We start from the raw sequence: 113,687 nt of genomic DNA, 5'->3' as shown, positions 1-113,687 counted from the left end.
GACAGTAGTATGCCCGTACCTCTCACCTTCCCAGCTCAGTTACAGCTTCCAGAGCGACAGTAACAGTGACCAAGCAGACTGTTTAATGCATTAAAAACTGTATATGGTGTTATATCCCTAACTGATATATTCTCCATTCACTGATGCTGTCAGGGTGTGGGTAAACTTAGTCACCAGTCCTGCCCCATTATTGTACCCTATTTTGTTCTGGGTTTCTCTCCTTCAAGTGAAGGATCAGGCCTACCTCTGTGTTCATAATGTCTTCCACAGTGGGACCTTGACTTTTAGGTAGTGCAATCTGATTTAATTCATCCCACTTACCTAGTGCATTGTGTAGTCAGAGGGCTAGAAACCTGTCTCAGCAACATTACTTAAGTCTTAATGACTTCCAATTGAACTAGCAAGTTTTGGCTCCCTGGTTGAATCCTCTTTCATTACAGAAGATATTAAACAAGAGACTCCTCAGATGATGACAATGAATTTTGATAGCATGGTGTCACCCACCTGACACTTACAATAGCCTGGAACAGCCCTGCAGAGTTAGAGGCAGCCCAGCCTCTAGTCCAATTCCCTGGTTACAGAGCACACTCGTGGATCCATCTGCTCCCGCATCTGGGAGTGGTTTTGAGTCTCCTCTTCACAGAGGAACTTGTTAGTCTTTGGAGGGGCCTAGATATTTCCTGTAATTATTCACAGTGCTCCCTCAGAGCACGGGAACGTGCCCGGGGTGGTTTCTGCTGCCTGGCGGTCACTGCTGCAGCCCCTTGATTCAGAAGTAAGACATTGTATTCAATAGAGGTTAGCCTCCAATACTAGAAATATTTAACCTATATTTAACTTAATCAGGGTTCACTCTAAAGTTAATTCAGGCTTTTGGCAGCCTGCACATACCAGTTACAGCAGAGAAGTCTGGCCAGCCAGTTAGCAGCACTGCACAGATAGAGCAGGGGAATGCCTTACGCTCAGTGTAATCGCTGCAGTTTGTGTCCGCGGTGGGAACTCGACTGAGATCGTCTTTTTATCTGGGTCACTCAAAAGTAATCTCTTTCCCAACTTGGTGCTTGTCTGTAGAGCTCCTTATTCACTTTTCAGTACCTTATTTGAGCACCTTCCTCACGTGGATGAAGTGACTAACGCCATGTGCAGGATAACGGCTGTCACATGGAGTTTCTCCCTCCCCGCTTGCTGCCTCTCCAGGGTCTGTTTCAGGAGAAATCCCCATAGGCAAGGGGCGCATTGGTCTTCCTGAAGACTGGGCAGCAGATTGCTGAGTCCTTTTGTCCGTGCTGGAAGCACAGCAGTGTAAGAGCCACCGTCTCTGGTGGGGCTGAAGTGTACGGGTGACTCTCATCTCACTTAAATGACTGTTAGATACTTTACTTGTAATACAGTGTTCTTTGGTTGCAGCCTGCAGCTCGTAGCCAGATTTTTTTGTTTCAGCTCAGGAAAAGCTGAGCCATGCCATTTGCCTCAAAGATACTGCAGCTGTGACGGCAAAGTGAGCTCTATCCTTGCCCTCAGGGTTTAGGGAGTATGAAATACAAACTCCAGCCTTTCTTTTCTTTTTCTAGGGTCAGATCTGTACAAGTTACATGAGATAACGAGCCAGTTCTCTCCCATCTGTGAGGAAGATATTATAAGGGTAAGTGTCAAAGCTGCTAAGTAACTTTTCCAGATCTGCCAACTTTGTAAATACCTCTTTTGCATGTTCTAGAGAATGGTGTCTATGGCACTGGCTGCTGCCACTCACGTTATACCTACTAATGGTTAGTAGCCATCAGTATTAATCAGTAATCAGTAATCAACATTCGTCATTATCCTAATAATTGCAGGGTAGTCTATCTGGAGGGCATGTTTGTGGAAGAACCAGACATGCACGCTGAGAAAGCCAGCCTGCCCCTGCGGTGATCAGGTCTCACAAAGTGTTTCTGTAAAGCTTTGAACGGCCTGGCTTTGTCCGCCGCTTGCCTGGCCACTGCTGAACTCCAAACGGTAGGAAAGCTGTGTTTGGCGTGGCCTAAACCAAGCAAATCTGGTTTCTCCGCCCCTGTGGAAAAAAATGATCGGACGTGCTGGTCCCCTGTGTTAACGGGAAGTATGTAAGCGCTGCCTTGATTTCACTTGGCCACTGCCTTTGGCCCAAAGTAAAAGTATCCACTTAACAGGCTTGATAGTGGACTCCAGAAAATCAGGTTGGTTTCAGACAGGAATAAAAATGTTTTTTTCAAATTTTAACCTAAAAGCAGTGGACTTGCACCATTGGGATCTTACTTAAGCCTGGTTTGTTTCAGTATATTCAAGCTGTCCTAGCAGCAGCATTTCACAGCAGGCTTTTCTTGTTTGGGGAATGAAAGGCCATCTGGAAGCCTTCTCCTTCCCAGGATCCGCACTGCTGAAACCTGACTTTTCTGGCATCGTTAGAGCTCAAAGGCTAATGAGTGCTACGTGATTTTAAAAGTGGTATTTCTGTCTGCATAGCTGGAAGTAAGCAGAAATAATAACCAAGAAAAGTCAAGATTTAGTTATGTTTCTTCTCCCTTTTGTTTTACAGGGCTACCTTGACAGCAAAGGTATGAACTAGTTTTCTCAAAGCATGTACAACAACCGTCTCTGGCAAGAAACCTTTCTTGACAGTACTAGTGTCTCAAGAGGAAATCAACAGATATAATAACAGAAGGATGCAGGAGGCTTTGCAAGATGCATGTACTGGAATCAGGAGGGTCTGAAGAGAACAGTGTCAGAGCAGGTTGGGCTGCATTTGGGTAACCCACAGAAAGGTCAGGGGCTTTGCTGAAGTAACCAGGTTGCGATCGTATTCAGATGTACGAATTGATCCAATTGATCAAAAGGGCTTTCCATAAGGTTTTTCAGAGTTCTACGGATGGGGATCCTGAAATATAAGTTTGGGGATAAGTTAGCGGCTCACCCACCGTCTGGATGAGTTCTAGATGAAGGTTCTACTTGGCTCTGACAGCGTATGTGAAAAATCTCCCAGAACTGGTGTTATCAATCATGACAAGGGAATCTATGCTTCAGCAGTTAACCCAGCACATGGGAAACTGCCAAAGGAGACTCAGTGGGACTGAGCACAGGGGATGGGACAACTAAGAATCCAAGGCTTTATAAACACTGAAATCTTGTGAGATAATTCCTGAATGACCTCAGAAATTTTGAGAATAAAGGGTGTCGCAAGCAGGTGTGTGTTTCTGAAAGGCTTCACGTGCTTTCAGAAACACACAGTGCAACATCACTGCATGGGTTTTGAGTTTCCCCGTTCCCGCCTCCTTCACCTTGGGCTGGCAGAACATGGTGTGCTGGAAATGGGAGCCCCACGGAGGGGAGCAGAGAGCTTCCCCTTTTCGTGGGAAATTGCTCTGCGCAAGTTACTTTCCTGGGGAGGCATTTTTGTGCAAGAGCACGTTCTGGCAAAGCGATTGTATGACTTGGCCACAGTGGAGAGTTAAACATGCTTTATTAAAAAATCTGAGGACTGATGCAGTTCTTCCTTTGGTAGGGATAAACTGGGAGCAACCTTTCAGACGTCTAGACCACTACGTCAATATACAGCTGGTATACTTATGAGGAGAAATAGGCTTTCCTGTATTTTTGACTTGCTGTTTTTTCAGGCAACTTCAAGAAGAATGTTCCACCCAACATATTTCCAGAGAAGTGTGAAGACACTGTTGAGCTAAAGGTAGTGCTTTGGTTTCATTGTTATCACCTTATCCGCTCTATCAATAGAAATAGTCATATCTTGCAGTCAAAATTGTGTCAAGAGCCGGTAGCTAGGGATAGAAAAATTCAGGTAAAAGTGGGACTGTTGGTAGATTTCTCATTGCTGGCAATTTTTGAACTCAGCCTGTCTGAATCTGTAAAGATTATGCTGGCAGTCAAACAAGCAAAAAATTCTTTGTGCTGTAGAGATGGTCACGACAAACTGTATTAGTTGTTTATGGCTTTGTCATTTTCAAATGCACATTTTAACAGGAGGAAACAGTTTAAGACAAGTCAGAGGAATAAGGCAAAACCCTTGGACTGCTGGAAAAGAAATATGATGGAAAAACTTATATAAATGTGGCTTTTCTGTGGCACTTCTTTATGATTTTGTTTATTCCTTTTGGTATAGTTTGGCCTACCAAAGTTCATCTGTCTCTGGGACTTTCAAGATGAGTATTTTCACTATAACTAAATTGACTGACAAAAAATGTGCATGTAAAACTGGGTTTCCTATAAATAACATGTTTTGTATAAATGACAAATGGTCTTTTCAGACCAAATCTTGTTAGGCCAATAAAATTTTGAAATATAGTTTGGGTATGTGTTTTGGGTTTTCCAAATTTTGAGGCACTTAGAGCTGGAAAATTTCCCTTTTTCTTCCAAATGCAAATTAAGTTAAATCATCAAACCGTTCTTTCACTCTTCAGTCATTCACAAAGCTACTTAATTTGGTAGGACCAGTAAATGCAACTTTCTTCCATTAAAAATACTGTAATTCTCCAGTCATTGCTTTAAAGTCAGTTGGGTTTCACGAAGGCTGTTGAAGGAAGAGCTTGGCTGTTCATCGCTGTAACAGCAGGATTCAGTGTCTCTCCTTTTCTCCATGAAGATGGTGGCATCTTGCCACTACTGGTGGCTGATTTTCAGGCTCTCTTACAGGATGACTGCTTGTATGAGTTGGTGTCATTCAGAATGAACCATATGACCAAGGCGGCCCTTCATGCGCTTCAGCATGAGAACATACTGCCAGTAAAAGAAATCATGCACTGCTTCCCCATCACGACCACGCTGGTGAGTGCAGCAGGAATGATTTGTGAGAGCTTTGCCAGGGCTCTGCGTCACCAAACGAGCAACGTCTGCGGCCTGACTTCCTGCGCATAGAGTGCCAGTGCGGGGTGGCTGTGCGCTCAGATCTGGAGGGGAGATAACAGAGGGCAGATGTGATGTAGCCGTAGGAGGGGTTTAGCTTTTGAGGGTCTGGATATGAGTCAGTGAAGAAAACCAGAGAGAAATATCTGACATGAGTATGATGTGAATTCTGATATGAATATTATGCCTTTAATACTGTGGGGTCTTCCATGGGTTGACACCCCTCTCTTGCATTCCTGAAACCCAGTGGAAGGTAGTTGGGTTTGGAGGTAGCTTTGTGACTATGTTTAGATAGTCCACCGTCCTCTGGGAGATCATCAGGAGGGCTAGGAAAAAGAAACTTTCTTCGTAGCAAAACAATGAGTGTCCTACAATAGATTTACAAAATGAGCGTCATAGTGGCTGAGACCTCTCAAATTCCAGGTGTGGGTCATTGTGGAGGATGGGAAGGGGTGGTGGAGCAGGCACGTTGTCTGAGGAGGTCCCACAGTGCGTGGGGCAGGCAGGGAGATGCACCTCTGGTGGGGCTCCTTCCACCTGGGGCAGGGGCAACTGAAGCAAGGAGGGGAGAGTACCAAGGGGGCTCAGAGCACCAGCTGGGAGGGTGGGAATGGCCACAGCATGGGCAAGGATCACGCGGGGAGGAGCTGAGGTAAGTATCCTGAGAGAAGAGTGGCACTGAAGCAGGACCCAAAGCTGAGCAGCCGGACAAGGGAAGCAGCCTGGCAGAGATGCAAAAGGGAGTCCTGGAGAACTGCCAGAGCCTCCACGGGACCTTGCAGGGTGGAGGGGACTGCCCTGGCCAGGGTTACTCTGGGCTCTGAAGAAGTTAGGTGTTGTCCTGGCTGGTGACCTCTGCTGCTGCTGCTAGATCACATTAATCACCTTGAGCATGTTTTAGAAATATTTCTTGTCCTTTGCCAACATTGTAAATCTTTACTGCCTGGTGAAGGAAATGCTCCAGCATCTCGCTACAGAATTTCTAGGAGAGCAAGTGTGAGCATGTGGGTAGGATTTTCTTCTTTGATAGAGTCTTACTGCTGACAGCGCAGAGATCTCCCTTTACATCTCAGCAAGTTGTGGAGTAGTCCCTAGTGATCCCTGCTAGTCTGATTTCTCTTGGAATCAGCTCTGAGCTCAGATTCAGAGTTTCCAGGAGCTTATGCTTTCACCTAGACATGTCTGACATTCCCCTGGTACGGTGATTTTTCCAGTTATAATGATACAGATACGCCTTATGGGACTGACTACTACTGACTTCATCTCTCCTTCAGTGGTTACCAGTATAAAAACTGTGAGTCATTTTGTGTAGACATTCCCATGCCTTGGGTGGGTACAGCAACTTTTTTTCCTGATGAAACGTATTGACTCCTCGTTATCTGAGCCCCCATCCCGGGAGCCTGCCTGGCCAAGGTTGAAAATCAGTTATCTTATCATGGAGAGGTCTTTTTGCAGATGGTGTAAGCATTACAGGATAATTCTGCTCTTATTCATTCCCACATTAATCAGGAGCAATTCTTCTGAATTCAGAAGTTGTTCTGTGTATTTACACCAGTGTGGTGGAGGAAGGAGTAATTTCTCTATACAATTATTTTCCTTGACATATTACTTGGTGTCTGGGTTTGTCATGTCTTGAGCTGGGATCCCGGACAACTTACAAGAGGAACCTTCTGGGTGGATAGAGGAATGAGATTGTTATCTTTGCAGTCTTCCTGCTGTTGAGTCTTTCCTCGAGCAGGGAAACCACCATGTAGCTGTAACTGCATGAAGTGTTCTGTCGTAGTGGCTGTTGGCTACTCTGCCGTTTGTGCGTTTCAAGGAGCTGAGCAGCAGTGGAGCGAGCTGCCAGCTTCCACTGAGGTATTGTAAAGTGTTTTACAGAGCATTTAGCCGCAGCAGGGAGTGAAAGAGCCTCATCATCCCAGTTTGTCTCCTGCAAGGTGCTGCCCTCATCAAGCACTGCTACAGTGTAGGGTTGTGATGGCTGTACTACTGTTTGCAGTGCCTGGAAAGGGTGTGGTTTTGAAATCCCATCGGGTAAGGGTGAAATATCATCCCCACTATGCCACACGTTCTCCTGAATCAGACAGGTTAATTCTGTGCCGACTTGGGTGTGTTCCCCCAGCTTGCAGAGCTTCGGGCTCTGCCTGTTGCTCACTTGGAGCTAGCACAGGAACTTCTGCATGTTACACCTGTATACAAAGTAGGCACAAAAAACATAGATCCAGGACAAAATACAGCATCTTGCTAGTCACTCTTGGCAGGTGGGAAACGGGTGCGAGGGGCACATAGGGAGGCAGAGCTCTGGTTTGGTTTTGATAACTTGCTAGCAAGCATTTGCCCTTTGACTCTTCTCCCTAATTTTCTCATGTATCCCTTTTGCAGATCTCCAAGCCTTTTGACGGCAACCCGAAGTCCCTAAGAGAAGTTGCTGCAGCTCCTGGCATGGATGATGTTAAACTTCTCACTTGCCTGGAGCAGGTTGCTTCTGCCATGGCATATCTTCACTCCAGGAGGATCATACACTGCAGCCTACAGTGCAGTTACATTTACATTAACTCTGGTCACAGTTGCCCAGAGGTATTTGTTCTTATTCAGTCTTGTTTCAGATTATTCACTAACTCTAACTGGACCACTGCTGCCTGTAACCGCAATCCACTTCCACCCAGGTAGACCCTGCACAAAGAGAGCCCTTGGCAAAGGAGCAGGGAAGTACACACAGATGGACGTTAGGAGCACAGCGCTACAGTCATAGATGGTTTGTCACATGTTGAAGGATGCTTCTTTAGTTACGTTAGGGCAGGGAAGTTTGCAAAAACTTTAGTCCTTTTTTTCTTAATAAGGCAGTAATGCAGTCAGGTGGTAATGCAGCCGCCCCAGGCAGAGATTCATCACATGCCAAGGTAAGTTTCTGGGGAAGACGCATCTCATTGTTCTTCTGGAAGTGCTCAGCTCTGTCCCATGAGGAAGGCTGAATAAAAAGCTTATATTGACTATCTTAACTTCTGAAAGGCTAGCTTAGATTAGTGTTGAGACAGGTCAATCCATTATTACTCATCTTTGAACTGGGGAGCAGTGATGCTGGTCACTGCTGACAGAACACAGATAAACTGCCCAGCAAGTCCTGCACAGTTACAACTACTGAATTCTTGCTGCTTTTGCTGAAGAGTCAATAAATGCTGTGGATTTAAATCCCCCCTCTTCCCCTTGTCTTCTGAAAGGTGATGGCAAAGGTTGGTCGCTGGGGAAGAGCAGTCTGTCTGCCACATCCAGGGACAGATGACAACCTCTTTGAGCCTTACGTTCGCAAAGTTATGCCAGCTGATGCAGCCAAGTGGTAAGCGCATTGTTATGTTTTACTTCCCCTCTCTTCTCTGTCCATTTCCCCACCACAAACTCTACCTTATCCATCCACAGCGTTAGCCAACCTCTTGTTTCACAATATTGACCTGCTTCTTACAGCTCCTGTGAAAAAGAGGCAAATGGTGAGGGTTTTATCTTAAAGTTGTGTTTTCTATATTCTGCCTCATATCTGTTCAAACAGCAGAACACGGTTGTTTCTTTGCCTCAGAGAAACTGTCTTATAGCTTTTTATCCAGCAGAAAACGTGGACATTCTGGCAAAAATTGAATTCTCCCATAACTCCGAACATGGGAAAAAATGCTGTGCCTTGTGCCCCCTTTCTCTTCAGCAGCTTAGATATATGTCCCGTGATGCACCATTGTCCCCCCACTTCTCTCCTCTTACTTAGACACTTGGCCATAGGCACTAGTGCAACGTGCGAACTCAGGCCTCTGCATCCACAGTGAAAAGCATGGACCACTCTGCTTTGCCTTGCCCGCTAGCTCTAGAGTACACAGAAACATGTTAAACCAACAACCTGGGCATTTCTTCACTAGGGCCGCCCCAGAACTGAGAACCGATGGGCTCTATTCCCGAGCATCAGATGTCTTTAGTTTTGGGATTACGATATGGGAAGCTTTAACGGCCCCGTTGACAAAGCTGCACATGTACAAGCCGCTGAAACCTTTCAGCTTGCTGAACAGCAAGGAGGTAAGGACAGTGAGGGTGTTTTGGGGGGAACTCCGTATCAGCGTCTCAATAACTCTGACATTGCTAGGGATGGGAAGACCCATTTTCCAGTTTTCTCTTTCATGTGCAGAAAGAAACCCCCACCACAAGTGTGGATGTTGCCATTTCTCCAGGGGCCATTATCTTCTCCAGAATTCAGTCAATATTTGGACTGAGAAATATTCCACCATGTTCTGAGTGTAGCACCTGCAATGCTGGTCACGGGACTCCCTTCTTAGATAGAAAAGTGCATTTTACCCATAATCTGTTCTTCTCTTGATCTACCTTTTCTCATATGAAAGCTGTGTTGAGGCTTCGTGGAAATCTCTCTCCCTCCCTGCTTATGCATTTACCCTGGTCCTGAGGGCAGGGGATCTGTTCGATGGTGCTGTGCTGGCTGCCTGCCCATCAGTTCCTCAGCATCCTGGTGCTGCCTTCCACCACAGAGACTTTTGAACCTGTAGATTGGGTGTGATGGCTGAGCAGTGACCTCAATGCTATTAGATTCTGCAACTTTTTTGGAGACTGTTCCTTCCCTCTGCCAAGGGAATATGAGTTTATCGCCCTTAGTAATAAAAGGCTGCGGTGTAAACTTAAACACGTTGCTAAAGAACACAATAGTCGTACAAAACCTCTATTCAGGGAAGTATTTATTCCTACTAACTTCACTTATCATGTAAAAATTACTGCTTGTTATGCAATTATTACGCAATTCATTGCAAACTTGACAATTTTTGATGCTAGCAAGTTTGTTGTGAGGCAAAGTTGCACATACAGAAAGCTAATGTGACATTGTTTTTGTTGTCTGGATAAATAAAAACAGGTTCTAAAATTCACGGAGTTAGGAAGTTTTCCTGGCGATTTCGGCTTTCCAAACCTCACCAGACTGATTGCGTGCATGAAAGCCTGCTGGAACCACAACCCCACCCGGAGACCTGCATTTCCTGCCATATTAGAGATGATCAGACAGGAAATACAAGCAGTCAGGTAATGATATTCACTTGCACTCCTTTTTTTGCACAGCTTTGTAACTGGACATTCAGTCCTACTGGTGAGTGAGTGGTAATAGCTTCGGGTTTGCTCTTAACCCAGGGAAGTCTCCCAGCCTTTAGTTTATAGCCTCAGTCAAGGCCAACACTGATTTTTTTTTTTTTAAATTTATTTTTTTTTCCTCTCCTGGAATAGTCGTGTTACTAAAGAACTAATTTGTCGGGGGGGGGGGGCAGGTGGGGAGGAAAGAGGAGACAATTTTATCTAAGTGCCCTTTTGTGTTTTGGCTGGCGTTTTTGGGGGAGATAGAACTGTCTTGGGTAGGGCTGTGTTAGAACTTTGGTGTCCAGTCAAGACCCAAGAGTCTTCTGCACCACACACTATGTCTGAGGAAGATAAATGAGCCAACACAGAGCCATATATTGCTGTGGTGACCACTTGCAGTAGGAGAGCAGCTCACGGTCCCTGGGGCATTGCTACGCTGCCTCACAAAGGCTCAGCGTTACGGGAGGGGAGCAGCAGGCGGGAGCCTGGCTCGTGCAGACCTCCGCTTAGGTCTTGGTGGCGTGGGCCCAGCGTGGTGTCTCCCTGCGTGCACACCCCCAGTGCCATCTGCCTCTTCATAAACCTTGGAAAAACGCTCGGACCAAGGCTTCTCACATTATCTGCTCAAAGTTTGTTACAAATTCCACATTGGAGGCAGAAGAGCGGGAGAGTTGTTCAGGTGCCAACAATATAATAATGGAGTTAACACTCCACTGCCAGATAAGCTGTCCTGGAAAGGCTGCATTTGCCTTCAATAAATTCCCCAAGGCACAGAGACTTGCTGTCTGCTTCCTGGGAAATTTATATTTTTTCCTGTTAGCCTATGTAAAAATAGTGTAAAGCAGCAGAAAAATGGGCGCCAGCCTCTTCCGCTTGCTAGCTCAGAGAGCCGCTGCAGAACACAGAGCTCCAAAGGGGAAATCACTTCCCTCCATAGGACAAACCCCAGCCTCAGCAGCATCCTGGGGAAGTCAGCCGCTCACTTCAACAGGAAAGAGATCTGGCCTCCATGTAGATCTGCCACAAATGTCTCCACTGAAGGTTTAAAATGCTAAAATATGGTAAATTTCAGCATGTGTTGTCTGAGGCACGGTCATGAAGCACAGTCCTGCGGCGTTGTCTGCTTGAAGAAGTCTTTAACCTAATGGACAGCAATGAAGATTTCTGCTTGTCTCTATCTGTGCTTTTCATGGAAAACGCTTCCCAAAATCTGAGTACAGGGTACAGAAAGCAGACGTAGAGACTTGTCTACAGCAGAATTACCTACTGCGTGCTGCGTGACACCCGCAGTCAGCCCGGCAGCTCGCTGGGAGCAGCACTGGGGCAGCACGGGGTGCACACGAGCTCCGGAGCATCCCACAGCTTTCCAAACCAAGGGGAAATCATGTGGTGCTTCACGCTAAGAGCAGGTAGATGAGTGTTTCTGGTAGTGAATGCTCCTGAATAACGCCGGGAGCCAGCCGTGAGTCCAGCCGCCTGGGTTGGCACTTGGCGTAATCACAGCCCAGCAGCAGGATGTGGTGTCACTTTTTCTCTCCTCTCTCCAAAGGGACTTGGAGCATGCCAGGCTGGCAGCAGTGCCTTCCTGCGTTGACATGCAGGACTACGACTCTGTTTACTTTGGGAGCAAAGCCCCAGAGGAGGACTCCTTCAGCCATATTTACAACGTGGTTCTAGAATTAGAACCTAATCTCCCACGGGCTGCTGGCAATGTGTTGGACCCTGCTGATCCCCCCCAAGGCCAGCTGTTAGAGGGGAACGGTCTTTATTTCTCCAAGCAAGACAAATGGGGAGACATGGTTGGTGAGTTTGAGGCAAAAAGAGGAATAGATAGGAGCCCAACTACTTTGAAGGAGACTGGGTGGTATGGTGACACTGGCATTAACTGGCATTATCAATAACAACGATGAAAAAGCTATTGGACTTCTGCAAATCCCTGACTCCTGGCAGATGGAAATCCCAGCATAGCCAGTACCAGCCAGAAGAGGCCACTGGGATCTCATAACACTCAGAGGACCCTGAACACCTTTCGCGATCACTGGTGGGACCGAACCGCAAAAGGACACCCTTTCTCCTGTATCCTCCCATTCTGATCAGAAATTATTCGCAAACTAGCTAAGCAGCAGGAGTTGTTAATTTCTCAAAATAACACAGTATCAGTTAACACAGAGGATTCCACCAATGGTGGGGTTTTGGTTTTGGGTCTATGGGATTGTTTGGGTTTTTTTTTAATTTGGTTTTTGTTTGTTTTGTTGTTGGGGGTTTTTTTTGTGGTTTTTTGGGGGGTTTATGTTTGTTTGTTTGTTTTTTGCCCTCCCTCCACAGGGCACCTGCCAGCCTTTCAATGGGCTGTTTAATAATGACACTATTTCTAAACACTGTTCCACACTATTTCTCCTCTGGCATGGAGAGTGCATCAGTGGTAGGCAGGAACCCAGCCACCTTCCATAAACCACCTCTGGGACTGTACCAGAAGGACTTTGCTTCTGTTCACTTTTAAAAAATATTTGTAGTGTTAATGTATGAGTACGTGACCTTGGGAATAAAACTGGATGGTTTTTGTTTACTGAAACACAATTGTCATAACAACCAGGGTTGGTTTGTTTGTCTCCAAAAAACCGTTTGTGGATTTGGATGGAAACTAGACCACAACACCAGAATTTACTTCCTGCTGGAGGGTCACGCTTCTTGCCCCCCTACTACATCAGCTCTGTCACTGGGTGAATTAAACACATGCTAAACTGTATAACACCACATAGCTGGAAATGTGTGCAGAGGGTTGCGAGAAGAGGAGCCAGCAGCCGAGCCTGGCGCAGACCAATGCTCCATCTCTGCCAAAGCCTGTCTGATAGCGGCCGGGAGTGCGTGAACACGTATGATGCAACTCTGCCTCCTTGCAACATGCTTTGTATTGATAGTCAAAGAGTCAAAAACGGGGAGTTTGGGAGAGGGTATGAGGCTTTCCTCACGCCTCCAGTCACAGCCCTGGATGGGGACAAGAGGAAGACTAAGCTTGTGTGAGGAACTGTAGCAGGATTCCAGCTGCGCGGTTCTTGACAGGATTAGTTGCTGAGTTCATGAGATTAATCACAGAATCACAGAATCCCAGGTTGGAAGGGACCTCAGGGATCATCTAGTCCAACCTTTCTAGGAAGAGCACAGTCTAGACAAGATGGCCCAGCACCCTGTCCAGACGACTCTTGAAGGTGTCCAACGTGGCCGAGGCAACCCCTTCCCTGGGGAGATTATTCCAGTGGTGACTGTCCTCACTGTGAAAAATTTCCCTCTCGTGTCCAACCGGAATCTCCCCAAGAGCAACTTGTGTCCATCCCCCCTTGCCCTCTCCATGGGATTCCGTGTAAAAAGGGAGTCTCCATCTCCTTTGTAGCTGCCCCTTAAGTCCTGGTACATGGGGGTGAGATCCCCTCTGAGCCTCCTTTTCTCAGGGCTGAACAAACCCAGATCTCCCAGCCTACCCTCGTATGGCAGCTTCCCAGTCCTCTGATCATCCTGGTGGCCCTTCTCTGGACCCCTTCCAGCCTGGCCACATCCTTTTTGTACAGCGGGGACCAGAAGTGCACACAGTGCTCCAGGTGTGGCCTGACAAGCGCTGAGTAGAGCGGGAAGATGACTTCTTTCTCTCTGCTGGCGATGCCCTTTTTGATGCAACCCAGCATCCTGTTGGCCTTCTTGGCCGCAGCAGACACTGTTGGCTCATGTTGAGCTTCCCCCCACCAGGACCCCCAGGTCCCTCCCCACAGAGCTGCTCTCCAGCCAGGTGGCTCCCAGTCTGTGCTGCGCTCCCAGATTATGTTTTCCCAGGTGCGTGACCTTACACTTCTCCTTGTTGAACTTCATAAGGTTCTTGCTGGCCCACTCCTCCAGCCTATCCAGATCCTCCTGCAGAGCAGCTCTCCCTCCTGGAGTGTCTGCTTCCCCACTCAGCTTGGTGTCATCTGCAAACTTCATCAGGCTACACTTGATCCCATTATCCAGATCACTTATGAAGATGTGAAATAACATTGGGCCCAATTAAGGGATTCTTAGGTTGAACAGAAGGCAAAGTGTTGTTTGGCATTAGGTGGCAGCACTGAGAACTGTCCTGAAGGATAACTTGCTGTCTGACCTGCTTGTCTTAGAAGCAGCATGTGGGTATAGAAAGAAAAATTCCTGGAGCTTAGGTGTTGCAACATCTGTGTGGGCATCCAGCTTCAACGGGCACAAATATCAGCCGCTAGGTACAATATTTCTGGTAAGGAGTATATGACATTTAGCACAAGCTCTAAATGAACGTCACGCAGGTTGTCAAAATTTCTGTAGCCTTGCCACACGCATGGTGCATATATCCCAACGTTGCAGGCTCAGGTGTGTCAGATATGGTCCATGTAACCCTTCTCCACTGGTGTAATCACATTGCACGTGGCTGGTTAGGTTGTACAACACATTGCCATCACTGGGGCAAATAATGTGCTCAGCCAGAGGCCTGGGAAGAAAGAGGGTCTGCAGAGCACCTGAGAAAACAGCAAGTTTGCAGCACCTCGATCTCTGCAGCACAAACCTCTTCTTGGCGAGCAGTGATCTGGAGAGATTGTTTTGTGATGGTGACTGTTTGGACCCAGGAGCTCTCCTTGGCTCTGGGATAAACCAGCCAGCAGCAGAAAAGGAGTGGAGGACTGTCCCAGACACCCCTAGTTCATCTCTTCCTGTGTTAGGGACTCCTACCAAATGTCCTGGTCGCAGAGGATACAGATCTCTGGGGCACAGTTCTCAAAGAGACGGTTATGGTGACTTGTGTCTCTGGGTAGTTAGGAGTACGAGGAGACCTTCCACCCCAGTTATTTGCTCTGTGCTCTCTCCACACAGGTCTCTTGCTTATTCTGGGAGCACTGAGTCAATCTGCGATTACACAATGCAACAAGACTTTCCTATTTGGACCAAATAAATCTCTGGGTCCGTAAGCAGTGCAGCGCACTGCAGCGCCCAGAAATGTCCTCTCGTGCTGGAGGGTTGCCGTGCTGCATCCATAGGGCCCTCAGTCTGCCAGCCCTTGGAAATACGCCTTCTCTTTTAAGATGGGAAAATTGTGACATACATGATGCATCGTCCTTGTGCAGTGCCACCTGTTACTGGCATTCTTCTTATTTATGGTTTTGATTTGGGAAGTAGAAATAGGTTTGGGAGTCTTTAGGGAGCAAAAGAAGGATAAGGAAAGCAAACATTTGTATCATGGTTGACTGGTGTGCTGTTGATGCACTCACTGCAAGGAAGGCCTTCCTCTGTGTAACTTGAGCTAGAACAGCAGCATACTTGACATCACACCAAGCTCTCCCAGATCAATGCAAGACAATATTGGAAGAAAATTCCTAGGCAGGGCTCCTTAAAGGGTTTTTTTTGGCTGTAGATAATGTGGGTGTTTGACTTGGTTTACTCTTCTTTAGAGCTTACTGCCAGCAGTGACGTTCTGCTGCCAGACTGAAATGGAGGGAGAAAAAGTGGTTAACTGCAGAAGTTACCCTCAGAGTGCTACGGTCGCCTGGTTCCTGTTAGGTTTTGAACTCCACCTTTAGAACAAAAAACGTGTTGATACGAATATTGATAGTTTTGGCTTTATAGTCATCAGTGGCCTGAGCATAAATGATCATTTCAAGGGTGGAGCTATTTTCAGCTATGATTCAATCCCCCGGGACATGCCTGTCTGATTCCATTAACTCCAGTGGGCCTGTAGATGCAGTGGCTGTGGAGCCCGTTATTTTAATTTTTGAGATATAAGGAAAGGCCCAAATTTTTTGCCAGTGGAGATAGGTGAGAGAAAAAGCATGTAAAGAAAGGAATTTGTATTGGTTTTTTGCTTTTTCTTATTTTTTGCCAAAAATTTGCTTAACCCAGCACAGCCATAAACTATGTATCGGATTATTACTTATCAGATTATCACACTGATAGAGCAAGACTATATATCCATGACACCAGCAGGTGACAAACTTTGGTGTATATCCATAAAATTAAGTGAAAAAAACAACGGCTGAGGCAAGTAGTTTAAAATAATTTAAAAATTTTTATACCATGGTTATAAATTATCCAGAGAGCTGTGTGTGTTTTTGTAAATACTTGCTTTATCTCATCTAAGTTTGTTCATTACTTTCAGTTACTCTTTATATCAGCCAAGATTTATTTCCCCTCATGGCAGAAGTGCCTCTGTGACCCCTATAAGTCCCTTGCTTTCCAGCAGCAGAGTGTGGCTGCGTCTAAGGAATTAAATGGGACCCCTTGACTGGACACCTACCAGTGCCTCTCCCTGCTTCTTCCTCCTCCGCAGCCCATAGTCCCCTCATCCTGCCTTTATTCCACCACATGCTGCCTTTCAACCCTGTCTACCTGCTGCCCCCAGAGAGTTCTTCATTACCTACCAGGTGCTCTGTGCTGAGGTTTCCTGCCAGCAGCACCCGGAGCCCTCTGCCTCTGGCACCGCTTCTTTGGGGAACGATGAGGGACTCGTGCGGCTTTTCTGGGGCCATAGATCGCCTAGAGCCCCCTCTCCTCTTTGCCTGCAAATGCAAAGTCTGTGAGCCATTCAAAATTCGCTTAGTGCTCGGGCTGATGATTTTCTGCCTTAATGGCTCATTCTCCCAAAGGCAGCGCCCTGCAGTCGGCAAAATATATTCAGATGGACCAGGGAAAGCAAAATAAATACGCTGCCTCCAATAGTGGCACAAACCACCGTGGCATAAGGATGACTCCACTGTTGAGGCTAGGGCTTGGGGAAACTCAATTCAAACATAGGAAAAACACTTTATTATTTAAAAAGAAGGTGGTGATGTTCTTTTCAGTTTTTATATTTTCCTTTATTAAGGCCGAAGTACCTTAACGCAGGCCTTCACCCTCACCCTTATATTGGAAGGTACACTGAAAGAGGTCATGGAAGTTCGCTCTTCATTTTCAATGAAAGCTACTTAGAAAGTCTGATGTCGGACCCTTTCACCTGATGCCTGGATTAACTGAGTTCATTAAGAAATATTTAACCAACCCATTTGCACTGATAAATCAAATATCCTCTTGCCAAATCCCTGTAAAATATCAGATAAGCCTCGCACTGTGTCTGGTTAGTTTTTATTTATACTTTGTTTTGCTTCCAACGGCTGTATCATCTGAGCTACTGAATACCAGCAGAGCGTGTTGCGCTGTACCACATGTGGCTCGCTGGGCATCTTTTGCCTTAGCACCGCTGGGAGAGTTACTTCAGTTAATAACCCTGTTTGTAAGTCAGATAGGAAGAAGGCAGGGTTACATACCCAGATTTATTTTTCTGAATTCAAAATTTTCCTTTGAAACGGCATATATTTCACACCTCTCACGTGGGGAAAAGAAATCATAGTTGATGTTCTCCTCTTTCACTACTCAAATGAGTTTAAGCCAAAGGATAGGGGACACCTTTCATGTTTTTGAGAAAGTGCATTAAGCACCATCGTTTCCAGAGGAGGTGATTTATGCAGGAGAAGGTGGTGGCTAAGAGGATGGGATGAGCCACCTTTCACACTTAAGGGAGGCAGGGATGAGAGCTGCAGCAGAAGTCTTTACATGGGCCTTGTTCACCAAGTGGTCCCATGCACGAAACCTGCAGTGGGGGAGGACTGGAAGAGCTTGTTACATGCTTCTGCTGTAGGATGGGGCAGGAAAACCAAGCCTGGACTCTGGCAGCTGCCACAGAAAAGAAAGGTCCCTGTGGACTCTGAACCAATCGCTATCAAACATTAAATGAAAATCAAATACAATGATTTGCTTAGAAAGCGCTCACTTCAGCATGAAGTACACTGATATTTTGCTTTAATCCAGTGAACTCTGTCTTTGGTTCATTGGCAAGTTCATCTTTTATGTCACCTTCCATGCCATTGCTGCTTGTGTCCTGCTAGAAAAGCACTGTTTGGTCACCTGCTACCTAGGGGCTGCTTGTGAGGTCAGGAAAGTTCTCATTCCCCATGGGATGCAAGTCATGAAAGGCCAAGCTGTGTCAGCTCACCATTCACTGACGCATTTCATGGCTGGTTTCCACTGTGATAAGTGGAAAAGACACCCTAGAAATTCCCCTTCAACCCTGCAAATTCTCCTGTCCTCTGGGTAACCGTGTGGCTGGTGTAGACCCTCACAGAGGGAATGACTTGAGGTCTTTGGCCAAGAGAACTGCTGGTCCTCCCTGTCTCACCTGTCTCTGTCCTGGTACCCCACAGCCCCACTGCATACTCACCAGCTCGGCACCGACTTCTACAGAGACAGGTCGCTCCCAGGCAGCGCCCTCCGCCCTGTCCTGGGCTCTCGGCACTTCCCTCTGACTTGCAGAATATTAAACACGCTTCCCGCACTGTCTTCCATTTTCTGACACAATCCTTCTTTCTGAGGTTATTCTACAGTTCTTCAGTTACCACGTGAAGTCAGGAAACATGATTTACACTTTCACCGCGCGTCCTGTATTTTGACACGGTTAGGAGAAAAGCCCAACTGACAGATACTAATACCTGTAAACTTGAAGTTAAAATGCTGCTGGTTCCTGGAATTTTTTCCGTTCAAAAACTGCAGCCTCCCGAATGTCAAGAAAATGTGCAAATCCATCTGTGGGAACTTGCCCGGAAGACCAGGCTGATGAGAAGAATAACCAATAGTGTATTTTCCTGCAGGCATTGGTGGTGTATCACGCTAGAGGTTTCTTGCAAGCTATTGAGGAAATTGCTATAGCCTGACTTTCTACGCAATCAGCAGGGACATGGTGTCACCACCGTGAAGAGCCCTCCTCCACCACCGTCCTCCTGCTAGAACAGCCCAGTGCTGGCCGTGCGGCTGTGGTGGGGTCATTCTTAGGGCTCTTCTCTTTCTTTAATTTTACTCCTTTAACTTCCCAAACCACTCTGCTACTTTTGTGCTTCTATCTCGGACAGGACTGAAAAGCAAGTGAAGGCACACCTCATATCGCTGGCATTAGCATCGGTTACTTTTTCCTTCACGGTTTAAGTGCACGGTTTCTCATCTGTTTTTCTTACCACTGTAATTATTTGATATCATCGAGTATAGGCAAAAGTTTTGTTACTTGATGCTTGCTTAATTTTTGTTGAATTTTCAATCGTCAGTCAGGGTATTTTTCCATCAGAATTTGTCTTTATGATATGCGCTGGTTTTAGTCCATATAAACTTTCAGCAATTTATGTGTTTCCGTTATCTTTTGTGATGGTGATAAACAACATATTAGTGTTGCTGAATGCCTGTAGATAAGGCCCTAGTCCGAGTTTCAGCAGGTCTGTGTTCAGGTCCTCTCTGGTACTGAAAATTCCCGACTCAGCCTTTGGAAAGGCAGGGTGGCACTCTGCCCTCTGATGGTGATACAGCTGGGACATCTGATAAAGCTGCCCCTTCACTTCTTTATCTCCCAGGGCATGGACCTGCCGGACGACCTGCTGTAGCCCATGATGGTTCTCCAGCGGGTGCAGGAGGAGCACCACTGCCCGTGCAGGCAGCTGGGAGCAGCAAGCGCAGGAGCCCTGCTAAGCTCAGCCATCATCTTTGCAATCTGGCAGCCTTCGCTTCTGTGCCTTTCTTTACCACGTATAGCACTGAGAGAGACTTCTCCCTTTTCCTGACTCCTTTCTGCCTGGCATGAGGAAGGGTCGATTCTTTCGTAATGCTGCCGGTAGCCTACAGCTGCATCTTGGCTTCAGAAAGATGATGGGTTATAGCAGCAATGTAGCGATTTATTGTTGATGGAGAGACAGTACAGGTCACAGGACGGCTGTTGCCAGCCCGTTTGGAGACTAAACAAACGATTTGCTGTGCGTTGCAAAATGACTGATGAACTTCACTGGCTCCCTCCTTTTCAGGTGAGTTCTGGTTTGGGTCCAGTGAGTTTGTACACAAATATTTAATGAACTAATGGTCTGGTTTGTATCTTATCTCTAGTGCTAGTGTAGCGTGTTACCAATATGGGTGCTACACAAATTGTTGAACGCTGAAGTTATCGCTGATCACGGCAGATCCTTTGTCAAATTGCTGCCAGAAATAAGGCAGATGTTGATGTTGTGATTTTCTACAAGGCACTAAGGAAAGTCCTGTCTGAAAGGAGTAAGGGTTTAGTAGCTGAGATGATGTTATGCGCAGCAGAACAGGCACGATGATTTCCACAGGCTACTCTGCTGATCTGCTCAAGGAAAATGTTCTCTGAAGTGTCACATTATAATGTAAGGACATAAGAGTCTGCGAATAGATGTACTGGATCACGACAATGGTCAAACCAGCCCAGAATCCTGTCCAACAGTGGCTTAAAAATAAGTTCCCAAGGAACAGAATAAAAGCAGAGCAGCTTTCAGACTGCTCCAGCCTCCAGTGATTCCTGAGCCACCGGTGGTATCTTTGTGTTTGAACACCCTCAATGGCTTTTTCTTCCATGAATTTGTGCCATTACTTTCGGGACCCGTGTCTTTCAGAATGGTGTTCCACAGCTCAAGGGCATGGTGTGTGAAGAACCACCTTCTTTTGGCTGTTTAAAACCTGCCAAGTGCTGTTTTAGTGCTCTATAGAGGAAGAGAATATGAGCACTTATTCCCTTCTTACCTTCTCCAAACCCTTCAGAGTTTCACAGACGTCTGCTATATCCACTTCATTCATTTAATTTCCAGCCCAGGGACACCTAGTCCATTTAACCCTCCAGATATTAAGTCATCCTAAATACCTTATTCTAATGCTTTTCAAGGTCTGCTCCATCCTTTTGGAATTGCAGCTTCACACAGAATTCCAGCTAAAGGTCCGCCATATGCTTGCACAGTGGTGTAAAGAGGTGCCCTTTTTGTTCTCTGTTCCTTTTTTAAGAATGCCCTAACGTTTGGGTAGCTTTTTTGGACATCCTACTTGGCATAGAGCCCCCTTAATAACCAGCCTACAATGGAGGAAAAATAATGAGTAAAAATTCTGACACGGTCTCCTCTTCCATAACCTCAGTCTGCTGAAAAGCACAGGTTTCGGGACGCCCTGTAGGAGTGCTGGCAGAACCCAGGGCTCAGCAGTTGTCGCGCTGCTTGCCTTTGGCTGTCCGGGGGCTGCCCTCCACGGCGGCAGGACGTGGGGGCTGCCGCAGCACGCTCCTTGTGCACGCCTCGTCTCTCCCAGCCTCCTCCTAGCAAAGAGAAAGGGTAGAAGGGCTTTGTCCTCGCAAAGATGCTAATGTTGCTGATAATTTTGCAGTTTGATCTACAGTCTTCATGAGATTGGGAAGATCTTTTCCCACCAAAACCTGCTGTAGCCATCCAGCCTTCCCTGCCTATTTCTTTCCTCACTAAAGCATGTCAAACCTGTAGTTGTGTCTCAGGGGTGAGGAAAGATTCAAACGCTGGCTGTCTTAGGGTGTATCTACAAGTATTACACAGCCTTCGCAAAGTGCTGGACTGGAGCAGATACCCCAGGAGATGTTTGAAAGTGGTTGGAGCTTGCACAGTTGGTGAAAGAAAAGAAAATAAAAGAAAAGAAAATTAATGAAAAGAAAATTAATGAAAAGAAAATTAATGAAAAGAAAAGAAAAGAAAAGAAAAGAAAAGAAAAGAAAAGAAAAGAAAAGAAAAGAAAAGAAAAGAAAAGAAAAGAAAAGAAAAGAAAAGAAAAGAAAAGAAAAGAAAAGAAAAGAAAAGAAAAGAAAAGAAAAGAAAAGAAAAGAAAAGAAAAGAAAAGAAAAGAAAAGAAAAGAAAAGAAAAGAAAAGAAAAGAAAAGAAAAGAAAAGAAAAGACTATTTCAGTTGGAAGGGACCTACAATGACCATCTAGCCCAACTGCCTGGCCACTTCAGGGCTGACCAAAAGTTAAAGCGTGTTATTAAGGGCACCGATGCTAGAAATTTGATTGCATAGCCTTTCCTCTCAACTTACCATACAACATCCCACTGCCTGGGGCTCGAGGATGAAGCTATCCTTTTCAGCCTGGTACCTGTGCCACAGGCTGCTGTGAAGAAGCCAGATCCAGTACACACTTGTGGGCTGTGAATACACCCGAAGGGGCTGTTTTGGGGGTAAGAAAGTAGGGTTGGTTTTATTTTCTCACCGACCCAGTCTGGAAGAGAACAGAAGCAAGTGAATTAAACCCTAAGGGCAGGTCCCAGAATAAAAGCTACACGTAAACACAGGATGGGACCCCAGGAGCCAGCCCATACGTGCCACCAGCAGGGCCAGCAAAACAACAGCCTCCAGGAGACGTCCAAAGGAAGGCCTGGATGTTAAAAGATCGGTTCATACAGTGGCATCCCACCCTGTCAGTTGAGCTCAAATTCACAGGTGGAGCCAAGAATGATGCCATTTCATAACAAAGGCCCCAGCATCTGCTTCCGTACCATGCTGGGGAGAAGGCAGAGTCTTCCAGGTGCTTCTTGTGAATGAGAACCGTATCAGGATGGGTCTTTCTTACTCAAATAAGCCTTTCTTACTCAAATAATTCCTGTCTTTCTATCATCAGAGGTGACTATTGGCAGTTAAGTCTCTTCCCAGTGAAACTCACAGATCCCTCCAAGCTGTTCTGGCTTTATCCCAACACCATTTTGAAATACTTCAGGGGTTATGCAAGTAACTAGATAAATAAAAAAGCCATGGCTGGATGTGGGACTGACACTGTGAGCAAAGCTCTGCTTTTCCAGCGCATTAGGCTTCGCAGCAGTCGTTCACCCTCAGGCCTGCCAGTGGAGGAATGCAAGGCACCTTATCTGCAAAGGTAAAGGAAAACAAAACACAAACAACTTCAGTATTTCCCTGATGACAATAAAACTGACTGTTTTCAGCGATATAATCACCCCTTTAGACACAGCCTAGAAGGATCCTCTCCATTTCACTCAACGGCCACTTCTGCATTTAAATAGCCTTGGTGCGCAGCGTTCAGAGCAGTGCCTGTTGTCCCACAATTTGCAGAATTTGTTGCTGATAAAGAACAGCATTAGGGCTTGGAAGGATGCGCAGGAAATCATTGTCCTCTGCCTCAGAACAGATCCCTAGCAGTCAGATGTAATCTGTGTAAGTGTCCTAAGGCTCCCTTTGTAGGCAACGGAAACAAGTACACTTCTTCAGTGACTGGCCCATTTCATACTAGAACAGGCACGTAAGTCAGATGAACCATGCTCTGGAAATATCTGTGTTTCTGCACTAGCAGGCGACACTAGCTGATTTGTACCTACCTTCTTAATGCCTAAATTTCGGTGGGGAAAGTTTCTTTCCTCACTGCTGTAGAATCTGTTAGTCTTCAGCTAATTGGGATAAAGATAAAATCTGTCCAGCCTTTAAATTCCATTTTCACAGCTTAGTAGAAAACAACGTCTGGTGTTCACAGCATATCTGGCTATTTTTGTACACATGAAAGTGCGGATGTGAGCACTTGAAAGCTGATTGAACCAGTGTGGACTCAAGTTCTAAACAATGAGTTTGTGCAGGAAGGAAAATGCCTTTTACAGCCCATTACCTTTGCCTGAGAGACAAATAAGAGACTTAGATATATATATAAAAGATATATAAGGATATATAGGAATATATCTAACACTTCCCTCCAGTGTGACACCACCAAGGGGTCAGTATCGTTTTGGCATGTGTCACTCAGAGGTAGTGGGATGGGCTGAGAGTTGGCAGGGCCTGTTTCGCTGGCCTGGAGGAACTGAACGGGTCCCTCGGGTCCCTCGTGGCCCGTTGGGTGGGGTCTGTCTCATCTGACATCAACCGTCTGAAAGCCCGGGTGAGCCCCCTCTGTAGTATGTGGTGGGAAACAGGGACTGGGTGTCTGCGGCGAAGAGCAGGAGAGCGGTCAGAGTGCGACCAGAGCCCACGGGGGGATGGGGAAGGGCCCCTCTGCGGGGCAAGACCCCCCCCAGGGAGCACAGAAATGGGGACGTCTCACCCCTGATGGGAGTCTGGGCTGTAAAACACAAAGCTTCGCAACAACAGGATGCGGAAAGAAAAAAATAAAAGAAAAAGGGGGGGAGGGAAAAGCAAGGTGTTTTAAACAGAGCTGTCCAGGGAGATTTTGCTAAAGAGCAGCTCCACTGGACCCACTTCGTTTTTCTTGCCAGCATTACCCACTGCATTGTCTTTGAGCACCAGTTTCATAGATAGGAAAAATCTGACCCTTGTTAAGCAGAGATAAACATGAAAATAATATCCTTTGGCACTGATCCTCATTCAGCATGAGTTTAACAGTAACTTCATATCTCTCTCTTATTACACAGAGATTTCCTTCAGTGATTAAACTAATTGGTTTTTCTATTCCAGTAATGTTCCCATTCCCTTCCTTAAGCTGCATTATCAGCTTCTATTCTTTACACCCCATGTCTTCTTCCCTTGTTTGTTTCCCTACCGAGGCTTCACTGGGTCTGAATTAACATCGCTTTAGCACTATGACATGACTTACAAAAGTCAAGTTAGTAACAGCCATTAATCTTAATAACCAAAGAGTAATTAACGCTCTTGGCACTGATGCATTGTCAGAAAATAAGGATAATTTTGCACCTACTAAATTCCTTTTTGTCACCTTGTTCCTACCTCACTGGTTTACTGCACTACAGGTTTCCTGAAACCTGAGCTATCCTAGTTAGTAATTATGTGTCTAGTTTAGGAAAGCTGTACCTGGTATTCAGATTCCTTACCATACCTACTTAGTTTTAAGAGGACATCACGCACCCGGTCCTGGCCAGCAGCAAGCCCGCGTGCCTGCTGAACCTGCAGCGCCTTTCACATCCCCTTGTGTAGTGCCGTTTCCTCCAAGCCTCCCTGATTTGCTGTAGTCATCTCGCTATAGCTACCATGTTCAAATGCGCTCCGAGAGAGGATCAGTGTCTTCTTACATAAAGTCACATAAAAAGGAAATATACAGCCTAATGCTCAGCCTTGTATTTGGCCCTGAGTGGAAAGTGGGGAATAACTGGTTGTGCTGGTTTTGGCTGGGATACAGTTAATTTTCTTCATGGTAGCTAGATGGGGCTGTGTTTTGGGTTTGTGCTGGAAACAGTGTTGGTAACACAGGGCTGTTTTCGTTATTGCTGAGCAGGGCTTACACAGGGCCAAGGCCTTTTCTGCCTCTCACCCACCCCACCAGCGAGTGGGCTGGGGGTGCACAAGGGGCTGGGAGGGGACAGCTGACCCCAGCTGACCCCAGGGATGTCCCACACCATATGGCATCGTGCTCAGCATATAGAGCTGGGGGAAGAAGAAGGAAGGAAGGGGGAGATGTTCAGAGTCACAGCATTTGTCTTCCCAAGTCGCCGTTACGCGTGATGGAGCCCTGCTTCCCTGGGGATGGCTGGGCTCCTGCCTGCCCGTGGGAAGCAGTGAATGAATGCCTTTTGCTTTGCTCGTGTGCGCGGCTTTTGCTTTACCTGTTAAACTGTCTTTATCTCAATCCATGAGTTTTCTCACTTTTACTCTTCCGATTCTCTCCCTCATCGCCTCGTGGGGGGAGGGAGGGAGTGGCTGGGGGGTGTTTAGCTGCCAGCTGGGGTTGAACTGTGACAGCAGGGGAGACACATGAGACCCAGGGGGCTGTAGGCGATGAGTACAGTGTTTACAGTAGATCACTAGCACTTCACAGACACTATGTATGATGTACAGACAAGATTTGGCACCAGAGTCCTGGGATCAGCTCTTTGGTCTCAGGTGACTGAATCACTGTTCTGCTCTCCTTCTCTGCCAGAAAACAGTTCTCACAGTTCTCACCTCGTTTGCAGGGTTTTGGAGTCCTGTGGGGAGGTGGAGTGGGAAGCATAAGATTTCAAGATTTTACATTGTATTAAAAATGCAATATCAACTAAACCAATCATTCTGTTAAGCTCTGCTCAGGGTGCCTTTACCTGTCATGGATCTTCATACCTTCTATGGGTCTTCAACTAGTTTCTAGAAACATCAGAAAGGTGACTGCAGGTTGCTGCAGGGATTTGTGGTTTGGGGAGGACCTGTGACCATGCAAATGCTGTAGATAATGGTCTCTCTGGTTAAAATATCAGCTTGTGATAAACTGAGTATATTCCTCAAAATATGCATGGGTGACTTGGGTACAACTGCCTAATTTCATTCCAGAAACGGAGGTGAAAAGCCTATGAAGAACTTGGAATGATGCCCTTTTTCAAGCACAACACCTCCCCTCACTGTGTTCAGATACTAGAAGGGCTGGCAGATGTCCATCTATGCATGAGGGCAAACAGCAAGAGTTTAAGCATATACGTAGCAGCTAGGCTCTAAATATTTCTGCATTTTTGAGTTTGACAGCATTAGACCATTATTTCTTTAGGCCTACATGAATGATTACCCAAAGGAACACAAGCTGGAGAGGTAGAAAAATCAGTAGGCAAACAAGGTGCTCATCCCTAGTTTGTTCATTCTTACCTTGAACAGATTAATAAGTAATCTAATATCTCAGCAGGAATCCATGTGCTTTGGTATCACAGCATATAAAAAAGCATGGATTTACAGGTCCAACATCAGGCTCTGCTGACACTTGACTTCTCCTCCCCAGGCTACCATGGAGCTCCTGGGAATGACCACTATTTTCTTGCTGGCCTGCATTTCATGCCTTCTTCTCTTAGCCACATGCAGAAGCATATCGCAAAAAGAGAAGCAGCCTCCTGGTCCCATCACACTCCCCATTATTGGAAGCGTACTCCACCTGAACCCGTGGAACTTGCCTGAAAGCTTGAAGAAGGTAAGAGACTGTCTCCTTCTCTCCTTTGTTGTCTCCATTGCATATAAAACAAAGTCCAGTCCAGTCTGTCTCAGCTTAAGTCATAAGCTTTTAATTTGCATTGACCAAATGTCAGACTCGGACAGAAACAAAAGGTTTCCCAGAAACACATGCTTCTGAAGTCTATATATTGCAACAATCTATATGTCTAAGTCTATGTACTGCAAGTCTAAGTCTATATATCTGCGATAATCATACTAATGATGACTCCTGTGCTGACCTCATGGCAGTACTGCGGTTTGCAGTGGATTTGCAATCAAGGCACTGATGCTAGTGCAATATTCACTATACTTCTGTGCCCGGCTGCTCAACATGCTGGCAACATGGCCTGGCCCTTTTTTGGGGAGGACCCTGCTCCATTTTGCCGTCTCTGCTCCCTAGCAGATAGGTAGGGTCTCCTGGGAGCAGAAGTAGCGAGCGAAAGGTTTGAAACAAAAAAGTTTGGAGGTGAATTGTGCTGTCTGTTCCCTACCCTGGCTGGTGTCACCCACCTGTCAAACAAAACCTGTGTGTTGCAAGGCCTGGGAGGGGATAGGAGGAGGGAATTCAGCTGGAGTGCCTCTTCCTTAGCGGATGGTGATGGGATGGTGGCAGATGGCTGGGCACCCATAGGCATTCTGCTTTGTTTCAGACCACTAGGTGATCCAGTTTCCCACCATAAAGAACTTGGGACTATATCTAGTTTGCTGTTAAAAAGTGAGCATGAGAAGAAGTGTTACAGGTCGGACCAAGTAGCCCAAGAATCCTTCTGCAATTGTAGCCAAAAGCAGATACCTGGGAAGGAGCACATGCTTAGCACAAGCATGCAGTGACTCTGCTGACATACCCACCTGATTTCCAGAGCTCTGTGGCCCAGGAGATTTTAGAGACAACTGTGGTATGTTTGTGCTCAAAACCCCTTCAGGCACTTGCTTCCATAAGTGTATCTAATTGCTTTTGGAGCCAGTGTAAACTGATACCCACTGAGCCCTGTAGAAGGGCATTCCAGACTGTTTTGCCAGCCCTATGAAGAACTACTCTCTTTTCTGGGATTTGGACTTGCCACCTCACCATTTCCCTTCATACCCCCTATTTCTGGTACAGTTCCCTCTTCCCCTGGCTGTAATTCCCAGCTGAAAGACCCCTGCACTGCTGCTAATCAATGCCAGATATCAGCGATGCTGGAGCGATGGCACATCGCCCCTCAGACCCCTTCGCTACGAACTTCTTTTCACATGATTAACGTTTAGACATGTTACTCTTTGTGTTCCTCTTCCCTACAGCTCAGCAAGAAGTATGGTCCTGTCTTCACAATACATTTAGGGCCACAAAAGGTTGTGGTGCTGTATGGCTATGATGTTGTGAAAGAAGCTCTGATTGATCAAGCAGATAACTTCAGCGGAAGAGGCAATCTACCACTGCTTAAAAAACTCTTCCAAGGAAAAGGTACAGCCTGGTAGTGTTAGCTTTCCGGAGCACAGCTGAGAGGGCGGTGGGGGACTGAACGGTGGATTTCATTTACTACTTTCATGCATACAAATCTACAATAAAAGAGTAAAAAACCAACTCGTTACTTCGACCCTTGAGTAAATCGGACCCCTGGGGAACTGTTTAAGGTCGCAGGTTGGCTTCCCTGAATGCCTTTCTATTTTCAGCATGCTTCAGATTTTGGCTACAATTTTGTTCATTAAATGTGCCTCTAAGATCTTATGTTCACTCTCCCATTTCTGAAATTATTGACAACATACGTACCGCTAAGGAACCAGCAAAAGGGAAGTCCACCGCACAACAAAGACAAGATAATATAGGCTGTCCCAGTAAGGCCCACATTCAGGATTAGGCCCTGAGCGTATTCACCAGGGCAGTTCCCAGTATGACATTTATCTGGGTGAATAGTACCTATTCCATGGTACTATAGTACAGCATAATGGTATTGGCGATGGTGATACACTGTGTGAAGGTACGTAGGAGAACATTTGAGCGGTTACGTCAGCGTGAAGGCCATGTGTTTGTGGCCAAGATCAATTCAGTGCCAGTGGTACCTTCTTACCTACATCCTAACGTAGTTTTTCTTATTCTGGGAATAAACTCAGTTCTACTGAGCGCTGTGACAGATGAATCAGATTTGTCACCGCCAGAATTGCAGAGACGTTGGGGTTTGGGGCATAAAGCAATTGCAGTATAACTCCACAGAGAGGTGTTTTTGCATGTGGAGTACTTACTGTGTAGCTCCCATTCAGGAGAAAAAAAAAAAAATGTCTCCTCATGGGGGCCTATTTTTCCTTCCTGTGTCAGGCATTGTGACCAGCAACGGGGAGACCTGGAAGCAGCTCCGACGATTTGCGCTCACTACCCTGCGGGATTTTGGGATGGGGAAGAAGAGCATCGAGGAGCGAATCCAGGAGGAAACTCATTTTCTGGTGGAGAGGATCAGGAACAAACATGGTAGGACGTGGCCTTCATGCCTGCTGGGACGCCCTGTGTAGCTGCAATGAGACAATGAGGGGTGTAGGGCTGCTTCACCAAACCTACGCCCCAAGAAGTGGGCTTGTGGCTGCTGTTTCTGCTCCAGCAGGCAAAGTTATCACTGCTGGGAGTGGGTCAGTCAAAGGCACCGCGGCAGTACGGGGGGATAGATGTAGGGGACTGATGTTGGAAAGCATCCTTTAACATGTTCTGCTTGAGGAACAAGAGAGGAAGCGGCAAAGGGAATGGCTTGGCCCCAAAGCTGAGGGTTTGGTGGAGCTCAGCCATGGAGACAGGGCCCGGCACTGCCGGGTAACCAAGCACATCCACTTCCTTGTCTTGTCTCTTGCAGATCTAAGTAAACAGAACTTGAAGAAGTGGGTTACCAGAGAGCTCATCTACAGATATCTGGGGTTGGGTTCGGTGTTTTCCTGTAGAATATAAGGCTATGTTACTTCTAAGTACTTCCCCTGAGACTGGTGCAGTACCAGCCCGGACCACAGCCTTCAACGTGTGTTTATTCTGCAAAGGGGGAAAGCAGACGGATCTAAAAGGATGCTGAAGCACCACTCTTTCCCAGGAGCCACTAGAAAATTCATCTGGCTTTGTAGATAAACTTTCCTGCTACAAATCAGAGAAAACACCCTCACTTACATTGCTCTTATCCTTTCACTAGCACAGTAACACTGTATTTCCTATGCCCTACCGCAAGCCTCCATCTCTGGCTCGCCTTGTTACGGCACCTTTTTCTGTTTACTAAAAGTATAAAGCTGTTATTTACTCTTAATACAAATAATACATAGGTAGGCCTAGTTATCTACTAGGCTTAGTATATAATATACTCAGCACCTCTGAAGAGGAGACATCTGCTGAGTGTTCAATGACCAGGGAGTCGTCAGTCAAGCAGAGAAGGGTTGGTGCCATTGCTTCTCAGAAGAGGCTGATCCGCAATGCTGCCAAGTTGCCATTTTCTGACTCCTTGGTTTTCTTTTAGGATTTTATAGCTTTTCATGCTGTTGTTTCTCCTCTTGAAACCTTGAGATGCACGCTCTCGCTGTCTGCAGTTACACCTTTCCTTTCTTTCTTGGGCCTAGTCCCACTTTTTTCTCACGCTAGTTCTCTTTAGAAGCTTATGCAGCTCTGCTACCAAAAGTAGACTTTGATCACAGGCACGTGAACCCCTGGGGGAGGGTTATACAACTGAGGTTGTGCTAATAGAGTTCATAATCAGGGTGCAATAACCTAAAGACATGGCTCAGGCAAAGTCCTTGTGGTTTCATTGGGTTTTGGTGGGAATCTTTAAGCCTCCTCTAATAAACAGTTTGTAAGGCAGAGAGGCATGTGTCAGATGAAGAGGACCCAAGCCACTCAGACCAGTGTTCTGCTGAGAACAGTACAAAAGAGAAACGTAAGCCATTCAAACAGGGAGATTAGTTCACGTCGAGTAGACCAGGATAAATTGGATAAGCCCTTCACCATCCTTTCAAAGGACCGCAGGATTCTGAGTCTCAAGAGGGTGCAACACTTCCCTGTATGTCGGAGGAGGGGGTGATGCCTGAAGGACTGAAAGCAAAATACCATTTTGGGTTTGTGTTGCAGGGCATCCCTTCAACCCTGGTAACTTCCTAATTCACGCTGTTTCCAATATCATCTGCTCCATCGTCTTTGGGGATCGGTTTGACTATGATGACAAGAAATTTCTATCTTTAATTGAGTTGCTAGACGAAAACAACAAGCTTCAGACCTCTCTACAAGCACAGGTGTGTAGAGTTCTAATTAATGAATTTGCTAATGATGATAATATTTTATTATTGACTATTTATTCATGTTATTAATTTTTAATTGGACTTTCCCAAATTTGGAGAAATTTTTTGAAAGCCAAAAAGGCAGTTAAATAACTAGTTCCTGTTGGTTTTTTCTTACCTTATGGACTTGCCAGTGTATGGCCAAAGAAGGACAGCATTGCAAAAGTTGCTCAAGTGAAATCTATCCTTGAATATAGTGAAACCATGAAGTAAAAGATGTTAAAATCTAGTTGAATAAAAAAAGACCTCTTGTTCAAAAAACGTTTTAAACTGCCCCATTTTCATAGTTCCAGTGAGGGGAACATTTTATTGTATCCCACATTAATCACAATGTGCTTTTCCATCATTTTATTTTTACAGCTATACAATTTCATCCCAGCTGTCATGGAGAATTTACCTGGGCCTCATCAAAAAATGATAAAAAATATTGAAAAGGTTGATCAATTTACTTTAGAAATTATAGCAGAACACCAGCAAACCCTGGATCCCACTTGTCCTCGAGATTTTATTGATGCTTTTCTTAACAAAATGGAACAGGTAAGCGTCTTTTCGGTTGTGGCAGGGCACTGGGCTTCTGCCAATACAGAGGGGAACTTGCTTTTCTGGGCACAGCAACTTCATTCTATCCTCTCCATTTTCTTATCAAGGATTTTTAAACACAGAATTAAAAGCACTAGCTAAAATTAGGAAAGCTGAAGGCCAATCTGGTAATTCAGTGCTCCTCCCGTATTAAAAAAAGGTTCATAATATTATTTAATAAAAGTACCGTAAATGCTGGCTTTCTGGAGAGTGAGTGTCATATTTTTGAAAAGACATTAGATGTTGAAAAGATATTAGATTATACATTAAAAACATATATTATGGGTACAGGACTTTCCTTTTTAAACAAGCTGCTTAGCTTTGTCATTCAACACGTTCTGCCACGTCTTCCTCCAGGAGAAAGAGAACGGTCACTCAGAATTCACCGTTGAGACCTTGAGCAGGACCACGCTTGACTTGTTCCTTGCAGGAACAGGGACCACCAGCCTCACACTGAGACACGGACTCCTGATTCTCCAGAAATACCCAGAGATAGTAGGTAATAGAAAAGAAATAAATAACTGAAAACTATTTAATAGGTCATGGGATGACCTATAGCGACAATTCCTGTCGCTACCACCTGCGACACTGGTCCCCCAGACTAAGGAAACGTATTTGCAGCGTGGAAATGTGCATTACTCAGTTCTAGTCACGGGAAAGCGATGTTAGTACTAAGTACACCTATATATTCCTGGTGCACTAAAAGCAAGTGTTGCTGTAAATATGGGGCGAGGTTTAGGCCAACAGGTGGGGGGCTTGTCCATTCAGCACTTACTTATTTCCTCGCAGAGGGAATTCAAAAGGAGATTGACTGCGTGATTGGCCGGGACCGAAGCCCCTGCATGGCAGATCGGAGCCAGATGCCCTACACAGATGCTGTGGTCCACGAAATCCAGAGATTCATTGATTTCCTTCCATTTAACGTCCCACATACTGTGATCAAAGACACCAAGTTCAGAGGCTATTTTATCCCCAAGGTCTGTTCCACTGTGTCTGAGAAAGGTTATAATTTCTTTAAAACAATGGTGTGTTCCCTTCATTGGGTTTTATTTTATTTTCAAAAACACTGAAATATGATCTAGAATAGGAATAATTTTGTTTGGAAGGGGAACCTAGAAATTATTGAGTCCAACCGCTTGTATTTGAAGAAGAAAGGCTTTGCATCCTCTATGTGAGGAGGGAGATAGAGCTTTTTGGTTTTTTTCATATAAATGTAAGCAAAGTTCTAATTTATTTGGAAGCACTATTAAATGCCATCATCAGACTCACCATTAAAATTCATTTTAAAAACCACCTTTGCCATACCAATAGCACATATTTTTATTCATTAAATGTTCACTTTAAACTGGTTAAACTTTGATTACCGTGCTATTCAGCTCTGGGAACCCTTCGATGCTGCTTTGCCTTAGCATGTCTCCATTTTAACTTCCTTCTCCTCTCTTTGTTAACTCAGGACACTATGATATTCCCCACACTGACTTCCATCCTACATGATAGAAAGGAATTTCCAAATCCAGAAAAATTTGACCCGGGACACTTCCTGAATGCAAATGGTACCTTTAGAAAGAGCGACTACTTCATGCCATTTTCTGCAGGTAAAACATCTATTTCAGATCCTAGACTATCCTCTCCTGGAACCTCTTTGAAGCTTTTAGTGGCTCCATCACCATGGCCTGTACAGTGATGCCTGGCGATCTGTTAGCGTCACTTCTGGGCAGCTCTATCTAAGCCCTGTGCTAGAGTTTCAGCTGAGTTCCTGGTTTAGCAATCACCAAAGCTCCCCCAATGCAGTCTGCAAGACGAGCTGTATGACGTGGGACTCAGCCGTGCAACTGCTCTCTCTCCAAACAGCAGCAGAACAAGAGAAGCCAAAGGCTTCAAACTGCCTTTGCCCACTGAGCGCTCTCATTGTTCTAGACACTTAGTTCCTATATTTTAATTCATTTGCTTCCGCAAAATGCTGGAGCACTGCCTGAGATGTCTGGACTTTCATGGAACAGCGGTTAAAATAAGTTACCAGCAAAATACTCCACTGTCGCCTCACTTTTTATTATTTTTTTGCTCGCAGGAAAACGCATCTGTGCAGGGGAAGGTCTGGCCCGGATGGAGATATTCATATTTTTAACAGCCATCCTGCAGAACTTTACTTTGAAACCTGTTGTGAATCACAAGGACATTGACATTTCCCCGCTAGTCAGGACCCTGGTAAATATTCCCCGACCTTACGAGGTCTCTTTTCTTCCGCGTTAGCCAAGCGAAGACAGCTGCCATCTCCCAAGCTCATGAAAGCTCCAGTTGAATGACAATCATTTCCCAGTCTGCGGAGGCTGAAAGTCCCATCATTTGCTAGATACTTTATGGAGGGAAACATGCTTAGGAAAGAAAATTGTATGGTGCTTTTATAATCACCACAGCCAGCTCTAGAGACAGAGTAGGCAGTCGCACGGGGAAGGACACAGCTCCCTGTGCAAAATTATCCAGTCTCTCCCCTGCACCTACCTCACCTAGCCGAGGCTCCCACCTGGCTCCTGACATCCTGACGTGTCAGGGTGTGGGGACTAGCGCTCCGAGAGCCCTGCTGCTGCGCTCCCTGTCGCTTGAGCCTCCCAGCACAGCAGGAACAAACGCTTGTACCCCAGGGTTTCCAGAGACTCTGCCTGAGGTACCGCGCTCCTCTGTATTTTGTTGGTTTGTGACCTGTTTGTAAAGGTAAGCATAAAACAGTGGGGGGTTTTCTGTTAGAAGATGATAATCTACTGTATTCCTGTGGTGGGGATGGAGTTTATCAATGACTGGGCAGATGGGGCCTCTCCTGTGTGATTATAATGAAGGTTTGTGAAATTACAATGTATATTGCAAAATAAAGTAGTAGTGCACCGAACTGTTGTTTTTCTGAGATTCCAGAAGAAAATCTTCTAGTGAAAAACCTGCCCCCACAAAGCTTATACTCACAAATGGCTTCAAATCTTGTACATATCGGCCTGTTTTATCTCTCTCATTTATATGAAATATGGCTTGAAGTCTCAGCTGGCCAATGAACTGTAGAACTTCCATTCTCAGTAACGATGTGGGCGAAGGCTGGGCTGGCCCTACGAGACCTACCAGCACACCAGCTCTGGTTACAGAGCTGCCCATCCCGGCAGAAGAGGACAAATTAGATAATACTGGGATCGCCCCAGTGCCGTGTACTAGGTGAACGGCAGCTTGCATCTTCCCGTTATTTTATGAACTGCATAAAAATCACTACAGCAATGTTACAATCAGGAAAAAAAAAAAGAGATAAAAAGAGTTTACGTGAGTTGCCAAGCCTACGTGTACGGATGTAGGCGTGGCAGGTCCTAACTTGGATAATTTCTAGAGATTGCAGTGAAGACAGAGAGCTGAATCGGTGCTATGTGGAAAAAGATGGCAACTGTAGTATTACCACAACAGCATTAACTGTCTATGTGAACCAGGCACAACGTCTTTACTTTCAAAGTTATTAATAAGGGAGATAAACCATGCGTCGGTAGCATGGCATTGCGGAGGCAAAAGTGACAAATGTCACAGACTCACAGAAATGGGAATGACAGACAGAGAGATGAAAATACCAACTAGTTTATCGCCGTGTACCAAAGAAGATCAGCTATTCCGAGTTGTCTCAGCAGATAAAGAGAAGAAAGCACTCCACACTTCCTCTTCAGCTGTGCCATGACTAAAACAGGCAAAGCAAATAGCCTGGGGCAGCTTCCCTGTCCCAGGCATCTTCCTCCTTGCTGAAAAGGCAAATCCGCGGGAAAACAGCTTTGCCTCCAGAGACTCCACCGTGTCCATGCAGCGGGGCTTTGAGAGCGGAGGAGGGCTAAAGCTGTGTCCTGGAAGCCTCACTTTGTGTCACCCGCGGTACAAAAAGCAGTGCCAATAACCACTCACAATTCCTCTGGATTAACTTGCTTTAGCACCAAGTAGTATTACCACCTCCTGGGAGACTAAGGATCAGATTTTTTTTAAATTTGAATGCTTAGTTAATAGGATTTAGCACATCAACCTTTGTTCACCACTAAACTGAAAATCATGTTTAAAACATTAGCCAGCATTGAAAAGCTCGCCGTGTCCCACGAAGCCACGCTGCCCGCTCTCTCCCCGTCTGCTATCACTCGGTGTCGTCTAGACTTCCACGCCTGCGGGGACCGTACAGGCAGTGCATTGCTTGCTCACGTGCAGGACTAGGCAGCTGCGTGACCTCTGTGGCAAACCCGACACGATGTCCTGTCACTTGGCCACACGGCGAGGTGGCTCTCAAACTCCATTAATCCGTTCTGCGCGCTGTTGCTATTAGTTCCCAAATACCTCTCGCAGAACATAAGCACCTCTGTGAGCTCAAGTTCCTAAGAAGCTGGGGAGCAGCTACAGACGCAAGAGTCAGCTGGGCAAGCGCTAGCGAAGAAAAGACGCGGCAAGTTCTCAAACCCACTAAAGGTGTCCCCGAGCGAAGAACGCCGTGAAGCAAACGCGTGTACTTGAGCATCTTCCCCCGAAGAGGGCAACAGCACTTGCCTGAGCTACTATTATAAATCGACATAACGTACACAGATTAATTGCGTGTATGCCTGGACAGTCAGGCTAGGTGCGGGTCAAGGGAGATGGGGTGATCAAAGGCGAATGCAAGCAGTTTGGAGTAGCCATGTGTAAACTCAAATATCTTTAAACTTTTTGTTGAAGAGGAAAAAAAAAAATCACGGGCAGAGCGCACCCCAGAGCCCCAGGTGCATATATATGTTACATCCCCCACACAAGCCGCAGGGAAGGGGACTGCCGTGGTTCAGCCTCAGCCGGCAGCTCAACCCCACGCAGCCGCTCGCTCACTCCCCCCACCCCTGTGGGACGGGGGAGAGAATCGGAAGAGCAGAGGAACTTGTGGGTTGAGATAAGCACAGTTTAATAATTACAATTAAAATAATAATTATAATGATTATGATTATGATAGTAATGACAATAATGATAATATAATAAAGTGGAAAAGGAAAAAAAAGCCAGAAACACAGGCGATACAGCCGCTCACCCCCTGCCGACCGATGCTGCCCGGCCCTGAGGTGCAATTGCTGCCTCCCTCCCCCGGCCAGCCCCTCCCAGTAACATACTGGGCATGACGTTACATGATATGGTTTGAATCCCCTCTCTTAGCTGTGCCCCCTCCCCTCCCGGCTCCTTGTGCCCCCGGCAGAGCCTGGGAAGCTGGAAATGTCCTTGACTTGCACAAGCACTGCCCAGCAACAGCCAAACATCAGTGTGTTATCTCAGCGTTGTTTTCATGCTAAGGCCAAAGCACAGCACTGCGCCAGCCAGAGTGAAGAAAATTAACTCTGTCCCAGCTAAAACTGACAGACACTGAGACATTGGTGAATTCCCAAAGCTGCATTTAAAAAAGAAAGTTATGAAAATAGTGGTTTTATCCACAGCTGGTATATCCACAGCATATACTGAGGCCCACCAGTGCTGCATTATCCTGAGGACGAAGCGCTCTGCTGGATTACTGATTAACACTGAAGAACTTTGGTTTTGGGACTCAACCTTTCTAAACAGCCCTTCTGTCTGGCACGCAAATACACAGATCTTTTTCACATGGGTCATAACCGTAACTCACAATAATTGTGTGCTGTGGAATACACATACACCCCCCAACAGAGACACACACAGAGCAAAGGTTCCAACCTTCTTGCAGCTGAGGGACCCCCGGAGAGTTTTCACACTTGCGCTTCTGCCTTCGCAAGCTCTCATGTGGAGTATGCCTCACTTGGCTTCTCTTTTGCTGAACACTCAAGGAGCACAGCTTTTCCCCTCGCTGCAATGTGTGGCCCTCTTAATAGTCTCACACACACAAGAACACGCTTTGGTTACTCATTTTTTAGATCGAGATCACGGAACTGGTGGCAAAGGACAGATGACACCTTTTACTGTCTAGCTTGTGGCACCTAATTTCTGTTCCAGCTGACTCCCTGCTCCAGCTTCCTGATGTGTTTCATTTGCAGCTGTCTGATGTGTTACTTGAAAAGTAAAGGAAAAAAAACCCCAAAGTCTTGCACAGGGGAATTAATTCCCTAAAAATGGTGACCTTGAGACCTGTCCTGTGCTCACAGACTGCAAGAAATAACAAGCTCTGAGAGCCATACAGGCTAATCCAAATGCCCTTCATAGGCTAAAATGTGGCCTCTGCTATAGGAAACAGCATTCGATAACCACTGGAGAGGGAATAAAACAATTGTACATGCTGTAGGTTAGAAGCATGAGTAACCAGTATGGGTAGTTAAGCTTTAGCAAGGCTTTAGGTTGCATGGTCCAGAGAACATTAATCATAAGAAACTTCAGAAGGCAAAAACGAACCGGTCTTTCCATCAGCTTTTGCCTTTCAGATGAAATGATGACATTTGGCTTCTGTACTTAGGTGAGGTAGAAAAGATTTCCTGCTATAATTCCCAGGTTAAATGCTTTTTAGTATCTTTCAAAGCAACATTTACCTTTAAATTTGAACAGCTATTCACTCTTCCCACATTGATTCTCATATTCATTTTATATTTCAAATTGCAGATGGTTCATACCATTTTATTGCATGGATTTCCTATATTATGTCTGTATTGCATTGCTCTCTTTAACTACTGCCTATGCAGTGCCTTTAAGTACAATGCATTAACTCGCTATCATGTGAGAGGTGCCTACCTGAACTCCCTGTGCTCCTAATGCAACTCTTCGGAAATAAGGGAGAGAAAGGGAGGGCAAAGGCCCCCAGTGAAAGGTAGTCCTGGCTGTCTTAGGATATACTTGTCCCACTGGGATGACATAGCCAGTTACTGGGGTGGAAAGCTGTGTGAGGATGCCACTATAGCCGTCTGCCCTCCAGGTCATAACCTGGACCTTACAAGATGCAACAGCTATCATCCACAAGAGCAAGAGATGAGGACCATTTAACGCCAGGGAGCCAAAGGTGTCTCCAGATTCTGCCAGGCTTTGCTCCTACACTAAATGAAGCATCACCTCTGCCCGCTTCTGACTTCTCAGTTATATCCTCCCCAAAGAACAACTCTACCTAGGAAGAATCTCACAGAAAAGTACCTGTTCCTCTGAAGAACTTTTGGGACTGGCATAAGTCCTTTTCCACTGAACTCTACACCTTTGTCAATCAATCGGAGCTTATTTCACAGCACAGGGTCCACACAACACCACTGCACGTACTGAGCCCAAACATATTGTGAACACAGGACCATACTTCTTACTGACCTGGAACAATTTATCAAAAAAGAACACAGCTTTTAAGCTACATCCACTTGCCTCAGGCAAGTTATTCTCCAGCTGCAGCATGTCTCCTATGAGGGGCAAAGGAACTGGCCCAGGAGGCTGCTTGTTTCAGACATCCTACATCTTCCTCCATGCTGAACAGACAAGGAGGCAGACAATGCAAACCTGCAAGAAAATGACTGTGGCTCCCAGGCGTTTAATTGTAACGTGGGACGGGGATGGGGGATCAGGAAGGGCAGAAGCTGCATCCTAGAAGGCTCGCTTTGTGAAACCTGCAGTAAAGACAGCAGTTCAAAAGTAACCAATAGCTGCTCTCGTTTCCTCTGGGCTAAACACACTGGTTCCAAAAAATCCCTTGCTGCCAACAAACTTGGATGAACTGCTTTAATTTTTAAGTGTGACCATTTTTAGGGTCAACCTTGTTCTACTTTAGTATCATAAAGCAGGGACAACCATTAATCATCAACAAACCTTGCATTAACAAACCCTGTCATACTTTCACAGCATGTTTGTCTTCTGCCTATTACTATTGTTGATGTTTATCCTCTGATGAGGTGCTGCAAATGCAACATATTTATCTTCAGCCCATTATATACACTCGTGGTTATCATCCCATTGGATATCTTTTAACATTTCTCTTCAACCTAGAGTTCCAGGTTAAAAAGTATATTCCATTCTAGAAGAGTTGTTTTTCAGCTGTTGGGCACGTTGCAGGTCCACCAATGATTTAAGAGCCCATTCTGAGGACTGTGGACATCTCCACAAAGTACTGCTCTGAAAGTTGGATGACTTCAGAATAACCTGTTAGAGCAGCTGGGCAGGACTGTCTCAAGATGCTGGGGATAAAAAGCATCCTCTGGAACGGCACATTTCTGTTTTTGCTTAAAGGGCTGTATTTGCTAGGCTGATTTTCACCCCCTGCTTTGCAGTTGCAGTCCAAGTCCTCAAGAGCTGCTTCAGCTCTGAAGCAGATGCACAGACCGCTTGGATGAGATACTTCGCCTCTTGACTCTCACCTGTCAGCTCTCCCTTTCCTCCGTTCTCTTCTGTGTCCTTTCCTTCACGCACCTGCTACTTTCTTATTATCTTTTCCACCAGGAAATGCTGGAGAAGAGAAGAGATAGAGATGTAGTCTCCCCCTGTACCTCTGTACCTGCTCTGGAACTTCTCACGGACTCTCCAGGTGAAACGTTTGAGCAGCAACCAAGTTGTGCTTCCGCTTTGGGACTACACATTTCCCCAATACATATGCTCATCGTGTCTCTTCTGTGGTGCTGCTCTCCAAGGACCTGCCATCCTTGCTGTGATTTCGATTCTACCAGTCACACAGAGAGCCCTCAGGCAGAGCGGGGAATAGCTACTCAAAGACAGAGCTGGGAACACAGCTGTCAGCTCTTGGCCTAATTGGGATGCCACTGTCACACAGTCCTCCAGCCAGCCAGGCAGTCAGTCTCTAAAATTTCCTCCCAGTAAAGAGTCACTTGTGGTACAAGCTCCTCTTCCCATTTCTGCTTCCTGGAGGTGGGATGCTCAGGAGTTTGTGAAGGAATTTGCTATTTCTTAGCTCTCTTACCTGAAAACACTAAGCGCTTGATGGCAATGCATGGCTAGATGGTTTTTCATCCTCAGAGTTCCTGGAGGTTTTCACCTCTGTAGCCGTGAAATAGGATTGTATATTCTATATGCAGAAAAGCAACTTTTTTCAACAGGAACAAGATTTGGTCCTTTGCCTTTATTGCTTTACCGTGTGGAAGTGTTTTCTGCTGACACATCGCCCCCCCGTGGCCCTTCTGCAATCCTGTCAAGGAACGACCGTGAGCAGAGAAATGCCATGTTATCTTCCCCTGAAATGGTCTATGCCCCCCTCACACAGCTTCCTAGCCCTTCCAACAGCACGCTGGGTTGCATGTCGTGAGTGAATCTCTTAATCTTAATCTCTTAATAAACTAGAAAAACCACCTGTGGTTAAAACAACACATGGCTAAGCCAGCAGCTGTACAAAACCAGATCCAAATAGGGGTGTCGCTGGAGATTAGGGTTTACAGCTAGTACGTGCATAATCCAGAGTGGTGTTTTGTACAGTCACAATCTCCTTAGTCACAAATTTCCTGTTCTCTGCTGAGCAGAAGACAAACTCTAGCCCTCGTGCCCAGGAGGGCTAGCACTAGCCTATCCTTGAGTGCAACCCTTGCTGCCCAAACACTCTGAGAATCCTTGTATCTAACTGGCACGTTAGGAAAATTTCCTAACGGGCTCCTGTCACGTCCATAGCTGCCTTTGGCAACACAGCATGCTCCAGGCAGACATTATGGAAGGAGAGTCTTGCTGCTGCAGAATGAGCTTGGTACATTAAACCATGCTTAAGAAGGGCTAGGTATATACCTGACTCCTATTTTCTCTTAAGAAAGACTAGCAGCCCCAAAACAACTTCACTATTACATGCCAACTCATGGGCTCAAGACAATAAGGTGCTCTACCGGGTCCAAGGCAGCTGGAGGTGCTAGAGGATGTAAACACAAAACAGAGAGGAGAGCCGTGCCGTTCTTTCTAGGCCACTTCAGGAATTTATGCAGAAAGGCTGCTCTTATGAGCCCAGTGAATCCTTCTTACTGTGGATCTATGAGTTTTGGCATCCCAACTGGAGCGTGGACAGTCAGTGTTAAGCAAAAGGGAAGGTGACTGGGACTCATCTTAGACCGAGCAGGGCTGCCATACACCAGCTCCATACCTGCCTTACACCTGTGCAGTCTGTCCCTCACTGAGGGTCTGAGCGTATTGTCCATGTGCAAAAACGGAGAGGACTTAGAATGACATTGGCAGTGCGCTGCCACTGGAGCACAGAGCATGTCCGGCCACACTCTATGTCCAATACTTGATTTGCAGGTCATGTGCCATGAGCAGAATTCATCTGGCTTGCTGCCATGCGATAGGACAAGTCACTGGCACTCATGGCTTGCTATTCTTCTTATCACAAGGAGATGATCATTGCTAGAATGCAGATTGCCAGCTCTCCAATGCAATTCCTTGGGCTACAACTGCCACCCTTGATCTTGGCCCCCACATCTAGCCAGAGCACAGGGCCAGCTGCATCCCTGCAGTGAACAATCCTTTTGCGTGCCAGCATCTGCTCAGTGCCTCTAGCACTGTCTTCCCAGAAAGAGCTGGGAATCAGAGATCACTAGGCTGGAAGATCAGTGATCTTGTTTCGACTCTAGAACTATCTGCCCTGGTAAGCATTTCAGTGGCTGGCCAGCTCTGGATGATGTCCACCAATCCAGACCATTTCCAACCTGATATGAATCAGGAACTTTTCTGTTCTTAGAGATGGGTAGGGCCCAGGGAGGGGACTTGCATATGGTGGAAGCTTAGTCCCTGATCACCTGTAAGTGCTATATGCTGTAATGAAAGTCCTCAGTTCTTCCAGGGAATTTAGGAGCTCTGAGCAGCACCCTCAAGCTTTTATACCAGCAGCCAAACATATGTGATTCTCCTCCACAATGGCAGAGAGAAAGGATGGTGCTATCAAAAACACTGGTGAGTCTGGCTGAATCACGTCTACCTCCTGTATAATCTACAGATGCATGAAACACTGGAGAAACAGGACTTTTGGACTGTCTGCCACCTTGCAGGCCACCATTCAAGCGATCATTCAAATACCAGTCTCTAGGCATGAGGACTTTACATCTGGCTGGCTAGATCCTCTTGTTCAGCAGAACTGCAAACACACCATGAATCCTGAGAAGATGACAATCTGTCAGATTTTAAAACAGGCTGCTGTTCTACGTGGTAAAATTTCCTCCAACACAGAAATGATAACTCACCCGCGTTGGAGGATGTCGCTTTGATAACACTAAAATGTCTAATTTGCTTTCACAGGTAGAAGAGTCATCATTGAGCTAACTATGGAAAAAGCAATAGATGCAAATGGCTGGATACCTCTGGGAGACTAATCCCTGTTCTTTAAAGATGCTCATCCCAAAAAGGCCTTTTTTCAAAGTGAACTCAACCCTTTCTCAAACCCTACATCAAGGCCATATAGAACAGTATGTTCTACTTTAAACCCAGGATTTTTAAAGTGATGGTGAAGGCTCTTGAAGGTCATCTGCCTCACCGCTTTTAAATAGCACTAGGGAAAAGTGTCCATCTTAACTACTTACAGTGGCTGTACGTTGACTGACAACATTATGATCTTTACCACACTGGCACCTGACAGGACATTCTTCTGAACAGCCTGTGGGAAGTTGGAACCACTTCTTTGCTACATCAGCACTTGTACTATCCTCAGCTGCAACTCACTCAACAGCCAGCTTGAACTAGCCAGGGTCAATAGGTACCGGGTAAAAAAAAAAAACTCAGAATAGGAGTACCTGTTCAGTAAGAAGGGCTCTGCTAGATTAGCAATTTGGAACACTGTTAATCTGGTAGAGAAGCAGCTTTTTGTGCTGGGCATACCTCTTCAAAAACTATTAGGATCAAAATTAATTGGTAAAGTAGAGAAAGGATCTGCTAAGTCAACTGAGCATGTGATAAAGCAATACTTCTTGCAATTTCACCCGAGGGCCAGACAGTCAAATATAGTTGCAGGAATACTTGACATAGAGTTTAAAACATGTTCTCTTCTATGATCTCTCGTAGCTGGAAGGAGTTTGTCTTTATCAATAGACCCTTTGAAAAAATAAAGAGACAACTTACATCATCTTTCCAACAGGAATTTGAGATTCCAGAGAGACAAATGCAGCAAGTTGTTTTATTGTAAATTTATAATAATTAGTCTCTCTATTTCAAACAGATAAAGGTGGATACCAAAATGAAGTGTTTTCAGTACAATGCTCATAACTCCAAAGGCCCAGGTATCTTCTCAACGCAGAGCTCAATGAAGAAAAAAGTTTAGGTCCTTCTGCTACTAAGGGAAAATGTCTTTACAGGTTATGGAGTGCTCTTCCTAGATAGAGTACTTCACGTGGGACATAGGACTAACACACAGATAGCCAGTATCAACGTACGGGTTAGGGGTAGGCTTCTACTTTTCACTGCAGAACGACTGAGGCAACAGAACCTCTTGAGAAGAGGAAAATATTACTCGTCCTTAAGCCTGAATACAGCCTACTGTATTCAATAGACAGAAAAAGTTACCAGTCTTGATGTTAGCTGTAACCAAATCCTTGTCAACATACAAAATTGCTGTTGTGCAACTTAAGCAGGGATCAGTCTGACTCATAGCCCAACTCCAACTTAAATACTGTTATAATTTCATCGTTTCTCCAGTTTTTTGTACTTGGCTTCTGCAGAAGGAAAAACAACAATATTTCAGGACTGGATAGGTAAAAGCTTTGAATCCTTAATATACATCTTAGGATTCAAGTTAATTCACAGTATCACTCGGTCATTTTTTACTAAAGCATTTAGGCAAATACAACTACCGTAAAGTTTTTAAGAACCAGGTGCTTAAGTCAGACAACTAATACTAATTTAAGCCAAGGGGACTTGGGTGCCTGGTAGAACTTTATGTATCCCTCTATTTGCAGGATTAAGCACCTGTCTTTAAAATTTGGGTCAGTGCATATTGTAAGAGAGATCTCAAGCCTCACTAATAAGCTGTAGTTCAATAATACCTGTGCTAGTCTACCTCCATATATCAAGTTACATTAATCTTTTCCCAACACTTGCCACTTCACATACAATATTCGCTGCTCAAAAGCAGCATAGGCTACTCTGCAGCTCAGGCTCGTTATACTGAGGAGTTTACTCTGTATTTTTAAACCCCCTTGCAAGGGACTACGCTTCCAGGGAGTAACAGTACAGGACAATAGTTACCAAGTTTTTTGGAGTATGCATCCAATTTATAAGCTGCCTGCTCCAGAGCTGCAACCTGTTCCTCAATTAGGTTGATTTGTTCCAGATACGGCTGAAGAGCAGCATCTTAAAAAAGGAAGACAAATCCTATCTGTCAGATCTCAGTAATTAGCTTCCAAGAAAAAGTTCACACTTGAAACACAAGAATTCTCATTACATTCTCCAGCTAGAACAATTTAAAAGCTCCTTCTTCCTCCTGCCCCAAAATCAAGTGCTGATATTGATAGCCGTGTTCCAGAAAAGTATGAAATGTTTGAGAGTACTGGCTGGACTCAACACAAGTAACAATATAACATGAATCAAACAAAGCATTATTTCATAACGGATCCAAAATTTGGGTAAAACAGGACATAAATTCAGGTGTGTTTTCCCTTGTGCTACTCTATATAGTCTGTAACTGTAAAGAAATACACACAATTGGCACTGTATTCTATTTTCAGTCAGTTTTCTTTCCTTCAGCAGCTAATGGAGCATGAACTATCTTAGATGCTTCATTTCCCAAACATGTGTACTGTTCATTATACCCTTACCCTATTTGCTTTACTTACATTTTTGATTTAAATCCTTCAGATTTCTACTGATGTTTATAGCAATATCCTTCATTTCTAGGTACTTCAAGCTAGTCAGCTTATTCATGTTTTCCAAGAGTTTGTAGTCTTCACTGGTGGCTTAAAAAGAAGAGAGTTTATTTTAATGAGAAGCTGATGCAGTTTGAATTGGGTGCAGACTCTTCAAGAGGACAAGAGATTTCAAACCAATAACCAAACGTAACAAGAACATTTTAGAGGGTAATACAGCTATTAGTATAACGTTCCACAAAAAGAGAGATGACATTTTGTGAATAGTAAAAATCAACTGGACTGATGAATACTTATTCACTTGCAATTTTTTTTTTAGATAAATTACTCACATTTCTACTTTTATTCTGTCAGTTAAACACTTTTGTTTACAAAACTGATAGTGCAAATCCAGACTGCCGATCTGTACCATGACCCCTCCAAGTCCATGCACATCAGAAGCGCTGTGGAGTGCTTTCAAAATTAGAGCTTATGGAATGCACTGATTTGTTGAGCTGTTTACTTTGCTCCAGTTAATGTTGCACAGCAGTTTATTCTAAAGCACGAATGTTAGAAAAACTGTGTATCATCCTTGCTCTCACTCAGAAACAAAAGAGCTGCAGGTGTTCCACTCTCAGTCATGCTTCTCTTCTAGTCCTTCTTAACCTAGACCCCTTTGTTTGTTCGTTTTACTATGTACAAGGTTCTGCAAGACTAAAAAAAATTTTTTTAAGTTACTGATATCATACTGAATTCCTTTGAAAAATGTGCTATTCTGGGGCTTCATTAATATGACTAATCTCAGTGGTGTTAGTAATCTAGCAACATGCCAGACTTGAACTGCCAGTCTTACTAGGTATGATCTAAATAGGTATAGTTTAGACAAACTATACAACACATTTCTTTAAAAGAAAATTAAAAGAAACAAAAACTTACTTGCGGGTCAGTATTGTAGTGCCTTACCTGTCAGTTCACCGGTTAAGTAAGTGGCCATTTTGTTGAACATGTCTTTACAGAGCTCATTGATGTCTGCCTCTGCAGGTTCCTTGGCTTCCTCCGCTGTTTCAACAGCAGGATCCTCTAATCAGGGTACAGACATTACAGGGTTAGTGGAAAGGTAGCAGGTACAGAAACACACCGTGAACAGTCCCATTTTTAACCCTTCAAATTGACTACACCTACTTTCCGTATAAGCTGCCTACTTTACGACAAGGAGTAACAAACCTATGCACTTTCCTTGAGGTAGTGTCAAGATTATTTCAAAATAACCCTTTAGGGAGCATTTAAGAGGTAGGCACCTGGCCTGACCACACTCGCACGCACCAGCCCCCCTGCTGTGCTTAGACAGGAAAGGAATTTGGGGAGAATTTTTGGATGACTTTGTGCACAACGCTACTCATGTTCACTTCCAGTCACTGACTCGGAACAGAACAACAGCCTCCCCAGCCCCTTCCACGACGGGCTTCAACAGATCCCCCACCAGCGGGAAACGATAAGCACCATTTTTCTTCTCCAAACCCATTTCTACCACAACGTGCCCTCGTCCTGCCCTCAGCAGGAGCAGTTCAGCCCCTCCTCCTCAACCCGAAACGATGCTCTTTCCTCTGCCGGCAGCTTTTGCCGGCTTGAACACGACGCCTGCGCCAGGCCCGCGGCTCCCGCCGGCCGAAGCAGCGGCCCCGGGGGGTGACGGGCACAGGGGGCCGGGGGGTACAGCCGCCGGGCCCCAGGGCAGCGCCCGGCCGGCGTGAACGGGGCCGCGGGCAGGCTCCCACCCCACCGCCGGGGCCCTTCCCGCTGAGGGGCGGCTGCGGGAGCAGGCCGCGGTCTGGCAGGGCCCGGCACCCGCCGCGGGGCCGAGGGGCGAACCCGGCCCGGTCTCGGTGTCAGGCCCGGTCCCGGTGGCCCCGGCCCCTTACGCTTGGCGGGCTGCACGCCGGCCTCGGGCAGCCCCTCCGCCGCGGTCGCCATGGCGACAGGCCCCCTCCCGCGGGCGCCTACTTCCGCCTTCGGCTCCGCGCACAGGCCGCGGCCCCGCCCCTCGCTCCCGCGCATGCGCTGTCCCGGGGAAGGCGGTGGCATTACCCGGTGGCCGCCGACACCCCCGACGCCTTCCAGCGCCGGGCTCTGCCCGCCGGGCCCTCCCCCTCCCCGTCCGCCGGGTCAGGCCGCAGCCGGCGCTTGCCCCCTCCCTGCCTCTGGCCGCGCCGGGAGGGGAGCCCCGCGCTCCCGCCTGCGGCGGGTGCCTGAGTGACCCGGAATGTGTCTCGGGACGGGGCCTCCACCACCTCTCTGGGCAACCTGTCCCAGAGCTTCACCACCCTCAGTGTAAAAAATTAATTACATCCAGTCTAAGTCTCCCCTCCTTTAGTTTAAAACCATTTCCCTTGTCCTGTCACAACAGGCCTTGCTGAAGAGGCTGTCCCCATCTTTCCCATAGCCCCCCTGTAAGTACTGGGAGGCCGCAGTAAGGCCTCCCCGCAGCCTTCCCTCCCCCAGGCCGAACAGCCCCAACCCCCTCAGCCTGGCCCCGGAGCAGAGGGGCTCCAGCCCTCGGAGCATCTTTGTGGCCCCCTCCGGACCCGCTCCAGCAGCCCCGAGTCCTTGTGCTGAGGGCTCCAGCGCTGGAGGCGGCGCTGCAGGGGGGTCCCACCAGAGCGGGGCAGAGGGGCAGGACCCCCTCCCTCGCCCCGCTGCCCCCGATGCGGCCCAGGGGACAGGTGGCTTCTGGGCTGTGAGCGCACATTGCTGGGCCACGTCCAGCTTTTCACCCCCCGGCACCCGCACGTCCTTCTCTGCAGGGCTGCTCTCAATCCCTTCCTCCCCCAGCCTGTGCTGGTACCGCGGGTTGCCCCGACCCAGGGGCAGGATCTTCAATTTGGCCTTGTTGAACCTCATGGGGTTCTCCCAGGCCCACCCTTCAGCTTTTCCAGGGGAGTGAGGGCTTCAGGTGTGGGGACAAGCAAGAACAAACAGCCTTCATCGCAGTGGGAGGAGAAAGACACTGAGATGTAAAACGTGGCATGGGTTTACTTCTGTAACACAGAGTGAAGCAGCGCAGAAAGAGCGTGGCTTGTGCTTGATGTGGCCACGCTGTCAGTTTGATTATTTCCCTCTTTCTCGCACCACGACTGAACCATTTATTGCAAGAGCACCAGGAGCACTTTCACACTGCAGGCCAGTGTCAAGGGCTGTTGCTTGCCTGGCCCTCACAAGCTAACTCTCTAGACTTGTGTTTGAGGACATCTTCCTTCGGCTTAGCTGGTCCGCTCCCATCTGAGGGTCTCTAATACAGCTGAAAAGCAGCTCCACTTTTGCTAACAATATGGTGAGCTGGCTCGCAACAGTTTCTCCTGCGGTGTCTGTGGTTAAGTGTTGCTGCAGTTGCCACAGGAGCATCTACACGGGTTTTTCAGTCCATAGAGTAAACAGCACTACATATAGGTGGGTGCAGCTAAGCCCTGTCTGTTAAAAAGATCTGCCATTGCTAAGTATACAAATCTTTAAAGAAAAAAGAAAGGGAATTTCCTCCCCTCCTTTTAAGTAGTACATGCATTTTTTGCTGTTGGTGGGGGGTTTTGGGGGGGTTGGGGTGCTTAGGGTTTTTTTTTACAGTATATATTTCTCACTTTTCTTAGATGAGATGTCTTCAACCACTGCTGTTTAGTTTTTAATCAAGCAAAAGTTGTTTATGCAAGTAGCTTCCACTGAGAAGCTACTAGTAGTGTAAGTGTTCTTGCTTGGCAAGGAGCGCTCACTCCCTGTACTGACTTCAGGCTCACACTGTGAACAGTCTCTGGCTCTCCTCAGATGTGACAGGCACTAACAAGGGGCAACATATCAATGCATAAATGCTCATACCATTTGTGATGGAGAGGTTCACATGTTCAAAGGAAAATATTTCCCTTCAAGCATTTCCTGTATAAGTTGGCCACAGAAGAAGAATGCTTTACAATACATATTTTGCTAGGTACCTAAGGAATTATGAGAATTATATTCTCTTACCAAAAAATCACTTACGCAATAGACATTCATGCATTTCTTCTTAAAAACCAAAATCATACAATCACGTGGAGATCATGCTCCAGAAACAAGGCAACAGGGTTCCCATCTGAAGTCCAGTAAAGTCAGTTGAAATCTTTCAGCAACCTCCAGTAGGCCTTAACAAGCTTTGCAATTTTAAGACCGGAGAAGCTGCAGAGCAAGGCAACGCAGGAGTCTACGTGAACTTTCTCATAAACCGGAGTTTAGCATAGGCAATGATGAGGAAGATAACAGTCATGCAGAAGAGAGCCACTACATTTTCCCACATTGCCCAGTTGGTCGGTGAGATTCCTTGGCTGCACAGGTATGCTTCGCCAGAACACCTGCAGAAAAGCACGGGGCAGAAGCTGGTATTACTTTGTGGTGCAAGTCTTCAGGTAGTTACTTTTTTTCCTGTTCCACAAAGATTTTTCTACCCTCAACTCTGCAAAACAGGTGACGGAGTAACTTCATAACCTATGACTAAGAAAAGCCTATGGGACAAATCTAGATCTCCGGTTCTCATCATTTTTCAGTAGCATCCTACTTGTTCTTCACAGATAGCTGCCAATCTATGAGTAAACCTCAGAACCACGTTAAGCTGTCGTAAGAACAAAAGTATTAGTTTCACACAGCAATCGCTGGAGGTCCATAGCAGGGGTTTGGGGTCCAAAAGCTGTGGAAACAGTGCTCTAGCACACAGTAATCTCTGTTTGCCAGCCTTCTAGCATGTGTCATGAAATACTTGCATGGCTACAGCTTAAGGTATCGATAAGAGTATTTCAAATGGGGCAGCAGTACTGGGAGATGGATACCTTGGTGCTCTGATGTATCTGCAGGGAGGCTAATATGTACAAACAAGCTCTGAGCAGCAGGCATGTTTCTGATCACAGGTCTACTGCTTCCCAACGACTTTGTAACTGTCCACATGTTTCCACCGCTAAGTGACCCTGGGTTTGTTTAAGAAAACTGATAAACCAGGGCTAGGTTATCAAAAACAAAATTTAATTTAGCTCATCTGCCTATTTTTAGGAGTAAAAACTCTACATCCCTACTTCACTCTTGGGTAATTGTGAAGTTTTACTACATAATCCTAAAACACATTCTTTTGGGACATATTATCGACACTGGCCTGCGAGTGGTTATTCTGTGAATAATATAAACATTTGAAACAGTCATCTCTTTAAGCAAGCCATCACAATTTGGGCCCAAGAACCACCCCAAGTTAGAGACTTACATTTCTCCTGAAATATCGGGGGGACAACTGCCCACATCTCCCACAGATGCTGTAACATTTGGATTCCTCCCACCACAGAAGTAGAGATCCCTGAACTCATTCACCTGAAGAGCCTAGGGAAAGAGGAGGACATCAGATTTTTTTACAGAGCTAGTGATTTTGGGTGCTAAAACTGAAACACCTCAAAGGAATTTGATTATTAGAAGACGCATCACCATTCTTGGAATCGTATATTTTTATTCTGCAGCTATTAATCAGTGCCTTTCTGAGGAACTGCTCCATGTTCTTATGTGCAGGATGGTTTGGTTTCTGAGTCTTTGGCTTCAAAGTTACATTTCAGTGATTTAGCCATGGGTTTCTGTCTTGCCAGCTACAAGTTCCTGTTCACCCACATTCACCTGGGTCAATGCAGACTCCCCAGCGCCAGCACACGGAGGCAGGTGGCACAGTCAGCCAAGGCAAGAGGGGAAGGGTTCCCTTGCACTGGCATCCTGGGCTAACTGCAATCTCAGGGGACACTTCCACATTCAGCAACTGATAAAATATCCCAGCAATAACCAAACAGGGAAGGTCTCACACATCCCCTCCCTCTCCCTGATCCTACCTTTCTCTTCCACTGTCGGTCAACATGGTCCTGCCCACACCACCCTGCACCAGCTCCAGCATTCACTTAACTCGTTTTTGTTCAAAGGTAGGAAACTATTCCTCGCAAATAGGCTTGGCCAGTAGGAAGACAGGAGATGGAAGCACAACTCCCACCTGTGACCAGTGGGTCACCTGCTACGTCTAGTTACTGTGTTTCACGCAGCTGCACCCTTAGACTTCTGGTACCACAGACCCTTACTTTTCAGAAATGGCAGTAGGTCATACTTCACTTCAGAGGAAACCATGCGGAAGAGACACTCAGGTTTTATACTTTAATCAGTTGGACAGTCATTAACCTCAGACCAACCACCCAAACAGCAGTCTCTGGAAAGGCCACACAATATTTGACTTTATTCTAAACCACAGAGATCAACTATTCAGGCCAGGAATTAGCTCCTCACGGGACAGCTCGCTCTGCTGCTGTCCAAACAGCACAAATTTTGTGGCACAACGGATTTGTTCAGTCTCAGTGACTTTCACCTCTCACACAGAGATTAACTTTGGCTTCCTTTTTAGAGTTGGCTGGTTTGTTCTTTTACCACGTCCATGCAAGGAAAGAAAACAAATCTGACTTTTAAGATAACTTAATTTATATTCAAAACCTCTCCAGGAACCAGAAGTGTAGCAACATTACTCACAGGAGACCGATGCTACTTTCTACTCACAGTGAGGCCGTATCGGGGGATGCTGAAGTACTTGAGCCAGTTCAACCAGCCCATTACAGAAGGGAGGTTTACTAAGAGGCCTGAAAAGATCTGAAATAGAACAGAAGAGACTAATGAGTCACAAACTCTGTTTACTGCAAACAGTGCTGTTCCTGCACAGATATTGCAGTTGCACAGAGCTGCAGAGGCGCACTGAGCTAGACGGACCTCCAGCTGCTGTTATCCCTGTGCCTACATGCATGAGGTTCAAACCTTGCAGCACTCCCAGCCACCTGGCCCAACAGCACACCCAAGTACTCTAGTTAACTGCTTGCAAAGAGGTCGAAAGGTTTTCTACATCCACATGTGAGCTAAGAAGCATGCATGCTGACAACTTCTTACTCTGGAGGACTGTGTCCTATGGTAGAGCTAGCCAGAGGCTAAAGGATGACTGGGAGATGAGGAAGTGGAGAAACAAGAAGGAAACCACGGGTACCCTTAAGGGCTGTTACTATTTCAGCTTCCTCCGCTGATCTACATCTTTTATCCGTTCTCTCTCCCGCCTGGAACAATGTTTGCCCTTTTACTTCTTAGCATAATTGAACTTCATAGCTAAACGTGACGCTTCAGGCTGTGCTTCATCACAAGTGTTTTTGTGCCTGCCCTGCTGTCTTTCCAGCTGTGCATGTGCCATTCCTTATATACTGTGACTTTTCTCAATGTACATCAGCTGCTCTTCGCTATGCATGCACACTTCACACCCACAGGAAGCCTCTGAAGCCATACACTATCACTCAGCTTATTGCAAAAAGCAGGTTAAGTTGCAAATTGAAGAACAAGGGATGTGGTGTAGGCTCAAGACCTGTATGCAGACAGCTACCAAGAACCACCTGACAGAAAGTACTTTTTACTCTAAGGTAACTTGGTAGGCCTCACAGTCAAGAAGTTTCATCACTAACATTATCTCTTTGAAAAAGAATTCACATCCCTTATCTGTGAGTAGACAAAATTCCTTTCTCTCACTTGCTGTCTTCATTAGAAGTCCCTGAAGAAGAGTATTGAAGTAATTTCTGGAACCCAAGGGCAATACTGAATTAAAATAAAGAGAGGGTATGCTCTTGCTAATCTCACCGGGCAACAAAAATTAATGCAATAAAATTAATTGATCTAAAGTTTATTTCCTTTTAAATTATCTAGTTGATTACTTAGCTTTCTAATACTGGAAATGCAAGATATTTTTTTTAAAAATCCATTTTTCTAAGGACAATTTTTTATAAAAAAACCAACTCCTTTTTGGGGCAAACTGTTAGCAAAGCACTGGTGGCATCACACCTACTGAACTGTACCTAAGCAATGATTTGACCCTTAGATTACGAGTTGGCAGAAGTACATCTTTGACTACAGTGACAATAAAATCACCGGCATGGGGCTGATATGCTACTGGACCATGGATTCTCAGCCTGCTTAGGGCTGGCTCAACCCAGTCCTCTCAGCCTGTCTCAGCCACTTCCTCACCTCCACCAAACGAGCACACGCACCCTTATATACTTACTAGCATCAGGACAAAACAAATGGTGATGAGCAGATTGGCCACAGCCACCACATCCATCCCAGCACTGATAGCCAGAGACATGGCCGTGGCAGTGTACGACACCAGTATCAGGGTCAGCATGAAGAAGAAGAAGCGGCCTGCGACAGCTTGGTATCCTGTCCAAAAACAGAAAGGAAAGAGTCCGGTAAACAACCACATTATGAATCCCAGAGAGGTACCCTTGGGCTCCTATACAAGACCAGGAAAGCAGGAAGAAAGACCAAATTTGGAGTTGGCAGGAACTATGTGAGCTCCAAAGGCCCAAAGAGGACTACTGAAAGATGTGGTCAAGCAGGTCCCTCAGATTGCTGGCGTCTCTGCCCCTGCCCCAGAGTCTGCCGAAGTTATGATGCCAAGCACTCAGATCAGTTGAAGGTTCAACTAGTTTCATGTTATAGATAAAGGAATTAGACTCTGGCTAAGTCAGAAACCAAATGTGTTGGAAGATGGCAGGTTCAATGAAAGCATCGATTCTTTACCAATCATCCAGTAACTGATGCATGAGAATATGATGGCTGGAGCAGTTCTCATGGGCAGCAGATCTCCTATCATCAAGGCCAGGAAGTAGGCAGACACACGGTAATATCCACTGGTGTACTGATGGCTGCGAGGACAGGAAGGAGGGAGTTGTACAGGTTTAGAGGTTATCTAGGAAGCAGACTCAGCATGTGTGTGTGTCTGGTTTCTGCTCTCTCTACCACTGACACCTTCTCTATACGCAAGTTCCTTATTTTCTCTATGCTGTCACTTCCCACACTGTGAAGTAAGGGCTGATCTACCTCACGGGCCCTGCAGCCATACTGAGCGCCCTCCAAGGAAAGCAAATGAAAGGCTATGTGACTGCTAAGTAACATATTGGAAAACAGCTCCTAAATCTCTTTTCAAAAAGAATTATTCTTAACACAAGATTATGGGAAAGTATTAGACTGCTATTAGCTGGAGGAACGCTTCATCCACAGCTAATTCATACAGCTGCTTCCAGGCAAGAAGGAATGATACCCAACAATGGGAAGGCAGCTTTAGGACATCAATTCACCTCCAGTTTACAGGGCAATTAAATGTCATTATGACTGTTTTGCTGCTTAATGGAGCTCATGAAAAGATGCTTTAATTGGTGAGGTGCCAAAATCCCCACTGACACAGCTAGTAAGCTAAGCTGGTAAGCAGGGCAGACTGGCCAGAAATGTCAGTGTGGGGGAGATTTGCTCCTGAGCAGCTGTTAGGGGCAATATTAGGCTGCTCTGAGCAACCTGTGGGTGGACATGTGTATTCCAGGCATAAATCTCCAATTTCGTCTTTACTGCATAGGATCTGCCTCTTGCCCTTTCATACCATGAGCTGGAGGCTATTCCATACTACATTTGCAACATCTATGCATATATACATGTGTGTATATAATAGATACACACATTCACATACATACACATACAAACACATATACATATATATATAGACAGAGATGTGCTTGATTATTAGGGAGCTCCTGTAAGCCAGCCAGCAGCCCTCTTCATCTGAGCATCCCTTGCAAAGCTTTTCCAAGATCTCTCCCTTCATCTTTGCGCAGTTTTACCACTTTAGGATTATTCCAAGACAGAGTTTCAACCCTGTCAGCAAGAGGGACGACAGGGTTCACAGTCTGCAGGATTCACATGCAGACTTCAAAAACAGCTGTTACCAAACGTGGGCAGGAAAAGCGCTTCTCAATAAACTGTGATACAGCAAGCAAGTAAAAGCACTTCATTTCTCCCCTCCTTCCCCCAACTCTTTGCATTTCAGCTCCCTGCTCTACAGATCGATTTAGCATTACTGTTACAACCTGATGTTGCAAGGGAGCAGTCAAGACTTTGGAGGAAATAGTTTTGACTTTGGAGGAAATAGTTTTGTTTAGCCTGTAAGATTCTTGCCCCGCGTCATTCCAGGGTATGAGACAGTCTAAGTGCCTCGCTACTTACACAAATAGTTTCTTGTCTCTGATGAACAGCTCAATTGCAGAGACACTGGAAAAACACTGGTTTGTGGTGACAAAAAACAAGGATCCAACCCTAGAAGGCAAAAAAAACCCCAGTCAAAAAGTCTAGATTAACACTGGCAGCCTCAGATATCATTGTACCATCAAATCAGTGCTCTTCTGTCTCTGTTCACAGAATGGAGATATTTAATTGTGCTACTGTAGATCTTAGCTGTAAAACCAGGTTTATTCCTTTATCTTCCCTTTCACATCTCCTGTGTACATATGTGTGAGCCCCACAGAACTGCAGTCCCCTTAGGGCCTCCGGCAACAACGTGCTGCAGCACAGTGAGGCTTCTGAACCCAACCCTCCTCTGTGGTCCAAGTGGGTCCCAAGGCCTTCCCTGGGGCTGAAACTGTCTGCTATAGATAGAAAAATGAGCAAAGCCGCGGCCTTCCAACTTACCGATTCTGAATGCCACTTCGATCCAATTTTACACCGAAAAAGATAGCACCCACAACCAAGGCTAGAATTATGGTCACTGCAATCTAGAAGTGGAAAGAAAGGGAGAAGGGAGTCCTTCAGATAAGTAAATAGGGACAAACTTATTATTGAGGCATATGCGGGGTTTAAGATTCACACCTGCCTAAAACTCTACTGTTGTGAGTCAAAGTATACCTATGGCACACACAATTAAAAGCTTTATGGCAAATCTTCTGAGTTTATCCTCTTCACCTTTCTCCTTCCTCTGATCTTCTTTGGCTGGGAAAGGTTAGTAGAAGCACACTCAAAGAATAACCCAGCTTAAAGTTTCAAGTGAGGCACAAAATTAACGTCACCCTAGAAGCTCCCCATGTGAATCAGAGAATGGAGCGTTTCCCCCCACTCCCCAACCTTCAGTGCAGTCGTGCTTATCTAAACTAAAATGGAGATATTTTTCAAAGGCAACAAAGGTAGTTGGGCATCTCACTACACTTCAGTGGCAGTGGCACGGGATTTTGCCATTTCCCGAGCCGCCTTTGAAAAGAAAAGTCCGTCCTTCAAACCACAGATGGCGGGACTGGGAGCAGAGGGAGTGTGAGACTTTTAGCAGTTGTTACCTACTTGTGCAACGGAGGCCTGTGGGTTCCTGATGAGGTTTTTCAGGGAACGCTTGGACACCCAGTACAGCTGGGTGAGGAATCCATTTGCATAGGTGATCTCATGCCCCTGCTTGGATTCTCTCTGCTTGCTTCCCCGTCCAAGCTCCACTTTCCCTAGTGCTTCCTTTGTGTTGTGATACAGGCTGGAGTTGAGATATTTCTGGTGCAGTACATCTACCACACTGCTGTCCACGTTATCTTCTGCCTCTCTGTTTTCACTGCTAACCTCTGAGCGAGAAAGACAAGATATGGCTTGTGATTCCCCATGAACCTTACCTTCAGGAGTGGTCCATGCACATGCTCAGCCATTTTGGAGGCTGAATGAAAAAATAAACAGGAATGCCCAGAGAATTGGAATTGTTCAAGCCTTAGCTCTGAGCTTAGGAGGCTAGCTTGAGTGAGAGGGTTTCCCTACAGTTTTAATCAAACCTAGCTAGTCTGCCTGTCCTTTGTGGCACAAAAATGGCCATATTCTTAGAATGAGGCACCAGAAAACCTTTGTTTCACTGAATTTTGCGGAAATCAATGTTTGCGCTGATCCATTTCCCCATCCCCAAAAAGCACCATTATGAAAACTTCCCTTATAATCCTTCAGTCATGCATACGCTACAGCATCCCCAGACAAATGTTTCTCAACATTTCACTCACTATATTGTTAGAGTTTATTCTCTAATCGAGTTCCAATCTTTCTCACTGCCCTGTAAATCCTTTACTCCTTTGCTTATTCACCCTGTCCACTCTGCAGCAGCCTTTTATGTGAGTGAAAACTTCTGTCTTCTCAGCTGTCTGTTGAGACTAAGCAATTCTACTTCTTCAGTCTTTCCCACGTAGGTTTTTTAAATTACTGATTTTTGTCACTGCTCTCCTATATTACTGAAGGAGGAAAAAAATCCTTTTAAAAGTTTTCTGAGCTCTTTAAAGAAGTCTAAAGCAAAATATATCTATTTGTAGGAAAAATAAAAAGATAACGAAGCTGGATTCCTCCAGCCCTTAGACTGGAGGAAACCCAGAGGATAAAAGCTTGCCATCACCACATACAACTTCCCTTCTACGGCAGCCGGCAGTGGATTTCTCCTGCACAATTTACCTTTTCCTTTGTCCACAGGTCTGTGATCCTCCTTGCTTGCTGCCACAGCTGTTGAATCACCATTTATGATATCAAGGAAGAAGTCAGCTGGATTGTTGAAGGGTTCACATTCATATCCTTAAAAAAAAACAAACCCAAACCACAAATGCAACATGTTTGTATTGCACAGAGCACGGCTTGGAAGGTCAGGTCTAATCCTATATCACTCTTCCACAACCCTATTGCAAGAAAACTTCACTGCTTTCCATGAGCATTAGTTTACAGCAGCAGAATTTATGATTTAGGAGAAGGTGAATCTGTAGTATCTATACAGGGCTTCAAAGTTGCTTATTCTCCCCTGATTTCAGGTGAGAAATCTGAATTTGCTTCTACACAGTTCAGCACGGACAACTCCTACCAGTGCTGTTCAACCACATGCCACTCTGAAAGACACACAGTTCCTCAGTAGCGGCTGCTGGACATCTGCTCTACAGCCTCAGGTGCTTGCTCTAGAAGCTCAATTCTTGCTTTTATTTCCATGGTCACAAGGAAGAGGAAGGGCTGTGCAAGAGTGACTTCTTATAATATGGTCCTAGCTATGGGACGAGGAAGAAAGGGTGGGGGGAGAAGGGCGGAAGCAAGGATGCTTATTCTATAGCTTTTCTGTGAGAAAATAAGTGACGTGGGATGCTAAGAGGAGGAGTAGAAGCAGTGAGATTGGTTAAAGCATCTCCCTTAAAGCCAGGGAAAGCTTACAATCCAATGTGTCCATGGCTGCATCTAGACTAGATTGGGAAATTCACTCCACATTCTCTGTCCATTATAGTCAGAACCACCCCCACCCCCCCCCGCTTACTTGGAGAGGGGGCAGCCACCCAACGGTGCAGTTATTAACTCATTTTAAAACACGCCATGATTTTGTCCTCTCGGTCGCCCACCTGCATTCAGACTAGAGCAGACTCCTGCATCAGCCCCCACAGATTGCTGCCAATCTGCGGGCTGTGGTTCAAAACCCACCGGTCTGCCACCTACGCCTGGCAGAACTACAGGCAGCACCTTGCCTGTTGTGCGTCGTGCTCCTAAATGTCGAAGCAATTCTGGGGTTTTGCCCTGACACAAGGCAAAACAAAGGCAGGAGAGAGCCATGCTCTGCGTTGTCTGCAAAATTTCATTTTTATCATTTTGGTTTTTTCCTGTTCTAACATAACACTGCTCAGACTGTATGTGTACAGCCTCCAGTATCCTAGGGATAAAATAGCACAGGACTGTGTTCCAGTGCTAGGGTAAGAATCTAGCCACAGATTAAACCCATTAGCCAGTTGCCTTTACTCTTGGTACAGAAGACTTACCAATAGAACTAAAGTACTCCAGGGCCTGCTTTGCAGGCCCATGGTACAGCACCTTTCCCAAGGCTAGTAATGTCAGACTGTCGAACAGCTTGAATATGGAATAGCGGGGCTGATGGATGGAAAATATAATGGTTCGCCCTCTTCTTGAGAGCCTGAAATAAAAACAAAACATCTCTCAAAGACACCACACTTTACATTTCAGAAAGGTCATGTTAACCCAAGTGAAAAATAAGTATCCAAATCCAAGACAAATACTTGTCACCTTCCCAGGCTCTCCGCTCAGAAAAGCTGTAGCTCCCCCTTCTCTGTCGCTGTGTCAGATGCTGCCTGCAAGACCTTCAAGGCAGCACCCATCACTACAAGCAACCGTCATTGCAGTCCAGGCAGACAAAGTACAATGTTGTCTGTAGCTAGCAAAGGTTGAGGCCACAGCTGTGTATCAACCCTCCTTACGTGTTTTCTATACCAGGCTTCAACTGGGCTGACTGGAAGGGTCCTACTGCACTCAATGGCAGTAGCAGGCTTTACATAGCAGGCTGTGGAAGTTTGGCCAGCTGAGATTTCTCTTAGCTCTTCTGCTGAAGATGTTCTCTCTAGAAAAGTCAAAACTAGTTTTCCTTCAGGTTTGTCAGCCGTTGTTTCGAGTGCTTTAGCACAGTGATGCCCAACAAGTATCCTTGCCAATCAAAGACCTCTATCCACAAACAGCAGAGCAAAATGTCCCCCTAGGCAAAACCAGACAACATGCTGCAAACCCAGGAGGAGGGTTAGGAACTCGTTCTCATTTAATAACCCTTGTTTGGTCCTCTTTGTACCAGATGACAGTTCATCTCCAAAACATAATGGGCACTGAGGGTAAATCTGCAGGTGAAGTCTGATCTGAGTTCAAGGCCATTGCCAGACCGGAGGAAGAGACTTTGTAACAGAGTCAGCTGGAAGGCCAAGAAATTACGATTACAAGGCCTGACCTCCCAGTCCACCCCTCTTTGTGGCAAAGGGAAACTGTCCAAGCTACGTCTGCTTTTTGGGCTCCAATCCAATGCTTGCTGTGGAAAGATTCCCATCAACTTCAACAGGCTCCGGGCAAGACCCAAATAAATAATTTACTACCACTTCTGAGCCTACTTGTCTAGCTTTTTTTAAAAAAAAAAAAAAATATCAGAAAAGCACTGTAGCTACTCAGTCATAACAGCATTCCTTTTTTTACTAATGAGCTGACAACAAAACTGCAGCACAGCCCTGAAGAACTGACTCTTACTTCTTCAAGAGGATGAGGACTGCATTGGCTGTGCTGGCATCAAGGCCAGTTGTTGGCTCATCCAGAAAAAGGACTGGTGGCTCTGTGATGAGCTCCATCCCAATGTTGGTTCTCTTCCGTTCCCCTCCAGACACTCCCCGGATCAATTCGGTTCCTACCTACAAGCAGAAGAAATCAAGTATTTGCAACAAGACCATGCACCCGGTCAGCGCATGCTCTGGAGTTCAGGGCTCTCCACACTCAGAAGCCCTTTTCACTTTCAGAGTCCCATTAGTGAACTCTAGGGCCAGCAGATGATGATGGGTCTGACTCGGTGCGAGGGACTGCGTAGCAGTAAGCAGAGCCTGATTTTCAGAGGTACCAGGCACCTTACGATTTCAGGGAACGAGGATGACACTGACAAGGAAGAGCCAGAACGAAGCCACAACAGCCAGAGGTGGCACTGGTGTTCAGGAATGCCTTTCGCTGGTAGCTCAGCAGCGGCTCAAGAGTGGGGTAAATAAAATCAAAGTAAAGCAAGAGTGAAAATGCTGCTGGGAGGAACAAGCTCTGCACAGAACTCAATCGCAGCCCAGCTTTCCATCCCTCACAGCTTTCAGCACAGTAAACAATTTCCCTGTCTTGTCCCACAAAGCCAGGAAGTGACTGAGCAGCTTTCCGAGGTGCTATGACTAGGCAACTTTTTCCCCTCTGAACTTATACAACATGCTGGACATGGTCCAAAAACCTTCCCCTTTTAGTAGCAAATACACATACCTCTTTACAAGCTACTTCCTAAGCTGGAGACTGATTTCTTGTGTGCAGTATGGTTTAGTCAGGTTCCTGCTTAAGCTCGGCGCAGCGGCACTACGTATGCCATACCGCGCAGAGCCAAGCAGTGCAGTTTCCAGAGGTAGCATGACTTCTGAGAAAGGTATTCTCGCTGCTCACCTTAGCATCAGCCACTTTGCTTAATCCCAGCTCGCTGATTATCTGGGTGACTCGCTCCTCCTTCTCTTTAACACTGATGGAGCTGGGAAGTCGCAGGGCAGCAGAGAAGTGCAGGTTCTCCCTCACGGTCATTGTTCCCATGACAACATCATCCTGAAAGCAGTACAAATGGACAGTTGGAAAGCCTCCTTCTCAGCTACCTCACCGGGCACCGGACTCCCTGTATTGGCAGTTGCTGGATAAGCTGTTTGTGGACGATGGTGGAAACTGGACTGAGGGACAACCCCTGCTTCAAAACTTACATGACACAAAATTCAAGGTCACTCAGTAGCAGTTAAGGGGAGAACGCAGCTCTGCAGGCCCCCAGCTTACACCAAGCACCACCTCAGCCTGCTTTCAGGCTCAGGAGTTCAAGTGCAGACTACCATTTTGTAGTGGACATGCATTTTCCTTACCAGCCAAAGGGAGACAGAGCAGGTAGCTGGTTTTGTGAGGAGTTAAACTTCTGCCAGTCCAGCTGAAGCCAGCAGACATTGCTAGTGCTCAGTGTTCAAGGTAGAGGCACTCAGGGAATCACGGAAGTCAGCTCCGTTCCCAGTTACAAGCTGTGGTCTAGAGCACCCGCCGAGCTCAGCTGCCAACAAGCAGCTCTCCCCAGCTCCTCACTGACAGCAGCTCCTCAGAGAAACAAGAGTATTGCACCAAGATGCTCCTGATTTTTCCCATGTCTCAACTATCTATAACTCAGGCACAAGACCTTATTCTAAGGGCTATCCCTTTTGAAAAGCTTCAGTCATGTGCATGGTGAGTAAGAATCAAATCTATCCAGCTGACAAAAATCTGGGCAGCCTACACCAGCCTGTAACAACCATGAGCCAAACAGAGTTGACGTCAGGTCCATCCAGAGCAACACACCTCTCCATCAGCCCTGCATTGATATTCGAGCTAATTCTGCATCCCACCATACACTGGGAGAAGGGCTGCAACACTGGGCAGCTGCTGGGAAATATGCCTGTTAATTGGGAACCTTTCAAATCTAGTGCCCTTTTGGAAGACACAGCCCCAAAGCTGCAGATTCTCGCCTGCTTTGGGACTCCTGCACCAGATGTAGCTGATCAGCAGCACAAAGGATGTGCCAGCCAACCATGTTTGGCACTGGAGTTAACAGAGGAATACTGAATGTGCTGCTGTGTGTATGTGACAGATTACTCAGGGTGTAGTGTTATGATAAACTGGCTTTGCTGCCAAAGCAGGATTAGGTATTTCCTACCATCATTTCCCTCCCTGCACACCCTCAGCCTCTCACCCTCTCCACCCTCAGACCCACCAGTACTATTGGGGCATCAGATTGGAAACTAAACTGTGAATTTAAGCTACCTTAATACCAAACATAACAGACTGTGGCACGACACCCTCACTTGCAAGGCATGAGTGGAGAGACCGCCGACAGTTTTATAGGGATAACACATGACTTAGCATGTCTATATGCTCATCTACATAAAACTGACCCTATAAGTATGTATGTATTTATGTATTTAGTCCATAAGTGTTGTTTGTAGTTTTTGGGCCATCTTTATTGATCTAGGGAGTACTGCACAGGGATGGGAGGGGAGAGAGACCACTTCATGTCTCACCTGGTTGCCTATCATTTTAAGGTGTTAACTTTGGTCGCTTTGGACGTTTGAAAGACAAGTGTCTCAAACTGGGACCACTCGCAAGAAACTTCCTGGCCATTCATGAAACACTGAGAATTTGGGGATCTTTGACCTGCAGGATCAAGGCTCAGCATCAGTCTCGTCACGCACATCCTCCCAGAGCCCCGCAGCTGGCAGCTTTCAGAAAAGCTGCCTATTTCACATCTGCCTGCAGTCAGAAGCCTGGCTGGTTTCCAGATTTGGCTGCTCATATGGCTTCCAAGAATGCCCTTGTCCTCTGCTCCCCCAGGGCGTTGAGGGTCTATTTATTGGTCCAGGCCTCCACCCACTTCCGCAGATTCAGCCGGCTTTTCCTGCCTCTGAGTGGAACGAAGCTCTGTCCCAGCCAGCCAGAATCAGAGGAAGAACAGCAGGGGTCTATTTACTTCCTAGAATTATGGTCTGAGAGCTTGAAGGTACTTCTGCCAGCTAGAACTGCTGAGTTTTACAGCAAGAGATTTTGGGTGTTTTGGGTTTTTTCCTCACTTTTTTATTTTTTTAAAACCCTTGATAGTACTTCAGGACAGAGCCCAAAGAACAAGCCACAGTAGCCCAGTGGTTTGGGCATCCACGTGGCTTTGGGAAGACAAATACCTCCGTGCTTGACTTGGTTGGAGTAACGGTTTGATCCTCGTCTTCCATATCCCAGAAAAATACTAAATACTGTAACATCTGAGTTATCAAATTAGACTCTGCAGGGATCACTGAAAATTACCGAACCTAGTAGTTCATGCTTTGTTCATCTTATGTGGTCTTCCCTCCCAAGGGCTCCCAGGCCTCCGCTGAAGGCAGTCACTCACCTGCACAACATATCCTGAGATGCACTTGAAATTTGGAGGCTGTGGGATGCCATCTATAAGCACTTCTCCAGACAGGCCTGCTGGGTCCTTTCTGGCAGCCAGCACATCTAGGAGACTTCAGACAAACACCAGGCGTTAGGTTTTGCCATAACAGCTGCTTTTAGCTTTGACTGGAGGAGTACCACCGGTCAGGAGTGCAGTTACAGCCTGCTCATGGCACGCTGCAAACCAAAGGGGCTTCCTTTACTTTGGGGGCTTTAGTTCTTTGTACAGAAAGCCTGGTGGAGATACAGGATTTTCCAGCACAAGGTGTGCCACAGCAGTATGGTAGTGTACAGACCCTCATGATTCACAGCAGTCAACCCCGTACAGACATAAACTCAGTCTCCGTATTAACAGCTAACCTCAAATGCACACAGACTAAAGCACCCTGCCAAGTAGCTGCAGTCAGCTCTCCAGCCAGGGGAGCGCAGAAGTGACTACTTTGATCTCAAAGAAATTAATCCAAATGGGTATAAACAAGACTAGAGTTAAGATTAATTCTATAAAGTAATTGTGTTTTAACCTGTCACTGGATTCTCCTTGCTGCCAGCGCAGAGGCCAGCCTGCCTGCTAGCTAAGCAAACACTGCCTTGATGAAGTGCTGCTCTTGAAAACATCCTGATTAGCCAGCAGCCCCCTTAGAGGGGAAGACCAAGGGTTATCACAAAGACACACCTGTGTGAACAACAGCCGTATTTGCCAGTCTCTGACATTCTCAAAGGCAAAGCGTGACAAAGAGCTCTCTTACCATGGTTACACAGGAGAGAGAACAGCATCAGCACTGGCTGGAAATAGTCTGCGTGGTATTTCTCTGTGCTTGCACCCAAAGAACTCAAGCGCATATGGACCCCCCCCATCAGGCCACAGCCAGGTTGAGGTGAGGATCCAAAGCATCCTACAGACTGACATTACACCATATTCCTGTCAGTCATCAGAGAGGGGTTTGGCCTAGCATCTTCAGGGAAGTCTTGCTGCAGCAACTTCCCAGGGGACAAGATCCCTCCTGCCCCCAAAGGAGCTTTCCACCCCTCCCCACCCCATGACAGGTCTAGGACAGAGCCTACACCTGAGCTCCCGTCACCCCAGTTCAGCCTGGTATCTTAACTCAGGCCACCACCAAAGGTGACTGCAGTAACATGGACCACCAGTTGGAGCAGACAAGTGTGACACCGCTGCAGGGCAAGAACTCCAGCAAAGCTGACAGCAGAGGGCTGTGAGGGCAGGCTGCATCGACAGATCTCTCACAGGCACACAAAGGTCTGAGCCTGCAGATCTCTCACATCTTCCCCAGTGCTCAGAGCCCCAAATCCTCTTTGCACAGCTGCCTGTCCATTTGAAGGAGCAGAGAAAGTACTCACGAAGATTTTCCGCTCCCAGTTGGCCCCAGGATGGCATTCAAGCCTGGCTTCATAATGCCACTGGAAGAAGGAAAGAGTTATTTCCAGATGGAGGACTGTTCACATGCAGCTCATAGTAGAGGTAAGGGTGTGAACAAAATGCTGTTGAAAGGAAAACTTAGAGATTATTACAAACTTCTCCTTAAATCTGAAATCAATAAGCATTTTTCCCTTCTTGTCCCAGACTGCCAGTCAGAACAGAACCAGAGCTGGATATAAAAAGCAATCTACAAAAGACAGAAGTTAAGTGTCTTCCCTGATGAGCAGGGTCTTGAAAAGAATAAGCAACTGCTCTCTGCTGCTCATTTCCTCCCACTGCAGCTTGAACCATAGTTAAGGGAACCCTCAGATCTTCCAGCAGAAGAGTTCACACAAGTTTGGTCCTTCCTAATTTGCCCAGATCAATAACGGAAACAGCTTCGCCTATATCCTGGCTATTTTGCTTAAAAGCAAATTAGAAAGTGCTCACATGAACTGCAGACTGGCAGGAGGGTAGTCATTCCTTTACCAGCACAGCTGGATCTGGAAGGTGACATTGAGGTCACCAATTCACAGCAGCAGATTAATTCCTACCCTCTGTTACTTTATTTAAGTAAGAACTTACTAAATGTTATGAAGGATCTTCTTTTCCACAGTTTTCCGTTTACATAGGAATCCACTGGACTGCTTAACGGAGTACTGGATGTTATGGAAGCTGACAACAGAGCCCCGAGGGCATCGGAGTGACTCTCGTGTTGGAAGAGAACGTTGGAAATTGCCCACTCCTTCCTCTTCTCCAACAGAAATAATATTGTGATCAAATGTGTCTGCCATCATATCCTTGTTACACAGGTCAAGCTCCACTGCATGGAGTTTTTTGAGGTCGCTGTTGTTTTGAGCAGTTCCCATCTGAAAGAACACAAAAACATGCAGGGAAGGAGACATATGGGCACAGACTTCTGCAGAAAGTGTCTTGGAAAAGCAAGTTCATGCACACCACACCAATCCTTACACGTGCCAAGTTTCCAAAAGGATGGACATCCGCACTGGAAGACATCCAGTAGTCCCCAAAGGCACAGAAACCCACAGGTTTAGAACAATACCCATAGCCTTTAAGAACGAGACATGCAAGTTCTTGACGTCACACTAGCTCCAAGAACATCTAACGAGGTAAAGCCCAAGCCCATCTGTGATGGTCACCATCTTGCTCAACACAGCGGAGCTACAAATGCAAGCTGCTACCGCTTAAGCTAAAGAGACTCAAGGACCCCTCCTTCAGGTGTACCATGCTTGCCTCCCCTCACACCCCCACAGAGCCAGCAGAGAAAACCTGGTGATGAGCCTGTATGAAGAACCACAGGAAGAAAAAGCTGTGCTTGTGAAAATGTAGGCCAGTCACATGCACCTTGTTTGCGGGCACAGGTTCGTCTCAGAGATACCAATGTGATTAAAGCAGCAACTACACATGTTGCTTATCATGTTTCAGTCACACCAGTATCAAGATGCTTCACAGCTACAAACAGGAAGAGAAATTAGGATTTGTCTGCAGGCACTGTTTGCCCTGAAGAACAGCAGGAGTTCCCCCTCCCACAGGGGGACATCCCACATAAGGAAAATGTGGTACAAACTAGTACATTAAGGAAAATGAATATGGTATCTATTTGTAATGACAAAATTATAAAGCATCCTGGTTCAAGCAGATAAGCTGCCTCTGTAGTTCCGGATGGGAGCACCTGAGAGGGAGGACACACCAACAGCAATGGGAAGGAACTGTTCTCCCTGTCCGTGCATCAGGGCCTACATAGTAGGCAATATACCAATACAGGTATAGCCATTAATATTAAGTCATTTCTTAGCCACAGCAGCAGAGCTCTTTGTCAAGGGACTGCTTCCCTTGCTGCTGCTGTAACTGATGGAGACCAAGTTTGGATCTCTTCACTCATTAAAAAAAAAAAATATAAGAAAGTTTAAAGTTCTTGCCTTGATGTTGCTTGTGAAGAACTTGGAGACCCTGCAGTCCCCAAGTCCTGCAGCCTGTGCAAGGCCTGGGCATAACCTGTACCCTGCCTTTTAGCCAGGTGCCCTCACAGCTGCAAACCTTCCTGTCCCCTTTCCAGGGAACTACAGCAGGGAAGCGAAGAATTACTACACGCCCCTTCCAGAAATGGAACACGACAGGTTAGACTAACACAGGTTAGTCTAATCATTTACTTCCCTTCTAGCTGCTGGCATGACTGTGTTTGTGGAAAGATAAAAATTTACTGTGATGTTGTGGAAAGCCAAGGCAGTCGCCAGGCTGAGAGAGCAAGAAGGGAGAACTGTCCAAAGACATCCACTGCTGGCTGCCCGAGTTTTGTGCGAGAGCAGGTGCATCCTGCCAGTCACCCTTTTCCCACCATCTGCACTTCTTCCCTCCCAGGACCGAGAGGGTGATAACCAGCAGGACCAACAAAACCCACCAGCGCAGTAGTGGTGGGTTTCTCAAGGAGAGAGGTGGTCATCCTTCTAAGAAACTGGAACTGCAAGACCCAGATTTAAAGAATCAAGAATTGCCTTTTTGTCTCTGCCTTTTCCTATCACTTAAAGCTCAAAAAGTTGCAGTAGACTTTTCTTCCTGTATAAGCACAATAAAAGTGGAGGGGAGAAGGAAGGGTTGTTTAGCTTGGACACATCCTGAACTCTGAGGCTGGTCACCCTTGGGAAAGCCTTGCTTATGGGAAACAAGAAAGGATATGCTGGTTACATCAGCGAGAGAAGGCTCATATGCTTGAAAGGCTGCACAACATATCAGGAGGAAAAAAAAACCCAACCAGGATGACAGTGACACAAGGGGCAAAGATCTGGTTACTTTTGAACATCTGGCTGCCTTGTGAGCCTCTGCCCTGGGTGGGTTCTGTAGTTTATTTTACCACGAACCCTTTCAGACGCGTTTTTGCAAAGCTCCCCACGAGCACCGGCCCGCAAAACCGCTGCTGCGGGTACGTGCGGGGGTGGCGGGAGGATGAGAAAAGCTCAGCAGAGGCTACAGGTAGGACCCGGCAGCAGCAGCAGCCCCCAGGCAGCGCCCCTCCAGCCGCCCGCCCCCCCCCGCCCCTCGGGCCGGTGCCGGTACCGAGCCGGAGCCGCGAACCCGCCCGCCCGCGCCCCGCCAGACCCCCGCCCGCCGGCGGGGCGGCCCCGGCCGGGCCGAGCCGAGCTCCGGAGGGCCCCGCCGCCCCGCACGGCACCGAGCTCCGGAGGGCCCCGCCGCCCCGCATCGCATCGCACCGCGCCGTTACCTCCCGGCCCGCGCGGCGCTCCGGGCGGCGGCAGCGGCGGCGAGGGTCCCGGCGGCGGCGGCAGCGAGGGTCCCGGCGGCGGCGGCAGCGAGGGTCCCGGCGGCAGCGAGGGTCCCGGCGGCGGCGGCAGCGAGGGTCCCGGCGGCGGCGGCGAGGGTCCCGGCGGCGGCAGCGAGGGTCCCGGCGGCCCTTTTATAACCGGCTCCGGGCGGCGGGTTTACATAAACCGGCGGCGGGGAGCGGCGGGCGCTGCCGGGCAAACCCTGCCGGGACGCGGGGAGAGGCGGTGATGGAGCCCCCGCTCCGCCCGGCGGCTGCGCGACCCCCGGGGCAGGGCCCCCGTCCCGTCCCGGGCCGCGCTGGGGGACCCGGTTCCCCCCGGCCGGCGGCGCGGCGGAGCCCCCGTGTGCGGGGAGGCCGAGGACTCCCCCCGCTGTTACCCCTCCCTCCTGGGGCGGGGAGAGGAGGAGGAGGAAGCGGGGGGGCAGCTTTATTCTCTCGTTGGAAACCACCGACGAGGGGACCGGGGATGGGGCATGAGATGCCCGGTAAATTGCCCGCGGCCCCTGCACATCCCTGGCACAGAGGGGTACAGCCGGGGGGTGGGAGGCAGCACCCGACCCTCTCCCCTGCCCTCTCACCTTCTGGAAAAGTCATCGCACCTGGGGGCTGGTCCCAGTCCGGCTGGGTCAGCCGAGGCCAGAGGCTGTCCTCACCCTCCGGGGACAGGAGGACACAGAGGGTGTCCTGGTCACCCACCAAGGGTGACGCTGCCCTGCTGATCCCACAGCTTCAGAGGCAGTGTGCTCCCCAGGTGTGTCCCTGGTGGGCCCATGGGGGCCACGGCAGCCAGCTGGGGTCACCCGTTGTCAGTCGGGACATTGCCCAGCTAGGACAATGTGCAAAAGAAGGAAGGTCAGATTTCCTGCGGTTTGGAGTCAAGGCTTCTCCTCGGCCTCCTGGTCCCAAGCACTATCGGCTTTATAAATAAGCTTACTCTCCCCAGACTCCTTGGTGTTGTGAATGCAGGAAAAGCCCACTTAAAAGCTTAAATACACCCACTTAAATACGATTTATAGCAGAGCTGTCAAGTCACCATATTAATTGCCTCCTGTTTGACTACCCTCTGCAGTCCTGTACAGCCTTGCTTTTTTCTAACACCACCTCTTGCTAGATCAATTCAAGGCTCAGCTAAGCCGAAGCATATCTCTAGCTACCCAATGAATACCAATAATAAAAACTCCAAAAGCTGCCCTCTCCCCGTTCTGACACCGGCCTCCCTCCAGGCATGCTGATGCACTCAACACTGTTGATGCGCTAGGAAGAAGACACATCTCATGCAGCTGCTTTGCTCTACAGGGCTGACAGGAGCTCGGAGCAGGTGGGATTATGGGGGTACTGAAATAGCCTTAGAGACCTGTCAGGAGAGCCAGTTTTGCCAGTGGTACACCCAAGGATCAGGCTTGCTGAATAAGAACGTTATCTTCAGTTACTCTATGGGTCAGAAGCGGACTTGAGTTCGCATTTTTTGTGATTTAACTTCCTCTTTTGAGGAAAATCTGCCTACACTGAAGACTTTTGCCCTGGTGTTTCACCAAGCACACACATCTCCCCGTCTCCAAGCATATTTCAGCCCTAAATACTCATGAGCCCTCAACGTGTTGCAGTGAAAATGCTCTCATCATGTGCCTGGGACAGTGAGAAAAAAACCCCTGTGCTCTTGGGAGCAGAGGTGAGCATTTTCTGAGTCATGAACTTGCTGCTCCACATAGCGCCTGCACAGTGGTGCAGGAGAACAGCTTGCTGAAGAAGCACAATTAAAGGTTCAGGTTACTCTTGACGGTTTCAGTTGCTCAGCTGCTCCTCAGACAGAGGTGATGGATGCCTTTGTGCTGGCAATTTGGGAAGCAGAACTGCTCCTCTCACACTTCATGGAACGGAAAAACCACTCTCTTCCCCCTGTGCATAAGCACATCCTGATGACAAAGAAATAGAGACACAAGGTATGGGGAGGAACCAGATCTGCCGGCTACAGCATTGGGCTGGAGGCTCTGGCTTTCCTTCAGCCCATTCTTCCAGAAACAGTCTTCTGGGCTTCTTCAAGGGCCTTTCGATCCTCAGCCTGTTTCATCTCCCACCCCAGTTGGGAGTATTTTCCAACGGTATCATTTTACTGATCCAGTTGATTTAGCTCTTGTCCTTACAGAAAGACAACAAAGGCATTAGCCCAGCATAAAGCTTTAGCAAGCACCAAGCTACAAAGCCCATTTGATTTTATTGAGTGACGTTAAACAAATAATGCTACAGGCCTTGCCTTGATACACTGTGATAGCAAGGCAAGAGCAGCCTGGGTTGTTTCAGATCTCATGCAGGTTTTAGCACAGATTTGGGATCGTTGCTCTTGCTGCTTAGGCCCTGATGCCTTGAGCCTCCACTCTGTCTGCGGCTACAGGGTCACAGAGCCGGAGCAACCATGACACTGTGCTGGGCATAGGGGAGGGGACCTAGCAGCAAGTCAGGCTTTGAGGAGCCCTGCTGAAAATCATCATTCTCGTTTGCAGCTAATTTGAACATTGCTCCCTTCTTATGGGTTCTGGTCACCCTAGACACGTCCCACATGCGCCCCAGCACATGTGGTGAATAAAAGGTACTGAGGACTGAGAGTTCCACTCTCTGCTGAAGGTCCTGGCCTCTTCTTCCCATCTTCCCACAGCCTGAGCTACAGCATCACAAAAGCATCTGTTTGAAGGGGGTGCTGGGGGTTCTCTCTAGTCCGGCTTTCCACCTCGACCAAGACTTGCCACCACTTGATCAAGTCAGACATAGCTTTGTCTAGCAGAAACACAGGGCACAAATTTTTCAGATCTGTTTCTCTACTGCTTTCATTAGGATGTTGCTTTCATTGCCCTGAGGATCCAGATTGTTTTTTAATCCTGCCTAAGGTTGAATTTCATAAAGCTCGTAAAATATTTCAGGGACTTGAGCCAGCAAGAGAGTGCATGAGAAATATGTACAGGAATAACTGCATACTAATGAGAACTATTGCCTTCTCCGCTGAATGCATGAGAAGCAGATCCCAATGCTCTCTGTACAAAAGCAGCTCTGAGATCGATGCAGAAGACAGCAATATCAGACATGGTGCATGAGTGAGAGGTATTTCCTAGCTCTTCTTTTCCAAAAGGTCCAGTAAACCATTCTAAAAGACACACCCTGTACAGACGTGTACACATGTGCTGAATCTGCTGCATCTACAATTTCACCACCCTAGGCGCAAAAAAACCCCGTCTTATCACGACTTTTCCACTCTGATCTCTCATCACCATCAAAGCTAATGCTGACTGGCCTCCCTTACTTGGTTAAAGTGCTGTTTGCCTTGGGGAAGCTGGCTTTTGCAAGACTTGCAGATTATGTCAAAGAAATCTGACTTTGTCAAGTTTTGTTAATCATTTAGTCCATTATCTGAATTCATAGTAGCACTAAATCCCTAACTGGGTAAGGTTACGAAAGGATTCAAGCAAGTCTAAGAGTGAAGGAAATCAATATTTAAGTAGTGAGCTACAGTGAGATATCACGGACTTGACTCTGACAGAAATCACCAATACCTGAACTATAGGATCAATAGAATTACATATGGGTGCTATTCGGGTAAACTAAGTAATCAGACAAGGATATAATATTTGTGCTTTAAAGTATCCAGTGCATCTAAACCACCATTACAGTTCTTCAGTAGTTAAAAAGCCAACACCATAAATGTGCTCTGGTATTTCCAGCTCCAGCTTGGTGTTGTTAGTAATGTTACAGAGAACCCAGGACTGCCCTAAGATGTACAATAAAAACACAGAGAGACACTCCTTTCCCTCACAGTCTAGACAGATGAAGAGAGGGAGCTCACACAGGCAGAGGCGGCAGAAACAGTGAGGTCTGATGAGAAAGCTGGGCATAGAGACCTAGAGGAGGAGGGATATATCTTAGCCATGCTGCATAGCAGCTGCTAGGGAGGTAAACTTCGGGAGCCTGCTTAGAAGAAAGGGGGCTCCCACGTCCTCTCTAACAAAGCAGATCTCGACAGACACCGGTTGTGACTCCTGCATGTTCATACACCTTTAGGACAAAGCCTGGGACTGCAGACTAAGAAGTGGCACTAAGCTAAACTGGGGCAGCAGCGCAAGTTCTCCAGTGCAAGGTTCTCCCATGCTCAGCCCAAGCTCCTGGGACAGGACTCACTCAGCAGAGTTTGCGTTGCTATTTGCAAGTCAGGAATGGGCATTCCATCTTTCTGCTTCCCTTTTGAGGGCCTCAGTGCCTGCAGGAGGTTAACAGGATTAAAGTGGTTTTTATCTGTCCCAGCTCAGCTCTCCAGAGGTCAGCTCCCTCCCTAGACATGGATGTTGACAGACACAAAATTACACAGACATTTCACCTCCTTCCTCCGGACCAAAGTCCAGGCTGCCCCACCAGCCATTCCCAAAAACTCTTTAACTTCCACTCCCAAGGCCTGAGTCGGTGCCGTTAGTATTTGTTGTGGCAGCCCCAAACAGATTCAGACTTTTTGGCAGTAGTGACGGCACACCCAGAGTCGCAGAGTGTCCTTCCACAAAGGGACGCTGCACAACAGCAGAGCATGGGATGGCGTGACAGTAACAGCTTGTATTCTGGCTTAGGAGAGGTAAGAAACTAGCTCTGTCTTCATCCATGACTTCCCCCTTCCTTCGTGCCTTCCTAGATGCCTCACAGTTTAAGACCTTGACAGAGAACTACCAAGCCATGTCCTTCCAACACAGGACAGAGCACCATGTTACGTGAAAGAAAAAGGCAAAGCGTGCAGGCTCAGAAATCTCAGCTGTTCCCTACTCTGATGCAGACTGCAGGAAAAAATCACATTCACCAACAGGGAAACTGAGGCACAAAGACGGGAAATCACCAGGTAGCAAGTGTTATTAAGAGAACCCAAAGCAGTAGGCCAGACTAGATGTTTGTCTGAAGGATGAAGGCAGTAAGAGATGAATGGGAGAACAAAAAGAAGGAAGCCCTTGGTTGCACAGCTCACCCAGTAATGCCACAGGAAAAAGCCCCACACTCCTAAGCTACTTACACCAGAGCTCTTTGTACTCACCTTCCAGCTTGCCCAACAGGTTATGTTCCACTAGGTCCGAGGTGCAGCTCAACACTTAGCTGCTTGTTTCAGCAGAGCCACTGCCTGGTGTTTGCCTTGGCCAAGGCTTCTTAAGTTCTTTGACAATGCTGCTCTGCTCCTCTCCAGACCTAATTTTTCTCTCCTAGTTTGGAAACTGCTGCGTAAGTGGGGATGCCTTGGTGCATGCGAAAGGGGCAGAGGGAGCCCAGAGCTACCCAGGAACCACTGAAGGGCAGCTGGATGTCCTAGGGCAGAAGGCAGATGGCAGCAATCTGGGAGAGGCAGGCAGAGTAGGAAATCATAATAGAAAAGCTAAGATAGCTCTCAATGGAGAGTAAATGAAAGCCTGGGTGTGGAACACCAGGAATGGCAGATGTTGATGGCACTGAGCTTAGCAGCTCACCAGGACATCAATGCATTTAGTGGTAGCTCCTCCAGGCACTCAGACTGGGAAAGAAAGGACAATAAGAAAATCTTAATAACTCACAGAGGAGGGCCAGGATAAGAAACACTGTCATCTCCTAAAGGGTATGGAAAGGAACACAGGAAAACGAGCCACGGCCACCAGGCTAAGAACACAGAGGACATGAGAACTCTGTAACGGGTGTTCCTTGTCCTGTGTCATCACAAGGACCCCTGGCCACAGCACTTGGACCTTCGTGCCCAAGTTCTGAACAGGCCAATTGCACACATCTCGTGGTGCTCCTGAGCACGCAGGTAAGAGAACAGAAGCGAGTGCAATTGGTTCGGTTTTAAACTGAAGTAACTATTGAGCTTTGCGGCATTTTTTTTCCCTGCTCCCAGTGCCTGCATCGCCCACCTCTGCACTGATCTCCGCCCAGTGAGCCTTCTCTTCTGCTATACCTTCAGCAGCTCCTGAGCAACACAGCCCTTACCAAGGCCTCTCATATCACACACCAGAACTGAAGACCTCTGTAGCCTGGTTCTGTGGCCAGAGCGTGGCCCACAGACCACTCCCTTCCCTCGAAGTGCCAAGGCCCAGCAGGTCTGTTCACCTGGTGGGGCCATTCCTGTAGAAGTCCTTCCTTCTCCTCCCTAGTGCAAGAAACAGGCAAACCCGCAACATAGTCCCTGAGGTTTTCCTTCCTGAGAGGTCTCCCAGGCCTCTCTCACAAATCCTGCCAAACCTACCAAGGCTGGTGAAATCGGAGCTGGAATGGCCTTTAACAAAGCGTCATCAAGGAGGCTTTTTCAGTGCTGTACTGTGTACTTCCCCTCCGCCGCGCTCTTGGAAAGTCTAGATGCGGGTTGAATGTCGCAAGCCTCCTTGCCACCACTGTTTGCCTCTTTCGAAGGCAAACTCCCGGTCACACACCTCGGTGTGATCCAGGAAGCAGCTCAAGGACCAGCACCTGGCACTAAGGGACTTCAGCTGGTCCGTGGTCCACTGCCGCTGTCACCGTACGTACATGCTCTGGAGGCACGGCCTCTTCTGGGCCTGTACAGGATAAAACCCTCTGAGGCAGAAGAAACCGTATTCCTGAAAGGGTGCAGAAAGGCTGACATCTCTCATGGCTGTAACAGTTGTCTATTCTATAGGAAAGTGAGGAAGAGCTCTGCCCTTTTTGCTTATATTAGAAATCCTCGTATGTGATTTCAAAGCTTGCTTTGCTTTGTGAACGCCAAACATGTCTGAACAGCCTGGGAGGTTTAACACATTACAGCAATGTGTGCACCCATATATGGAGTTTTTCATGTCTGAGCTAGCCATTTGCTGTTATTTCTGATGCTTTTTGCAGAAGGGGACCCTGTAGGTACTCACAGCCTACAGAAACAACGGGGTGGCTTTTCAGCCCTTTCTCAGGCAGCACAAGCCCAGCCGGCTTCAAGTTCCTGCCTCGCACGTTGCTCTGACGGGCCATTTCTTACGCTGCTACGGTGCCTTTTGGCACCTAGAAATGAGCACACCCGCAGAGGAATGACTGGTATCTTCTGCGGACGGCAGTGGTCAGGATGCAGCACCATCCAGAGCTGGCCTGGGACATCCTGTGCCGTAGAGCCCTGTCACTCCGCCAGGCCCATGGGCTGTCGTGGCAGCTTGCCGTGGCGTGCCCCAGTGAAGCCTGGTGTGATGGAGACCCGCCACCAAACATTCACACTGTTTCGTCAACCGAGCATTCGCATTCCTCCTTCCGAGGCCTGGGTCAGGGCTCGGCCCCAGCTCACCGCACCCCGCGGGCCCGCACCCTTCTGCCACCTGCTTGGGTGCCTGGCATGTGCTCAGCATGGCTCGCTGGCGATGAGCTACGCCTGGCATTTGCCACCCCTGAAATCAGGCCGCGAGCAAGGCTTCTTAGTTCCTCAAGTGTTGGATTCTGCCACCTCCCTCCAAAACCTGGCATATTCTTTTTAATGTATCCCTTGGCCTCTGGGCTCAGGAGAGGGGCTGACCCTGGCACCCACTGAAATTCCTCCTGCTTCTCCGGCTCTCCCAGTGCCGGGGTCCTTGCTTTCCATTTTGGAGGCCCTGAATTAGGGCTTTTGTGACCAGCAAAAGGATGTCATGGTGCTTCATCTGGCTGTGTAATCAGCTGGCTCATCAGATGATGCTGGCTGCTCCCCTCCCTTTTCCCTAGTTACTGATAAACTCCGTGAATACTAATAGTTGTTCCCTGATGTTGCTCTTTTCTTTATAAGTGATTCCTATGATGTGTTTGTAAAACAGGCAAGGGGTAGGCCGGTCTCCATCCAGCAATCTCCTGTGCTAAAGGCTGACCACTCAGCAGCAGCTCTAGGCTAACACTAGCACTTACCAAGGACTTTTCACAAGACTGCAAAAATTTAGCAAAATCTGTACTAACCGTGTTTAAAAGTTGCAGAGAGAAGAACTGTAACCTGCCAGAGGTGGGCGAAGTTTGCAACAAATGCTCGGGTGGGAGAATCTAGTGTCATAAAGCGTGTGTTGGAAACCCTGGGTTCTGCTTCTGGTTTTTTGCCACTGTGAAAGTAATTTTTCCATGTGTCTGCTTTTCTCAGTAAAACAACTGGGAGATTTGCTACCGACCTCCTTTGAAAACGGAACAGAGAGGGTCTGTAGGCGTGAAGGGTTGCGAGTGGTGCTGACTGACATCTACTGGTAAACGAAACACAGTTATTAAGGTAGCTCCAGAAGCTGGGCTGTATTTGGGGGCAGGTCTAGGGATTTACGTGTTCCTTTTAAAAATGAAAAGGCAAGCTTGCTCCTTGCTGAGACAGATGCATCACACTCTTGGACAGAAACAGCTAGGAGACGCGCTGCTGGGAGCTTCCCGTGCTCGTGGCCACGGCTGGTTGGGGCCAGACGCCTGAGCCCGCGTCCAGAGGTGTCTGCTGTGCCCCTCCTTGCGCACATCAGTGGGGCTCTCCGCGCCCTATCTGGGCCTTGATGCTGTGGTTCGGGCACTGCTTTCGCCCCCCTTGGCTGGATCCTAGAGCACCTTAAGGCAAGCCTCTCCTTCGGAGTACACGCAGCACCTACCGCAGCGGGGCTCGGACGGTGGCCACTGCGACTGCTGACACAAATAACCGCGGTGGTGATAGCTCTTCAGAGCACCTTACAGTTTTCCAAACCTCTTCCTGAAGATTTTTCCCCACCTCAAGGCACAGCTGTCTTCTACAAGACAGGCTCCCCAGCCAGACATGGCAGTTTGGAAATTGGCACAAAACACAACCATGCACCTGCTATCGAGGAAAAAATACTTTACTTTCCCCATGAGACATATATCATCTAAATAATGCCAGCTGCTGCTGGGAGGCCAGACAACACAGATCTGAAAAGAGAAGCTGTACGAACTTACCACTCCGTGTGTTTATGTTACTTCTCAACCACCCTGAACACACGATCGACAATTACACACAAGCGATTGCTGGGGACAAGTAATTGCCTTGGCCGACTCTAGGACACATCAAATACATGACAGCGTGTCGACAAGGAACAGACAAGACACAGTTGCACGGAGATGTGCAGGTGAGAGAAGACGCTAACGCAAGCACAGGCATATACCAGTGACAGAGCTTGTTTTACACCGAGTGGCGCCGGCACCAGCAAAATCGGAGCGCTCTTTCTGCCAGAAAGGGGGAAAGAAACACGCGGGCGCCCAGCAGACCGCTGCGTCCCGCGGTTCTTGTCTGCTCCCAGCCAGAGCCGGCTGCAGGGTCCTCACCAGGGCAGGCCGACTGCCGCCCCTCGCCCCAAAGGAGGGGAGGCTGCCAGGCTGCCCTCGCCAGTGGGAAGCAGGGAGCCCTGGCAAGCGGGGCTTGCTGCTCCTGGGCTTGCCACGGACAGGCAGAGCGAGGGGCAGACATCTCCCCTTGCTCTCCTTTTGCCGGGGAAAGGTGGCTTGCCAGGATTCAGGCATGAACAAACCCTGCAGCACAGACACAACCATTTTGCTCCTCCTGCTGCCGTAAAGAGCGTACCATTGCCAGTGACCGGGCTGCCTGAGGCTGGTGGTCACTGGCCCATGCATCTGAGCCCAGCTGCCACAGCGTTGTCCTCCTGCCTCGCCTGCCTTCCCTGGCACTTACAGGGGTCCCCGTGCAGAAAGCAGCAGGGTGCTGGAGGTTGCCTCCTGCTGCGAGTGACAGCGGGGCTCTGTGCTGCGCCGCGGTGGCTGCAGCATCCCTGCCTCAGCAGGTGAGTTATCCGTGTCCCGCAGATGTTTGGCACAGCTCGGGAGGGGAACAGAAGCACTGGGCGATGCAAAGAGGGAGGTCTTGTGCCACCTTTTCTGTTCAGCAGAACAACCAAACAACACTCTTCCTGTAAGAAATCTGGGGCTTTATAAAGCCAGGCCTTAACAAATACTCACTTTCACCTTCATTTTCTTGCAGGATCCAAGTTCAGGATCCTGTTGCCCTCACAGTAGTTGTTGCTATGTTAAGGAGCTGAGCATCAGCCAGCAACTATCTTCCACTGACTCTACCAGTACCGGATCAACCCCCTGAAGCAGTCAGTTGCTGCTTGGATCTCTCCCATGGTGCCAGACTTAGTTTTTCGCAGATCAGTATCCCAAGTATTTGATATCTACGCAGTAATGCAGACTCAGGACCTCACCCAATATTCTGAGTCTCTGGAAAAGGCAGGCACTCCTTCAGAGACTTCAAAAAGCAGCCTGTATTTTCTTGTTTTGCAATTAGGCCTCAATAACTACAGTCTGCTATTGAGCCAGGATCTAAAGCAAGGACTTACAAAAGATTTTAAGGAAGAACCTTCCCCTGTGCCTTTCAACACACAGAGCACCTGATTCATTAACCGCAAGGGGCTGTGTGCACTCATCAAGCCCATTAGACAGCACGTAGCGCCTCTGTTCAATTACAACTTAGTATATGGATTTTCTGTTTGATTAAAATTTGGGGGGGGAAAAAAAGCCTATTTCCAGAAGTTCTCTTGACATAGGCCATTTTTTTCCTGAATAAGACATTAGCTTCAATGCTGAGAGTAGGAGGAAATAAGCGACGTCAGTTGTTCTGAGTTCACCTGGAAAAGCTGAGGCTAAGAAGCTCTTGCTCAACTCTGAATTCAGTGGAACCGGGAGTCAAGAAGCATGGCAATGTCTCACAAATAAGTCTTATCAGGAGCAGCTGATGGGAAGTGAGCTGTGAGACCCTGCAGTTCCTGCATCCATCCACGGCTCTTGGCTGAAATCTAAGCTCACTGTGGGTTGGCTGATAAGGTCTTACAGCTCCTGCTCGGCTCTGGCAGCTGAATGACCCTCTGCTTCGGTTCATCAATGGTATCTTGTAGCTGTGACAGCCCCAGAGCCTGGGCCATCTGGGGACAGGCTGATCCCGAGGTCCACCAGACATTCCCAGGGAGGCTCTCCCCCAGAACACTGACATACCCGGCTTGGAAAGGTGGCAGTACCAAATACCGCAGCACAATGTCCCCACTAACCCTACCGCTGCGCTGCCCACTAAACAGTGTAGCATTAATATGACTTGTTAGGAGCGGTCTGGGACAACTCACTTTTCCGTTGCCTTTAAGCCTACAGAGCCTATTTGAGGTTAACTATTGTAGAATACCAGCGATTAAGATATTTGTAATACATTTACGGTGCTCCTGTAATAGCTGCAATAGTCTGCACCAGCTACAAGGAAAGAGAAGTCTCAGCAACGCGAAAAATGCCTGGAAAAGAAGTATTTTGCATTAGATTGAAAAACTAACGTTCGTCCTTTTCTGGAGATATTCAAAACCTGACTGGACGCGGCCCTGTGCCCCCTGCTCTGGGGGTGCCTGCTCACGCAGGGGGTGGGACGGGAAGATCTCCAGAGGGCCCTGCCAACCCCCGCCACTCTGTGCTCTCATTTTCACAATATTCCTAAACTGAAATGGTGTCAGCACCCACGACTGCAAACAGAAGGGTTTCCTTGCCAAAAAAGAGAAGAGTCACAACTTTGTACATATGGTGCTGGTTTCGTGAAGTACCTTGAAATGCAATTTAAGAAGTGTGAAAATAGGCAGCATAAAGAGATTTCTTAATGTCAACAGCTGTGTTCTAACCAGAGGTCTGTTCCCCAACACTCAGGCCTCAGACTCTACCAGTAACAACTGCTGCTCTGTTCGTGGTATTTCAGATCTCCCAACTCCCAATTTAGTTACCCAGAGTAAGGTGTTAGTATCGTCTTTTCTCAGCATCTGAATCTAAGGTACAGAGAGGGTTACCAAAGCGTTCTGGAAACAAACTACAACAGAGCAAAACTGCTGGTAACCAGGTAGACACAAATGACTGAATTTCTCCTTTCCACCCCACACTAATTATTGTACGCTTCTTTTTTTATACGATTCCCGCGTCTTTGTTGTGCAGACAGGTGCGTGCGGGAGCAAGCTGCAATTGCCACTCTGGACATACGTGTCTCTAAGCAGCCTCTACTTTTCGGGAAAGGATAGATAAAAGACTTTGTGTCGGCCTGTTCAGAGGCAGAAAACTAATACAACAGCTGGTTCCAAATTCCTACCTACTGCAGAGATACCAGGGCCAGAAGTTCTAGCTCTGTGACACTACACATCGTTAAGCTGGAAACGAGCATCCCTGATTTTTCACATCACCAGATCCTGGCAACAGTGGTATCTGCATCCAGCTGTCCTGATTTTTCTAACAGTGGGGAAACAACTGACAGTGACTTAGTACTGTGGGAGGCAGACTGGGGGCACTGGGCTGTTTGCTAGAAGCGCACATCAGGCTGTGTCTGGATGTTCATGGGCACCTGAGATCCCAGCACACTTGACCTGGACAAGATGGGGTTGACGGCATTTTGGGAACAGTTGCTGCTCAGGTTGTTTCCCTGTGCACATTCCCTTCCCCGGCTTTCTGGTTCTTTCCCCAGCTGGTCTAGGCTCTGGGGGAGCAGCTCTTCCTGAGTGGGTTCTTCATCCTGTGAACCAGAAGAAAGCGACCGGCATTGTTAGCAAGCTACCAAGAAGTCAGCAACACTCCAGTGAGTGATGAGGTGTGCATGATACTTAAATTTATCTTCCCACATTCTTCCAGAAATTAGTACAACCTGCCTGTCCATTAAAGATCCAACATACTGTTTGCTGCAATACCCTGAGGAACGAACATTCAAGCATTAGACAGTCGTCCCTTTCACCCTCTGCAACAACATTAACAGAAATCCTGGGGCAAAGCGAATCTGCATGCTCACATGAGAAGTAGGGCCCTCCAAACTACTCTTTCAGATGGGAAGGGGTCACAAAACTACTCTGCAATAGAGAGGGGCTTCTTTCTGACTCAGCTAGGTCACTGTGTGCTGTTGCACTATTCCCATTACGGAAGCCATGAAGACACAATGCAATCACATGGCTCCTGCATGCCTTTCTGCCTTTGACTTTAAAGCTGAAGACCCAAAATATGCTGGTTGACTGAATATAGGCAGTCTTTGGCAAAAGTCGCAAGTCTGCAATGACGTGCTACGGGCGCACCACTAACAACCTTCCGCCTCGTGATAAATATGTTAAGATGCAAGATGTTAAGATCACAGTCCACAACACTATCATGAGCTGTTCTTGCTGGGACAGTATGATCTTTTTTGACATCTGAGGATAAGCAGATGCAAAGGAACTGAAGGCAAGCGAATGCATCCACTGCCACAGGACTGAGCTTGACCTCAAAGAAGCGGGAAGGTCTGTAAGGGTACTGAGGGGACATGAAAGCAATAAGCTTTTTGTCACTGTATGTGAACAGAAGACGCTTGATCATGGAAAATGCTGACCCTGCCCAACGCTTTTTGTCTTATGTCACTGGGGACTAGGAAAGCAAAGGTGATACCAGGTCCATTCACATAGCAGGGCTGGTCACCTACCCTGAAGCTGGTTCAAATGCATGGTAGAGGGCTACGAACCTTGCTAACATTATCCAGTGGCTTGCCCAACAGGTCCTTTCTCTTCAGCTTGTTTCTTTCCAGCACATCTAGCTTGTTCACCACTGCATCAATCTTGGAGCCAATGCTGTTTATGGACTGTTCCAGCTGCAGCACACGTTGCAGGAGGCTGAGGAAGACAGAGAGTGCATTTGCAAGCTGTTTCTTGTGATGAACAGCAGGATTTGCAGCAGAAATCTTATGGACAATGGGCCAGACCTCAAACAGGAATGAATGCTCCACATTAGAGAGAATGGATTCATACCCACTGAAGACAACTCCCTGCTACACTATGTTTTCATCTGTAATCAGTGATTCTGCCTAGGATGGATCCCCACCAGTTTGGATCACCATATAATCCCATTATTAAATATTGCACCTGCCTCTCCTTTGATATGGCCCTATGTGGATTGCTCAGTGCTTCTCAGTAGCATGCTCCTCCACAGCATGCTCCTCCTGTGGAAGAAATAGCCAAGTTTTATTCTCATAAGTGGAGGATGAAGGCCAGCTAGGCTATAAGCCAAGGATATTAATTCCCACAGGACCTCTGTAAGGGTATCAGCTTCCCCTGGCCCAGTTAACCGGGCTACCTTCTGACCTGAAACATGCCAGCACGTTGCCTGTGGCCAGCTGACAGCTGCAGAGGTTATTCAAGAAGCAGAAGGCAAAATTTCTTAACCCAGTCTTTTACAGGAACAAGCCAACTACGTTACCAGAACTGTCCCAGTTCTCTCCTCACCTGCTCGTTTACATGTGTGCAAGATAAAAAGGGACAAAGTCTTACTGAAACTGCTCTGCACCAGCATAAACTGTTACATCAGGGAGGGAAGCAGCAGGGAATCAGACCCCTCATTTACAGAGAGATTAAACTACTGCCAGCGCAAACATACACTTGGAACTCTTCTTTGGAGACCCAGCTGGCCTTATTGGCACGGGTATTCCTTGCTTCCACGTAGGTCAGATTCTCATCCAGGTTGTTGTCACCATAGGATTTCCCCAAATTTTCAATCTCTGTATTCAGAGCAGCCTAGAAGATAAAGAAAATCCTGCAAAGCTGGATACTAACTCTGTGTCAGCTTCACTGTGAATAACAGAGCTGTACAGGCAGTGATATACTCAGCAGCTATGCAGGCAGAGTTGGAGCTGTCTCTGAGATGCCTGCTTAGTTTATACCACAACCCCAAAGACTCCTGAGGCTACTTTGGAGTGATCTCTACCAAACAGAAGGTTTCTTTCCTTGCCTTCCCCCCTTTCTTTTTTTTACCCTTTTTGCCTCTAGGTCATGCTTCATCTGCCGTTGCTCCTCTTCATCAAGGATGTGGTTGCCATCCTTGTCAAACCTGGAGAAGGCTGCTGTGATCTCATGGTCTGCATGGCCCAGCCTGCAAAAGAATAAAAAGAAAACGCTCAAGGGACTGAATTATACTGTTAGGCTCTAACAGTGCTGGAGCAAGCCTTTTGAAATCAGTATACCATTTCCTCCTGCCAGTGGCAAACCTAAACGTCCCAAATGGGAAAGAGAGAGCAACACAAACCCATTTGGAACAGGACATTAAACATGTGAGGAAAGATGATAACTATTTATTTTTTTTTTTGAGTCTTACATTAGAGCTCTCCCAGCCTTGAAAACCAGAGAAATTAAATTACCTCTGTGACCAACAGAAAGGGATAAGTGGGCCCCCCTCAAGCTGTCTCACTTACTCCTTCAAGCTGTTCTTGAAGTCTTCAAAGTCCAGTTCTTTCGTTCCATTCTGCAGTGCCTTCTGCACATCGGAAATCCGCTCCTTCTTCAGCTTCAGCCTCATGAGCGTCCGGTTGTAGCTCTGTTACCAAAGGTGCAAACAGGCACGGAATCGTGCAGGCAGAACAGTGAAAACAGGGCAGGGCGGGCAAGGCAATACGGGTGAGCAGGTGCTAAGTGGTACAGGGAGATTTTAAGCTTTCCAGAAGCAAAAATACAACACTGCTGAATGAGCCCCACCTCTAAAGTAGGATCACGCTTTCAGAGTGACACCAACATGGTAGCCAGGGCCTCCATGACAAAGTTTGCCCTCTGCTTTTCTCCTCATGACTCTCTCTTTATCTGAGCTCCCAATCATCAGCTGCTTAAGATAATGTCTTAAATACCGTTCTTTGCAGAATGTTGGTCCCACAGCAGAGCTGTGAACTTCCAGAAACTTTTTCTGGAATTCACCATGGGAAATCCAAATGTAACCCACCAGATTTGCACCACTGTAACATGCTCAGCTTAGCAAAATAGGACCTACCATTTTACTGATCAAAGTACACTCTATCAAGACTAAAAGAGCTTTGTCCTAGAAAAAAAAAAAAGGCTCTCAGAAACACTACCAGCATGCTCAAGTAACAGGATTCCCTCAACACCTCCTTTCTCATCTTCCCATTGCCAAAGGATCTGGGAGCTTGATCTACCCAAGAAAGGAACAGTGACTCCTGTGTGCACCAAGAAGGTGAATCTGGAGTTGGCAACCACTGGTTTTCTCCAGTAAATTCCATGTAGGTCAGGGACTTCCAGAAAATGCTTCATGATTTAGCTAGAAAGTAGCACAGCTTTTACTATTCATTACCTGCTTCAAGATGTCTGAGAGCTGTAGCTCATCCTTCTGGCTTGAAAGCTCCTCCTTGACTTCTGAGTAGGTGTCATTGATGATGGCCAGAAACATGTTCTAGAAAAAGGAGAAGAAAAGAAATGAATAAGCATGAGGCATCTTGCCTGCTCCAGCAGCCGAAGCAGCAAGAGACAGGCATAGCTGTGCAGGGCCCAGTTAGACAAGGAGCTGTTTCCTCGCGGGGTATCCCTTGGGCACTCTCAAGGGGGTGAAGGGAAGGCCCGCTTCAGCCACACCGTGCTTTCTCGCTGCGGGCGTTAAAGCAGTGGCCAAAGGTACATTTGTTCCCAGCTCAAATACCATCTTCGGTAGCTCGTCCTGCAAGACCTTAGGTTACATTTGGATTCCGAGCGCTGGGTATTTAACCTGGTCATTATGAGCACCCCTCTGTAGCCATTGCCTAGGAAGCCAGAGACTGTCCCCCATGCTTTGTTCAGTGCCCGCCACAGAGCAGCTGAACCGACTCCCGTGGACTCAGCTACCACATCACGGGTATTCCCGGTATGTTTTAGCTTCAGCTTAAAGGATGTGAATATGGCCCTTAATCACCTTAATCATCAAATCCACAATTGCAATGATGTGCTCTTTGTCTGCTTCGGTCTATTTGCACTGCAAAGCTGCCAAAACAGAACCTTCCTTTCTCTCTAAGCATGTGCACTGCACCTAACTCAGGGATTACCGGGAGGGGTCTCAAACACTGCTGTCATTACAGGGACAAGGAGGGCTTTCTTGCTTACCAGGAGCACAAAGAAAACAAAGAACACGTAGGTGACGAAGTAAATAGGCCCAAGGACCCTGTTTGCATTGTCAATGGAATTGTAGTCAAAATCACCAAGAATGATCCGAAACTGGGTGAAGCTGCAGGAGAGGAAGAACACAAGGTCACACAAAGGCACATACATTTATCCTACCTCCTCAGAGAGTCCTGAGGTGAACCCTGAACCTCCCTGCAGCCCGGATGGTCACAGGCACAAGCCAGAGCAGGATCTAAGTCACTCAGTGTGACTGGTGAGTTAAATGTACCCATAGTATTTCAGGGGTAAATGGAGCTGCTCTGGTTAGCAAGAGCTGACTGGAAAGTAAAACATGGTTTCCGCACAAATTTTTGGGTGTCCAAAGTGTCTTTTGGTCTAAACAGGAGTTAAAAACAAAAACAACCTGTATTTTTCCTTATAAAGGCATTTGATCACGGAAGCCTTCTCTGGCAAGAGTTCATGAGACTGCGGAGGGGATGTTAGTACTGGACAGTGCCCTTCAACCTTTTGCAATTCAGAGCCCCTATAATGAAGCAAGTTTAAGTCTATTTATCAGGAGGTTGCTTATCTCAGTTACCTCTTGTAGAGCCCTTAAAGGAGCTGGATGCCAGAGGTCTGCGGAACACAGGCTGAAAACTGCTGCTGTAGTGGGTACCTCCCTTAATATCTCGCGTTGCCTGAGCAGGGCCATGGACTGAAGGGCTGCCTGGGACTGGGCATCTTAACTCACATCCCCACCACCCCCTTCTGTGGGTGCTCACCCACCCACTGGTTATTCCCCCATCTTAGGTATCTTCGCACATTAGCTGTGGGACTTCTCTGGAAATTGATCAGTGAAATGACCCTTGTAAAAAAAAATACCTTCCAATTAAAAAAATTAAAAGAAAGAAAAAAAAGCAGACAGAAAGACAGACACAGGCCGTGAAGCCATCTGCAGGGAAAAGGACCTTCAGAGCCCAGAGCCTGAAACTCCTCTCTGAGAAATGCAAAGCTCCATTTCAGATTCCTTGTATTTGGACTGTTTTGGGAGCTGGGAATGTTTTCCAGGTCTAAGGATGAGGAATATGGCATTGCTTCCTCTTCTTTGGTTTAAGTTGTCCCAATTCAGTGATGCTGAAATGTCTCCTTCCAGTATGAAAACATTTTTATCTCTTTGGCTTTGAAAATGTCTACTTAACTTTATTTAGACTGTAATATAGCCTATTTTAGAAAACTTCATGCTGAATTTGTATTAAGATTAGCACATTATATGACTACCAACTCTCAGAAATTAAGTAGCGCTTCATCTTGTCAAAATCAGATATATTTATAAATAATATAAATACAAAGTTTCTGACTTTTTCATTTCGCTGTTTAAAGCTATGGTCTTGATAAGATAAATGCATTACTTCTGATTTTCCCTGTGAAAACCCTGTAGCAGCAAATGGTATTCCTCCCAAATCTTTGTTTGAATTAAAGTGTGGTATCTGATGAAAAATAGACGTTTTCATGGAGCTGTTGTGCCGACACTGAAACGATGTGTTCGGCAAGTGTATTTGGAAGCCAGAGCACTTCAAAACGCTGAAGCTTTTATCTGGGCCTCTTCCTTATGAAAAAGAAAACAAAACCAAACACACTGAGCCTACTGCAGAACACTTGTTTTGAGCTATTTAGTTCTTACCACCAAAATGACAGAGAAGTTTAACCTAACATATAGATACATAGGTATTTATATGTACATAGGTACAGATATAGGTATATAGAAACACAAATTTGCTGAGCTCTCAGTGGCAGTCAGACAGCACCATTCTACCACCTTTATGGGCCCACAGCAGGTGAGAGGGGACAGAAGGTCCTGCACAAAGAGAAGCTAAATTATCAGCTGAGCTATGATGGTTTTCTGCAGAAAGGCATCCACCACTCTGCGTGTTGAGCACCCTTGGTGTGCCTAACAGCTCCACCTCAAGGGAAAGCTGCCTAGGCTTCAGAAAACAAACCTCTCACTGAACGCCTCCATGAAAAGCTGGGATTTCCATTGAATTGTAGGGCTGCACGGAGTCTCAAAGTCTGGGAGGATCAGCTACTCACACCCCTACCGATAAACACCAGACAACCAGAAATCTGTCAATGTGACAACCCTCAATTTTCTCACTGTGTTCTTCTGTCCGTGAAGATGTCACAGCCGGAGGACTGTGACGTATTAACCATTGTGGCTTTATTACAATGAGATACAACCGGTGTCTGACTGACGTTCAGATTTGCAATTGGGGAGAGGCTGGAAAGTAGTTAAAATTCGTTTGATGAAATGATGGAAACACGGTTCTGACTTATACACTTACATGCATTTAACAAAGGTACTGAAGTTTTCCACTTGTGTCCCAAAAAGAAGGTACCCCAGCTGGGCATAGGCAAAGAAGACAATGAAGAACATAATAGCAAAGCCCAGGATGTCCTTGGCGCAACGTGCCAGTGTGGAGGAGAGCTGGGTCATTGTTTTGTTAAAGCTAATATACTTGAATATCTGCAAGAAGAAAGAAGAGGGGCAAAGTTAGGTCAAACCATCAGCTAGGTCAGTCTCTCTCATATATGTGCATGCTTACAAAGACAAGAGGTTTACTATAGTCTCAAAGCACCGAGAAGACAGCCAGGCTAGAGGAACAGTGGCTTAGTGTTCAGGATATTTGTCCCAGGTGTGCCACCATCTTCCTGTGGGACCATAAACACATGGCTTTGTTCCCTGTGTCAAAGGAAAATATCAAGAGGGACTGCTATAAGGACAAATGTCTCAGGGCTAATGAGGAGCTCCGAGTACAACGTGGCTTTCCACCATGCCAAGACGTCTTGGTTGAAATGCAAAGTCCGGCCAACAGATGAGTCATTTCCAGTTGCTGGGTGGCCATCATGAAAGGAAAACATGGTTTGCCAGATCATCCTCCAAAATACTAAAATAGTACAGGATGGACAAAATTATATGGTACTCGGCATTTTCTAAAACCACTTTTACACCACAACGTCGGAGCTCGTCTCCCTGCCTGTTATCTCCAGACAACTGGCCTCAGAATGAAGGGTGAAAAGTTGTCTGGATTTACTGTGAAACAGAGCATAGGACTTTGAGGAAAAACCTTCTCTGTTATATAGATGTTGCCCTTGTTCACTCAAAGGGATAGAAAAGTCATCCCCAAAGCTATCCAGAGGACGAGGTCTAAGACTGGAGGCCTGGCACCTCCCAGACAATCCCTACAATACCTGTTCCTACAATACCTTGATCCAGGCAAAGAATAAGTTGACTGCATTCATATTGTTGTACTGTGTCTGCCAGAAGGCCAGGAACTCGAAGTCTGCATAGGTGTCGGGGTGTTTCAGCAACTCTCCCAGCAGTCTGTTCACCTCAATGGTGCGAAAGATGTGAAACCCAATAGCGACGATGGAGAGCTGTGAAGGGGAAGAGTCTGCAGTGACCGCTGTGCCCATGCTTTCTGCAGAGATTAGTGTGTCACAGAGTTCCTTGGTATCACACTTCACAACTGCCGTGTAGTGGTGGGGGATGGAAAGAAGGTCTTAATGCACTGAATGATGCCCCTCAGGCATCTCTAAGGAAATAATTTTCTCCTAACAGCTGATAGAAGAGCATGTGTCCATTTACTGTGCCGGTTCATTTTGCCACCGGAGCAAAACATGTGCCAGCTTGTCTTATCTAGATCAGTTTCCCCATCCCTTCACTTGTTTTGACTCTTATACCTCTCTGCCATTGCTCCCCCCAAAAAAGTGTGTAAGGATCCTCACCAGAATGACAACCACATCCAGGATGTTCCAGATACTGGTGAAGTACTGAAGCTTGTGGATACGGAGCTCCAAAATCTCCTCCACCGCATAGTAGAAGATGAAGACACAAAAGACAATTTCACAGGCAACAATGAAGAAGTCCCATGCACTGACATACCGTATAAGCTTGACTGTCCGGATTTGCCATGAGGGAATGGCACCACCAGTGGCTGGAAACTCAACCACTAACCTTGAAGGGGACAAGAAAACTTGATAATGAGGAACAGGGGGAGGGGGGCTTTTAGATAATTTTGAGAGGCATCAAACCTGAGCATGAACTATCCACCAAACCATGAGTGGAAGTGTTGTGCCTGTGTTTATGCAGCCTTCTCTCTGCTGCTTCACTGCCCACAATAGGAAAGGGTGAAAGGTGAAGTGTGACTGGTTATGTCAGGATGACCAAGTCTTACCAATCTATGCAACACCTACTGACATCACTCAGTCCTACCCACCTGGTGGACTGCATTAAAATCTTTGCATTTTAAGAAAGTGTGGCATGGAGGAAGAAGCAAGAGGCAGAAGTATATTCAGCGGGACTCTGCTTACCTCAGAACACAGAACAGATTGATATTTGCATTGTACACAGAGAAATCAATGAAGACAACTCGTGTCCCCCGATCCAGCCACAACTTCTCCTTCAAGACTTGCAGGGCTTCGGCACTTTCTTCCCTGGTCAACTTGAGGTCTATGTAGTATCCTCCCCCACTGTAACTGGTTAGTCTCCCCCAGTGAGATGAGCCACCCAGCTCCTCCTCAGAATGGTACCTCCACCTGCAACAGACAAGCCACAGGCAAAGGCATCACCATCACAGGCATGGATACGACCTTGTAGCCAGGAGAAGTTAGATTATGTCTTCAAGGGACAGAGGAGTTTTTAATTAAAGAGTTGGAACTTAATTCCTGTTGCAGATCTGAGCCTACATCAGTTCTTTATTATTGATAAATTTCTGATCTAGCGCTTCCCAGCAGTGACCCAACACAACTTACGTACTATGGAAGGAAAATTCTGCAGGTTCATTGGCTTTGCCACAGCCTTGTTTGGATGGAGGTTACTCCCAGCATCTGCTGTATTGCCTTTTACCGTGTTGCACACAACCCTCTGCTTAGAACACACTTGCACTCATATTTTCTTATTATCAATAGCTTCTCATTCACAGACCAAGACTCATGCAGCAAGCAAAGAGTTATTAAACTGCCACTACTTCACATTATTATAGAAAAAATAGGTTTTCAAGATGAGAGGGATGCACTCCCTTCTCTCTGGCTCCTGAAATCCAAAAGCAAAGCAGATAGCGTCATCCGTTTGACAGATCTGGTCCCAGATGTCTCTATTTATCCTCACCTTCTTAAAAAGGACAACAATCTCTACCTAATTCTCCACTGGATTTTTCATGGCTTTCCCAACAGGCCCCACTCTGCCGCTCATTCTGTTGTGCTTTTCCCCAAGGAGACACTTGGTCTTATTGATAGACAAAAAGAACTTGCTGCCGCTGACCACAAGGGGAATTCCAGCCTTATGTGAAAAGCTCAGTCCTGGCATCCTGTGGCTCAGCAGATCTTATTTTAACAAACAAACCAAAAAAACCCCCAAAACCACAAACCAACCAACCATAGATTTTCTAATCCTGAACAGCAGAAGATGTACTTACGCCGTTCCATTGATGAGTCCAAAGGAGACCCTTTCCTCCTTGTCTTCTGAATATACATCATAGCAGCCTGAGATTTCCTCCTTGAAGTCATCATGGACCACACAGGAATTGTTCTTCACCTTCAGTTGCCGCATGCGTGGCACACCCAGCAGCAGGTTCTCGTAATAGATGTACGACTGGGTGCCGTGTGCTGCTAGGGACTCATTGTTGTACCACTTTGTCCAGTAAAGGTTAGCCAGAAGGGGCCCTTGTGCATACTGCAAGAGAGGGAGAGGGGAACAACTTCTTCGCAGCCCACATATCAGCGGAACTTTCTTGGCCTGGACTTGAGATAGCAAGACCTGACCCACCCCCCTCTACTCCCCAAGAGGAAAGTAGTAGAAGGTTGTGTTGGATGTATGCTAAGGAGGGGAAGGACCAGGTCTGGTGGAGCTACAGGGTGGAGGAGGGATGCTGGGCACTTCAGTGAGCACAAATCTCAAGAAATTGTCCTGGCATGAGGTGTCAGTTATGAGAAGGGGGTGTGCCAGTGCCCTGGAAACAGCGGGGAAAAAACAATAGTGCCATAGTTCATTTAACTTTTTTCATACAGCAGGAAAAGACAAAGCTAACTGACAAACAATTTCTGGCTGACTGTCAGAGATAAGTGGTTGCAATTATTCAACAACATTCACCGTAGCTCATATTATTCCTTCAGCAGGTCTTTGACAGAAATGTGTTAGACCCTAGACATCTTTTCCCTTCTTTATTCTCTTTGATAAAAGTCAGTGCAAATTTTAATCCAGCGTCTTCATAAAGAATCTGTAGATCAGACCAGCCCAGGCGTGAATTACAGGTGGGTTAAGTATGCTGGTCCCACAGCTGCCCATGAAAAGGGACGTAGGTTTATTACTAAGACACCAGCATGAAGACTGCAGGGTTCAAAGCCATTTCTACCACAAGGAAACCTGGAGTAAGTCACTTGGCCTCTCCAGGCCGGTACTCCCTACCTGTGCAAGGAGCATCATACTGCAGTAACTTCTTTGTGTTATGTCCTGCCTGCCTAGCTGGTGAGTTTCTGGGGACTGGACTGGTCTGGGCGCACACAACGCTTAGCCTAGCCGGTACTCTGGCCACAGTGCTCAGAGGGATAAATTACATTTCAGATCAGTGGAGATTTTGCGTGCAAATGATATTGTAACTCTTGCTAGTAGCTGGCATAAGCTTGTGGAGGCAAAATGTCTTGCTGAAAGCACTAGGCAGCAGATGCAGAGGGGACTGAATATCCCAGTCTAGCTGAGATTTCCAGGGCTTCCCATGCCGGGCCAGGCTTGTACTCACCACCCAGAAGTCAGCCATGCTGCTGATGGACTGGAAGGAGACACGGCCATCTGTAGAGGTCTGCAGGAAGAGCTCAGACATCACTTTGGTGTAGTAATAGGCATTAGAACTTGTCATTCCATATGTCACTAAGAGAAGAGACAAGAGCGTCCTCCCTTTTACTTGAATATTGGAGCCTGACATTAATGTATGTATATGTTCACTTTCTGTGTAGCTTCTACTATCACAGGTAAGCTGAGCAAGGCACAAGAGAAGAAACCTTGGGAACTTTAATCATATTACTTTCTGCTTTCTTAGGAATTTACAAATCTATCTGTTCCGTGTTCCAGAATTTAAACTATCAGACTGACAGACTATTAAAGTTTATAAGACAGAGAAGACATTTGGATGATGCAGCATCGTGGGTAACTATTTTTTTCCTCAGACAAGATTTCTGAGAGAAATATTCTTTCTCAGAACAAAGTCCATTATCTGCACTTTGAAGTTCTGATCTGAATCCATAAAGGTATCGAGACCACTCCATTTTCCCAAGTGGAAAGCTCCAATTAAGTTCTCATCTACCAAGAAACCTCCAACAGGAGCAGGATCTAACTTCCCTGGACTTCTTGGTTCAACTCCCCAGTGCTCCCCCCTGCAGAAAAGCATCCGTCATGGTGGTCACTAAGAACATGTCCTACTCTTGAAAGGGCACCATGAAAATAAAGCAGCTGACATTCAAGACCCCCACCCCCACCCCTTCTGGATGAGTCAGTGTGTGACCACACGTACGTCTGTGTCCGTATATCTTTTCTTTAGGAAGAGTGGCAGAAGCACTGTCTCCCTGGGCCAGTGCGATAATAACTCAGGTTGGTATTGTCTGTCTATCTCTCCTGCTATAGGGTCCATGAAATATAATCCTCTTTACTGTCCCATGCCACAGGTGCTCATCTGTGATAATGAATTAACCTTCCCAAAAAACAAACAGCCATTGTTCTACCCACACAAAGCCCATTCGCATTCAGCACAGGGACGCATTGAATCCACCCGAGAACAACAGCGTGAGCTACCACCTGCCTTATCACCTCAGCCACCCCTCTAGTCCCAGAGAGGAAAAAATCTCTCTAAACCCTGTGTCTTTGATCCCAGGAAATTTCTAGAACTGCTCTCTGGGGTTTAAACATTCACTGTGAATCTAAGAAAAGTCCCTGGGCAGATTCTCCCAGGTCTGTGGAGTCAATGGCTAGAACCGATCAGAAAATACTGCTTAAACTGAACCAACAGTTATTTTACAGCAGCTGTTCAGCAGGTTAATGACACGTCTGCTTGCTGCAGTGAGGGCATGTGCAATACATTTAACACCTACGGCAGACTGAGGAAGTCTGATAATAAAACCTCGCATTATTCCCCTTGAGCTGCACACAGAAAAGACACCTATGAGATGTGACAGCTACTTACGTAGACAGATGTCCACCAGGAACACAATATAGACCAGCAGCTCTCGCAGTGTGGTCTTCACGTAAAGCTCTCTGTTTTCAGCTGTGTTCTCAGTCAATGTAGTGCCCCACAAACCTGCCGAGTGTAAAGAAGAAATTGGAGAGCTTTGATGGCCACTCTCAAAGGCCATGTGAGAAGCTAAGGTCCTGTCCCCAAAGAACACTCTTGCGAGTTGGATTTTTGTCACTTTTCAAAGGAAAAACCACTTTTCTTTTCAAAACTTGACCACGAGCTGTAAAAATGTGTTAAATATCCCCCAAGAAGAATCATTCCAGCATGAACCACAGATTTGGGGCTGACTGAAACTGAAATATATCAGTTTTCTTATTTTGCTAAGTGACTCCCCAATTTTCTGCTTGAATTCAATATGGACTGATTTTTTCCTGCCTGTTTTTCAGCTTACTCTTCACAGAAATTCAGTCTTTGTCACAAGCACTCTTGAAAACACAAAATTTCATCTCAGTCATCCGTGTGCCAACAGCTGACCTTCTGATAGGACTTCGATAGCAGAACTGCATCTGATGTTAGCTTTACAACTTAGTCCTTTTAGTGTACATTGAACCATCAGGCCCCAAATATTTGTCCCTTGCTTACCTAAAAACTCTTGCAGTTTTCTTGTACGTCATAAGACTCAATCAAATAACCCAACTCAATATTTTCAACATAAAATTTAGAGCCAGATTATCTTTGGGATGTCTTTCAATGGAACTCGGCTGTGTTCAATACAGTTATGCCAATTGCATCAGCTAGTGATCTGATTTCTTCACACAGTGAAAGCAACTCATTAAATGTCAGCAGGGCTGATCAAAAAAAAACAAAACAAAGAGATAAACACGTCCTTTAAAAAGAGCCTTGATATTTTGGGTTTGATGAACTGCCTGATACCATTAGTGTATTTGTTTGTTCTTGCTGTAATGGCTTTCTGTTGTGATTTCTTAAACGCTCTTGAAGTTGAAAGGCATAAGAACTTCCACTTGAAAGCCTAGTGATGGAAGCCACGTCAATAATACCCATAGTTTTGGTGCTTTCTGCAGCTCCTGGAGACCTCAGCCCTGATGCCTGGCCCCAGTAGTACGCAACATTCGTCTTCCTGCAAGCCAGGATGAAAGCTGATCAAAGGCCACACATTTGAAGTCATCTCTGGCAGAGGACGAAGGGCTTTTTTCTCTGGAGCAAGCAAAAGTGGTATAGGGGTCTGTGTGCATTTAGGCCTGTCCTTTCGGTAGCTCTTTCGCATCTCAACAGATTAGAGAGCTTTTTTCACCTTCAGCTACTATAGCACCTCTTGCAGCATCTACCCTCACTCCTGGACAGACAGACCAGGAGCCTGTTCTGGACATGCCAGACCAGCAACAGAAACGAGAGCCTGGAGATGATCTGGACCAACTCATGTGCAGGAGAGAGTAGCACATGGTTTACAGGAATCTCCACAATGGAGAAAAACGGGGCAACAACCTCCCATCTGCTCAGGTCACCTTTAAATGACCCCTTTCATCTCTAGATACGACTACACCACAATCTTTTAACAGGTTTATTTAGTTTTCCACGAGGCAGGGTACCCATACTATCCACATGTTGGGAACAGAGGCACAGATTTTCTTTGCTTTGGGATTAGAAGCATACTTGGGAACATCTAAATTCAGGGACACTCAAATATCCTTGAAAACTTGGTTCAGAGACTTGCCCTAAATTACACCTGGAGGACCTTGAGGCTGGCCCAGTACCCTTTCAGACTTCACCCAGTAATTGTAACACTATATCAGCTGAGATTTGGTTTCAGCTGTTTCTTTAAGAAACATTGCATGGAATTACGCCGCCTCATAGATGAAGCATGTCCCCATCTGTGTCTCCTGTGGCACCACAGGATACCCTTGCGGATACAGCTGGTTTGGGCATGACTTTTGGAGCAGAAGGATACTCAAGACTAGAAGGCATCCAGGCTTCCTTGTGGCATCTTGCATGACCATCCCGCACTCACAAGGCAGAGCAAAGAAAAAACCTCAGAATCTAGAAAACATGCAATCGATGCAATTTGTTTATAATTCTTGCCTTCTTGATAGTAATAAGTTACTGGTGAGAATTAACGGCAACATCTACATTATTTTCCGAGGCTGCTTTTAAACCAGCCTTGTGACCCAGGTGAGTGAGCAGCTCACAGCCTCGGGTACAGCCTTCCAAAGGCAGTGGGAAGCTGGGTGCCCCGACCAGCCTCCGTGCCACCCAGACACCCAGCGAAGCCTGCCTGTAGCCTCGCCATGAACAGCTGATGTGGCAGGAGGCAGGCAGGAACCAGAGGACTCAGAGTTGCTTGGACACAGTTTGGGTAGGAACAGTCCTGAGCAGTGGCACTAGGAGCAGCAGCTACTCACTGGTAGTCCAGCTCAGTAGCTGGTGAGGACAAGACCTCAACAAGCCAGCTACGACCAGTACCCCCATAGAGCTATGGACATGTAATGCCAAGGAATATTTTTATAAGGAAAACATCCCACAAACTGTCCTTGGCTAAGCAACTTATCTGTATTACCTCTAATTTCCACGTGAGACACTGATGTGATTAAATGGAAGGGGAAGGCAGGGGGAACCAGCAATATCTGGAGAGGCAATGAAAAATAATGAGCAACTAGTAACGATGCAAAGGAAGGATGCAAATTCTTCACGGAAGAAGTCCCCACCTCTGTGAGGCTGGCAAAGGCCTTTGTCCTGGCTGCACTGGCCTTTGGATCTCATCTTCCCAGTTCTGGTATGTCCTACAACTCTATTTACCACCCTTGCTGGCAGGACACACTACGGCAACAGTCACAGAGAAGGGAACGCTGTACTGTCCTGACGGGTGTTTTCATTTGCATGCTCCGATTTCAATCCTGGCATCTGACAAATGGAATTTTGATGTTAAAGTATGGATTTGTTTTTCCTTTTTAAGTCTCAAACAATGCCTAGAAGAAAGTATATCAGAATAAAACAGGTAAATGATACACTGCTTCTGAGCAATCTGTTATTGCCCACCAAGCCCACCCAGCACTGCTCTTTGGCCAGGAAAAACCTCTAAAGCCTCAGCTCTGGCTTTCTTGTAAATTAATAGTGTTAGACTGTAACTGCAGCGGCAAGTAGGAAAGATTTGATCACGGGGGGCTGTGTGATTCCCACCAGGCTATACTGTTATTCACTCACATGTACTGTTAGAGGGTACAGCTCTGAGAAAGGTTCTTGCAAGACCGGGAAGCAGAGCTCCTGGTGTTGCTGTTCTTCTAAGTCAGGAAGAAAGATACATTGGCAAGAAAATAATAGTTTCCCTGAGAAATAGTTTATTGCTTTTTCTTCCCTGTTTTTTACAGCATTAGGACTTTATGCCTTCTATAAGAAACTGTTCAACATATGCCCTTGCCCAGGGCCGTATCCTTTCAGGAGACCTTTCAGATTGCCTCTGAATAAGCCTGCGTAATATTTCATTCCCCTTTGTCTTTTAAACTGGAAACTAGCACCTCTTCCTTTCAGCTTCAAGCAAAGCCTTGTTTGATACATTCCTGTTATCATCTGCATTTCAGTCCTGACAGTGCCAGATTTTCTCTGGTGGATATTTATGTCAGTTCTTAATTTACTGTAACACAGGGGCCAGTACCGCTCCATCTAGGAAACGCACACAAGGACAGAATAGTCTCATCAGCAGAGGGCTGGCTCCTGCAGATTCAAGACACCTAATCTCTGTCCTAACCTCTGCCAACAGATTCATTGCATGACCATGAGCACACCACTATGTCTGCCTGTACCTCCTGCCGTGTAGCAAAGGTAACAGGACAGACCCTGGAGCTACAGCAAGGCACACGGAATGAGGATGCTCCCTCCAGGTCAGCCAAAGATGATCTCAGGGGTAATGCTGCTCTGTGTGCAGCAGGTTCCTGGGCTACCCAGGTACCACGGCGTTTCTACCTTCTGCATCCCCACACTCACCCGCACCCCAAACTGTTGTTGTTCCCAAGGGCTAGTAAATGCTTTCTAGTGAGATATCAGAGCTTTACCTCGGATGCCTCTGAAGATGTAGAAACAGCACTTGAGGAAACAACTTCTCTTCCCATCCACAGCTTTGCTCTGTTTTTCCTGGTAGGGTAGCGGATCCCCCACCTCTTCAAAGTTCTCATAGGGATTCTCCAGGATGGTCTTGGGGTTGTAGATGGCTTGAATCTTCAAGGAGGTAGAGGGAGAGCCGTTGTAAACAGGATTATCCCAAGCTTTCTTCCCCACTGCCTCCAGTTCATGCTCCTCTGAGGCTCGAAAGTGGCTCTCGGCTCTGTTGTTTAGGTGAGACAAGCTCATGGCTAGTCACTGCCAGCAGAAGTACTTTTAACTGGAATTGTGAAGACTGCCTGCCCAGGCTGGAGTTATAAGCTAGCAGAGAGAGAATCAGTCAACAGCAAACAGCCTGTCTGCCTCAGCAACCCAGGAGAAGGCACACCACCAGCTTCCCACGTGTGCGGAGAGCACACATCCTCTCTCTTTTATACCAGCTCGGCTGGTGACACCTATCAGAGGGGTGGCACCACCCGTTGTTAGGAACCACCATCAGCCCTATTATCCCGGCAGCCCTGGGAACACCGGCACATCCACCCAGGAGACCTCCTCTGCTTCCCAATGGAGATAACAGACCCCGAATGCTGTCGTGGGGAGAGGAGGCTGCTAGGAGACTGCCCCTGAGCTGAGGGCGGGCAGGAGGCGGCGGCGGCTGGGGTTTCACTGGACCCCTCACGCTGCCTGCAGCCCCCATCAGCTGCAGGTGAAGCTCCGGCGGGGCGCAGCGAGGGGCTGGGAGCCGTGGTGGGACCCATGCGAGCGGTGGGTGCCCGGCTGCGTGGGGCCGGACGGGGAGTCTTTGCTCCGGGGGTCGCGCAAGTCTTGAACGTTCAGCGAAGCGCCGAAGAGCAGAAAGGCTCCCTGCGAGCGGCGGGGGCGGGGGAGCAGCCCCTCGCCCCCGGCAGCTGGCGGCACTCGGGCTCGGAGGCGTTGCGCATCGCCTGCCAAGCATTGCGGATGCTTCAGGGGGAAGCTGGATTTTGGCCTAAAACGTGATCCCGGTCAGCGTCGCCACAGCATCCTCTTTGCTGTATCATTGTTAAAAGCAGGAGTGAAACATGGGAGTAAACTTCTAGTGCTGGGTTTGGAAACCGGGGGCTGGGCTCTTCTGCTTTTGCAGAATTTCCATAAGCCCTGCAGTGCCTGCTGGCCCTGAGGCAAACCTGAGAAAAAGCAGGATTACAGCAGGCAAAAGTGGAAATAATGATAGCTAGGGGTTGCCAGCATTGCCCCCCTCCCCAGCCAACAGCAAGTAGTCGCCGGGTGCCGGAGGCCTGTGCCGGTACCCCTGGAGGGGAGGATCAGATGGTGGCTTAGCCCTGGGATGACAGGCTTCTGTCTTGGTGGTGATGAATGAAAGTCCAGCCTGAGCCTAGTTCTTCCAGAGGTCTGAGCACATCATTTGGAAGAGGCGCTTCCCCACGGGTGCTGACGGTAACAATTTTTCTGACATTACCCAGGGATGCAACATGACTCTTGTACCTGCAGGACAAGGGTGTTTTCTCTGGACTGTAATGTTCATACAGGCAGTGTTGCCAGGCCAGCTGGGATGTGCAGAGATGTCCCCTAGATGTCACCTACCTGATGGTGGCACTGAGTAGCTGCTTGAACAACACTGAGGCAAGACCTAGTTCATCGCAGGGCAGCAGCTCGTAAATTGGTTGGTAGGTTGGAGGTTTGGGCTGGATCCTTGGAGTGAATTTGGTGTTATTAGTGCCTACTGTTTTCTATTACTCCCTAGGAAAATGGGAGTGGTGCAGTGTAGGCAATGGGGTGGATGGATGGAAAGCATTTGCAGAGCTTTCCAGCAGCTGGGATGGGGAGGAACGAGACCCTAGGTAGGGCCTCACGCCAGGGCTGGCCATCCAGTCCCACCCCGGGACTGTACGGCAGATATCCCTGCCCGTGCGCAAGCAGCACAGCCGATGGCACAGAGCTGCTGCTTCAGGGGAACCCTGCTGCTGTGCAGGTTTTTCCACAGGGCATCTCTCGCTGCCCATGGCACAGCATCACTTCACATCACGTTGTCCGCTGCAGACCTGCTTCCTTGCCAGCTAGGGCACAGAGCAGGTGGTGAGAGGGGGGCCTCGAGCTTCTGTGTTGAAAGATTGAGTCACCCACCTAGCCCAGAGGACATGTCATGTCCCTGTCACCTGATTTTGAACAGCCTAACACAAGGCAGAACAAAAAGCACCCTATAATTAAAGAAATGCACGTAGTGCTTTGCAGACAGGCTGGGGTGACTCATTCATTTATGCAGGTCTGTAAAGGTCCTTTTCCGCCAGCAAACTTGAACTGTAATGTTAGCACATGCTTCAGGTTTGGAGGGGAAGCTAGGTGGGGCTTGCAAAATGGTACAAGCAGGTCCTTGCTAGGAGGCAGGATATGCCTTTGCATATCTCCTTTAGGGAGATATGTCAGCTCAGGGACCCAAACCTCAGGACCTCATAAATCACCATGCTGTGTGTTGCCCTCTACGGTGTCTGATGTAAAACCCTGTGGAGGACCAGAATTTGCAGGCTAAGGAGTCTGATAGCACCTTTCAGCACTTACCTCACATATTTATTCGCTCCAGTGCCTCGGGCCTTATTTGCCAACCTTTCATTCTCATGAAAACCAGCCAAAGAATTTCTCTTCTCCATTCAGGTTTCCCCTCTGTGCTGAGGTCCTTTTTTCAGCAGGCCAAGAAGAAACTTTTCAGAGGTGCCCAGGGAGGACTGTTTCTAAAACCAGAAACCATTGTCACAGCGGGATTCAGGATGTCAGGATAAGACCAAGAAGCACAGCCCCAGAAGTTTTCCCGTCAATAAATACCTTAAAATACAACGTGGGTCAGAGTAGGTCCTGGAGTGATCACTCATTCCCTGCACAGAGAGGTTCCCCAAGCAGGAGGACTGTCAGCAGGACGGGCACAGCCAGCCACAGCTGACCGACAAGAAAAGCGTGGGTATTCACTGCATTTACAGCAGAGGAACTCCAGGTTTGCTGCGCCTTTTTTTCAATGGTTTGTTTCTAAGGGTCAGAAAGACTTGCATTTCGAAAAATATTTTTTCCCAGGGATGTCTTCTGGCCCGATAAAATATATTGCCTTTCCCCACAACCCAGTCTTGTAGGAATAACTTGGCTCATCAACAGCTGTAACAACTCTGCTGCTATAACAAGGTTAAATTCTGCAGCATGTACCCACAGGTTAGCAGCAGCTGGGCAGGCATTGCTGCGCTGGAAGCTTTGCATCCTTCAGAACTGGTTCTCAAATAACCTGTGCAAAGGTCTGCAGGCACAGAACCACGTGTGATGGCAGATTTTTGGGGAGGTGGGGGCTTAAACTGTTCCTCTGTATAGCTAATCTATGGGCCGATCCATGGCGCTTATACGGTACGAATAAGTCTACACTGTTTCTTCACAGGAGATGACAATTTTGCGTTACAACAAGTGGTTGAATCTGCTGTTAAAAAGTTCAACCACCTTCTGTACAGCAAAGGCTAAAAGGAAGTATGGATTGCTGTTACATCTAAATAATCCAAATAGCAATTAAAAAAATATATTAGCAGTAGGTTTCTTCAAATATTCACTGTGAAGTTAGGTCCTGGCATGATCGTTATATCATTATATTTGTAACAGTTTTACAGGAGAAATAAAAGGCACAGCTAACTCTGCCACCAATTTGTAGCACAGTGATCCCATGGTGCATGAGTGTGGTGCGCTCGGGTAGAAGGAAAAGCAGGCTGCCTGCACAGAGCCAAAATAAAAATCCTTTTCAAACAATCCAGTTTTAAAAAGCCACAAACAGTACAAAGCAGAGAAAAGAGGAGTGAAGGTGTATAATGACACAATTAGATGGTTCTTCAGTTGCGTGATGTGCTCTTTTCCTTAAAAAAAAGGCCCGATGGAGTAGATATCCTAGATTGCAAACAAATTATGCGGCAAGTTGGGCTCCTGTTAAGTAATTAGAATAATCTACAGGGCAGTGGATGTCAGGCCTTCACAGACACGGTAAGTTGGGAGGGAATTAATCACAGTAAAACACTCAGAGATAATGAGACGAAAGACTTGATTCAATTTTCATTAAAAAGTACGCATGGCTGTTGCCCTTCTTCCAGTTTAGCTAGGACAAGCTTGAATTTCTCTATTAATTCTAATTACAATGACGTGATAAGAATTTGGGGGGGAGCTTTGTTTTGACAATGCGCACTACAGTCTAAAATGTAATTTGGGGAATAGACAAAGTGGGATGTTTAACCCAATCTTCCCAGACAGAGGAGAATTCACCATCCATGTAGGAGACATTATCACTCAAGACTGGATTTCCACACCTTGGTACACGTTCTCGGGAAGATGCAGAGGTTCAGGCTTGCCGTGCGCCACTCCAGCGGGCTCTGGTACCACCGCAGCCACGCGCGGCCCTCCTCACCCAGCCGGGCAGCTGGAGAGCGTCTGCAGCGCTCAGCTGGATCTTGAGGTCTTGCTTGCAACAGCCCACTTCGCATTAGCTGTCCGCCCCAGTCCAGCTGCACCACACAGGCCACGTCAACTTCGCCCTCTGCCCTACATCCAACTTGTACCTTTCCAACCGACAACTTTCCAAAATCTGCCTTCAAACCATGCCTATTTCATCCTCTCACTCTAAACTGCTCCCCTACTCTTTCTACACCATCTCACAGGTGAGCCTTCACAAAGTGATCCGCTCCTCCTGCAATAACGCTGCAACATCAAACACCTGCATGGAAACTTCCACAACACCGCTCCAACAGCAAACACCTGCTGCGTGAAAAATTTCGCCTTCTCCTTAAGATCCCACCCCACAGTAACTGCTGACCAACACACACTGTCCTCACCAAAGCCAAATGGTACCACAACTAGTGCCAAGTTAAAATTGCACGTGCAGGGCCATATAGTAGCTGGGAGTCAATGCAAAGGTGGGCTTGCATGTTGCGGAGCACACACCCTATGGTTTAATACGGTATCTTTGGGGGGAATCTGCGTTCTCCCTGGGAGAAGTGTATAAGCAGAGGCTGTTTAAAGGCAAGATGGGAATGGTTCTCCAGGTCTCTGAAGCTGAAAGTAGTAAGTGGTACTTGTGTTGTGGTGCAGGATCTTTTTGTCCCCATGCTTTTCCATCTGACTGGGTGCTGCAAGAGTGAGAGAGAAAGAAATATCTGGGACAGGATTAACAACCACAATCACAGAATCATAGAATCCCAGGCTGGAAGGGACCTCAGGGATCATCTAGTCCAACCTTTCTGGGAAGAGCACAGTCTAGACAAGATGGCCCAGCACCCTGTCCAGACGACTCTTGAAGGTGTCCAACGTGGCCGAGGCAACCCCTTCCCTGGGGAGATTATTCCAATGATGACTGTCCTCAGTGTGAAAAATTTCCCTCTGGTGTCCAACCAGAATCTCCCCAAGAGCAACTTGTGTCCATCCCCCTTGTCCTCTCCATGGGACTCTGTGTAAAAAGGGAACCTCCATCTTCTTTGTAGCTGCCCCTTAAGTCCTGGTACATGATGATGAGATCCCCTCTGAGCCTCCTTTTCTCAAGGCTGAACAAACCCAGCTCTCCCAGCCCATCCTCGTATGGCAGCTTCCCAGTCCTCTGATCATCCTGGTGGCCCCTCTCTGGACCCCTTCCAGCCTGGCCACATCCTTTTTGTACAGCGGGGACCAGAACTGCACACAGGACTCCAGGTGTGGCCTGACAAGCGCTGAGTAGAGCGGGATGATGACTTCTTTCTCTGCTGGCGATGCCCTTTTTGATGCAACCCAGCATCCTGTTGGCCTTCTTGGCCGCAGCAGCCACTGTTCGCTCATGTTGAGCTTTCTGTCCACCAGGACCCCCAGGTCCCTCCCCACAGAGCTGCTCTCCAGCCAGGTGCATCCCAGTCTGTGCTGCACAACATCCCTGTCCCCAAGCCCGCAGACATCCCAGGAGGCCTGATCAGAGTTTTGCCACTCCCCCTCCACCTTACTGGGATGTGTTACTGCAGAATTTTCTGTCCTAAACACACTGTTGATCCATCTGATGTGCTTTAAGGTTTCTACCCCAGCATCCCTTCCTCCAGGTATCTCAGCATTTCCCTTTGAAACCACACCTCAGTGCTATTCCCTCCATGAGGCACCTCAGCGTTTCCCGAACCGAACACTCTCGTGTTTCCCGCCTCTCCCTGGTCCATGCCCCAGCCCACGGGATGGTTTTGCCTCACCTTCCTCCTTCCGAAAACACGTCGCCCCTTACCTTCCTGCCTCAGCCGGTACCGGGGTGGCCCCACCAAGCCACCCCTCGCTCCCCCTCTGCCCCGCTACGCTTCACACCTGCCGCTGCACCTGGGCGCTGCCGCCGCCCCGGCAGCACACGGTACCCAGCCCACGCAGCGCGCACCAGCAGAGCACCTCAACATCCATCCCGAGCACGTCAACCTCCATCCCAATCCCATCTGAACCCGGCACCAGGCCCTGCCTCGCGCCCCGGGATGGCCCAGGAGCTGCACCACACGCCGGCAGCTGCAGGGTGGTAGATTTTGTGTGATTTCCACCTCCCAGTTCACAGGACCACATCATTTCTGCTGGTTTAGCTTAAGCATCTTTCTTCTGATTGCATAGCAGCAACGCTTGCAAAAAACTCACTTCTGATTAGCTTTCCACACCATTCCAATCGTACCACACAAAGCCAGCTTTGCCCCCTATGTTGTACCTAACGGGTACCTACAAACTGTCCAAAACGCACTTACAAACTACCTGCCGACCAGATTTCATCCATTCACATCCACTTGCTCTCTTACTCTCTGTCCTACATCTCGTAGACAAGCCTACACAAAGTAAGCCTCTCTTCCTGCAGTCATACTCCACCATCAGCAAACACCTGCATGAAGGCTCTCACACTTCCCTGGAGAGTCCACCCTACACTAATTGCTGATAGAGACACACCGCCCTCACCACAGCCAAAACACTGGTGCAGAGTTAAGATTGCATATGTGGATCATCCCATTCTTTTCCACCTTACCCAAATACTCTGCCCGCTGGGGGATGCTCAAGGCATCCCCATTCTCCCACGGGGAGCTAAGTCTCCCCCTTCTCCGCCCCAGCTTCAGCACTCCCAGTGTCCCACACCCAGGCATCAGGTAAGAAAAGTAGCTGGAATACACGATCCTTGCGTACAAAGTGCTCACGACCATGCTACTGGTTAAGGTAGTCTAAAGGACGAGATGGTCGGAGCTGCTGAAATAATTACAATAGGGAAGACGCGAGATGAAACACACCACGCATCGGTGAATGATTGGGATGAATTGCGTGAATGATTGTGATGAGCAAAGCTATGTTCACTCGCTCGGCCATAACCCATTTTCAGCAGGTTCCCATGCAACTCATGCACATGCATTTGGTTCCCACTTTCAGACCACGTGAGCTGAGCTAGAGCTGGTGGTTACCCCTGGGGACTGCATCAGGGTGAGAGGATGGGAAAGTGGTGCTGGCAATACTAATCAACTGTTAAACATCAGAAAAAAACCCCTAGACCTCCAGGCAGAGCACCTTGCTGCTGAGTAAGCTGTTTATGCTGCAATTTGGAAATTTTCCCGGCACAGTGTATTCAGATAGATGTGTTTTCATTACTTTGCATTTAACCAAGTCTTCTCTAGCTATCTCCATTTTTGCATCAAATGAGTAGATTTACTCTGCATTTGAATTACTCGATACCATTCTCATTCTAAGAATGTGCAGAAGCTCATTCCACCTCAAGAGAGACTAGCTGAGGAGCTGGTATGAAAGGTGAAAGCTGCTATCTTCAGGCCAAGATGTAGGAACTAGTCAGTAAGCATCCCTACGTGTCTCCAATCCACCACGATAGATCTGCCTGAGGACAAGGTGGAGAGGGATAGAAGGGCATCTCCAAAAGCACAGACTGAAATTGAGCTATAGAAACACATTGCTAAGTTGTACACACAGTAACAAGTTTCCATAAACATTTGTAAGTGTGTAAATATATATTTACTAATATTTATATATTTCCTAATGCATTAGAGAGCTTTCTTGCCTTCATGTGCCTGTGCAGTGGCCCTCAGCGGGGACTTTGCTGGCTGGCTGCAAACTTACAGGGAAAGGCATGCGTAACTGGCTGAGCACAGGAACGCAGGTGCAGGAGAAAGCTACAAGGTCCTTTACAAGATAATGGTAATTTTCTGTCTTTTCAGAATATAATCATACTAACAGATCAATAATACTTAGTTATTTTGATGGTGAATAACCTTTGCTATCACTCTGCAGGGTGTTGCTTTCTTAAACTGCCGTTGCAACATACACGTATGTGCCTACGCGTGTGTGTGCGTGTATGCATACACATCTACTACAGAATTTTCTGTTGAGTTCCACATCAGCTAACAAGCATTAAAGCTCCTGCACCTCCGGTCACCATCCCCTCTCTAAACTTGAGGCCCTGCAGGGATTCCCCCCCTGGTTTTACCCAGGACGCTCAGCACAGCGGTCTTGCTTTGCTGAAGCAAATGAGGTCTAGGATGGGAGCCCCTGCGCCCCGTGGCTTCCAAAAGCTGCTCAGGGCCTTGAGCACTCCTACGGCAGTGCCTCTCCAGCAGCCACCCAGCTCCTGTAGCCCCAGTAGGGCTGGTCCAGCCTTGGCGAGCCCTGATATGACATGATGGCAACGCAAGAACAAGAGTCTGGCTAACAGCTCTGATGCAGCATGTCTGCAGCAGGCACGCTCTGTGCTCAGAGAGCTGTCTGGCCGAGCGCTGTGCTGGCGTTACCGAGAGGGAAGTCCATCCTTGAAGCACCATGGGCAGGGATGAACACGCAGGTGGGCACCACACCTAAAGAAGCCCAAGTGCCTGAAGAGGCCTGGCCTGAAAGCAAACGTACTTCTTCCTGTGCGATGCACCTAGCTCCGGGGTGGCAACCAACCAGCACTTCAGTCCCAGAGGTGACCCACACTTTGAGAGTCAAGCAGCTTCCTTCAAGGTGCTCAAAGAGCAGCCTCCCGTAGGCTGCTGTCAGTGCCAGTGGCAGGGTGTTTGGTTACAGGCTGCTCCTTTGACCCAGACGTAGCACAGCCAGCAGAGAGAAGGACACACGGAGCCTGAGTCCCGTGGCATATCGCAGGCAAAGACCTGCCAGTGTCCCTGCAAAGACAAAGCGGGACCCAGAGATCAACAATGTCTTCCCCAACTGTCGTGGTTTAGCCCCAGTCAGCAACTGAGCACCACAGAGCTGCTTGCTCACTCCCCCCACCCCAGTGGGGTGGAGGAGAGAATCAGAGGAGCAAAAGCAAGAAAACTCAGGGGTTGAGGTAAGAACAGTTCAATAATTAAAGTAAAACAGTAATACTAATAATGATAATGATAATTATTACTATTATGATAATTATAATAATAATATAATGAAAAGTAAAATAATGAGAGAGAGAAATTAAACCCAGGGATAAAAAAACAAGTGATGCAACCACTCACCACCCACTGACTGCCACCGCCAGTCCCTGCGCTGCAATCGCTGCTTCCCCCGGCCAACTCCCCCAGTTAACGTACTGGGCATGACGTCATATGATACGGAATAGCCCTTTAGCCAGTTTGGCTCCCCTGTCCTGGCTGTGCCCCCTCCCCTCCCGGCTTCTTGCGCACCTGGCAGAGCCTGGGAAGCTGGAAAAGTCCTTGGCTAGTACCAGCACTGCCCAGCAACAACTAAAACATCGGTGTGTTATCAACATTATTTTCGTACTAAATGCAAAGCACAGCACTGGGCCAGCTACAGTGAAGGAAATTAATTCCCCGAGAGGAAGGGAAGCTGATCGCTCTGCCTTGGTTTGCTCCTGAAAGGGCATAGGCTGGTTTTCAAACACCTCTTTGGAAGGCCTCTTCCTCTGAATGCTTCATGCTAACCACTGACTCTTCAGACAGACCGCGTGCTGCTTTCCCTCAACGTCTCTGCACACGAAGTAAAGAACCAGCCAGTAACGGTGTGTTATACAACCAGACAAAATCATTATACCGTAAAGGCCTTTCCAATCACCAGGAATCTTTAGCCTCTGCATAGCTCGTTCCCTTAAAGGGCTTACAGGTTACATCAATAGGGAAAAAATAAAAGCAGGCACAGGGGTGAGGAAACTGGCTGGGTCTTCTATAGCAGGCAAAGAGAGCTGAGCAAGGAAGACCTCCAGACTCCCATCCCGCCAGGTTCCTGGCAGATACAGCCTGCCTTTCTTTAGCTCAACCCCAACAGGAAGAGGTCCACATCCAAGAATTCAATACCTTGCCTGATTAGTCCCAAAGAGGCCTTCCCTACTAGCACTCAGTGTGCTTCTGTGCTAAAGCAGTGTAAGGAGCAGTTTAAATCTGCAGAAGTAGGAAGTGCTAGTTGAAGAGGAGAAGCAGCTTACGAGACAGTACAGGCCTAAACTGGTGAAAGTTGTGTAATTCATAGGCTAATCCATAGGAAAAACTAACACGAAGCATCAGAAGTAAGGGATGAGATGAGACTTTCCATGAGCTTAGTTAGCAGAAGCGAGCACGATGGAAAACAGCATCATTGCGTCCACCTCCCTGATGGAACACCACAATTCGCATAATGGGAGACTAGTAAAAGGTCTCTGTCGTGACATTGTTCCCCTCCTCCTGACCTTGTGTTCCTACAGGTGTTCCCTCCTGCACTTTTTTAAGCGTTTAGTCTCTGTAGTGTAGGTAAGGCCTAAGCTTTCTTCAGTTTAGTCACAGTAAATCTTGCATTGAAATAGTGTGTGGTTTCATTAGCTAATATCTGTACTTCACTGCTTTTCACTTACTCATCAGTTACACGCTTACAAGTTTAGTAAAGCCTTTAAATTCACTATTGTGACTATCTAGTTCTGCTGGGCAGCTCCCTGGAATTTTAAGGCACATGGCTCTTGTCTACAAACTGGCACAGGGCTGTCCTGCTTGGGAAAGCTCACTGGGAGCATCATTGACCTTTTCTGACTTTCCGGATGTATCCCACGAGGATGGTGTTCAAAATCCTCAGCAATCTGGGTCCAGCCTACCTCAGGCACTTGCCCCCCTGACTGGGGTGCAATCTAGCAGCTGAGATCTCCTCAGGATGCTTCAAGGGCTGCAGGTTTTGCTGGACTTTGGCAACCTTGCAGGAGCCAAGGGACCAGACGTGTCTCAATTTCTACCCTTCCCCCTGTAAACAGCCAAATGTAAAATTCCATATGAACATGTGAACTGTGGGCTGTGTGGGAGCAGAGGACTGCGCTCATAGAATCACCGAATGCCTCAGGTTGGAAGGGACCTTTAGAGCCCATCCAGTCCAACCCCTGCAGCGAGCAGGGACATCTGCAACTAGATCGGGTCGCTCCGAGCCCCGTCCAGCCTGGCCTGGAATGTTTCCAGGGATGGGGCATCGACCACTTCTCTGGGCAACCTGTGCCAGTGCTTCACCGTCCTCAGTGTAAAAAATTTCTTCCTCACATCCAGTCTAAATCTCCCCTCCTTTAGTTTAAAACCACTTCCCCTGTCCTGTCACAACAGGCCTTGCTGAAGAGGCTGTCCCCATCTTTCCCATAGCCCCCTGTAAGTACTGGAAGGCCGCAATAAGGCCTCCCCGCAGCCTTCCCTCCCCCAGGCCGAACAGCCCCAACCCCCTCAGCCTGGCCCCGGAGCAGAGGGGCTCCAGCCCTCGGAGCATCTTTGTGGCCCCCTCCGGCCCCGCTCCAAGAGGCCCGTGTCCCTCCCGTGCTGGGGAGCCCCGAGCTGGCGGCGGCGCTGCAGGGGGGTCCCACCGGAGCGGGGCAGAGGGGCGCTGAACAGGAAAGCGGCACCTTGATGGAAGGAGAAGGGCACACGGCCAGCAGAGCCCGCGTGAGACGGCAGCGGGACCTGGCCCTCTCCCACCCCCGCTCCCCTGCCTGGGCCCCCCCGGGGCAGCCGGGGGCCCCGCTCGGGAGGCGGGTGGGCTCCGGCCTTCCCCCGGGTCTCTGTCCCGGCACCTCCGAGGTCCCGCCCGGGCCGCGGCCGCCGGGTGGCAGCAGCGCTCCGTCCTCCCGTGGCCGCGGCCGCCCACGGCGGGCGGCAGAGCCCCCCGGCCCCGGCCCCGGCCCCGGCCCCGGCCCCGGCCCCGGCCCCGGCCCCGGCCCCGGCCCCGGCCCGAAGCCGCTCGAGGGCCGTGGGTCGAGGGGCTGCTAAGGGCGTTGTCCCCCCGCGACCCTCCCTCCGGAGGAGCGGGGGCGCCCCAGACCCCCGCCGCACACGCAGCAAAGCGCCTGTATGAGGACAAACTCCTGCTGCGGCCCCGGGGGCCCTCCGGTATCGAGGCTTTGGGGCTGCTGCCTCTTCCACAAGGCTCTCCCCGGTCGCAGGCAGGTTGTGGGCGGAGGGGGCACGTCTGGGTGACAGCAAACCAGCTCATCTGCCGCCTTCCCCCGGTGCCTGCCCGTGTCAGGCCCGGAGGGCAGCAGGGGGGAGGCACAGGCTGGCCCACCACCTCAGCAGGCTGAGCACAATTTGTGAGCCGGAGTTAGGCCTGATATAAATCTCATTTACTGCAACATAACCCAGTTCCCTCTTGTCCAGTGCAGAGAGGAAGCAAATTATTGTCTCTTTCCAGCTTTGTTCTCGTCTCCCTTCGTTTCTCCTGCGGCTGCCACCAGCCGGCTCCTCCAGGCTGAGCACACACCTTGCGTTCCTTCCTATTTTCCTCACTGCCTTCTGAACTGTCCCAAAATTTGCTCCCTCTCTGAGGGCATGGTGCCCACTGCTGAGCACATTTTTCCAGCTGGTGGCTTCCCAGTGTCGCGATGACTTCACATAGTGACCTTTGCTGCCACAGCCCAAGCTTTGTTAGCTTATTTAGCAACCCCCTGGCACTGCTGACTTGGGCTCAGCTGCAGCCCCACAAGGCCTGGGCACTTGCTGCCTTGTCCCCTTTGTGCAGCTGGTCCTGCCTGCGTGGCCCCTTCCTCAGTCAGCTCTTACCACCTAGGACCACATCCCCCAGCAGCCATGAGCACTGGGAATCCCACTCCCACCAGCACTCGACTCCTACACCAGGCTGGTGTTGTCCTCTGCCAAACTCAGTCAACTGCTGCCTGCTCTGTCACCCCGGTTAATACGGGCAGGGCTGTCGCAGCCCCAGCAAGACCCATCCTGTCACTGCTAGGACAGAGCTACAGAGACCTCTGCCAGCTAGGTGAGGGGCAGGCAATCTTCTTCAAGAGCTAGGCAGAACACTCAGCTATCAATCCTGCCTGAGGACCAGTCCAGGTGTTTGGGATGAAGGGAGTGCAATTTTTCCACCTGGGAAAGCTTTTTCTGGTGGGTTGCTGCTCCCTCCACATCACCCACATGCTGCAGCAGTACTACAGTCCCCACCAGCAGCCAACTGCTGAAAGTAGCCAGGTTCTTTGCATTAAATCGTTGTATGTTGAGAGGGGCCGGGCGAGAGACCTTGGGAACACTCCCACCTCTCAGGGCCTTCTGGTAGGGGCAGACAATGCAGACTATGCCATGCAGATAATTTAGGGGAAGTCCAAGGGATGGGGCTGGGGGAATAAAACTGGATTAGCAGTTCAAACTTACATCCTCAGCGCTGGTAACTGTCGTGTAACTCATACCTGGCCAGGGGAACTCACCCTGCCTGTTCTGTCATGCCTGGAGCAAACTTTAAAGACGAGGCACAATGAGACATGGGACTTCCAGAGCAAAACCTCGAGCATCTCTGACACTTGCTGCAGGAGTATTCCTCTCTCTCCCCCTCAGGTGTCAACTGCTGACATTTTGGTGCTCTTTTTTTCCCTTAGTACCTGGCTGAGACTCACATTAGCACCCACTGAAGAGGAGCTGAAGAGGAGCGATCCTGTCCCCAACGGTGAAAGAAATGTTCGTGGTAGATCCAGCAGCAGCAGGGGAAGAGCTGGGTCCCTGCACCTGAGGGTCTGGCACCTCCTGAGATCCAGCCACGAGCCCCAGGGAGGAAATGCGGAACAAGGAGTGATGACATCTTTGGAAACCAAGGCAGGGACTCTCTGGGCACCAAAGAGCTGCCCTAGTCCTACCCGAGCATTTCCTGAGCTCACTCCACAGATTTTTGGGGGGAAGGTGCCAGCCAAGCCCTTGCAAGAGAGCAGAGGGGCAGATTCCTCAGGAGCCACAAATGATTCACCACCTTTCTACCTTTGTCCACTGGTTTTCTCTAACTAAACCATTGTTTAGATGAAGATAATTTGTCCGCAGTGCAATTATATCACCTCAGTCTGCACAGTACTTGTTTTCCTCTACTCATTCCTGACCATGTCATTCCAAATAACCCATGAAACAGGTAATATGAATAATGAAATAACCCATTTTATAGGTAAGAAAACAAGATAAGAAAGGCTCAGGTGGCCACTTGAAAAACCAGAGACTGCCATCCATTTTGGGATTACATGTGCTACTACACGTGCTTGATATTCGGGGATGAGCCAATCACCTGGTTGAGCCAGCTTTTTAAGGATAAACTTGTCTGATTGAGAAAGTGGAGGAGGAGTCGGGCCCTACCCGTCACTGGCGATGTAGCGTGTTTGCACGCCAGCTAGTTGTTACCTATGTTCCAGCACTTTCCAGACTCATTCTACACCAGCGTTCAGGCATATTAGCTGGGATTGCGGGGTCCCTGTGGGGTGGTCTCAGCACATTACAGAAGCTGTGATCAGGTGGGGACATCCTTGGGGGGATGACGTTGCTGGTGGTTTGAGAGGTGATACCCTGCCAGGCATTCATCCCCTAGAGCTGCACAGCCCGGTGTCACATGTGCAACTGAAGCTTTGCTGGTGCAGGACAGGGTAAGTTTGCCTGGATTCTCCCGGTGTGTTATTTTTGCTGTTCAGGGAGGCTCTTCAAGTTTTAGGGTTGCTGATCTTTATATGTAATTCCTTTTGCAGAATGGCACAACACAGAGCCAGCAGACTATTTAAAAAGCAGAATGGCACAATGGACAAACAAAGCAAAACCTCAGAGCTAAGGTGCCCCCCGTGCCAAGCAGAACCAGATGGTTACGCCATGTGTCTTTCCAATGCTACTATTTCTACATCTACAGTTTGCTCTGCTTGCAGTTGCATGAGGTTGTGAGCACATGCTCTACTGTTGCCCCCAGACCCTTATCTGCACAACTGCTATCTCGCCAAGTTACTCTGCCAGTGGAGGTTTGGACAGTTGACTCTTCCCCTCAAACTAGAACTTTGTACTTGTCTAGTGAATTGCATCCGATTTATTTCGGTCCGTGTATCCCATTTGCCAAGATCTTATTGGAAATCTAGGCAGGGTGACCTCCAACACATTTTCCACTCTTCCTAGGCTTGTAGAGTCCGCAGAAGTAGGAAGCTCAATCTGTTTTCCATCACATATATCAGCAGGGAAATTCAGAGTAGCTGTACTGCAGGTGTGGGTCCCAGAGCCATTCCAGCAACCCTCAGGCTGAAAGTGGATGCTCTTAGCCCAGTTTCCCAAAACCTCCACAACCATCCTCGTCTAGGTAAAATTAGGAGGGTAAGAACAGTTGTGATAATGTCATGTAACTGAATACCAAAATCCATATAGTTCTGCTACTTCACACTTACCTTACTTTCTTTTCTCAAAGACTCAGGGGTAAAATCACCTGGCATTATCAACTAGAGACAGCTGAAGTCATTTCTGTGCCAACGTGGGTTGTTCTTGAAGTTTATACCTGAATTCTCTGCAAACATGACCCTGCTCAAGCACTGCTCAGGTGAAGCAAACCGCATGCCTTCCAGAACATGCTGAATACCTGCTGTGTGAATGTGTGAATGCACGTGGTGGTCGAGCTGCAGCTCTCCAGTGCTGTGGGGACCAGGCTTTGTAAGAGGCCTTTGTAGATGGACTTCTTGAGTGACACTTCTATGTTAGCACTGTCACAAGACGTAAGAGACAAAACAAGGGCACTTTAAAAAGGTAATCAGAAATAGCTAAGAGTAGATATTGGTCTGCAGGGTCTCTTCAGTGTTACGTGCCCAGGATTTCTTTGACACTTGCAACAGATCTCTGCCCCTATTAACACTCCAAACACCTGGTTAACACGGGACATTTTTAACCAGCAAAACTAACATGAAGCCAGAGGTCTGCAGCCCTTTTCTTTAAGCGAGGAAGTAGATGTGGGAAGAGAAGAGTGTGTTTCCAGCTCCATTCTTTAAAGGAGACAGGGCAGACAGGTTCTTTAAAGACCTGGAAAGGCAGCCAAACCAGGCAGGCAGGTAAGGGCTTCATTCCCAGCAAGGAGACCTAAAAATGTTCCTAGCCAGATATGTAGCAGCTTGTAGCACCTCTCT

The 113,687-nt window shown here is 47.6% G+C and overlaps 5 protein-coding genes across 7 annotated transcripts; 2 read left to right on the top strand and 3 right to left on the bottom strand.

Annotated features, from left to right (window-relative positions):
• The first annotated feature begins 6,757 nt into the window (after nucleotides 1-6,757).
• LOC135315548 (insulin-like growth factor 1 receptor) lies at nucleotides 6,758-12,582 on the top strand. Its single transcript, XM_064464489.1, has 5 exons — nucleotides 6,758-7,446; nucleotides 8,088-8,203; nucleotides 8,766-8,919; nucleotides 9,761-9,924; nucleotides 11,522-12,582. The coding sequence occupies exons 1-5, from the start codon at nucleotides 7,312-7,314 to the stop codon at nucleotides 11,871-11,873; spliced, it is 921 nt and encodes a 306-aa protein (XP_064320559.1). The 5' UTR covers nucleotides 6,758-7,311; the 3' UTR covers nucleotides 11,874-12,582.
• Nucleotides 12,583-19,433: 6,851 nt separating this feature from the next.
• LOC104043010 (cytochrome P450 2H1) lies at nucleotides 19,434-34,398 on the top strand. 2 transcript variants are annotated; one of them, XM_064463696.1, is made up of 10 exons: nucleotides 19,434-19,826; nucleotides 26,464-26,649; nucleotides 27,951-28,113; nucleotides 28,963-29,112; nucleotides 30,733-30,893; nucleotides 31,299-31,475; nucleotides 31,875-32,016; nucleotides 32,307-32,494; nucleotides 32,971-33,112; nucleotides 33,586-34,398. In XM_064463696.1, the coding sequence occupies exons 1-10, from the start codon at nucleotides 19,710-19,712 to the stop codon at nucleotides 33,765-33,767; spliced, it is 1,608 nt and encodes a 535-aa protein (XP_064319766.1). In that variant the 5' UTR covers nucleotides 19,434-19,709; the 3' UTR covers nucleotides 33,768-34,398. The 2 variants fall into 2 exon arrangements, with proteins under 2 accessions (XP_064319766.1, XP_009500845.1); XM_009502550.2 differs by having other exon boundaries at nucleotides 19,438-19,554.
• Nucleotides 34,399-43,519: 9,121 nt separating this feature from the next.
• BLOC1S2 (biogenesis of lysosomal organelles complex 1 subunit 2) lies at nucleotides 43,520-47,256 on the bottom strand. Its single transcript, XM_064463697.1, has 5 exons — nucleotides 47,116-47,256; nucleotides 46,160-46,276; nucleotides 45,188-45,307; nucleotides 44,601-44,705; nucleotides 43,520-44,068 (listed from the first exon to the last, which is right to left on the bottom strand). Exons 1-5 carry the CDS (start codon nucleotides 47,249-47,251, stop codon nucleotides 44,037-44,039), a joined length of 510 nt encoding a protein of 169 aa, XP_064319767.1. The 5' UTR covers nucleotides 47,252-47,256; the 3' UTR covers nucleotides 43,520-44,036.
• Nucleotides 47,257-49,139: 1,883 nt separating this feature from the next.
• LOC104048416 (broad substrate specificity ATP-binding cassette transporter ABCG2-like) lies at nucleotides 49,140-68,667 on the bottom strand. Of its 2 annotated transcripts, none has more exons than XM_064463694.1 (16): nucleotides 68,221-68,667; nucleotides 65,568-65,851; nucleotides 64,925-64,984; nucleotides 63,525-63,639; nucleotides 61,031-61,183; nucleotides 60,101-60,258; nucleotides 58,843-58,994; nucleotides 57,515-57,631; nucleotides 56,390-56,655; nucleotides 55,751-55,833; nucleotides 55,289-55,378; nucleotides 53,816-53,940; nucleotides 53,298-53,452; nucleotides 51,767-51,856; nucleotides 50,457-50,569; nucleotides 49,140-49,563 (listed from the first exon to the last, which is right to left on the bottom strand). In XM_064463694.1, exons 2-16 carry the CDS (start codon nucleotides 65,849-65,851, stop codon nucleotides 49,416-49,418), a joined length of 2,109 nt encoding a protein of 702 aa, XP_064319764.1. In that variant the 5' UTR covers nucleotides 68,221-68,667; the 3' UTR covers nucleotides 49,140-49,415. The 2 variants fall into 2 exon arrangements, with proteins under 2 accessions (XP_064319764.1, XP_064319765.1); XM_064463695.1 differs by lacking the exon at nucleotides 68,221-68,667 and adding an exon at nucleotides 66,348-66,437.
• An 11,794-nt stretch (nucleotides 68,668-80,461) lies between these two features.
• Nucleotides 80,462-97,645, bottom strand: PKD2L1 (polycystin 2 like 1, transient receptor potential cation channel). Its single transcript, XM_009500181.2, has 15 exons — nucleotides 97,351-97,645; nucleotides 93,299-93,412; nucleotides 91,865-91,992; nucleotides 90,545-90,801; nucleotides 89,442-89,666; nucleotides 88,857-89,085; nucleotides 88,335-88,505; nucleotides 87,413-87,594; nucleotides 85,077-85,197; nucleotides 84,298-84,396; nucleotides 83,414-83,535; nucleotides 82,977-83,094; nucleotides 82,603-82,739; nucleotides 81,695-81,842; nucleotides 80,462-80,728 (listed from the first exon to the last, which is right to left on the bottom strand). Exons 1-15 carry the CDS (start codon nucleotides 97,643-97,645, stop codon nucleotides 80,519-80,521), a joined length of 2,556 nt encoding a protein of 851 aa, XP_009498476.2. The 3' UTR covers nucleotides 80,462-80,518.
• Nucleotides 97,646-113,687: the final 16,042 nt, after the last annotated feature.

This window comes from Phalacrocorax carbo, chromosome 12 (genome assembly GCF_963921805.1).
Source record: "Phalacrocorax carbo chromosome 12, bPhaCar2.1, whole genome shotgun sequence".
NCBI lineage: Eukaryota > Metazoa > Chordata > Aves > Suliformes > Phalacrocoracidae > Phalacrocorax > Phalacrocorax carbo.
This window is presented reverse-complemented; position numbering and strand designations above follow the sequence as displayed.

Coding starts and splice junctions, on each gene's coding strand:
- LOC104048416 (XM_064463694.1), bottom strand. CDS start 65,851: ATGGGAACTGCTCAAAACAACAGCGACCTCAAAAAACTCCATGCAGTG. Junction 56,656..57,514: donor ACCTGTGGACAAAGGAAAAG/GTAAATTGTGCA, acceptor TTTCTCGCTCAG/AGGTTAGCAGTGAAAACAGA. Junction 50,570..51,766: donor TCCCCCGATACGGCCTCACT/GTGAGTAGAAAG, acceptor CTCTTTCCCTAG/GCTCTTCAGGTGAATGAGTT.
- PKD2L1 (XM_009500181.2), bottom strand. CDS start 97,645: ATGAGCTTGTCTCACCTAAACAACAGAGCCGAGAGCCACTTTCGAGCC. Junction 89,667..90,544: donor GGACTCATCAATGGAACGGC/GTAAGTACATCT, acceptor TGTCTGTTGCAG/GTGGAGGTACCATTCTGAGG. Junction 85,198..87,412: donor AGTACCTTTGTTAAATGCAT/GTAAGTGTATAA, acceptor CCTCTCCTGCAG/CTTCACCCAGTTTCGGATCA.
- BLOC1S2 (XM_064463697.1), bottom strand. CDS start 47,251: ATGCGCGGGAGCGAGGGGCGGGGCCGCGGCCTGTGCGCGGAGCCGAAG. Junction 46,277..47,115: donor CGGCGTGCAGCCCGCCAAGC/GTAAGGGGCCGG, acceptor TACCCTGATTAG/AGGATCCTGCTGTTGAAACA. Junction 45,308..46,159: donor CTTAACCGGTGAACTGACAG/GTAAGGCACTAC, acceptor CTTCTTTTTAAG/CCACCAGTGAAGACTACAAA.
- LOC104043010 (XM_064463696.1), top strand. CDS start 19,710: ATGGAGAGACAGTACAGGTCACAGGACGGCTGTTGCCAGCCCGTTTGG. Junction 26,650..27,950: donor TGCCTGAAAGCTTGAAGAAG/GTAAGAGACTGT, acceptor TCTTCCCTACAG/CTCAGCAAGAAGTATGGTCC. Junction 33,113..33,585: donor CTTCATGCCATTTTCTGCAG/GTAAAACATCTA, acceptor TTTTGCTCGCAG/GAAAACGCATCTGTGCAGGG.
- LOC135315548 (XM_064464489.1), top strand. CDS start 7,312: ATGGATGATGTTAAACTTCTCACTTGCCTGGAGCAGGTTGCTTCTGCC. Junction 8,204..8,765: donor CCAGCTGATGCAGCCAAGTG/GTAAGCGCATTG, acceptor TTTCTTCACTAG/GGCCGCCCCAGAACTGAGAA. Junction 8,920..9,760: donor GCTTGCTGAACAGCAAGGAG/GTAAGGACAGTG, acceptor AAATAAAAACAG/GTTCTAAAATTCACGGAGTT.